The sequence below is a fragment of the Neomonachus schauinslandi genome, chromosome 9 (assembly GCF_002201575.2).
Source record: "Neomonachus schauinslandi chromosome 9, ASM220157v2, whole genome shotgun sequence".
Taxonomy (NCBI): Eukaryota; Metazoa; Chordata; class Mammalia; order Carnivora; family Phocidae; genus Neomonachus; species Neomonachus schauinslandi.
In genome coordinates, this window is record NC_058411.1 from 104,070,822 (window position 1) to 104,215,000 (window position 144,179).

Below are 144,179 nucleotides of genomic sequence, written 5' to 3' on the forward strand. Positions count from 1 at the left end.
CAAGCAGTACCCTGGCCTAAGGCTGCCTTCACAGTTAAGGCACACTTTGGGTCTTCAGGCCCTGTTCACTGTGATGAGCAGGCAAAACCTGAAGAATTTCATTTACAGAAAATTCTGTCAGTTGCTCCAGTGGTTTCATCACAGGACAATGTCTGAAAAAAATCTATACAGACAAAAGGAGGGAGCCATGCAAATGACAGCAACCGGGGAAAGGCCACGGAGACTTCATCAGTAGAGTCTGTCACCATCTCAGAGAATAAGCACAGGGACCAGACTTTTCGTGTAAGAGACAAATTCCTGTAGTCATTTGTGCACAGCTAATTTTTGTAAACAAAAATAATTCAGCCAGCAAGTGTACTTGCTTTGAGGCCAGAGGAAGAGGCCAGTATAAAGGGATAAGAAGAGAGTAAGTCTGAGAATATTAAGGTAAACTGACTGGTGTTCTGGTGTGCAGAAGTGAAGGCAATTCTGAAAGAAAACAGTCTGGTATCCAAACGGGAAGGGCAGAGCAGGCTAAATATCCAGGCTAATTCTGGATATTTCTGGATTTTAGATTCCATAAACTTCAGATTCTGAAGGCTTATTGAAAAAGCCAAGTTCCTCAATATGGGAAATCCTATCTGGCTGTACTTTGAGAGTTATTATTTTTCTACTTTTGAAAAAATATTTTGAATATTTTATATATATATATATATAATATTAACAGAATACTTCAGGGGGTCATATTCCAGATAAATATGACACAATCTGTATCATCCCCAATATTTTAGAGCATACTGCTCTTAAAGAAGCAGCCTGCCCTTTCCCTTGCTGCTCGGAAATAAAGTGCCTAGTAGCAGCTTTCAAGTTCTAGTGGGAGAAATAAAAATAAAACTGGGTCATCCCACATTACCATACGAATGGGTCCCTTCTAACCGTATAATTACAGAAATAAAACATCATAGCCCTCTCTGTACACCAGGCTAACACTTGCTAGTTGCACTAAAGTATCATAGTAATTAGCAGCATGAAGTAAAATAAGTATTTATCACCTAAAATGCTGAACCAACATCTTCTGCGGCCATTTCTCTATATACAAAAATGTAAAAACATATTAAAAAAACTTAAAACAAAATAAGCTGGTAGTTTTAGAGTTTTAAAGCATGCCCTCCCTCCCCCCATCCTCCAAAAAAATCAGGGGGAAAAAAAGACAAAAATCAGAATATGAACAGGCTGCATAATTCCTTATCTGGCAGTAGGAGGAAAAAGTTGAATATCAAAATAAGATACAAAATACAAATGTATGACATCCAAAACACCATGGTAGGAAGTAGTAAACAAGTTATACCAGGACACAGCTTGGTTTATTTTCCACTATTAAACGTATAAACAAAATTAAGAGTAAGAAAACAAGAGACAGATAATGTAGCAAAAATGTATTTCTCTCCAACATGATTGGCCACGATTCTTCAAAATGTATCCTCAACAGAGAGAAAATCAAAGAAAAGTTTAGAGTTATTTTAAAGGATGATCTAGATTTTAAGTTTCTTTTGAGCAGTGTTTACCGCTTTCTATTCATGTTCTGGGTTTTAAAGACTAAATTTGTACAAATAATAGTCCCTGGGGATTAAAAGTAGGGGGGGAAAAAAACCCAACCAAAAGCAGAAACAAAACTTTGTGTGTGGGGTGGGGGGGAGGAGATAAAAATTATACTCACTTTTCCATCTGAGTTTGAACCAGAAAGGATGGGCTTTACCTTACTTTTTTTGGTCTGCTATTTGAAATCCATCAGCTATAATTCTTACATATAGTGTGTGTTAAAGAAAAGTTAAACAACTTCCACAAACAGTAAAAGCTGTTCCTCTAAGGGAAAGAAAAACATGCACCAAAAACCAGAATAGAACCCCAGAACCCTATTTGGAGGGAGGTTTGTTGCCAATGCCCATAGCCTCCCCTATCAAATGCTTCTCTCATTTGACAATTTTCAAGTGATTTAGGGAACAGAAGACTCCGTTAGAATGTGAAACCTGGATATGAACAGTAAAGGAGAAGATTGGAGTTGTATTTACAAAGGAAAGGCATATATATATATATATGTGCATAGCACCAGATTTTTCAAGTAAGCAAGTTCAGCATCAAACTAATCCGAACCAAAATTTCACATTTGTAAACTCTCCCCCTTACTTCCCCAGTGGAAAGCTGTGGAATGTGTCAGCTTGATGCTATTCACTAATGGTGTGAACTCAAAGGTAGTTTTTCTGCAGCTAAACTGATTCGAAGTCTCAGATATCCCCAGTACAAGTGTGCTGCACTCTACTGGCTTTACAGACCAAATCTGGAACCATCCATTTTTTCCTTCTTTGTAAGTGTCTAGAGAATTCCTTCATTCGTGACAATGTGTGCAACCATGCACACACACATACTGATAATCTATAAATAATTCTAATAGCCAAAGGATACTTTTTATCAGAAATTACCCAAAGAAAGTGATTTTTGAAATAATGGGACTAAAAGTATTTTTTTAGAGTCTCTTTAATACCCTTGGTGCTTAAACATTCAATTTATTGTCTGATTTCTGGATATTTCTGGATTTTAGATTCCATAAACTTCAGATTCTGAAGGCTTATTGAAAAAGCCAAGTTCCTCAATATGGGAAATTCTATCTGGCTGTACTTTGAGAGTTATTATTTTTCTACTTTTGAAAAAATATTTTGAATATTTTATATATATATATAATATTAACAGAATACTTCAGGGGGTCATATTCCAGATAAATATGACACAATCTGCATCATCCCCAATATTTTAGATATTAAAATAAGGGTAAAATTTGGAGTAAGTTGTCTGACATATTTCCCAGCCTAAGTGTTCATGTAGCATATTAAAATTTAAGTTGATATTTGGTTTTGTAAGCTATCCCTGTGTACTGTATGCATCTGTTAGTGATAGAGAAGATTTTCAAATCACGGTATATTGAACGTGATTTTGCAGACGCAGACTTGGAACCTCTCCGGCTCTCCTTCCACAAGGCTCAGTGAGTCAGTCTGGGCAGCGCACACCTTTGCTTTCATTCACTCACTGCGGGCAGGCTTAATGGTACTAACATGCAATCCTAGCATAACACGGACACTAGCACTGACGTTTCTGAATCATTCCCCCAGGTAATAAAAATATATATATAGATAGATAGATAGATAGATATACATATAGAGATCTGCAGCTGTACTAATTACTTCAAATAGCAGCAGACAAGGAAAATAAGCACTTAATCGCTTGCTTCATAAGTTTAAGTTCATTTTGTTTGCTATATTAAGTTTAAAAATTAAAAAAATATCAACTTACTATAAACAATTTAAAATATGTATAATACAACTTCATGGTCAAAACATTTGAATAGTCTATGAAAACAGGAAATACTTTGATCTTCCATTTGTTTAAGTTCCATACATGATTTTTCAATGCGTCTCTTCCAAGAGAAACCATGAAATGGTTGTCTTATTTTGAGAAGTAATTTTGTTTAGGGATTTCCTCGTCACAAAAATACTTAATTACTTGTTACAGGAGAAGTAAAGAAAAAAAAAGGAAATGGGAAACAAAATGGCTTTCTCCTCACTTGTCACTCTTCTCTTTTGAAAACATTCTGTACATAAGCTATCTGGACTTTCAGAACCCATTTACAAATGCATTTCCAAAAACTGAAGAAAAAAAGTTTAGAGTCTTCAAGTGTTATTTTATACATGGACTATACAATACATATTGAAAGTATACACACACGTGCATATCTTAAAGATAAGGTTCTCCAAAGGTTTTTCGACATTCCATCACCCCTGTACTTGGTGGTCTATCACAGTTGTGTGTACTCTTGACTTGACTTGGTGTGAGGCGATCATATGCCATCTTGTATTCTTTATCAAATGCATCTGCAAAAATTCACAAGGAAATAAGGGCATTCAGCAATTTATACTCGATATTAACAACAATCAGATTTTTGTAATATTACAGAACTAGAAAATTAGAGGCCAAGAAGGAATCTCTAGGTCACTTCTGCCAACTAAAGGACTACAGAATTTCAGAGCCCAAATGGGGACCTTAAAGTCCTTAGCATTTTATTATTTTTTATTTTTTTAGAAAGAACATTTTTAGTTTTTATTTTTTAAGATTTATTTATTTATTTGACACAGAGAGAGAGACAGCACAAGCGGAGGGGAGAGACAGAGGGAGAGGCAGACTACCCGCTGAACAGGGAGGGAGCCCGATGTGGGGCTCTATCCCAAGACCCTGGGATCATGACTTGAGCTGAAGGCAGATGCTTAACCAACTGAGCCACCCAGGCGCCCCAGTCCTTAGCATTTTAGAGCTAGATTACACAGACCAATGAAATTTAAAGTTTTAAGATGCCTTCTTTTTAAGATTCTTTTTTTCCAAATTTAAAAATTGTGGTAAAATACAGATAAAATTTACCATCTTAACCATTTTTATAGTTTGTTGGTATTACAAACCTTCATAATGCACAACCATCACCACCATCCATCTCCATAACTCTTTTCCTCCTGTAAAACTGAAACCCTATACCCATTAAACAATAATTCTCTGTTCTCCCCTCCCCCACCCTGTCAACTACCATTTCTACTTCTGTCTCTATGATTTTGACTACTCTAATAACTGTATGATTGTCTTTTTGTGACTGGCTTATTTCATTTAACATAATGTCCTCAAGGTTCATCCATGTTGTAGTATGTGCCAGAAGTTCCTTCTTTTTTAAGGCTGTATAATATTCCATTGTATATATAGACCACATTTTGCTTACTCATTCATCCTTCAATGAATACATGGATTGTTTCCACATTTTAGCTATTATGAATAATGCTGCTATGAACATGGATGTACAAATATATTTTCCAGATCCTGCTTTTAATTCATATGACCCAGAAATGTAATTGCTGGATCATATGAAAATTCTATTTTTAATTTTTTAAGGGAATTGCCATACTGTTTTCTAAGCAGCTGTACCAATTTACATTCCCAACAATAATGTACAAGGGTTCCAATTTTCTAGATCCTCACCAACACTTGTTATTTTTGTTTTGTTTTGTTTTGTTTGATAGTAGCCAGCCTAACAGTTGAGGTAGAGCCCCACTGAAGTTTAGATTTGCATTTCCTTAATAATTAGTGATGTTGAGCATCTTTTCATGTGCTTATTGGTCCTTTGTGTATCTTCTTTGGAGAAATGTCTATTCAAGTCCTTTGCCCATTTTGAATTGGCTTGGGTTTTTTTTGTTGAGTTTTAGAAATTTAAAAAATCTATTCTGGATATTAATCCTTTATCAGATATACAATTTGTAAATATTTTCTTCCATTCTGTGGGTTGCCTTTTTACACTGCAGATACCACCTTTTGATGCACAAAATTTTAAATCTTCATGAAGTCCAATTTTTGTATTTTTTCTTTTGTTGCTTGTGTCTATGGTGTCACATCCAAGAAATCAATGCCAAATCTAATATCACGAAGGATTTTTGTCCTGTTTTCTCCTGAGTTTTATAGTTTCAGATCTCATGTATAGGTCTTCAAGCCATTTTGAGTTAATTTGTTTTATAAGGGGGCCCAACTTCATTCTTTTGCATGTGGATATCCAGTTTTCCCAGCATCATTCGTTGAAATGACTGTCCTTTCCCCAGTGGTGCTCTTGACACCACTGTCAAAAATCATTTGACCATATATGTGATGTTTTATTTCTGGGCTCTCTATTCACTTCCATTGGTCTATATGTCTGTCTTCATGACAGCACCACACTGTTTGGATTACTGTAGTTTTGTATTAAGTTTTGAAATCAGCATTGTGAGTCCTCCAGGTCTGTTCTCTTTTAAGATTTTGGCTACTTGGGGTCCCTTGAGATTTCATATAAATTCTAGGATAGGTTTTTCTATTTTTGTAAAAAACATCATTGAGATTTTGATAGGGACTGCATTGAATCTAGAGACTGCTTTGGGTAGTACTGATATCTTAAAAAAATATTAGTCTTCCAACTATATGAAAATGGGATGTGTTTCCATTTATTAACATCTAATTTCTTTCAGCAATGTTTTGCAGTTTTCATTGTATAAGTCTTTTGCCTCCTTGGTCGAACAAATTCCTAATTATTTTATTCTTTTTGATGCTACTGTAAATGGAATGGCTCTCAATTTTATTTTTAGGTTATTCATTGCTATTAGCAGAAATAATGATTGATTTTTGTATCCTGATCTTCTATCATGCAACCTTGCAGAAATCATTTATTAATTCTAATAGTCCGGGTGGTTTGGTTTTGTTTTTGGAGTGGAACATTGAGGGTTTTCTATATATATAATCATGTCATCTATGAATAGAGATAGTTTAACTTCGTCCTTTCCAATTTGGATGCCTTTTATTTATTTTTCTTTCCTAGCTGCTCTGGCTCGAACTTCTAATATAGTGTTGCCTTGTTCCTGATCTTAAGGGGAAGCCTTTCCATTTTTCACCATTGAGTATGGTGTTAATTTGGGGTTTTTCATAAATGCTCTTTATCAAATTGAGGACGTTCCCTTCTACTCCTAGTTTGTTGATTTTGCCAAATGCTTTTTCTGCATCTACTGAGATATATGTGTCTTTTTCTTTTTTTTAAGATTCTATTTTTAAGCAATCTTTACACCCAATGTGGGGCTTGAACTCACAACCCTGAAATCAAGAATCGCATGCTCTACTGACTGAGCCAGCCAGGTTCCCCAGAGAGATGTGTGTCTTTTATTCTATTAATATGGTATATTACGTTGATCGAGTTTTGTATATTGAACCAGCATTGCATTCCTGGGATAAATCCCAGTTGGTTGTGGAACAGAAAGCTTTCTAAATGTTGCCAGATTTGGTTTGCCAGGATTTTGTTGAGAATTATTAATACGGGATATTGCTCTGTAGTATTCCTTTCTTGTGATGTCTTTGGTAATATTGGCTTCACAGAATGAGTTAGGAAGCACTCCTTTTTCTTCTACTTTTGTAAGAATTTGTGAAGGATTAATGTCTTAAATTCAGGCTGCTACAACAGAACACCAGAGACTGGGTGGCTTAAGTGATGAACATTTATTTCTCACAGCTCTGGAGGCTGGAACAACTAAGATCAAGGCTACGGTAGCAATATCTGGTGTCTGGTGAGAGTGCTCTTCCTGGTTTGTCTACGGCTGTCTTCTCCCTGTATCCTTAACATGGCAGAGAGAGGGACAGCTCTCTTCTTCTTTTAAGGATATTAATCCCATTTTGGGGGGGCTCCAACCAAATGATGTTATTGCTTCCCAAGGGCCCTACTTCCAAACACCATCACGTTAGGGCTACATACGAGATAGATAGGACACAAACATGAAGTCCATCAAAATTAGTGTTAATCCTTTTTTAAACATTTGATAGAACTCACCATCTGGTCCTAGGTTTTTCTTTCTGGGAAGCTTTTTGATTATCAACTCAAACTATTTACTTGTTACAGCTCTATTAAGGTTTTCTATTCTAGAGTCAGTTTTGTAGTTTATGTCTTTGTAGGAATTTGCCTATCTCTTCTGGGTTATTGAATTTGTTGGCATGTAATTATTTATTGTACTCCCTTATAATTCTTTTTATTTCTGGAAGGGCAGTAGGAATATCCCCTCTTTTATTCCTGATTTCATTAATTTGAGTCTCCTCTCTTTTTCTCCTAGTCTAACTAAAGATCAACTTTATTGATCTTTTCAAAGAACCAACTTTGATTCTGATGAGTTTCTCCTTTAAAAATAGTTTTTCCCGATTTTTTCTTTATTTCATTATTTCTGCTGTAATATTTATTATTTCCTTTCTTCTGCTTGCTTTGGGTTCAATTTGCTCTTCTTTTTCTGTTTCATAGGTTATGTAGGTATTTACATATAAGTTCCTACATGATTAATTTTCCAGTTGAACATTAGAATCATTTGTCAAGTTTCTTATTTTTAATAGTTTCCAGTGTTTCATAACCATTATAGTTTTTTTAAAAGATTTTATTTATTGGGGCGCCTGGGTGGCTCAGTTGTTAAGTGTCTGCCTTCAGCTCAGGTCATGATCCCAGGGTCCTGGGATCGAGTCCTGCATCGGGCTCCCTGCTCCGCGAGAAGCCTGCTTCTCCTTCTCCCACTCCCCCTGCTTGTGTTCCCTCTCTCTCTATGTCTCTCTCTGTCAAATAAATAAATAAAATCTTAAAAAAAAAAAAATGGGCGCCTGGGTGGCTCAGTTGGTTGGGCGACTGCCTTCGGCTCGGGTCATGATCCCAGGGTCCTGGGATCGAGCCCCGCATTGGGCTCCCTGCTCGGCCAGAGGCCTGCTTCTCCCTCTCCCACTCCCCCCCTGCTTGTGTTCCCTCTCTTGCTGTCTCTGTCAATTAAATGAATAAAATCTTAAAAAAAAAAGATTTTATTTATTTGACAGAGAGAGAGAGATAGTGAGAGAGGGAACACAAGCAGGGGGGAGTGGGAGAGGGAGCAGCAGGCTTCCCGCTGAGCAGGGAGCCCGATGCGGGGCTCGATCCCAGGACCCTGGGATCATGACCCGAGCCGAAGGCAGACACTTAACAACTGAGCCACCCAGGTGCCCCTCACAACCATTATAGTTAAAAAACAAATATTCTGGGCACCTGGGTGGCTGAATCGATTTAAGCATCTGATTCTTGATTTTGGCTCAGGTCATGACCTCAGGGTCATGAAATTGAACCCCAAGTCCATCTCTGCACTGGGTGTGGAGCCTGCTTAAGAGTCTCTCTCTCCGTCTGCTCTCTCCCCCCACCCCCGGCCACGCACATGCACGGCTCTCTCTCTAAAAAAAACCCCAAAACCAGAAAAACCCCAAAACCAAAAAAGCACAAATATTTACAACATTCTGCTCAAAGCCCTCTGGTTGCAATTTGAACCCATTCATTCTTTTCCTCTTTTTATTTTTTTAACATTTTATTTATTTTTTTTGGAGAGTTTTATTTTTTTATTTTTTATTTATTTGAGAGAGAGAGAGTGAAAGAGAGAGCACAAGAGAGGGTAGGGTCAGAGGGAGGAGCAGACTCCCTGCTGAGCAGGGAGCCCGATGCGGGACTCAGTCCCGGGACTCCGGGATCATGACCTGAGCGGAAGGCAGTCGCTTAACCAACTGAGCCACCCAGGCGCCCCTCTTTTCCTCTTTTTAATGGAAAGTGCAGCTCAACACATTCATACAGTATTTATTTACAAACAAAATTATAGGTTAAACACAGTTACGCTTCCATTAGCCTTCTCCATCAAATAGTCCTTAATTCTAAATAAGTTTTACCTTTCTTACTGGAACTTGTCCAGATTTTTCCACCTTTATTTCAACTAGGAAATCCATGACTTAAGGTAACTTCTGAGTACAATGTTCCTTGGTTATATTTCTCTGGGTCATACTTTTTTTTCCCAAAGATACCAAACACTGATCTCTTCTGGGCTCAGATTTATAGCTAAAATGTTTAAAAGCCACTTTAGTGTAAAGCCATTTTCCAATTCCTAGCTTTTAAATGAGCAGATTTATTTTCTTTCTGACCAAATCAGCCTCTTTGTCCTTTATTTTTTTTAAGTTTATTTATTTTTTTAAATCTCTACATCCAATGTGGGGGCTTGAACTTATGACCCCCAAGATCAAAAGTCGCAGGCTCTTCCCACCTAGCCAGCCAGGAGCTCCTCTTCGTCCTTTAAATGTTGGTTTTGTTTAAAATGTCAAACCTAAGCCACCACCTGGTTTCCCTTGTAGTCTTGCATTAGCTTCTTAACTGCCCTTTTCACAATCTGCTGGGTTCCCACCCAATTTGTTCTCCATAGACTAGAGATCCTGGTAAAACACATATACGAACATGTCTCTCTCCTGCCTAAGAATCCCCCAGATGTTTCCCACTGCACTGAGGATTCCTTCCAAAATACTTGGCAGCACCTATAAGACTGCATGATCTAGTTCCCACCTGTTTCTCCAAACTCATTTCACCCCACACTCACTCCACCTTTTCTCATTGAACTCTCTCTTCCCTGGCCTTTTGGTTACTCAAAATAGCAGACTCTTCACTTTAGGGTCTTCCTGCAAACTTTAAAGTTTGTTTGTTTTCTCCCCCACTCATATTCTGGCTAAATTCTCAACTTACTGCCACTTCCTCTGAAGCCTTTCTTATTTTTAAACTTGTCTGGCCCTGAGGCACCTTAGACTTGGTTCCTGGACACATTCTCCACTCCCTCCTGGTCACAATGCACTTTAGGTACCTTCCCCTACGGTCCAGTCTGCCTCTCAGCAGAAGCCTCCATAAACAAACCCTTCAACATCCAGGTTGTCCCTCCATCAGTCCATCCTAATACGAATTACTTACTCATTTATATTTGTTTCCAGGTTTGCTTTTTCCCCCCCTTCCCATTATTGTTCTAGTCTCCAATCCTTCCCCTTGGGTTTCTAAATTCTCCTCGGGCATCAACTCTGGGTCTACACAGAAAGTGATAGTTTTTTGAGGGACACCCAACATATATAGACAGTGAAGAGCTTTGCACCGAGAGAGGACCATAAAGGACAGGCCATAAGAACTCAGATGCTTCCAGAAACCTTCAAAGAATTGGCGAAGGAAGTTCCTATCAGGCCTGTCATCAAGCAGAGAGTCAGAGGAAAAGGGCTCTTGGACTCATGAAATGGTAAACTCCTTTAAGGTACCAGTAAAAGTACCTATGTAATAATCTCCAAGCAGCTCTCATAGAGGAGGAGTAAAATTTTGCGTGGGGGTTAGGGTCAGAAAAGAAGTGTGTTTGTAAATTCGGCTCTGGTTGGGGAAGGGATGCTTAACAGCACCACTGCAGGGGGCGTGTAATGCTTGCTTTGGCGACAGCAAAGTGAATGACGGATTGCTGAGATAAAGACAAGCCTTTCGTACTGTCCCTCTCTCACCATTACTTTAGGGGGCCAGGAAATTTATTTTAAAGTTTAACTAAATTTGACTTTTCTGTAGAATGTGCTCAGAAAAGGTTAACCTTTTTAGATAATGAGTGCATAAAAAATACTACCCCTCATCTAGTAGTTCCGTTCTGTAAGATGCTTGTCATCTCACCCATACGCATCATTGCTTCTGGATTCTACAGGTCCTCTCTTGGCACCAAGGCTGACAATTCCCAGTGACACAGGTCACCTTTGGTCAGAAGGCACCTGATACCCCCCTTGAGATACCCAGTTAGGGATGGCTGCTCCAAGCCCTCTACTTCATTCACTAACTCCTACTCTTCCCCACCCTCTAGTGAACTTGCTGGGAAGCCAGTGCTGCAGGCAGTGCTCCTGTTCTCTGTTCATGTTCCACACGATCTGGCTGAGCAACCTGTAATAGGGCATAAGCTTATTATATATTGTCATCATTTTGAGGGGCGCCTGGGTGGCTCAGTCGGTTGAGGGTCTGACTCCCTCGGTTTCAGCTCAGGGTATGATCTCAGGGTCCTGGGATCAAGCCCCGTGTCCTGCTCTGTGCTGAGTGGGGAGTCTGCTTCTCTCCCTCTGCCCCTCCACATGATCTCTCTCTCTCTCTCTCTCTCTTTCAAACAAGTAAATAAATCTTAAAAAAAAAAAAAAGAAAAAAAGTCAACCAAAGTGTTGACTAGCGCTAAATAACCAGATATGTTTTTGTTAAGACAATATACAGTCACCTAAAAAGTATGGCCGATTACATATTCTCTCTTTAACCGGGAGTGGGTTTACTTAAGCAGGGCACCCACGTTAGATACCAGTCAAGTCAGAGGACTTATGTGTATCATTATCACTTTCATCAACTTATTCACATTATAACTTTTCAGACAAGATGCCAAAACTCTGCTCCAGGTTCTCAATGCCTAACAGCCACCCCTTTCTTCCTTTTTTCTACCAGGGGCTATTTCCGCCCTTTCCTGAGACTTAGAAATGGCAACTTAAAGGGAGCCCAAGCACAATCACTGGGAGAAGGAGACGATCAATCAAAAAAGTTTGGGCCCTTCTCAAATAGATATTTAGCTACCGTACATCCTTCTGAAATGACAGCAGTCCCTATCTCATAGGGCTTTTGGGAGAATTACAGGAGATAATACACGGGAAGTACTTGCTACAATGTCAGGTACACAGTAGGCCTCAAAAAATGTTAGCTTTTATCATTTATCATTGATATAATATGACCAAAGTATCTAGTACATTAAATTAAAAAAATCAAAGGAAGAATTCTTCTAATATATTAATATAATTTAATATTAAAATAATAAATATCAAAATAATAATAAAGACTACCAATATAAAAATACTTCGAAAATGATACCAAGATATATAAACATTACATGTTAGGTATTATGCTGGATTACCTATATCAATGTTTTCTCTTCCCAGGGCCACAAGTGAGAGAAATAGTATTTCTCTATACAAACTCCTAGGGGGGGAAGGAGTGGAGAAGATATTACTATTCATATAATCTCTACATTCTATACAAAAATATTTATGCTAATATAAGCATGAAGTAATCAAACAAATTACTAAGCCAATAATATGAATCCGCTTAGAGGAACAATATATTCATTTAAGACAGACTTACCTCTGTCTTTTAAAATGAGGACATTTATTCAGTGTCTCTAAAATTTGACTCATTGGTCCATAGACATCATTCATTTTAATGCTTTTTACCATATTTTTCAATAGTTCCTGGTTAAATGAATTATCACCTTTTTGCAATAAATGGACCATTGGATACTTCTGGGCTGTAAAAGAACAAAAGAGCAGATGAAGGAAAATGTTCTACGTGTAAAGGACAATATAATTAAGCAGCAACTGATAGTGAATCAAGAAGCTACAAAGCACTAAAAACAAATTAAGGGCAATAGATAAAGGAATAGAAATCTAAGGATGAGAAAGAAAAAAAGGAAAAAAATAAGACACATAATGATGAAAACAGGCTTAAAGCTTTCTGTGGCCTCAAATAGAAAAAAAACTAAAAATGCAGTTTTCCTTAATACAGCCCCTGGAGGAAATTCTCAATCAGCAGCCTGGGATGGAAACAAACAAATATGTAAAAAGAAGAAACTGGGACAAGCAATGGGCTAAAAGCGAACTCCACAAAACATAACCCCTCCAGCACATACACAGCACCACTCAAAACAAAACAAAACAAAAAAACCCTTGGCCTCCATGGAAGATAGCACTAAAAACATCAAACTTAACACTCACTCTCAAACAAAAGAGTACGATTTTGACCTGTAAGACAAAAAGTAGTAAAGTAAAATAAAAGTTAGTTATACATTAGTTTACTATTGCTATTTAAAGCAAGTAGAGATTACTCTTACACAGACGAAGTCAGCATTCTATGATAGCACTTACTGTGGGCATTCCAGAGGATGTACAAGGGCTGTCCCGGATCCTGATGTAATTTCATATTGTCCCATAACATTTGTATTAAAACATATTTACTATCCTCAGACATACAGTGGCGAGGAATCTGTGTTGAAGAACAAACAGATATTCATTAATGATCCTTACCTGATAAGGTTTTGTAAATATAAAGATCCTTATATGTGTGCGAGAGAGAAAAGAGAACAGAAAATGACTGGTTTGTATGCATTTTATCTCGACTGAAGGAAGATGGGCTGAATTGAAAAGCTAATGATCTCTGAAGTAGATTTTTTTTTTTTAAGATTTTATTTATTTATTTGAGAAAGAGACAGAGAGAGAGAGCGCGCACAAGCAGGATGAGTGGCAGAGGGAGAGGGAGAAGCAGACTCCCTGCGGAGCAGGGAGCCTTGATGCGGGGCTCGATCCCAGGACCCTGGGATCATGACCCAAGCTGAAGGCAGATGCTTAACTGACTGAGCCACCCAAGTATCCCTCTGAAGTAGCAGATTTAACCAAATACTTAGATCAGTAAGAAAGGGTACCACAAAAGGCTAACATTAACCAGCTTATGACTGAGGGTCCCCAGAAAAATGAATCCCGGAGCCTCATTCTACATCAGTCCAAGACCCTACCCTAGATAAGTCACTGAGTTAACCTCTTGGTCATTCATTTGTCATGTGCTGAAAATCCAAACCACATGCACAATCATAGACATGAGTACAAGTAGGCAGAAAAAGTTCCTGAACTTAGAGATGTTGTGATTTAGTGGTGGTGATGCATATGAAGAAATAAAACACTTTTATATAACAATGGATCAAAAATACAAGTAAACACATAGTTGTTTACTAGTTAAGCAAAAACTCAGAGTAAAGGACTGAAGAGAATGGTAGCACATGCCTGAACTAGGAATTACAAACATCCTCCTAAACATGTGTAAGGCTTGTTTTTGAAGGAGGTATGAGACATGAGTGGGGCCAAATCACAAACTCTTCTGATAAGAGTTATTGACAGTTTCTTCTTGAGGTTATAACAAAAACACAGCCCATTTTGTATCAATTTTATAAGAAGGCTACAAAACATGATTTTGTCTTACTGCTAGGCTGTAAGAAGAAAAACTATCTGTAAATGCAACGAAAACAATTTTATTGATCTAATGATTCAGATGGTTATTTAAAAAACTTCGCATAAAAATTACTTTTTTGTCATTGAGAATATGCAAATATTACAATAGTGATGGTGGCATTGCCTTTTAGTTAATTTTCATTTTCATACCTTTGAATACTTGTTACAATGCTCAGAAGAAAGAATCAATCCAGGTAAGTTACTGGGTAAGTCAAGACGTCTAAAATACCATACAAGGTTCCAAAACACGATTGGATGATGGTCCACGAAGTCTGCCACTGTTATTGCATGGTCGCCTTCATTTTCCAGTAAGCTTTCAAGCTCCTTCCATACCACTAAAGGACTAAGATATGGAACAGTGATAGGATCTGGACTGGGGAGGTGCCACTCTAATCCTAAAGAATCCTGTTGAATAAATAAAAAAGCATAAATGGAAAATACAAGATTGATGATACTAAATCAATTTAAAAAATTCCTATCAATGATTTCCATATAAGTAGGAAATACTAGAATTGTATCATGGGACTAGAAACTCTTCTTGATATATTATAAAATTGAAGCTAATAAGGCTATATAGGACAAGGGGAACAAAATCATATGTAAATCATCAATGTCCAAATTTTAAAAAACACCAAAATACATACGGTAGCTCCTTGTAAAGTAGTTGGCAGGCTGCCTGTAGGAATGAGCTTCTGGCCTCCAGTGTCTTCCTTATCCAAGGGGCCATAAGTACTAACACTCCTGGCCATTGGAAATATTGGACATTTTGACATAGCTGTTTTTGATCTATCAGCAGGGATCTGAATACTTCGGGCATATGTATTTTCCAGCAGTTTAGATTTGCTTGGGCATTGAAAAAAGAAAAAAAGCATATCATTGTCTAGATTTACTTTATTTCATCCAGAACAACCAGATCTTTAGAATCAGAGCTGGATACACAGCAAAGTAAATCAAATAAAGATGTTAGTCAGAAGTCGGCTGGGGAATAGGATATATTTTTAAGTAGTCTAATCATGTTAAATTTCCTTTTTATCCAGTGAACTTTGAATATTCAAAAGTCATTCATTTATTAAAACATTTAGTGGACAACTGTTACACATCAGGAACCCCAGTAGGCCCAGAGGATACAAAGCAGAAAAAACAGGCGCCTATTCCTTCAGGAGTCACAAGCTAGGGGGACCGGGTCAGAGAAAGGGCTCCACTAATCCTACGAGCACATAGGTTTGCGGCTGTGCTGCCTAGGCAAGCAGGATCAAACAGGTCACGCCAGCCGGCCAGTACCCCACTGGCATTTTTTTCCTGCACATGCCATTAACAATATGACTTCACCTGCCCCGTTATGTGTATGATGTACCTGGCACTTCTCCAAAATGGAGTCAATTTCTGCATTTGTTTTGAGTATAAATTCACTTATATTAGGCTTACTATAAAGTCTTCCTTTGATTTTACAGTTCCTCTATCAGTTCTAAATGTTTTCTCAGGTTATTAAATATTCTAAAGCAGAAGTAAGTTAGGACTGATTTAATTCCTAAAGAGACAGGGATAAGAGAAAGATGTTCACTGTAAACAGGTGTTCTACAGAATTTTTACTTTTTTTTTTTTTAAGTAGGCTCCACGCTCAACATGAGGGGCTCGAACTAATGTCCTGAGATCAAAGGTCGCATGCTCTACCCACTGAGCCAGTCTAGGTGTTCCAGGTGTTAGTTTTACTTTTAAAACACTAGTAAACGTTATCATATAAGAATTCTACAGCTTAAACTCTGGGGATTCATAAAGCATAAACTATAACTGTTTAAACATTTAGGTTATTAGAGAATTTTAAAACTTTTAATTAGGGGAAAGAACTTAAGATTATGAATCTATCATACATGGAAATTTGAGAGAGAGAGCGTGCACACATGCGAGCAAGGCAGAGGTAAAGGGAGAAAGAATTTCAAGCAGACTCCATGGCCCAGCGCAGAGCCCGATGTGGGGCTCGACCCCATGATCCTGAAATCATGACTTCAGTTGAAATCAAGAATCGGATGCTTAACTGACTGAGCCACCCAGGCGCCCCTAGAAATTTTAAATGGTCAGCTGATTTTTCTGTCATTTTCAGAAACATGTGTAATACATATTAAAATATAGTTCCACATAATTATAATTACCTATTGAGATCAAAATTCCCTTGAACAGAGATAACAGATGTGTCAAGACCAGAGGCTGATGTTGAGATACAAGACTGCCTTGTCTGAGTTGAAAAGGAGGATGGAAAATGCATATTTTCTGTAGATGGGCTTGACTTCAGAAAGTATCTGCAATGTGAATTAAAGGAACTTTTTGAGAAAAGAGATATTCTAGGAAATATGATCCTTAAACATGAAGGAAAAAGAAAGCACAAATCATTACCTTCCAGGCCGTCTTAAATCTCTTATTTCAATATTCAGAAAGGGCAAGAAAAGATTGCCACAAAATGGGCATGTAGTATTGAGATTTGAATCATCTGCTGTCCAGCCAGCCATGATTTCCTCATCATGGACGAGACAATCACATGTTCTACACCGAGAACAACTTGAGATAAGAACCTATGGGAAAAAACAGCACTTTATAAAGCGAGCCTGTTGGAGATATTATGAATTAAAAACCACTTCAATCCATAAATCTATTAGAAAACTAAAAGTCAGAAGGATTCAGAAGTTACAAACAAACAAAAAATAGATTACATTCAGCTAAATTGATTTCAAAATTTTTCCCTGAAAGGGAACCTTGCATTTAAGAAAGGAAACCTTACCATTATAATTACTACAGAACTTGCCATGGTTTTATTAGTGAAAAAGTAAACCCAAGCATTAATTTGCTAATACCCAAAATAGGTATTCATAATTACATATTATGGGTCTGTGTGCTACTCATAGTGTGGTCACCAGACAAATGTGGGTCCACAAACTCTTTTCGATTTGTGATAAGTAAAGAAATTGAGAAGAGGACTTAGAAACCATTAAAGCAATTGGTCATTGCTGCAATATCTAAGTTTGTAATCAATACACATTTTCACAAGAGCATCAGCCAGGACGGACTGGAAATTAAAAACCCCAACAAAACCCTGGTCTGTCACTAAAGACAGTTTAAGAAGTGTTGCTATCGATGAATGTAAATGCTGTCACTACATGAATAAAATATAGAAATTCCTGAAACCATGAGAAACTTCATCAATTGTAATATCTGTGCTCATCATTTATCTTCCAGCTACAAGCAAATCTATTTTCCAAATTTATACAAACTGGCCTGAAAAAGCAACAACACTCACAGATGTATTTGGAAGCAATTTTTATACAAAAGTTTGGGAAAACTTTTAAAGTGTAAAAACGTAACTCTTTCATTGTGAAAAAAAGAGACACCCAGCAACATCTCCAGCAGATAGCCACGTCAAACTGATACAAAAAACGAAAAACATGATGGGCAAAGGGGACACAAATGCCAAAACAGCTCCATGTCCCCTCATCCTAAAAGTGTGCTTGCATAGCAGAATTGGTTTTTAAGAGGTTCAAATGTGAAATAAAAGTTCAAAAAGAACATAGAGATAATCAGGGAAACTAGAAATACTGAAAATGGAAATGCTTTTGTACATTGATAAATCCCGAAGGAGCCGTGGGACTTTCCTAGACAGAGATGAAGTAGTATGACTTTGGTATTCTCAAATACTGGCTATTTTACGTTTATTCAGCTGCAATATACATTCTGAAATTTTCAGAAGCTACATATTTAACTTTTTGTTACTCTACCCCTGACCATGAATACGTAAGGAACATAAGTTCTAGAAGTAGTGTAATAGTACAGGAAGACGCTCTTCGGATTAAAACTGTACCTCCATTGCATAGTTCTGGAAGATATTTGTATTACTTGTGTTGCAGGAAGGTGCCACTTCTGATTTCCCAGGTAAGGCAAACTTTGACAGGGATCCTGTTCATTATTAAAAAACAAAGAGCAAAACCATTACAATGAATGAGAAAGGATATGAAAATCTTTTACCTCCATAAATTCTGATAAAATGTCCAACTGTTTTATTCAAAATAGCAAAGGTAATTTAAGAAAAAACCAAAAAAGGCACACATTTTTGTTTTGAGTACAAACTTAAGGAAGTGTGCTCTGATTCTACAGCTTCCCACATGCTAGGGGTCGGAAGCCCTAGCTTCATTACTCACTTACGAAGTTACTTTGTGGGTACGGGCTCATCACTCACTTATGACGTACTTTGTGGGTACAGGCTACAAGGCATTCCAGTTATTTTAATTACTAATTTGCTGTTTCTCTTTTTCCATGTTTAAAATATAAGAATGTGTGGGCGCCTGGGTGGCTCAGTTGGTTAAGTGACTGCCTTCGGCTCAGGTCATGATCCTGGAGTCCCGGGATGAGTCCCGCATCGGGCTCCCTGCTCGGCAGGGAGTCTGCTTCGTCCTCTGACCCTATCCCCTCTCATGTGTTCTCTCTCTCTCATTCTCTCTCTCTCAAATAAATAAATAAAATCTTTAAAAAAAAAATACAAGAATGTGTTTAGTTCTAAGGTCTAAAACATATAAAATAGCTAATTTTATTTCCAATCATAAAAAAATTTACTGGCAATTCTCTGTCTTCTCAGGATCTTTTAAGATCTGGTACAGTAATCTTGTTCTTAAACACGAGGAGAGAATTTCCAAATATATTCTTAAGAGTTATGGATATTAGTAGGTATTAAAACAACAACAAAAACAACAAAAAGTAAGGGGAGTTCTGTGGTCAAATCAATTGTTGACAATGGCTATATCTTGTTAATAAAACTAGAGGTAATTTACCTTCTCTTTTTCTTTTTTCTCAGTAGTTACTAAATGTTACGCATAAACACATATTTTTATAAAGTAAGGGTAAAAAAATAAGTAATGGGATAAACTACCAGTTCACAAGAAATAGAGAAGACAGGAAAAAACATGTTAAACACCAAAAGGCAGAAGAAAAGTTATTAAATTTCCTTATTACTTGCAACCCATTGACAAGTCCTTGCGGTGGGCAGAGTGACATTCCTTTAGGGACTCAACTGCTTGGATGGTGACACTTTGATAAGGGCAAAAGGTAATCCTAACCTGACCCCCCTCCGCCCCCCCCCACCATTCCTGTAAGTCTACTTTAACATATAAAAATTCCTTTGGAAACTTCCTTTATCTCTACCTGCCCCCCACCCCATACATGTTGGCAATTATCCCCCAAGTATACATCTGAAGGGTCTCACTGAGTAAGGGACAGGCGGGGTTAGGTAGGGAGAGATAGGTAGGGGGCTCACAGAAATCCCAGAAATGCTGAGGCATAACAAAACCAGAGATAAGGGAACACACCAGACCACCCTGCCCTGGGTGTCAGAGGTGGGGTCTTTAATGGCCGTCACATTGTGACCAACAAAGAATAAGGAGACCCTAAAGAAGAAGTAAGCCATTAAAGATGTTATCACCAGCCCTTACTCAAACCAAGATGTCACAAGAATGTTAAGGCCACAAGCTCCCTGGTCAGTTCTATAAAAGACTTGTCAGTGGAGGCCCATGTTGGCAACCCTGGCGGGACCCCTCTCACTCCTGAGAGCTTTTGTTGTATCCTTGCTTAATAAAACTTTTTATCACTTTACTCACTCTCCTTTGTCCACAAGATTCATTCTTCAACTCCGTGAGAAAAGAACCTCTCTCTCTTCACAATCATAGGGATGCAATCAGCATAATCCAGACTAATGGCCTGATTGCTTCAGTAAATAAATGACAATGGTAAAAAAAGATAGCTCTAGAACTACCACCACAGGTCCTAGGCCCGTTTCACAGATGGGTTGAGAGGGACAGAGAGGGCTGAAGCCAACATCAACCTGTAAGCTGCTTACAGCTGGTGGTAATTGTAGTACTTTCCCTGGACGGTTCCCCACAACCCTCTGTAATCCATCTCTGCTAAAGCTAGTTCAGAACTGCTTTCTTGTACCTTCTATCAGGCTTGACTAATGAAATCATTTATGTGGGCAGCCTCCCTTTTACATCGAATTAATCTAGAGCACAGAATATTCACTTTAATAAATATGAATCAGGTTGTGAGGTTTATTTCTTAGCATAACAAATTGCTCTTGTATGTTAAAAAAAGGGGGGGGCGAGCTAATCACCCGATTTCTTCATGAATGGATGACAAGGGGGAGAAAAAGGGAACAAAGAGGAAGTTAACAGACATATCAGCCAAATGCAACAAGGGGACCTTATCTGGATCCAACTTGAACAAACCACCTATAAAAGGAGCTTTATGAGATAACTGTGAAAATTTAAACTAAATAAATATTTGATATAAAGTATTATATCGATCAAAACATTAAAAAATGTAATAGCATTACAATTATGTTTTCAAAAAATGAATGCTTCACAAAAGATACATAGTGTACGTGTACCAAACAGACCATGCTAACACAGTGTTAGAAGACAATGTTTATCTGTGAAGGGGGCAGTGACCACATGTGTGCATGAGAGAGGTTCTGGATATTGTTAACGTTCTGTGTTTTGATCTAAGTGCTGGTTACTCATGTGTCCTCAATTTCTGAAATGTATTTACATACATAAAAGTGTACACATTACATGCATAACATTAATAAAATTAAAAATGTTTATCAAATACATAATTAAAAAAATGTTTAAAAAATTTTTTTGAAAAGAAAAACCACTGGCCTAAAATGGCATCACTTAGGCTGAGTTCCCAACAGGGGCTAAACACCTAATCTAATTGCAGTTTCAACTTCCTCAGAGTGTAGTCTTAACCAATCAGTCAGGAATTTTCTGACCAATGCCTGGGAGTTTGCAACATGGGCCCTCTCCATCTCGCAAAGGAAGATGAAGTAATCTGCATGATACACCCCCTGCACTTCCCCCTAAGGGAAAGTGACTTTGCCTGGACTATCTTTCTCTTTTGCTAATAACTTTCTTGCCTCACCCTTCTTCTATAAAAACCTTCCATTTTGTACAGTTCTTGGAGCTCCCCTCTACTTGCTAGATGGGATGCTGCCTGATTCATGAATTGTTTAGTAAAGCCAGTTAGATCTTCAGATTTACTTGGTTGAATTCCATTTTTTTAACAATATAAAACATTAAAGTCCTTATATTTTAGAGCTACATATGGAAGTATTGATGAATAAAATTATATGCTGTCTGGTATTTACTTTAAAATAATCCAGTGGGCAAGGAAAAAATAGTGGGACTACAGGAGGGGGAAAGATAAAACAAGATTGGCCATTTTTTTGATAACTATTGCAATTGGGTAAAGGGTAAATGGGTGTCCATTGGGCTATTCTTTCTACTTCTGTGTACATTTGAAAGTCCCTACAATAAAAGCTTTTTAAAAGATCAGAGGTGCAGATCAAAAAGTATTATAATGCCCTTGCTTCCTTTGCCTTACTTATCAAACTCAACACCCAAAGAACAAATAATCCAATCAAGAAATGGGCAGAAGACATGAACAGACATTTTTCCAAAGAAGACATCCAAATGGCCAACAGACACATGAAAAAGTGCTCAATATCGCTTGGCATCAGGGAAATCCAAATCAAAACCTCAATGAGATAACTACCTCACACCAGTCAGAATGGCTAAAATTAACAAGTCAGGAAACAACAGATGTTGGTGAGGATGTGGAGAAAGGGGAACCCTCCTACACTGTTGGTGGGAATGCAAGCTGGTGAGCCACTCTGGAAAACAGTATGGAGATTCCTCAAAAAGTTGAAAATAGAGCTACCTTATGATCCAGCAATTGCACTACTGGGTATCTACCCCAAAGGTACAAATGTAGTGATCCGAAGGGCTACGTGCACCCCAATGTTTATAGCAGCAATGTCCACAGTAGCAAAACTATGGAAAGAGCCAAGAGGTCCATCAACAGATGAATGGATAAAGAAGATGTGGTGTACATATACAATGGAATATTATGCAGCCATCAAAAAACCTGAAATCTTGCCATTTGCAACGATGTGGATGGAACTGGAGGGTATTATGCTAAGCGAAATAAGTCAGAGAAGGACATGTATCATAGGATCTCACTGATATGAGGAATTCTTAATCTCAGGAAACAAACTGAGGGTTGCTGGAGTGGTGGGGGGTGGGAGGGATCAGGTGGCTGGGTGATGGATATTGGGGAGGGTATGTGCTAGGTGAGCGCTATGAATTGTGTAAGACTGCTGAATCTCAGACCTGTACCTCTGAAACAAATAATACATTATGTGTTTAAAAAAAAAAAAAAAAAGAAGATAGCAGGAGGGGAAGAATGAAGGGGGGGAATCGGAGGGGGAGACGAACCATGAGAGACGATGGACTCTGAAAAACAAACTGAGGCTTCTAGGGAGGAAGGGGTGGGAGGATGGGTTAGCCCGGTGATGGGTATTAAAGAGGGCACGTACTGAATGGAGCACTGGGTGCTATATGAAATGAATCATGGAACACTACATCAAAAACTAAGATGTAATGTATGGTGATTAACATAACATAATAAAATAAAATTTAAAAAAAAGTATTATAATGCATCCATTCCTCACACCATATCCTAGGATAAATTTCAAATGGATTAAATATCTAAATCGGGGGTCAAATCCACTTGTGTATGGCCACAAGCGAAGAATGGTTTTTACATTTTAAAGTGTTAGAAAAAGAAAACGATAAAAAAGAATATGTGACAGAGAGGTGTGTGGCCCACAAAACCTAAAATATTTAAGATACGGTCCTTTACAGAGAATTTTACAGAAAATGTTAAAAAGAAAATCAAAGAAGTGTCAGAAGAAAACACTGGTGAACCTAGGGAAGGGGACATCTTTCCTAATACCTCCAAATCCAGAAGCAGTAGGGACGCACTAATAAATTTGATGACATAAAATTAAAAACTTCTGTGTGGGGGGAAAAAAAAACAAACCATGCACAAAAACTTGACAAAATTGGAGAAAGTAGCTGGCAATTACCTAAGAGACAATGTGTGTGTATATATATATTTGTATATATTTATATATAAAAAGAGCTAATAAACCTTAAAAAAAAAAAAGGATCAACAAGTAAAATGTAGGCAAAGGACAGTCCATAGAAAAAGAAATACAAATAGTCCTTAAACATATAAACAGTTACTCAATTTACAAGAGGAATATAAATAATAACTAAACTGAAATACAGTCCTCATTGGTCAGGTGGCAAAAACCCTAAAGTCTGCAGAAATATTTTGTTGACAAGGCTGTGGGGAAATAGGTATTCTTATATACTGCCAGTGGTAATTCTAACTAGTACATCCCCGAGGAAGGCAACTTGGCAATATCACTTCAAGGAAGAATTTGTATCTTCCAAAGAAACCCTGGCAAAAATATAATGACATATATGCATCATAACATTTATAATAGTCAAAGACTAGACACTTAATGCCCATCAGTAGGGAAGTGATTAAAATAAACTCTGGGGCGCCTGGGTGGCTCAGTTGGTTAGGCGACTGCCTTCGGCTCAGGTCATGATCCTGGAGTCCCTGGATCGAGTCCCGCATCGGGCTCCCTGCTCAGCGGGGAGTCTGCTTCTCCCTCTGACCCTCCCCCCTCTCATGTGCTCTCTCTCTCTGTCTCTCTCAAATAAATAAATAAAATCTTTAAAAAAATAAAATAAAATAAACTCTGATACATCCACAGATGATTAACTATGCAACCGTAAAAATGAGTAAGGGACAATGCAATGTGATGATATGGAATGATCTTTAGGATATATTGTTAAGTGAAAAACACAAGGAGCGGGAAAGTACGTTACTTTCTGAGTTAGAAGTCAAGGAGGTAGTAAGAGCACTCACTCACATATCCCTGTATTTTTAAAGAAACAACAACGGAAGGATAAACCAAAATAAATAAAAATGGTTACCTCTAGGCACAGGGAGAAAACAAGATGAAGGGGTGGGGATGGAAGGTAGACCTCTCTAAAAGTGCCTTGGTTCTTACTGTTTTGACTTTGGAGCCATGAGAATCTTTTACAAAATTAAAACAAAGGAAAAAAAGTAAAGGTACCACATATAACTGCAGTATGACCGAACTGGACAAACCTTCTAAGGAGGCAGAACTTTCCAGACTTGTTCTGCTGAAATCAATTCCCTTAGTTCCTGAAGTGGCACTGCTCTCTTGGGAGGAAGTGGCTCCTTCCAACTCATGGCAAACATCTTCATCTGTTAAAGAGGTAGATTCAGAATCCTGGGCTCCCACTGAAGAAAGACTGGTACGATCAGAACTTTGATCCTAAGGACATAATTATAAGCTTAATTTCCTTCATATTTAAATTTAATTATTTAAAATGTCACTCCTAAGGCAGAGGAAATGCTTAATCACCCAGATGATTAGTTAATCAACATTATAACATCTACAGAAAGAAAACAACCAATTTTACATGGGCTACTAATTTGGACAAACATGGGTGGGAAATCATTTAGATAGCATTTTTAGTTGGATCAAAGTAGAGATACCTGTTGGTAAGATACCCTTGCTGACTTTGAAGCTTCATTTACTGTTCATTTTCCTCTCTGTGAATCCCAGCCCAGGATGATACCATTAGAACTGCATTTTATTCTTTTAAAATTTCATGTATGTTTACATTTTATTATTTTCCATAATAATCTAGGTTTCAAAGACATGTATTTCCAGTTTTCATTTTTGAGAACACCAAAGTGTAAGTTAAATGTTTTTCTGGTTATACCAACAATACATTAAAAAAAATCTGGTCAATATGAATTTTTGTATAAAGAAAAAAAAATTTAAGTATCTATAATTCTACTGCCCAGATAATACAACTTATTTTTTTCTAGTCATGTTGTGTGTGTGTGTTATTTTTAGGATTATTTGGATATTTGTACAGGCTTTTCTGCTATATCTCATTGTATTTTTAAAAGTGGGTGCTCTAGGAATCATACACACCCGGTCATTTACAGTCTACTTAAAGTTAGTATTGTACCTCTTGGTATATAATAACATAACTATAATGAATATTGGCAGAATGGATCTCTTTATCACTGTAAAATATGTACATATATTGAATGTTCCATAAGATAATGTCATAATTTTTGTTTTGGGCAATTATTTAAGAGGTAAGAAAGTAGTCTTTTATATTAACTATTTACCATGTTTTCTGTTCTTCCTTCATTCCTGCAGGTCCAGTTTTCTTTGTGGTATTATTTTTCTTCAGCCTGAAGAACTTCCTTTAGCATATCTCATATAACAGGTCTGCTGGCCAGGATTCTCTTCTTTTATCTGAAAATGCTTTCATTGCACCTTTCCCCCTGAAGAATATTTTCACTGGATATCGAATTCTGGGTTGACAGGTCTTTTAACAATTGTACGGTGTTGTTCCAGTGTATTCTTTCCTCCATGGGTCGTGGAAAAAATATATGGTTATTCAAATCCTTATTCCTCTGTAGGTAATGTGTCATTTTTCTTTAACAGTTTTCAAGATTTTTTTTATTTTTTCCTCCCAGCAGCTATTTTATTAGCAGATGGATATCTTCGCTTTTTAGTAGTTTGCTTATGTGTGTGTAGATGTGGTTTTCTGTGAGTTTATCCTGTCTATAGTTTACTGAGCCTCTTGTATCTGTAAATCTATATCCTTCACCAAATTTGGGAAGTTATTTCTTATTTGTTTATTTCTCCATTTTTTATTTCTTCAGGTATCTTTTCTACCACAATCTTTTTCTCTAATACTTCTGGAACTCCAATTATATGTTACTCCTTTTGATACTGTCCCACAAATCTCTGAGGCTCTGTTCATTTTTGTAAAAAGTCTCTTCTCTCTCTGTTCTTCTAATTGGATAATTTCTATTACTCAAGTCTTCAAGTTCATGGATTCTTTCCTCTATCTTCTCCATTCTGCTACTGAACCCATCCAATGACTTTATTTCAGAGGGTATTTTTTAGCATAAAACATGTTTTTTAAAATAGTTTCTATTTCTTGCTGATAATTCCTTCCTTTTCATTTATTTCAAATGTGTTTTTCTTTAACTTCAGGGAATTTGCTATAATAGCTGCTTCAGAGTTTCTGTCAGGATAATTCCAACAACTGGGTTGTCTCAGCATTGTCTTTCCCTTGAGAACGGGGTCACATTTTCCTGGTTCTTTATCAAGTCATTCTGGATTTTATTTTGGCACTCTGAATGTTATGTTGTGTGGTCTGGGTCCTGTTATAATCTCTTGGAGAACACTGATACTTTTGTTATAGCAGGCTTTGTTACTGACCAAGTTATGTTCGGACTGTAATTTGTATTTCATTTTTTGTAGGCAGTGACTTAATTCTTAGTTTAGTCCTGTAAGACTCGTCTTTGCCAGTTCACCTTTATCCCATGTTATGTGTAGTTCAAGACTAGGCTGACACTCGTGCGGGCCATTCACAGAATCTGGGAATCCCCTTCTCTCAGATGCCCCTCAAACTCTCCAGCCCACAGATGCCCCCTTCTCTGGCTCCTCTGTCCAGGAATTAGGGTTTCTCTTGAAGTTTCAGCTGCCAGGGCTGCCACACCACACCATGACGGGGACCTGCTCTTGGGGCAAAGATGCATGAGACAAGAAAATGGGGAATTCACCTCTGTCTGGGTCCCTCCCCACAATCTGCCTGCTTCTTCAGAATCCTTAGATAGTTGTTTTTTTTGCATTTTGTCTGGGATTATTAGTTATAATCAGCAGGAGGGATGTGCTTTAGTGGCTTTATGTTCCCACAGTGGAGCTAGGATGCTCACCCTCATTTTTATTTTTTTTAAAGATTTATTTATTTATTCGAGAGAGCAAGCGCACACAACACACACACACACACACACACACACGTGCGAGGGGCAGATGGAGAGAATCTTAAAGCAGACTCCCCGCTGAGCTCGGAGCCTGACCCCACAACCCTGAGATCATGACCTGAGCTGAAACCAAGAGTCCGACGATGCTCAACTGACTAAACCACCCAGGCGCCCCCTCACCCTCATTTTTAAAGATGATATTTGCTGGGTGTAGGAAAATAGGGTGGCAGTTATTGTCTTTCAGAGCTCTAAAGGTATCTTTCCAGGGTCTCCTGACATCAAAGTTTCTGTTCAGAAGACAAATGGCAGTTTCTTACTGTTGTTCCATTTGAAGGTAAGATAAGCTCTTTTCTCTGGCTCCTTTTAAGATTTCCTCTTTGTATTCCATTTCCATCTTTTTTAAAATTAGATGCATAATAAGTATGGTTTTCTTTGCATTTATTCTGCTTGACATTTGTAGATCTTCTAAATATGTAAGTTGCCATCTTTTATCACTTTGGGAAAATTTTTGGCAATTCACTTTTTAAATGTTCTTTCTATCTCATTCTGTCTTCTGGAACTCAATTACATCAGTGTTAGACATTTTCACTAATTCCCACATTCGTTTTTTTATTTTCCATTTGATTTCCAATCTGCTTCAAAGTGGATATTTTTTACTGAGTTTCCATCTAGTTTACAAATGTTCTTTTTCTGTGTTTTGTCTGCTGTTAAATCCAACTACTGCATTAATTTCGTATCTTTTTCGGTTCTAGAATTTATACTTGATTCTTTTTAATAGATAATTATCTGGTGAAATTTTCTACCTTTGCAGCTGTTTTTCTTCAGCTTTCCCTTGATTTTCTTGAACATATTAAAATTATTTCAAAGTCTCTTGCTAATTTAAATAGTTGGATCACCTGAACTTTTCTTCTGTTTTTTAGTTACGGTCCTGTCTCTTGGTATAGCTATTTTTAACTAAATAATATAAAAGATTATATATAAAAAATTATAAGGACTCCAGATGATATTCTGTTCCTCCAGAAAGGACACAGTCTTTCATGTGTTAGATAAAGGCTCATTATCTTCATCTAATCACAGGCTGAGCTGAGTCAAGCCTAGGTTGCTGTTTTGGTCAGATGCAGTCCAACTCTGGTTTGCCAACGCTCCGCTCCCAAGGCATGGCTCTGCGGGACTCCCAACAAAGGGCTTGGTGTGTTTACCAAAGCTCCCCCGGCTTCTACCCCCACCCCCCACCCTGGAATTTATGAACTCTTTGTGACTCTATTCCCAGCACCATGGAACTGCTGAAAACTCTAATTTGTCAGAGACTTTCTGCTTACCTTTTTAGCCTCCTGTCTTATGCGGTATCAGTACTAGGAAAATGTCCTGAAGGAAAAAAACTGGTGTATCTGAGGACCCTCAAGAGTCTGTGATTTTTGTCTCTCCAGCTCCACCAGATCCTAAAACTCTGTGTCCCTCTCACCTCTCCTCAGCCCGCTAAGGTAAAACCTGGATTTGCAGCCCTTTGCTTTGTGCTCAATCAACAAACGCCCTCAGGGGAAAGCAGTTGAGAACTTCGGGCTCCTCTCTGCGATTCACTGCTAGAATCTTGCACCTCTGCTTTCTAGGTGCTTTAGCAACTCTCTGATTACTTTAAACAGATACTTTGTATTTCATTTAGCTTTTTGCTCTTGGGAGATATGTATATAGGTCTATCGCAAGCTACTCCATCCTAACTAGGAGGAAAGGTCCTACGTCAGCCAGTAATTTTTGAAGGCATGCTGAACACTATCTGAAAAAAAAATCTGCACTTTGAAGGAAATAATAAAGCTCAGTAAGCATTTTCATATAACACTGATTTTTACTCCAGCTACAAATCATTTTCTTTCAAAACTGTACTATAAACATAACCTTAGTGAATTTTCATTACTTATTATTCAAGTTCAAATTCTGATATTTACAGACCTTATGCGTCCAAAGAGTCCTTTTTGGTAAAGCTGTGTTTAAGGAGCAAGGTAAAAACAGACATTTTTGCAAGGAAGGAACTTTTGGTGGTGGAGGACGGTAAAAGGGAAAGTAGAAAACTCGAAGAGAACTTACTTTAGATGATGTGGTATACATGGTGAATCTTGAATACCATTTGCTGGCTTTCTCTGCAACTCCTTTCCCAGCAGTGAACATACTGTTCCTTAGAACATCTAGTTTAGGTACCAGCAGTGTATCTAAATTAAATGAAGGTGATGAATGGGTTAATGCAGCTTGAGATTCTTCCCTAAATGGGCAAGAAGGTGAGAAGGCTGGAGAAGACCAGAGTCTGTCCCGTGGTCTCTCCTCAGTTTTTGTGTAACTTTTAGATTTGGTAAGTCTCATTAGCCTCGGAGAATGGGGAGGCAGGCTAGATCTTCTGCACGCCTTGACCAGTGTTGGACTTTTCTTACTGGTTGATTTGTCATCACATGCCCGTTGTAAATCGATGCTTGGCGTGCGGCTTGTCAAAGGACTGCTCATGTTATTCATATACATCACAATCTCTTCCGCTAAGTCACGCCTGGCGGATGGTGTTGAAACGCTTTTGCTATCTTCGTCATCCTCTTCCTCCTCCTCTTTTTGCTGCTGTTCAGTCTCAGCAACCAAAAGAGAGAGGGGATCAAATCCTGTGGCAACGTCCGTTTTTGCAGAAGGTTTTACTGAAAAGCTGCTGCTCATACGCTGAATCCTCTTGGGGTTCTGTGAAGCAGTGTATCCCACTTTTGATCCATCTGTCTCACTGTCTAAGTCTTCCAAATCAAAAATAACTGGAGAATCCACTTTATCTGCCAAACAATTAGGACCATCGAAAGGTGTATCGTCATCACTAGATTCCTTTTCTAGGCTGTCTCTTTTTGATCTTAAAGGTGGCTTTCCGATATCAAGACTAGTCGGTCTTGTGCTTTTTGAGATAACATTTGAAAGAATTTTTGCATCAGCTCCTAGTTTTTCAACCATATCTCCAGGGCTTGCTTCCTGGTTGATTCTATTGAGCATAAGTCCCATCAGTACTCCGCCACTAAGATTGCGGTTTCTGCTTCCCCAGGAGAGTCGCTGCTGCAAATTAGGTTCATTTTCACTTTTATGTCTTTTCCTGAAGCACCTACTTTGACTGTTTCCTGTTTCATTTGTACCTTCAAAAGATGATAGTAAGAGCAACTCAGAGGTGCTTTCTGAAAAACAAGAGAGGTGTTTTTAGCCATGAAAAATGTAATGCGCAGATATAAGATGTCTTAAATATTTAAAATACTAGTAATAAAAATGATAAGAGCAAGTACTCGCTGAGTGCCTGCTATTTGACAGACACTATAACTAGGCATTTCACTCACATTATCTACTGTAATCATGCCAACATCCTTATGGGTTGAGAAGAAACTGACGTTCAGGGGGATGAACTAGCTAGCCCAAAGTTACCCGCCCAGTCCTTACGTGATTCAAGTGGGATTCAAAAACAGACATGACTAACTATAAAGGGTACCCTCTGAGACAGAAGCTGTCTGTACTGTACTGCTTTTCAAAGCTTATAAATTAAGATTAATATTTACCTTTCTTGGAGTGGGAGATACAGGCTTTCAGCCAGAGAACAAGTAAGTCACGGGACTAAAAGGCATAGCACAGGGAATACGGTCAGTGATGCTGTACTAGCAGTGTATGGGGACAGACGGTAGCTGCACCTGTGGCAAGCACGGTATACGGACAGAAGCTGAATCACTATGCTGTACGCTGAAACTAATGGAACACCGTGTGTACTCAAAATTTTTTTTAAAAATGTACCTTTCTTATATTTAATAATAAATTTATATTAATTACACTAAATTGATTAGACAATGGTTATACAATTGTGGTTGAACTAGATGACCCTGTGACTATGAGTCTTCTACCTATAAAAATGAAAAACAAAACCAAAAACCCTAAACCAAGCCAAATAAAAGGCAGCTATGTTAGCTTTATCCACATATAAACATTATTTTTAAAAACTCCAAATCCTATGACTATAGATGTGGCTAAATAATCTTACCCTTATTTTACATATGGTTTGCAAGTTTATACCAGTTAAATGTGAATGGCTATTTTCTACTCAGAAACCTTTCACTGCTTTTTGCCAAATTACTCAGGTACCAATGCTGAAAGCAGAACGCTAGATTCCTGATCACTTTAATTGTCCTTATTATGTGGGAGTCTTCTAAAGCATTAGTCTAGGTATGGTATTGTCAACTATTCTTTTTATATCCTTATCCAACAGAACTAGTGTGCTATAACAAGGTAATTCCTGCCATGTGATGCATTTAGGGACAGGATAGGACATAAAAGGGAATATTGGAGACCATAAAAGCCTACAAACTAATAATGTAATAAGCATACACCATTAACAAGGAAAATAGCATAGCAGAAAAGTAAAGTCTATTCTTTGTTCCTTTATCACCTTATGACTAAGGGCATAAAAAGCCAAAAGTATACTTTCTTCTAACATTCTGGGAAACCTTCTGCTTGACAGATTAAATATCATCAAAGACTTGGAGGAATCTTATAATCCTAAAACAGTACTCTGGGATTGAGTTTAAATAGCTGTGCAGGGGGTCCCCTTGCAAAGTCAAAACCATGTTACAGCCTGAAGACAAATAAAGCTGGTTATCATACTATACCAGGGGTTGGCAAACTATGCTTCTGAGCCAAATCTGGCCTGTGGACTGTTTTTGTACAGACTCAAATGGTTTTTACGTTTACAATCACATACCCACAAAGAAGAACAGGTGACAGAATGGTATGTAGTCTGCATGGCCTAAAATACTACCTGGCCATTTGCAGTGAAGTTAGTCCAATCCTAGGTTCATATACATGCTAATTCCAACAGACTATGCTGGATGCTGCATGCCTCTAACACAGAGCCACAAGCTATTTAAATTCCTTGAGACAGGCGGTTCTATGACATGATTCTGGCCAGTAGTGTTAAAATGGTAGTTTTTGAAGGTTTCTGGAAAAATTGTCCTTTCCTGATAGAAGGGGATAGATGTGGCTGGTGGCCCCCTTCCCCATCTTTTCTGCCTCACACAGACAGGTGATGCATGAGGTTGCCAGTGGTCCTATTATTAATATGGTTAGGTCCAGAGAACTGATGGCAAAACCCTTGAATTAACATCTTGAGTAATTGTTTACCTTTGATTTCTTATTTGAGGAAAAAACCCTTGACGTGTGTAAGTGACTGCTAATCATATTTTCTGAGTCTTACAGCTGAAAGAATTCCTAGCTGAAATACTAGCCCCTTTTCAGATTTAGAACATTCTATAATCCCTTCCTACCACATAGCCTTTCAGAGATTGCCTCCCTTTTCCTGGAATGCTCTCTCTCAATTCCTCCTTTGCAACCCCTGTTCTTATTTGTTTTTGACGCAGACTTTAGATCTAAGTTCAAGAACCATATTCACCAAGGAAGACTTCCCGGACCAACGTCCCCCAAACCCAGGACACATCTATTTATTATATGCTCTTGTAGAAACTTACAGCCCTTCTTCACAGTATTTAATCTCAGAGCATTTTTACATTTACCTGAGTATTTGATTAATGTTTTCCCATCTCTCCTTCCTGCTTTCTCTATGAAGGTAGGGACTGGATCGTGTTTCTGTTTTTTTGTTTTGTTGTTCCTTATCATATCCCCAGAAACACCTGACATCCGGTTACATATAGCAGGAGCTCAAGAAATAATTACTGAGTGAACACTGTCTGCTGGGAAACAACTGCCACCAATAGACCAACCCAGAATATGACACAGGAGAGTGTATTATAATATGATATATCATAGCTAAATATGGCAGCTAAAGATAAAAAGTTAAACAGAAACCAGAATTCGGCTTAGAAAAACATCTCCGAGTAGGTTTTATTTCAGAGTAAATTTTCTTGTGGTTCAACTCTCAGTGACTCAATATACATTTATCAAAATGTCAAATTCTCAACATAATCATTAAGTAACCATAGGGTAATGATTTGATTTCAATATTCAGTTAAACATGAAAACATCACTTTGGTTAAACCACTCCAATATCTTTTAGAAGCTATCAGATACATAGCTAGCTAGCTAGATACATGTATATGTACACACACATACACATATATATGAATATACAGTCATATAAAATATCTGTATATTGTACTGTAAAACATAAATCTAAAAAATGCTTTGAATCCTCACATGTACTAGTATATAAGAAAAAAGTTATTGAAAAATAAGTATTCCTATAAATCCCATATACAGTCTTGGGCAGAAGTGATAAACCCATAGAATTTAACAGATGGGAATGCTTTCAAGCCCAAAATCTTAAAGATGAACTAATAACTCTAATTCACACCCAGGAAACCTCTATTATAGGCCTTTAAAACCTGACTTGTTAAGCATAAAGGGTAACCAAAGCCAGATGATGAGTCAGATACTGATTACTATGGCAAAATGTCAGGATCAAAGGATGGTTTACAATCATATTACAACAGAGAGGTCATAAAAGCAGATCTTCAGAAAAAGGCAAGCATTAATAGACAGTAATGAAAGAACAATAAGGCAAAGGCTACCAAAGGCAAGTTATTACAGGTTATAAGTAGACAATGACTAGGTTGTGAGGTAATTCCATGATCCCAAGAAAACAAATTTTAATATTTAAGTTATAACAATGACCCGAGAAAGAAAGGCAAATTCAGATAGTTACAACTCATTTAACTTTTTTTTTTTTTGAGAGCCAGAGCAGGGGAGTCTGTACACTTTTTCTGTCGAGAGCCACACAGTAAATGGTTTACTTTGCAGGCCATGCAGTCTCTTTGGCAACTACTCAGCCCTGCTGATGTACTGAAAAAGCAGCCAGACAGTATGAAAACAAATGAGTGTCGTTGTGCTTCCATAAACCTTTGTTTGTGAACCCTGAAGTTTGCCTTTCATGTAATTTTCATGTGTTACAAAATACTATTCTTCTTCTAATTTCTTCAATCGTTTAAATATGTAAAAACCGTTCCTAGCTCATGGGCTTGTACAAACACAGGTGGCAGGCCCTTCGTGGCCCACGGGCCATAGTTTGCCTACCCCTGAGCGGGAGGCATAGCTAACTGTGCTGCAGAAGAACAAATGTCACTGTAGCAAGGCCATGTGTAAACAGAGATTGCAGCCTTGACAGCTCAATCCTTCAAGATGTGTTTAGATTATATGTGATACTGAATTGAGCTAATGCCAACATAAAATATCATATAAGCAGACTAGTAACACTAGAAACTTTGAACCTTATGTCTATTTAACCCCCCAAAAAATGATCTGATGAAAAATTAGTGAGACCAAGTATTATCTCAAATCCTAAACTGACTTTTCCATTAAGTAGTTGATAACTTACATGACCTGCCAATAGCCAGATTAGGCCTTAGTTTTCTCATTAAAATAGTGCTAATATCCCCTCACGAATATAAGCGTTGCTGCATTTGTAAACATAAAATAATATATAAAAAGCACTTTAAAAAAAGATTGTATTTATTCATTTTAGAGAGAGATACAGAGCATGAAGTGGAGGGGACAGGCAGAGGGAGAGGGAGAGAGAATCTCAAGCAGACTCCCTGCTGAGCGTGGAGCCTGACGCAGGCTTGATCCCACAACCCTGAGATCACGACCTGAGCTGATATCAAGAACTGGACGCCCAACTGACTGAGCCTCCCAGGTGCCCCAAAAAGCACTTTGAAAAGAAAAAATATTAGGTATTGTTATCTAAACTATCTTGAGAAATAGCCTTTTAGCTCTGAAAAAATAGGAACAATAATGAAGATTAAAGAACTCTATGCTTCATTTAAAAATTGGGGGTGTAAGGTACCCTCAGATGGATCATCTCACCTGCTCTCATTTCCCCCTTTCAGAAAGTCCCAACAGTCTGAACTCAAGAGATGGTATGTGGCTTGTAGGTTTGTCCTTGTACTTTGTTATAACAAAAGCTGGAACAAAGTATACTATAAAATATAGAATTCAAGTTACTAAGCTATACAATGAGAGGCTACACAAATATATAAAAAAATAATCCTGGAGAATAGACTTTTAAAAATTCATTAGAAATACAGCTACAAGGGGTGCCTGGGTGGCTCAGTCATTAAGCATCTGCCTTCGGCTCCGGTCATGATCTCAGGGTCTTGGGATCGAGCCCCGCATTGGGCTCCCCGCTCAGCTGGAAGCCTGCTTCTCCCTCTCCCACTCCCCCTGCTTGCGTTCCTGCTCTTGCTATCTCTGTCTCTGTCAAATAAATAAATAAAATCTTTGGGCGCCTGGGTGGCTCAGTTGGTTAAGCGACTGCCTTCGGCTCAGGTCATGATCCTGGAGTCCCGGGATCGAGTCCCGCATCAGGCTCCCTGCTCAGCGGGGAGTCTGCTTCTCCCTCTGACCCTCCTCCCTCTCCTGCTCTCTGTCTCTCATTCTCTCTCTCGCAAATAAATAAATAAAATCTTTAAAAAAAAAATCTTAAAAAAAAAGAAATACAGCTACAAGATATTCTGCACATAAAAGAGGTACACGATTCAACTCACCTGTGCTTTCTCCTGATATTTTATCAGCACCATTGTTATTTGTACCACTGGGGCGAACTATACTGGAAGAACTTTGATAATTGAGCTTAGGCAGACAATCAGCACTTCCTTTTGCACTCTCACTCTCTGACACTGTAAAGATTAAAATGAAATTGTTAAGATAAAAGCTACATAGAAGCTATTTAGCTTTTATTTACTTAGCTATTAAGCTATTATAGAAGGCATAAAGAGAAGTAGCTTTTAGTTATAAATATTTCTAACTGATAATAGGTGATAAGAAAATACCAAACACCTCTATATCTATTTGCTGATCACAAGTAAATGATTCCACTTATTCGAGGCTTTAAGGTGTGTATCAAATTACTAAGTCATGCGTGAAGTCCATACATACATTTTGTATTTCTTCTTTGGTTGTGAAACACTGCTTTTGATGGAGGTAGGCAAGGGAGGGAATAGAGTCACAGACCATTAACAAAAACATTAAATAAAAATACTGTTAAACCTTAGAAAAGAGTCACTGTTTGAAGAAATACATATATTTCTACTACAAGAAGAGGAGTAATTGATCGGAGAGTGTTGTGCCACTGAGGCTATACACTTCACACATAAAGTTTTGGTGTGTTGGAGCATTAGGTGGTGAAGAGGGCCTGTAATGGGAGGAAAGACAAGTTATAATGGGAAAGTGGAAAATAAAATTAGCACTTTTATACTTAAAGCCACTCGTATTTTCTGTTAATAGAAGTTCACAGGGGCCCCTGGGTGGTACAGTTGGTTGAGTGACTGGCTCTTGGTTTCAGCTCATCTCAGGGTTGTGAGCTGGGAGTCCTGTGTCAGGCTCCACACTCAGCGCGGAGTCTGCTTAAGATTCTCTCTCCCTCTCCCTCTGCCCTACCCTTCCTCCCCATGCTCTCTCTCTTTCTCCAAAATAAATAAATAAATCTTTTTTAAAAAAATATTTTATTTATTTACTTATTTGAGAGAGAGAGAAACAACATGAGAGGGGAGAGGGTCAGAGGGAGGAGCAGGCTCCCCACTGAGCCGGGAGCCCGAGGCGAGACTCGATCCCAGGACTCCGGGATCATGACCTGAGCCGAAGGCAGTCGCCTAACCAACTGAGCCACGCAGGTGCCCCAATAAATAAATCTTTAAGACAAAAAAGGCTCACAAATTTATACACTATCAACTTAAGTAATACCTACGGGAACTAGAATCACTCCCTTTCTTATCTTTTTCTTCTTGAATTTCCTCAGTAGATATATCCCCTCTTCTAACTTCATCCTTAGATAATGAATTATATCCAAGATCAGACTGGCCACCTATGAAAAAGAGAAAAGAAAAAAAAAAAACAAAACCCCTATGCTGTTTATCATAAACTTCTTTAGTGAGAACAACTGGAATTATGAGCAACATATTAGTGTCCAGGTTTACTTATGAGATATTTTCTGGTTAATATCCAATTGAAAGCATTACTTTGTTAGCCCTCCTCCCCCATCTCTATTAATGCAAGAAAGGGATGATCTCAAAATAATTTGTCTTTGGCTCCACACTGCAGTCAAAAGTGACTATGTACATTCACACTACTGTCTGGGCTCCTAAAGATACAGACAAACCAGACATTCTTCAAGCCTATGACCTTTCTAGGTGAAAGTCAGAGTTCCAACTAAGCAATGCAGAAGAAAAATCTGCAGGGAATTCAGAACAGAACATTCACACATAGATCACTGGAGCCAAATGTCTAAATGATTCCACTGAAGAAAATGGGTTTATTTAAATTTACTGATAGGTAATTGCTTTCTCTGAAAATTTAATTGAATAATTATTGAATTGCACTTGAGTATAAATACATGGGAGTGAGAAAAATTTAGTGTTACTGTTAAGAAAGGCAAACATTGCACTGATATAAGGAAACTTCTAATTCTGTTCAAGAGGCCTTCTGTAATTTTCTGCAAATTGTTTTCACTAGATTAGCATCAAAACATAAGGTTTTAAATCCTAGTTCTTCATCTTAGGAGACATGATTTTAAGCAAACCATTTAACCTTTTGGTTTGGATTTCAAGTCCCCAGATTTATAACACACAAAGTATGGTTACGATTATATGAGAGAGACTATATATGGAATGATTTTATAAACTGGTAAAGAACTATGTAAAGAAACTGTATTAAGTATCACTAGGTATTTAATATCTCTTATAATTTTGAGTTTGTATTTTTTCTAATCAAACTTTGGCTCTGTTTCCACAGAAAATATAAATTTAAAAATATTATGAAGATAATCTTGATGAAATTCATGCTTTTATTAGATTCTGCATGCTTTAAAATAGACTTTTAAAAGGCCATAGTTAAAAACAAAAGATAGAGGGGCACCTGGCTGGCTCAGTTCGAAGAGTGTGTGAATCCTGATCTTGGGGTTGTGAGTTCGAGCCCCACATGGGGTGTAGAGATAACGAACAAAAATGAGACTAAAAAAATTGATTGCTTCATTTTTAAGAGAGAATGACTGAGGATGACTACTATAACTCAGATTAAATTCACATTGCATGATCAAAAAATAAAACGAGCCAAGAAAGAACTATGAAAATTACATTTCAACACAATTTGTTTACACTTATTACTCTTAAAAGTAGGCAAAAGAGGAGACAGACCAAAATAATGTTACCATTTACAGAGACAGAAGCCTTCATATTTCATTAGTAATGCTGGGATTTTTAAATTTAAAATTTCTGTCTGTTAAGAGGTGGCCCTTATACTCTGTTCAAAAGTCATGGGATGTCTGGGTGGCTCAGTCAGTTAAGCGTCTGCCTTCGGCTCAGGTCATAATCTCTGGGTCCTGGGATTGAGCCCTGAGTCAGGCTCCCTGCTCAGCAGGGAGTTGGCTTCTCCCTCTCCCTTCGCTCCCACCCTCCCCCCACCGCTTAAGCGCTCTCTCTAAAAAAAAAAAAAAAAAAAAGGTCATGTGTCTTTTTTTAATGTACTAATGAAAAGGACAGAATTATTCAACAAATTAAGTGTGTCAGTTTTAATTCTTAGAGAAAACTTTTGTTCAAATCTGATATTTTAATAAAATTAATAGCATCTTCAGGGCTAGAATGCTGCAAGTTTTATATGTATTTGCAAGTTTATTATACCTTTTTATTTTAATATAGTTTAAAACTCACAAGAAGTTGCAAAAATAATATAGTACAGAGAGTTCCTGTGTACTGTTCACCCAGCTTCCCTCAATGATACTATCTTACATGAAACATAATACACTGTTAAAACCAGGAAGTTGATGTTTATACGTACTATTAACTCCGATAAGGGCTATAAGTTTCTTTTTTAAAAAAAAACTCTAATAACATTTTCATAATTACAAACAAGAATTTACCCTAAGAAAGTGACATGATACAGAGATCTGTGGGCTATCCAGAGTTAACTGGGTTACCATGGACTAAATACTTGAATAAACTCTCTCTTTTTTTTTTTTTAAAGATTTTATTTATTTGACAGAGAGAGAGATACCGAGAGCAGGAACACAAGCAGGGGAAGCGGGAGAGGGAGAAGCAGGCTCCCCGCCGAGCAGGGAGCCCGATGTGGGACTCGATCCCAGGACCCCGGGATCATGACCTGAGCCGAAGGCAGACGCTTAACGATTGAACCACCCAGGCGCCCTTGAATAAACTCTCTTAAACTTTTATTTCTATTCCAATAAAGAATAAAATGGCATATAGTTATTAGACACAATATCAAACCAAGTGCCTAACATATATAATTAAAAAGTGACAGTTAACCTAAATACAGCACTGAGAATTAAAATCTAAAAAAGGCCAGCAAATCTAAATTTTAAAATGTACTGTAATAAATGTATACATAAGCACACACAAACCTGTACTAGATCTATCATCAGTAGCATACACTTTGATTAAACCCGTATTAAAAGGTGCCTGCTCCACAGTGTGTGTCCCATGACCACTATCCATGCTGCCATGACTAACAGCATCCAGGTCACTGCCATCTGCTTAAGAACACAATTTGACAGCATTTTACTACTCAGGCAGATACCACAAATACACATTAGTTTGTTGCTCAAGCTAATAATCCACTCATACTGAACACGAACATGCCACATAATTAGCAAAATACAACCATAACAACTGTAATGATTGTGAATTATTAATGGATACTAAAACAAGATCACCAAAGGGTGATAATTTAACAGTTAAAGAAAAAAAGTGATTGAAGGTATTTTTTAAATGGGAAAATAGTATTAGAATTTGCTTAATGGCAGTAAAAACTAGAAATTATTAAATATTTTGAAACTAAGATTTCTAAAAAATGTAAATTATAACTAGTCAATTAATTTTTTTTTAACAAAGTAAAACAAATACATCCCCTAAGAACTTTTAATTACCTGAGAGAGTTGTTTGTGATAAGTGTGCATGTTTCTTTAAAGCTCTTTTGAACTGTGCGACTCCTAAAACAACGTTTCTTACTTTTGTCCAAAGAAAATAGCCACTACGACTTCTTGAAGGCCAGGTACTTTCCAAAACAGCCTATTCATTCAACAAAATAAAATAGTTAGTAAAATAAAATATATCAGTGAATGCACGTTGGCTTTATAGTAAAGCTAAAGAATATCTAAATACATTGTATAACAGGAAAATAGAACAAAAAAACTTACTTGATTTACAGAATATATATACATATTTTTAAAGATTTTATTTATTTATTTGACAGAGAGAGATATAGCGAGAAAGGGAACACAAGCAGAGGGAGTGGGAGAGGGAGAAGCAGGCCTCCCGCCGAGCAGGGAGCCCAATGTGGGGCTCATCCCAGGACCCTGGGACCATGACCTGAGCCCAAGGCAGACACTTAACGACTGAGCCACCCAGGTGCCCCTTGTAGCTGTATTTCTAATGAATTTTTTAAAGTCTATTCTCCAGGATTATTTTTTTATATATTTGTGTAGCCTCTCATTGTATAGCTTAGTAGCTTGAATTCTGTATTTTATAATATACTTTGCTCAAGACTATATTTATACTTATAAGTATAAATATACTTTTATAAATAAAACTTTAATGTATAAAATGTATACATTATGTAAAACTTTATATGTATACATAATGTAAAACTTTAATGTATAAAACTTTTATAAATAAATAAAAGTATAAATATACTTTTATAATATACTTTGCCCAGAATATATTTTAATACTCCAAAACCAATGCCAAATAAAGCCCAAATCAATTATTTCTGCCATTATATTAAGGTTGTATAGTCACAAAAGTTATACTCATTCTCCCATTAAATCAAAGTCATTACCTTATTATAATAACCATAAGTGATGGCATTGGGGTCAATACCAGCTTTCTGCATTTCAAAAAGCACTCGAACCGCAAGCACCGGCTGATCATACTGCCCACAGAGCTGCATAAGAATGCGGTAGCACACCTGAAACACACAGTTCAGAAGTGTTCGGAAACAAAGTATCTACGAACATAGATCTAGAATAAAATAGTGCACTTTTAAAAAGAATTGTTACCTCATCAGGTGGATCCATCTTTTTGGACTGCATTTTTTTAAGCACATCATATGCTGTTTTCAGTGCCCTGACTTTTGAATGACATACTTTCACATAAGCTGGCAGACAAATAAACCACAGTCCGTAACAGTGGCGCAGGAGACACCTAGACCACATTTGAGGAATGGAAGAATACCTCTTGGCAATTTTATGGGCTGATTTAATTTCCTAGAAAAAAATGCAAGGGTCTCATTAATAAACTGACACACTTAAGCATCCTTATTTAACTGAACGCTGAACAAGTATAAGTCATACGTTTTTATAGTACTTCCCTAACAAAATCTGTCTATAATTAATACAGATTCAAGCAGAGGCTTATAAATATGTGAAATAAAGTTCTAAGATAAGAAAATTCATTAATTTTTTGAAGTCACATTACTCTAAATTATTTTGGGGATGTTTTGAGGAGCATAATCTAGTCATACATATGGGATAGTAAAATATATTAAGGGAGGATGAATGTCATATTTATTTTTGTTCTAATACTTGATTACATGAAAAACGCAAAATCGTCAAAGCACCTGTTTTGTTCTTCTGAACATGGGAGAAGGGCTGCTAGGACTACTTGATTTTGAAGGCAATTTGTTCTTTCGTGTTTGTAGAAATCCTTCAGGTCTCTCAAATAAATTGTTTCTAAGAACTGGAAATCCATTATAGCTGTTTTTGAAAAGAAAATAAAAATCTCAAGCACACATAGATGATCATACTGGTCATAATCTAAAAAAAAATTCTGACCAATAACTCCTTAACTTAGAGTCTATTTTCATTATCTTTCTCCATCAGACTATGATATATACTCAACAAATATTCGTGCTAATGTTGCCTTTCTTGTTATCATATTTAGACATCTAATAGCCAAATACAAACTCAAGTATATATTTTAGAGGTAGAAAAGTGAAAGATTTAAATTTTGCTGAACTTGACATCAAACCCTAAAGTAAATCAAGTGAACTTTGTAAGTTAGTATTCACGTAAATACACAGCAAACATATCAAATAATATGACAGCTGGTAAAGGGCCCCCAAATCAATACTCTTTCAGACAGGACAGTCATTAGTATTATTGCTTTAGGTTAAGATATTACTATAGAACCGTCCTCTTCAAAAGATACAAATAATGTATTAGCACATTCCAAGACAAACTCTGATATTATCATGAATTGGTTTATCAGGTTAGCTAAGCAGGTTCTGGCTCTCATTTGTGAGAAAGAAAACTGAAGAGGTTGGAGAAGAAGAAAAGATTAGAATGAGTGGCCCTATGAGGAAGTGGGTCTAATTGGGGTGCTAGAGCAAGGTGTTTGGGAATGTAAAAGGTAGCTGCAGCTAGGAAAAAGACATGCTGAAAAGAACAGAAGAAGCCCCTGAGCATCAAACAGAACCTACTTTATAATCTTCCTAAAGGCATAGCAATAGTTTCAATTAACTGAGAAGAAAACCAGCTATGATAAAAGATGGTAAACTATATCTATTATACATTACTACAGGCAAATTCAGTAGGGTAAAAAATAAATATTAAATGTTAAGGAATAAAATAGCAAAGAAGTTCAGGAAAACTACGTCCCATAAAAATTTCACTGTATGTACACGGTGTGATAATAAGACCATTCTGTGTACCTTATGGAAACTTACTACCCTATCATTTCACAAAGACAATGTAAGAATATGAGTCACCTCTCACTAAGAGGACCCACTGTGCACACTGAAGACATTTAAGCTGTGTCTCCAATGACGGGTATGATTACACCAAAATTATATTGTTAGTCTCAACTTAAAAAGTGACTTAGATTCTTTTAAAAATGGGAACTTTCTAAGCTAAGTAATTTTTTTTATTAGAGGACTAAATCTAAAAGTAAAGTTTAAATTAAAAAAAAAAGTTAAACCCAAAGCATAAAAAGAAAAACAAAACTGTATTAGTGAAACCTGCTCCTAAACAAATCTTAGAAGTATAATGTACAAAAGAGATCAAAGAAATGAGATCTTGTTTAGAAAGAAAAAGAAGCGAGAAAGAGAAATTAGGAGATTTTAAACACCTCTGATAAAAGCCAGAATTTCATTAATAGATGAAAAGTAAGGGCAGGAACCAAGTGGCCTATGAATTAATCAACAACATTCACAAACACCTGTTGCACCACTTTTTCATCTGTAAAAGGAAGAATTTAACCCGAGTTATAAATGAGGGTGTCCTGAAAAATCCTTTTTCAATGAAAATAAACTGCGACCTAATGAATGACAGATGTGAAATGGTTTTAAAATCTTTAAAGAAAGTATTACTGGAGAAAGAAATCATTTAAAATCTAAAAGGAAGTGCCATTTTAAGTAAAAATAAATGCATACTGGAAACTACCTCTAGTAGATAACAAATGTATGTGTTTAATACACATCTAGATAGATACACAGATGTATAATAAGTCTACTTCTATGATAACCTTATTTTACTATGCTCGGAACTTTCTCTTTTTCCCATTAGACTTGAAAGCAGGAACAACGTATCATTCAAGTCTATATACCAAGCACTTAGCATAGCATCTGACCAAATTTCCTAAGTTAACTGATTGATTCCCAATAGTTCTGAATTTCCATGACTTAAATAAAAACTCACAGAAAAATTAATAGCCTTAAAAATTATATTATCAAAATTAAGGCCACAAATATTGACTCTAAATTAGATTTAATCCTGTTGTAAACCAAGGTTACATTAATCAGTATGTGTGTGGGAAAGGGGATGAAAGTGAGAGGATTAGCTTTAGTGAGAAACAAAAATCAAAATCTATAATAAAAGTGCTGCATTTTGGTGGGTGAGGTCCTAACTGAGTTTAACCAACATTTATGAGAACAGATACTTATGTAGATATAGAGAGCTTCCCAAGGCTATATTATGCAAAATTATAATTCTTTTCTCTTTATACCTCAAAACTTAATAATGGATGTGGGATAAGCTTGCTTACCACCTAAAAATTAGGAATCTGTAAAGTTTGGATTTTTGAAAATACCACAGTCCTTAGAAAGCTACGTCACAGATGATGGATTGCTTCTCTCTTTCAATCTCAAACATTCTGCCTCTTGAATACCTGTACTGTAAAGGGGGTTCTTCACCATTGGGTAGATGGGGGATCTCAGGTGGTGTTACAAAAACAGTATGTTCACTTTTGAAAGATTCATCCAGTTCTATAAGTCGCATTTCACCACTCTTGTCCATATCCACCTGAAAAAGTTTAAAAAACATACATTAAAAAAATACATTGGTTAGCCAAGAGTTTGTCTATGGGGAATGGTTAAATAAACCATTTACATAACTGGATATTAAAGAACTGTTAGGAAAAAAAAAATGAGCAAGTTCTCTATGTACCACTAAAAAAGATTTCCAAGATAATTAAGTAAACATAACAAGGTGTAGAACACTGTATATATTATCTTTTGAGTAAGAAAGAGGGGAAAAATAAAAACACATATACATTTTTTTGCTTGTATTCACATAAGGATATACTAAAGAATACTATGAAAAGTAATTTCCCATATGGGGAAGGGGTGATGAATGGAATGGACAAGGATGAGATAGGACCCAGATTTCCCAATGTATACCTTTTTACATTATTTTGCATTTTGAATCATGAGAATGTACTCAAGAAGTAATATTTTTTAAAAATGCACAAACACGTGTGTGTATGTGTTGAGAATACCGAGTTCTAGATCTCATTTATACTAAGTATAACATATTTCTCTAAGTTTTTCCAGTTTATGTAGAAGCAGATTTGAGTTAAAATTCCAGTCACATCAGTATTGAAAGCACTTTAATAGTACAATCTCCCCTAGATACTCTATGGCAAAGTAATATTCATAAAAAATGAAAACAGACTCTAAACTGCCTAAAAGGAGCTCATGAACTAAAAAGCACAACATTGGCATTAAAAAAAATTAAAAACAAACAAACAAAAAAACCCACCAAGATGTCATACATAAGACAAAATATAACCCACGGCACTTTATTATGTTAGAGAGAATATCATATTATCAGTCAGAAATAAATGGGAGAACAAGAATTATTACCAAGTTAACTTTTTAAGATAAGGATTTAAGGCACAATATACCACAAAAGGACAGGTATAGCTTTTAAATTTTTCTAATTCTTATTAAAAAAAGCTGAACATTCAGAGTGTTCTTACATAAATTGTCAGTTATAATTTCACAGTATTACATGCTATAATCTCCAAGATTAAAGAATGTTCTTAATGATATATCCATATAGTATGCTAGAAAACAATAAAGATGTTTCAGAATAATTAAAGACATGAAAAATGTTCACAAAGTAATGATAAATGAAGAAAACCCATACTACATATATTTGATTCTAATTTTTTAAAAGAGAGTGAATATGTATGCCATATATACATATGTATATATATATATTCATGTTTTTCTCTCACACATGTATACTCTTATCAAAATGTTACCTCTGGGTAATGGCATTATTGCAATGAATTGTCTTCTTCCTTATATTGTTATTTTCCAATTAAAAAATAATATGTATTAGTTTTATTGGTTTTTTCCAAAAATTACAAAAGAATAAATACTCAAAATAAAAATTTAAGCAAAGTAGAATATATTGCTTTAGAATAAGCACTTATTTCTTTTTCTTTTTTTACGATTTTATTTATTTATTTCACAGAGAGAGACACAGCAAGAGAGGGAACACAAGCAGGGGGAATGGGAGAGGGAGAAGCAGGCTTCCCACTGAGGAGGGAGCCCGATGTGGGGCTCTATCCCAGGACCCTGGGATCATGACCTGAGCCAAAGGCAGACGCTTAACAACTGAGCCACCCAGGCACCCCTAGAATAAGAACTTATTTCAATTCTGTTGATGGATAGTTAAAAATCAGTATATAAAAGGTACCTTTCTTTCTAGCCTGTCAAAAAAGAACTTTTATATGGTGAAATAAGCAAGGATACAGTAAACTGGATAATCACATACCCTGATTGTACTCAAAATTGGTAAAGATATGTTTATTTTTATTTTTTTAAGATTTTATTTATTTTGACAGAGAGAGACACAGCGTGAGAGAGAACACAAGCGGGGGAGTGGGAGAGGGAGAAGCAGGCTCCCCGCGGAGCAGGGAGCCCGATGCAGGGCTTGATCCCAGAACCCTGGAACCATGACCTGAGCCAAAGGCAGACGCCCAACGATTGAGCCACTCAGGTGCCCCGGTAAAGATATGTTTAAACACATCTGCCTTATTCTTATTCTAAGGAAATAACCTAACATGAAAAAAAAAAACCTCGGGGGCGCCTGGGTGGCTCAGTCGTTGAGCATCTGCCTTCGGCTCAGGTCATGATTCCAGGGTCCTGGGATCAAGCCCCGCTTCGGGCTCCCTGCTCCACGGGAAGCCTGCTTCTCCCCCTCCCACTCCTCCTGCTTATGTTCGCTCTCTCGCTGTGTCTCTCTCTGTCAAATAAATAAATAAAATCTTTAAAAAAAAAAAAAAACCTATCAGCATGAAAGATTTTTTTTTCCAGGATTGCAATAGCAATACATTGGAAGTCACCTATATTTCAAAAAACAGGTAAATGAATGAAGTATGATAAATAGATGAAATATACAATCATTAAAAATTAAAATAGCAAAGATCACGCAGACTTCTGGTTGAACAAGACAAATTAAACACAACAATTTACCTTCACTCCCTCTTGAAATCTCACCAAACTGAGAAGTAAGGGGATTGAAAAAAAAAAAAACCCAGCAAAGACAAAATGAACTGGAGAGAGGACAATAGCACAGCTGGAGTTCAAAACATTTTAGAAGCTGCAAAGTAGATCGATGTGACCTGTGAAAGCTGAAAGCCACAGCACTGGGGAGGGGATAAAGGAGAAAAAGCCAAAAATCTAGCCATTTTGCTGTGTAGAGTCCCAGAAAGGTCAGGAATGAAAAGTGCTCGATGACCTTGAAGATGGGAGTACACATGGAGCTGAAGCAGGAGAATTAGTTAAAAGCCTACATTTAAGGACTCCCAGATCCCTGACACAACCCAGTATTAGGCCACTACCTCTCCCCACCGTGGCCATAGACTAGGTTGGGTCTTTCTGTGTGAACCAGAAGGACTCTAGACTTGAGGACACCAGACAGAGCTGTGGGAGATGAAGGAGGCTAATAAAAACAGGTGAAGTGAGTAAAAGCCTACATGTTACAACAAGGGAAAACCTCAGTTACCTTCCCCTCTCTGTTGTGAGAATATTGGCAATCAGGCTTACACTCCTCAGGCTAAAGACTGGAGCTAACCTCTTGGGGAAGCTAAGCAGCCTAAAAGAAAAGAATTATAGACACCGATCAATCAGGGACTCTAACGATATAGCTGAGTTCCTTTATGATCATCAATCTCATACCTAAGGAAGCTCCAAGCCTCACCTCCCCATTAAAGCTCCAATGAGTTCTTTGTGCCTCATTCTTGAAATACTGATCAAAGATTACACAAGGAAAACTAATAACTTGAAGGAAAATAAAACAAATATTAAAAGCAACATTTGACTAAGAAGCAGCAGAGACAATGCAAGGGGATAAAACTGCTCAAAATAACTAAAACGAATAAGCCTACATCCATGAAAAGAAGATGCTATAAAAAAGAGACTTAGGGAAATTATAAATGTGACAGAAGTAAAAATTATACTACAGAAGTTGGAAAATAAACTTGAAGAAATCTCCCAGAAAGTGGAGATGAAAAACAGAAAATGGGATGAAAAAGTTAAGAGGATCAGGATAGGAAGGCCAATATCCAAACAATACATACTTCAGAAAAAGAGAACCAAAGAAATGGAGTAAAGAAAGAAATGGGATGCAGGAAAATTGCCCAGAATCTGAAGAAAATGAGTCCAGAGTAAAAGGGCCTTCACGTACTCAACTCAGTGAAGAAAAGAAGGCCTCCACCAGGCATATCCTTATGAAACTTTAGAACATCAAGCATCTTAAATGCTTCCAGAGAGAAAAAGAGATCAGGCACAAAAGGTCAGAAATCAACATAGCATTAGACCAGATGTTACTCTCAACAATAACATTCAAAGCTAGAAGATTTTAAAATTTTACATCCAACCAAATTAGCAATCAAGTATTAGGAGAGAATAAAGATATTTACAGACAGGGCATCAAAAAATGTTTATCTCTCACATACTCTCTCTCACTAAGCTACTGGAAGATGTGCTCCATCATAAAAAGGAAATACACTACGAAAGAAGTTACTGAAGCCAGAAAGCAGGGGATCCAACTCTGGAGAGAAGTCAATATAAGTCCCAAGATGATGGTGAAGGAAAAAACCAGGATGAGAGACTAGCAAGCAATCAGTTCAGATTAGAATACAAAAGGAAATTTCCAGCAAAAAAAAAAAAAAATCAAATGACTAGATTACCTGATATGTTGGAAAAATTGAGATTTTAGATTTTTCACTTTTGTAGAAGAGTTTGGAGATGAATTAATAGTAGACACAAAACAAGAAATACAGTAATTATTAACTTCGGAGAAGCCAAAATCCATGCATGAAAGGAAATCTAATTACAATATATATGTGGCCTAGCTGGGATTATATACAAAGTGATAATAATATTAACACTGAACAACCATTTGAGCAAAATTCCTTATAATGACACTGGGAGAATTCAGGTGGTGTGGTAGGAATGACATTAGGATAAAAAACAATCAGCAGCAATAAAAACATGTTATTTGGAAATCTTAAGGTAAATAGCTGAAGAAATGGATGAAAGAGAAAAGTGGTTGCCTTCGGGGAGTAGAAACTAGGGGCAGGAAGGAATGGAACCAAAGCCTTGGAAAATTATTTGACTTTCTAGATTATTATGTTTTACTGCAGTAAAAATGAAAATTTCCTTTTATGAGATTTGGCTGTGATATTAAAAATGCTTATAAGATCTGGTTGTATAAAAAATTGGGAAACTACATTATAATTATGAAAACAACACTGAAAGTGAATGTCAAATGGATATTAGGGCACTGGGCTTTACAGAGTTTTTCTCTCTCTTATTTTCCACACTTCCTGTTTCATTAGTCATTTAATAATATTGTTAAAAATTAAACTTTCAATAAAAACAGAGAACACCTAAGCCATTATTAGCAAACCGAGCAATATTTTTAAAACAACAGCATTAGGAATATGTCAGTGATAACTCAAAATCATAGGTATCCCAATAGGATACGGTGTCCATGGGTAACCCAAGAACAATGAGAAGCTCTACACACAAACCTTTTATGCAGATGAAGTGTGGTTAATCTAATTATAAGGGCAGCAGTGATAATGAAAAAGAAGAGATGGTTAAAACAAATACCCAAGGTCATTGGAAAGAAAGTTGGAAATTACTCCTGTCTCCATGATGGACTATTACAAGAGTGAACTGCTTGTCTATGAACAACAGATGTTTTTAAATTTGTATTATTTATTTTTTTTAAATTTATTTGTCAGAGAGAGAGAGCAGAGTGAGCCAGAGAGAATGTACGTGTGGGGGAGGGGCAGAGGGAGAAGCAGGAGAAGCACGGAGTCTGATGAACAGGGAGCCTGTCTAGGGGGAGGGGGAACTGATCCCAGGATCCTTAACCAACTAAGCCACCCAGGCGCTCCTAAATTTCCAGCCATTTTGTTCACATAGAAAAAAACCTGTGTATGAGGACAATTGCTCTAATTCTCAGTACTGTAAAGTCTATTAAAATATTAAAATTTTGCACTGTAGATTCAGTACCCTGGGAAAAGATATTTTCCTTAACTTGTATACCAATAAAATCACATTCAACATTATAAAAACAGCCATGCTATATACATCCTACATGTATCAGCTGGCCATTTCTGTCTTTTGGAAAGCACAGTGACATCTGCCCATTGGGAGAAAAAGAAATCCAACACCCACGACAGGATAAAATTAAAGTAATTTTCATATTCTCTTCATATTTTTTCCACAAGACATTAATATACTTAGAGAACACTGCAGAGGGATGCTTGGGAGACTAAGAAAAATCTTACCAGACTATTTGTTACACAAACCTGCCCTTAGTTAAGAACCCTCCTATAGGAACAGATTGTAAGGATTTAAAACATAATCATACGAAGAACAAGAACACATGGTTCTTAAATTAGTCATAAATGAAACTCAAATAATTCTCATACACTGTTTTTCTTATTCCTATTCAGCATTACCCACTCTAATGGGGCTCAGTTGTTAAGCATCTGCCTTCGGCTCAGGTCATGATCCCAGGGTCCTGGGATCGAGCCCCACATCGGCGGGAAGCCTGCTTCTCCCTCTCCCACTCCCCCTGCTTGTGTTCCCTTCTTGCTGTGTCTCTTTCTGTCAAATAAATAAATAATCTTAAAAAAATAAATTAAAAAAATAGGAATATGTCTAATTCCTATTCAATCTTAATCATGGATTGACTTAGGTAGTTAATTTATATATATTATTATTTATATATAACTTATATAAAAACTCATATATAAATATATAATATGTAATTTATATATAAATACTACTTATTTCCCATAGCTAAATTGCCAGAGGTAAAAGGATCTGTTCACTTAAAAAATTAAGTTAAAAGTCACCCAACTAAGAAATAACCCTACATAAATGGTTATTTTAAAAGTATTACTGATATTCATAAAACATTTGCAGATTAAAAGCAAGTACTCACTTGTACTAAGTGTACTTAAATTGTGGTACTATAATATGAAAGGTAGTAACAGTACTGTATAATTATTTACTATTTCAGACAGTTCTGCTTAATAATACTAGGAATACAATTAACCTCTAACTGCATATGAAGGTTATTAAGATGTATTTTGGATCTTGTGACATTTTGTTATTTTCTCTAATAAAAACTTCCTTGAATTATAATAAAGCAAATACAAGTAACTATGTTTTAGTGAGTTAATTTTGAGTTTTAATTTTCTTAGTCACTAAAATCTTTAAGTGCAACATGATTCCATTATATGTAAGTGATCTTTTGTTGGATCTAGATTTTGAGTAGGTGAATAGCATTTCAGGAAAATAATCTGTCCAGAAACAATGGTTACACATTTAATGGGACTGGCTTTTTTTGACAGAATGTATATTCTTTAAGCAATTATTCTCATGTCCTGTACTGACTCCAAGTAAATAGCAGGTGACCTACTTTCAGAAATTCCTAGACAATATAATGTAGTAATTATCAGTGATAAAATATCCTTCTTAGAACATGATGCCCTAGGTACCTAGCAAAAGTGTTATATGTCTTACAATATTAATGAGTATTTTAAAAACCATATGATACTGACATTACTGTATGAATTCTTAGTTGAAACACAAACTTGTGAACAAGATACATAAAGTAAGTAGAAAAAGGGAACAATACAAGATTTCTGTCGTTTGCACGGTTAAGTGGATTCCTACAACAAATTTAGTGTTCCCATGTGGATTAATTAATGTATTGGCTAAAGTATGATATTAGCAAAACTCTGGTCACTAGTTTAGTCCCTTACAATTCAGTTAGCTTGGCACAAGAACAAAGTGTTACACAAATGTATGCCACTGTTCACAAGGCAAGCTCAATGAGCATATAGGGATGACCAGTGGAAGTTCAGCACCAGAGGGGAAAAACTTTAAAAGTGCATAATGCTGTAAGAAACATCATTAAAAAAAAAAAAAAGGCTCTACGCCCAATGTGGGGCTTGAACTCACGACCCTCAGATCAAGAGTCACATGCTCTACCCCTGAGCCAGCCAGGCACCCCCAGAAACATCATTTTTTATATAAAACAAAACAAGTATTCCTATAAAAAAGGATTTAAAGAAATTGTTTTAAAGCACACTTTTCTATTTACCACACACCTTTCTATTTATTTATTCTTTCTATTAAGCACCAAATAAGGCAAACCTACAGATTTGATTAAGATAGTGAAAACCAAGTTCTTGGCACAATGCTGCAATGAAAACAAAACTGTCAAGGAGCTATGGCATTACCACTCAAACAGGATTTTGAAGCTCTATATAGGCAGAGTTCAACTTACAAAAAAGGCAGGGTTCTAAAAGTCCACTTCTAAATTGAGTATTCAAAATTAGGTTGATAGAAATGTTCTATGTTTTGGAGTCATGGTCACATGGAAATCTGTATTTGCTAAAACTCATCAAACTGTACATTTCAGAGGTGCATTTACTATTTGTATATTATATCTCAATAAACTTTGGTTTTTAAAAAATGTCCTAAAAGGTGGTTACAGTACCAATCTACCAGAGAGAATTTTTTTTTTTTTAAGATTTTATTTATTTTTTGACAGAGAGAGAGACAGCGAGAGAGGGAACACAAGCAGGGGGAGTGGGAGAGGGAGAAGCAGGCTTCCCGCTGAGCAAGGAGCCCGATGTGGGGCTCGATCCCAGGACCCTGGGATCATGACCTGAGCCGAAGGCAGACGCTTAACGACTGAGCCACCAGGTGCCCCTACCAGAGAGAAATTTAATAGATATCTTTCTAGCAGAACACTGAAGCCCTGCACCAGTTGAACCATAGCTAATCACTATTTATATCCATGTTTCTATGGAAAAATGGATTATGAGTTCTAAGTAGATAATGGCATATATCCATTTTTCCCCCTACTCCAAAGCATTTCAAGGACTAGGGTGATTATTTCTAGGCACCTTAACCTGTTAATTCTCTATCAGCACCAGAACAGTATTTCTCTACATCAACCAACCATCAAGTGTTCTAAATTGAAGGATCTGAACTTGTTCTTCGTATGTATAAGTCATTCAAAAGTCAAACATTTCTATGTCACGAAATGATAAAACCAAATGAACTACCACTCTATAAAGTCAAATAAAAATCAGCAAAATATAAAAAATAGTCATGTTTTCTACTTTTTAGTTCATACAACACTACTCTGAACACTGGGAGATGTGCATAATGATCTCTCCTCACAATATATACATATATATATATTTTACTTTTTTTTAAACATAAAGTGTATTATTTGTTTCAGGGGTACAGGTCTGTGATTCATCAGTCTTACACAAATCACAGCGCTCACCATAGTACCTACCCTCCCCAATGTCCATCACCCAGCCACCCCATCCTTCCCACCCCCCTCCACTCCAGCAACCCTACTGTTTCCTGAGATTAAGAGTCTCTTATGGTTTATCTCCCTCTCCGGTTTCGTCATTTCATTTTTCCCTCCCTTCCCCTATGATCTTCTGTCTTGTTTCTCAAATTCCTCGTATCAGTGAGATCATATGATACTTGTCTTTCTCTGATTGACTTATTTCGCTTAGCATAATACCCTCTAGTTCCATCCACGTCGTTGCAAATGGCAAGATTTCATTTTTTTGATGGCTGCATAATATTCCATTGTGTGTGTGTGTGCGCGCGCACACACACACACACACATCTTCTTTATCCATTCATCTCTTGATGGACATCTAGGCTCTTTCCATAGTTTGCTATTGTGGACATTGCTGCTATAAACATTGGGATGCATGTGCCCCTTCGGATCACTACATTTGTATCTTTGGGGTGAATACCCAGTAGTGCAATTGCTGGTTGTAGAGTAGCTCTATTTTCAACTTTTTGAGGAACCTCCATACTGTTTTCCAGAGTGGTTGCACCAGCTCGCATTCCCACCAACAGTGTAGGAGGGCTCCCCTTCCTCCATATCCTTGCCAACATCTGTCGTTTCCTGACTTGTTAATTTTAGCCATTCTGACTGGTGTGAGGTGGTATCTCATTGAGGTTTTGATTCGGATTTCCCTGATGCTGAGTGATGTGGAGCACTTTTTCATGTGTCTGTTGGCCATTTGGATGTCTTCTTTGCAGAAATGTCTGTTCATGTCTTCTGCCTATTTCTTTTTTTTTTTTAATTTATTTATTCATGAGAGACAGAGAGAGAGAGGTAGAGGGAGAAGCAGGCTCCCAAGGAGCAGGGAGCCCGATGTGGGACTCGATCCCAGGACCCTGGGATCATGACCTGAGCCGAAGGCAGACGCTTAACCATCTGAGCCACCCAGGCGCCCTCTGCCTATTTCTTGATTGTATTATTTGTTCTTTGGGTGTTGAGTTTGATAAGTTCTTTATAGATTTTGGATCCTAGCCCTTTATCTGATATGTCATTTGCAAATATCTTCTCCCATTCTGTCAGTTGTCTTTTGGTTTTGTTGACTGTTTCTTTTGCTGTGCAAAGCTTTTTATCTTGATGAAGTCCCAATAGTTCATTTTTGCCCTTGCTTCCCTTGCTTTTGGTGATGTTTCTAGGAAGAAGTTGCTGCGGATGAGGTCAAAGAGGTTGCTACCTGTGTTCTCCTCAAGGATTTTGATGGATTCCTGTCTCACATTTAGGTCTTTCATCCATTTGGAGTCTATTTTTGTGTGTGGTGTAAGGAAATGGTCCAGTTTCATTCTTTTCATGTGGCTGTCCAATTTCCCCAACACCATTTGTTGAAGAGACTGTCTTTTTTCCACTGGACATTCTTTCTGGCTTTGTCAAAGATTAGTTGACCATAAAGTTGAGGGTCCATTTCTGGGCTCTCTATTCTGTTCCATTAATCTATGTGTCTGTTTTTGTGCCAGTACCATACTGTCTTGATGATTACAGCTTTGTAACAGAGCTTGAAGTCCGGAATTGTGATGCCACCAGCTTTGCTTTTCTTTTTCAACATTCCTCTGGCCATTCGGGGTCTTTTCTGGTTCCATACAAATTTTAGGATTATTTGTTCCACTTCTTTGAAAAAAGTTGATGGTATTTTGATAGGATTGCATTAAATATATAGATTGCTCTAGGTAGCATAGACATTTTCACAATATTTGTTCTTCCAATCCACGAGCATGGAACATTTTTCCATTTCTTTGTGTTTTCCTCAATTTCTTTCATGAGTATTCTATAGTTTTCTGAGTATAAATCCTTTGCCTCTTTGGTTAGATTTATTTCTAGGTATCTTATGGTTTTGGGTGCAATTGTAAATGGGATTGACTCCTTAATTTCTCTTTCTTCTGTCTTGTTGGTGTATAGAAATGCAACTGATTTCTGTGCATTGATTTTATATGCTGCCACTTTACTGAATTCCTGTATGAGTTCTAGCAGTTTTGGGGTGGAGTCTTTTGGGTTTTCCACATAAAGTATCACATCATCTGCAAAAAGCTGATTTGGATGCCTTTTATTTCTTTTTGTTGTCTGATTGCTGAGGCTAGGACTTCTAGTACTATGTTGAACAGTAGTGGTGAGAGTGGACATCCCTGCCGTGTTCCTGACCTTAGGGGAAAAGCTCTCAGTTTTTCTCCATTGAGTATGATATTTGCTGTGGATTTTTCAAAGATGGCTTTTATGATATTGAGGTATGTGCCCTCTATCCCTACACTGTGAAGAGTTTTAATCAAGAAAGGATGCTGTACTTTGTCAAATGCTTTTTCTGAATCTATTGAGAGGATCATATGGTTCTTGTTCTTCCTTTTATTAATGTATTGTATCACATTGATTGATTCGCAGATGTTGAACTAACCTTGCAGCCCAGGAATAAATCCACTTGGTCATGGTGAATAATCCTTTTAATGTACTGTTGGATCCTATTGGCTAGTACTTTGGGGAGAATTTTTGCATCCATGTTCATCAGGGATATTGGTCTGTCGTTCTCCTTTTTGATGGGGGTCTTTGTTTGGTTTTGGGATCAAGTGAATGCTGGCCTCATAAAATGAGTTTGGAAGTTTTCCTTCCATTTCTATTTTTTGGAACAGTTTCAGAAGAATAGGTATTAATTCTTCTTTGAATGTTTGGTAGAATTTCCCTGGGAAGCTATCTGGCCCTCAGCTCTTGTTTGTTGGGAGATTTTTGATTACTGCTTCAATTTCCTTCGTGGTTATGGGTCTGTTCAGGTTTTCTATTTCTTCCTGGTTCAGTTTTGGTAGTTTATACGTCTCTAGGAATGCATCCATTTCTTCCAGACTATCTAATTTGCTGGCATATAGTTGCTCATAATATGTTCTTATAATTGTTTGTATTTCTTTGATGTTGGTTGTGATCTCTTCTCTTTCATTCATGATTTTATTTATTTGGGTCCTTTCTCTTTTCTTTTTGGTAAGTCTGGCCAGGGGTTTATCAATCTTATTCTTTCAGAGAACAAGCTCCTAGTTTTGTTGATCTGTTCTACTGTTCTTTTGGTTTCTATTTCATTGATTTCTGCTCTGATCTTTATTATTTCTCTTCTCCTGCTGGGTTTAGGCTTTATTTGCTGTTCTGTCTCCGGCTCCTTTAGGTGTAGGGTTTGGTTGTGTATTTGAGACCTTTCTTGTTTCTTGAGAAAGGCTTGTATTGCTATATACTTTCTTCTTAGGACCACCTCTGCTGCATCCCAAAGATTTTGAACAGTTGTGTTTTCATTTTCATTTGTTTCCATGAGTTTTTTAAATTCTTCTTTAATTTCCTGATTGACCCATTCATTCTTTAGTAGGATGCTTTTTAGCCTCCATGTATTTGAGTCCTTTCCGACTTTCCTCTTGTGACTGAGTTCTAGTTTCAAAGCATTGTGGTCCGAAAATATGCAGGGAATGATCCCAATCTTTTGGTACCGGTTGAGACCCAATTTGTGATCGAGGATGTGATCTATTCTGGAGAATGTTCCATGTGCACTAGAGAAGAATGTATATTCTGTTTCTTTGGGATGGAATGTTCTGAGTATATCTATGAAGTCCATCTGGTCCAGTGTGTCATTTAAAGCCTTTATTTCCTTGTTGATCTTTTGCTTAGACAATCTGTCCATTTGAGTGAGGGGTGTGTTAAAGTCCCCTACTGTTATTGTATTGTTGTCGATGTGATTTCTTTGATTTTGTTATTAACTGGCTTATATAATTGGCTGTTCCCATGTTAGGGGCATAGATATTTAAAATTGTTAGATCTTCTTGTTGGATAGACCCTTTAAGTATGATGTAGTGTCCTTCCTCATCTTATTATAGTCTTTGGTTTAAAATCTTAATTTGTCTGATATAAGGATTGCCACCCCAGCTTTCTTTTGATGTCCATTAGCACGGTAAATGGTTTTCCACTCCCTCACTTTAAATCTGGAGGTGTCTTTGCATCTAAAATGAGTTTCTTGCAGACAGCATATCGAAGGGTCTTGTTTTTTTATCCAATCTGATACCCTGTGTCTTTTGATTGGGGCATTGAGCCCATTTACATTCAGGGTAACTATTGAAAGATATGAATTTAGTGCCATTGTATTGCCTGTATGGTGACTGTTACTGTATATTGTCTCTGTTACTTTTTGGTCTATGTTACTTTTAGGCTCTTTCTTTGCTTAGAGGACCGCTTTCACTATTTCTTGTAGGGCTGGTTTGGTGTTCATAAATTCTTTTAAATTTTGTTTGTCCTGGAAGCTTTTTATCTCTCCTATTTTCAATGACAGCCTAGCTGGATATAGTATTCTTGGCTGCATATTTTTCTCATTTAGTGCTCTGAATATATCATGCCAGTCCTTTCTGGCCTTCCAGGTCTCTGTGGATAGGTCTGCTGCCAATCTAATGTTTCTACCACTGTAGGTTACAGACCTCTTGTCCCGAGCTCCTTTCAGGATTTTCTCTTTGTCTCTGAGACTTGTAAGTTTTACTATTAGATGTTGGGTTATTGACCTATTTTTATTGATTTTAAGGGGGGATTCTCTGTGCCTCCTGGATTTTGATGACTGTTTCCTTCCCCAAATTAGGGAAGTTCTCTGCTATAATTTGCTCCAATATACCTTTTGCCCCTCTCTCTCTTTCTTCTTCTGGGATCCCAATTATTCTAATGTTGTTTGGCTTTATGGTATCACTTATCTCTCGAATTCTCCCCTTGTGATCCAGTAGTTGTTTATCTCTCTTTTTCTCAGCTTCTTTATTCTCCATCATTTGGTCTTCTATATCACTAATTCTCTCTTCTGCCTCATTTATCCTAGCAGTTAGAGCCTACATTTTTGATTGTACCTCATTAATAGCCTTTTTTATTTCGACTTGGTTAGATTTTAGTTCTTTTATTTCTCCAGAAAGGGGTTCTCTAGTATCTTCTATACTTTTTTCAAGCCCAGCTATTATCTTTGTAATTGTCATTCTGAATTCTAGTTCCGACATCTTACTAACGTCTGTATTGATTAGGTCCCTGGCAGTCAGTACTGCCTCTTGTTCTTTATTTTGAGGTGAGTTTTTCCATCTTGTCATTTTGTCCAGAGGAGAATAGATGAATGAGAGAACAAAATGTTAAAAAAAAATGCTAAAAGGGCAGCAATGACCCCAGAAAAATATACACTAAACATATCAGAAGAAACCTGAAACTGGGGGGGAAAGGAAGGGGGAAAAAAAAAAAGAATATGATCAGGCTGGTGAATATAACAGAGCCACACACTAGATTTTGGGTGTATGTTGGTCTGTTAGAAGAAATTGCCTCCCAAAATTTTAAAGAAAGAAAAACTTATATATATATACAAAAATAAGGGTAAATATGATGAAGGGATGGAATATGACTGTAAAGATTGAAAATTAAAAAGGATTTTAAAAAAGGAATTGATAAGAAGTTGGTTGAAAAAAGAATGAAAAAAAATTTAAAAAAAGAAAGAGAGAATGTGATCAGGCGGTAGACTAGGACAACGTCATACACTAGATTTAGGGTATATTTTGGTCTGTTAGGAGAAACTGTATCCCAAAATTTTAAAGAAAGGAAAACTTATATATATATACAAAAAATAAGGGTAAATACAATGAAGAGATAGAATATGACTGTAAAAATGAAAAATTAAAAAAGATTAAAAAAAAGAATTGATAAGATGTTGGTTAAAAAAGGAAAGAAGAAAAATTCAACTAAAAAAATAGAAAAGGAGAAAAATAAAGAAAATTTAAAAAATTAACTTTGAAAGACTAAAGAATCATGGGAAAAAACCCATGAATTTTATGTGTTGTATTCCCCTAACACTGGAGTTTTGCCATTCTCATTGATTGGTAAACTTGGTCTTGGCTGGCTGTTCTTGCTGATCTTCTGGGGGAGGGGCCTGTTGCAGTGGTTCTCAAATGTCTTTGCTGGAGGAGGAATTGCCCCGCCCTTGCTGGGGCTGGGCTAAGTAATCTGCTTGGGTTTGCTCTCGGGAGCTTTTGTTCCCTGAAAGCTTTCTGTCCAGCTTTGGAGGACAAGAATGAAAATGGCAGCCTCCCAATCTCTGGTCCCGGAGGAGCTGAGAGCTCAGAGCCCCACTCCTCAGTGCGCCCCCAGAGAAAAGCAGTCAATCACTCCTGTCTCCCCGGTCTCTGGCCACACTCTGTGCTCACCTGGCCTGTGACCGAGCGTTTCTACCTCTGGCACATGACCCTGTTTGGAGTCTCCAAACCCAGCAGATTCCTGCGGTGCACTCTGCCGCTCCTCTGGGGGGGGCAGGAAGGGGAGTCTCCCCGGATCTGCCACTTGTTGGGTCCTTGCTCGAAGAGCAGGTCACAGTTTATGGCAACCCCGATCTGAGAACCCACTCCTTGGCTCCGTCTTTGCAGCCAGCTTCCCTGCTCCAATACCTGGGAGCTCTGCCACACTCAGACACCCCCAGTCTTTCTGTGACCCCAAGGGTCCTGAGACCACACTGTCCCAGCCAGGGTTCCACCCCCTGCTTAGCCACTGGAGCAACATTCCTCAGCGGAGCTGACTTCTAAAAGTTCCAATTTTGCACTCTGTTGCTCTATTACTTGCCGGTAGCCAGCTGACGGAGGCCCCCTCCCCCCGCAGTCTGTCTTCCCGAATATTGCCTCAGATTCACTTCTCCGCACGTCCTACCTTCCAGAAAGTGGGTACTTTTCTGTTCAGAGCGTTGCTGCTATTCTTTTCTTCGATCTCCTGTTGAGTTTGTAGGTGTTCTGAATGGTTTGATAACTAGCTGAATTCCTGGGACCAGACGAAATTTGGGTCTCCTACTCCTCTGCCATCTTGCTCCTCCCCCCCTCACAATATATTTTAAACATAGGTAAGAAAACAACACAGAAAGACTAGATGACTTGACTCAAATCACAAGTATAAGAGCTGGGACTCAAGTTGTCCTGATTCCCAATGCAGTGTTTTTCCTATTACATCTGGCATAGTTAGAATTATTTCTCATTTTGTAAGACATATTTGGTACTGATTTTTTAGTTAGTAAAGGACACTTTCGAGTCCAACTCAGAACTGAGCTGATTTCTGAATACTGAGGGATGAGCTGTACTTTGGCTGTTATGCCCCCTGCCCTCAAAAATCACTGATTTTCTTTTAGTCACATAAATTTGAACGTGATGGACTTCTTTAAACAGCCTTACAAGTATAACCTGTTGAGCAAATATATGACAAAGCTTTGCTTTCTCCCTTTCTTCTCTTGTCATGGGCATAAAATCATGAACATTATGTATATATAGTCACAAATTTATACGAGAGTTTCAAGTATAGTTAACTTTTCATGTAAAAAACAACTTTTCCCCCTTAATCTTTTCAGAGTAAATTGCTGGCCTGATGACCCACCACCCCTGAATACTTTAGTGTGTACTTCCTACAAACAATGACATTCTCTTATCTAACCATAACACAACATGAAAATGGAAATTAACATGTTACACTACTAATGTCTAATACTCAAACTACATACAAGTTTTAATGATTATATTAATGTTATGCCAAAAGCATCCAGTTCAGAACAATACGTTGTATTTGCATGTCAAGTCTCTTCAGTTTCCTTCACTTTTGAACAGTTTCTCAATTTTTCCTTTATTTTCTTAACCCTGACAGTTCATGGATTATAGAACAGGTATTTTGTAGAATGTCACTTAATTTGAGTTTGTATGATATTTCCTTGAGATATGCAGGTTATATGCATCTTTAGCAGAAATACAGAGTTGATGTTGTATTTTCACTGTGGCCTATTATACGCATATGTTGATTTGTTCCACTATTGATGATGTTTACTTTGATGATTAGATAAAAATGGGGTCTGCCAGGCATTCTGTTCCACCATAAAGTTATTCTTTCCCCTTTTGTAATTAATATGTATTTTGTGCAGAGGTACTTTGAAACTAAAATCCTGTTTCTCATCAGACTCTTGATTGGTATCTGTGTAAACCCATAGTTTCCTATTTTTTTCCAATGGGTTATAATCTGTTACTAACATTTGATGTTCAAGTTGTCTCAGATGTAACCAGTGGGAGTCCCTTCAAGCTGGCTTGTCTTTGTATGTGTGTGTGTGTGCATATACACACACGGGCACGTGCATCTGCCTGTATGTGTGTGATGTTGTTTTAAAAAACATGTCTCCATTATTCTTGGAGCAATTCCTTGTTTTCTAGCACAAGCTACTTCAGGGCTCATTTTGTACTTTCCTTGCCCTAGACCCAGTAATTTCTCCAAGGAGTCCTAATTCCTTTTAGTGGAGAACGGTATTTAGAAGTCAGAATCTGTGCATTAGGTGTACTCATTGCTATTGGGGATGGCTGCTCCTAGGTCCTCACCGTGTACAGAGCTAGGGAATATATGTTTGTACACACAAAGACACACATACTTGTATCTATATTTATTTCTATATTTGTCTATACATATTGAATACCAATGATATATCAAACCTTCAATTCCATTCTAATACCACAGAGTTCATTCAGGTTTTCTCCTTTTCTGTATTTGTAAGTCCCTTCTCTGACAGTGACTAACTTCATTATCCTTAATATATTTATTTATTTGATCCATTCCCCCATATGCTATATTCTCCCATCTCTACCACCACCCTTCCCCACACATATGACTTCTTCACCCTAACTTGGCTTCAACAACTACTTCCAGACCAAACCTCTACCCCCACCAAGCTGGCATCTTCCTCATCCAGATCAAACACTGATACCCCATTTGCTGCCCCTACCCAGTAGAGACACTCTCCTTACCTTGCTCAGACTCTGATATTCACGTTGTTTCTGCATGGATATTCTTCTCATCCTATTTATTCTGACCCCTTGCAGCTGTCTGTCCCCTAGCATGGACACTCTTTTTATCCTCTCATCCTCTGATTCTCCATGCTAGGCTGCCCCTTACACGGATGCTGTCTTCACCTGGCTTGGGCTCCAACACCCAATGCTAGGCTGCTCCTCCTTCCTCATCCCATTCAGCTTTTGACACCCCACTCTAGGCCACTGTTCCCCAACCTCCTCTCTGTTCCATAGGGATACCCACCTTGCTCCACCCCACCTAATGATATTAGGACTGAAGGGGAAGGGAAGGTTTCACACATCAATTTAAAATAGCACCATTAATGCACTTAATTTCAGCTACAAATTCACTTCCACATTGTAAAAATATTCAAGTGAAATATTCATTATGCTCTACACCTACTGTCAGCACGTGGCAATCCTCAAAAAGGAGAAGTGAAAATTAAGGATGTTCAGGTTAGAGGTCCACACACTTGGACAGAACGCCCATAGTCTGTAAGTGGGCAGGCAAGGTTACAGATCCTGAGTGCTAAAATAAAACTGATGATTTGGCAAAATCCTGCAAGGTACTCCTAAGAGGTGCTCTATAATATCTAGTAGCCCAAACAGAACTTTCATAATAAAGAGTCAATGATGAAATGGAATGAACTTAGATTTTGTTAAAAGCTGATAAAAGTTAAATAGAAACTATAACTCATAACATTTAAAACAATCACACAAAATAAGTCAGGGCACTGTAGACATACTATTACTTACTTTATCTACACAATCATCAAAAAATGCCAGGCTTGCATCTTTATCACTGACAAAAGAACATTCCTCAATGAAGCGAATGAACATTTGTGTTTTGGTCATCATGCTATAGAATTTTTGATGTGACCGGTCCCGGCTTCTTAAGAAAGCTGTTCAACATAAATTCATAATGTCACAAAATATAGCATCATTCAAAGATTCATTACATTTTAAGCCAGAAGAAACTTGATTAACCACATCATCTATACCCCCTCAACCCACCACTTTGAAGAAAAAGAAACTAAGACCCCTGAAAAGGGATATGACCTGACAAAGATAGCAATAGGAAAGGAACTTGAACCTAGATCTTTCAAATCCTCACCCAGAATTGTCTCTGTGGTCCCCCACTACCTTGAAGATTACACATAAAGTAGTAAATTTGAAAGCATTTTTAAAATTGCTTTTTCCCTCCCAATGTGTTGCATGTTCTATGCTCATGGCTTACTCTCTGTCCATGTATTTGGCTTTTCTCAAAACAGCAGTTACATCTCTTCTAGTATTTGTTTATGTCTGTGTCTTACTGAAACAGAGTAAAAATTTATTTCCTGATTTCATGCTCCACATTGCTCTTTATGGTCAGTTACACTACATTTGGGCCTTCTTTTGGGCCCATATGCTCAAATTATTTCCACCTGTTCTCTCTGCTTAAAACTGTCTTCTACTTTTCTTTTGCCTGGCTAATTTCTACTCATCCCTGAGATCATGGCTCAGACATAAACTCCTCAGAAGGGCTTTCTGTGATCTAAAGTTGTAAAATAAAGTGTTCATTCATATTATTTTCAAATTGCTTATCTTCTTGACCATAAGCTCAATGGGAGAAGTGACCATGTCTTTCTCTCTCTTTTTTGTGACCATGTACCTTTTGCATACCACTATATACCTAGTAGTTAGAGGAACTCCATATATATATATTAAATGAATTTCTCTTGCAAATGTTATATACCACAAGAGAAAAATAAGTATGTATTATGACAGAAACCGCACTCTGGGGCTCTCCTACTTCTTTTGCTTTGGGGCACAAACAGAAAGTAGTATTTATAAAGCACACTGAAGTAAAATGAATGAGGCTGCTCATGCCTGGAGGTGACCATCCCAGGGGCTCCTTTGAGTGTCCAACATTGCTTAGCTGCTCTGAAAGCTAAAAATATCAATATCTCAACACATCTGTGATACAACATTCCTACATGGTTAGGAAGCTCTGTGCTTTTCAAATATTTAGCTAATGGGATTATAACTAATGTGCCCGAGAAATAACTAGTTTTGTGGAGATGGATTACCAACAAAGTTGATCTTCACATACTTCCAAAAAAGGTATGTATTTTGATAAACATGAGCTATTAATTAACACAGAAAACAAGTGAATCATCATAAGGTTAAACTCAATAATATGAAAACTATAAAACTATACAATCACTCACCTTGTAGGGCAAAAAGAGAGGATGCATCTGTGGCTGTCTCAGACGGGGCTTGTGTTATTGGTCTTAAGTATGATCTATAACCTTTTAAAATAGAGGCCATGAAACACAAAAACGCCTCTTGGATTTCCAAATCTATCATGTGCAACCTCTTTCCAGAATTAAAATCATAGTCATTCATTGCTAAGTCCATTAGTCCATCATCTCTTGGTCTCTGCTGCACTGTGAAGAAAATCAGTGTTAGTGTTTTCTCCAAACTCTTAAAACCAATGTTCATAAAGATATCAATATAAATTTGTTATATATGTAAGTCAAGCCATTACGCTGTATACCTTAAACTTACACAGTCCTGTATGTCAATTATATCTCAATAAAATTGAAAGAAATAAATGTGTTGTTTTCAAAAGGGCTCAAGCTACCTCAACTCTGTGTTTATACAACTTCATAATAGGTAAACCCTAGCAAAGCTTGCTACATCATTTTTTAGGCTCTGCTGCATGTATTTCAACCAAAGTAAATATAAAATTATTCCTGTTTATCTGACTACCATCAAAAAAATTCATGTTCTGAAGTAACTATATATAAACTAATAAATGAAAATCATAGTAACCATATCAGCAGGATACAGGGTTAAATTCATTAGCCCTATCTCTGCCCACCCACCCTCCCTTTTAAAAAATATAAGTGCCTACAGGAAAAACACGCAAGGCTTAGAATGTGAAAAACAGCTCTTCCTCTTCCTGAACAATTCAATGCTAAAGCCCTTAGGTAGTAAAATAATAAATTCACAATAGAGAGGCCTGGTAGACACCACCTTAATCAAGGGCACAAAGTGAACATCTTCATCAATTATGGGACAAATTGAGGTAGTGCCTGATCTGGTAAGGATGCTAGGAAAGGAAGATAGTGTCACTTCTGCGATATTCTTGCCAAAGATGTATGACCTGTATTTATCATGAGGACACTCAGACAAACCCACATCATGGACCATTCTATGACAGTAAGTATCATCTTCAAAAGTATCAAGAAAAAGAAGGAAAAAATCAAGGAACTGCTTGGAGAAAAGGAGATTAAAGAGACTTGAAACTAAATTATAACATCTGATTTGGAAATGGATTATTTTGCTATAAAGAATATTATTATGATAACTGACAAAACTAGAATCTCGTCTGTGGGCAGTAATGCTCAGTGTTAATTTCCTGATTTTCATGGTTATATTGTAGTGATGCAGGAGAATATATTTTTTTGGTAGGAAATATATTCCATTTGGAGGTGATGGGCATCTATTCTCAAAGGTCAGGGAAAATGTGATTGTTTCAAAATTTAAAAAATTTTTTTAAATATGAGGAACAATAAATCATCTTAGTTTTTTTTTCTGGAGTTCTTATTGTCTAAAAAAGTAACAGTACTAGGAAGAATGTGGGCATTGATATAGAAGGCCTAGATTTTAATCCTAACTTCATCCTTGTTAACTGTATGATCTCTGACAAGCTATTTTACCTCCCTCAACTTATGTATGTGAAAGTGTTCTGAAGCTGTAAAGTATTACACAATCCTTAATTATCAGTACTGTTTAAAAGTTTATAGTTTTAAGTTCCTGCCCTTCAGTTGAGCTGGATGGGCTATTTCATTGATTTTAATAATATTTTAAATATTGCTACAAAAGCTGCTGGACTTCTCAGCCATTTAAAAGAAGTACATGCCTTGTTAGAAAGCAATTAAGTAGTTAGCTTAAGTAAAATTCTATACATAATTTATTTGTTCCATAAGATAAAATGTTGTTCTATTTGACATCACTGTTTTCATATCCCAGTCCTTACGAGCTGCTTCCAAATTATCTGCTTATTGTAAGGTTTACTTTGGAAACACTGTCTTCTTCCATGCTATTTCCAACTCTACAGGCACTGTGAACCCTCAAGGATGTAGGCCCCTTCCTATGTTTACATTTCACCTAATACATAAACAAGAACCTCAAATATTGCTGTACCATTACTGACCATTTTTTTCACACAATAATTTAGTAAGTATTAAATTATGGGCCCTGAATGAGCCATTGTTATAAAATACCAAGAAAATTAGATAAATGATAAATACATAGCTGAGAACCTCAAATATTGCTACACTATCATTGGCCATTTTTCATACAATAGGTATTAATTTATGGGCCCTGAATGAGCCATTGTTATAAGTACCAAGAGGATTAAATAAATGAAGGTTTAATTCTTCTTATATGTATCTCTGGATCACTGACAAGGTATTCTTATATAAGCTTTTTACTAAAGTATCCATATCTTAATCAATTTTCATTTTGATTAATTTCCTAATGCATTTGGCAAGCTTCTATTTTCAAATTATTTGAGGTAAGCTTAGCATTAAGATCCATGGAAAGTGAAAAGCATATGACCCAGCTCTCACCCCACTAAAATCATCAGCACTCTAATTTAAACCATCTGTCTTAAATTTTCAAAACGAAACTTCTATGTATGAAGAAAATATACAAGAGGAAACCCTTATTTTTTCCCTGGTATTTCAATAATGGTAAAATTAAAGAAAACAATCACCTTAACCTCTTTTTGAATTTTATTATTCTAAAATGGTTCTATGAAAATGTAGTAGATATAAAATGTAAATTTTATAAATTTCCTATTCAGCTTCTAACAAATTTTGCTTTAATGTTCACTTACCCTTAAGATTATAAAAACATTTCCCTCAGATAAAATAAACAGTATCCTTTTACAAGTAAGGCAAAGTAATTGGAGTCCTTTTTCAGATTAAATTACTTCCTTTAATTAAAATTGTTATATACTTACATTTTGCCAACTGCTGGTGCAAATTATTCAGTGTGTTCATCAGATTTTTACATGGTTTCTTTGGAAGTATCTTCCAGGCTACATTTTTCTTGTCACCAGTTCTGAGATTAAATGACAACAATAATATATTTGTTAGATGGACTTTTTTTTGCTATATATAAAAAAAGGAAGAGAGAAATTCATTGAACAAAAAATAAAACACATACAAAACATTCTAATTAATAGGAGAAAAATACCACAGGGGTAAGTTAGAATGCAGAATATTTAAAAATTAATTTACATGAGGGAAGAACCTTGTATTAAATATAGCTCAAAAATTTATAATTATGGGGGCGCCTGGGTGGCTCAATTGGTTAAGTGTCTGCCTTCGGCTCAGGTCATGATCTCAGGGTCCTGAGATCGAGCCCCATGTTGGGCTCTCTGGTCAGTGGGGAGTCTGCTTCTCCATCTCCCTCTGCCTGCCTCCCCCCTGCTCATGCTCTCTCTCTGTCAAATGAATAAATAAAATACTTTAAAAAAATTTTTAAAAATTTATAATTATGTTGGTACTGAGTAAATTCCACTTGCATTGGAATCATACTAATCACTACAAACAATATGGTGGTCATTACTCAAAACCTCATTTAAAAGACTTTAGATACCTAAATACTGGGACAATCTTACCAACTGGAGGTTTCTCTCTTATAGACTCTAAGAAAAAGCACTATGGAAAACTTGAACTCATATAGAAAAAACGAACTGATGATCCAGAAAGCTTATCAGAATTCTTGGGTATATTTAAATATTGAGTTTCTTAGTTTCCTACAAGTAAAAGTAAAATTTGTTTGTTTCAGAAAAGAACTAATCTATAATATTAAATTATTTGGATAAAGGATAACATTCCAAAATACTTTTATAACTATAAAAGAGGGTATCTGCTTGAAAGTGGTAGCTTTGTTTCTAAGACAAACTCCTATACTCTCCTTTATTACAATTATTGTAACATGGCCGTTCTTCAAACTATACATGGGGTAAGAGAAGAAAAGAACACAGTGATAAAACACCATAAAGCTTTTGGACTTAACTATAGCTTTGTTGATTACATTCTTTTTTTTTTTTTTAAGATTTTATTTATTTATTTGACAGAGAGACAGCGAGAGAGGGAACACAAGCAGGGGGAGTGGGAGACGGAGAAGCAGGCTTCCCGCCGAGCAGGGAGCCCGATGCGGGGCTCGATCCCAGGACCCTGGGATCATGACCTGAGCCGAAGGCAGACGCTTAATGACTGAGCCACCCAGGCGCCCCTCCATTCTTTCTTTAGTAAATCTTTTTTTGTACTTTAAAAGCCATGAATACTTTTTTTTTTCTTTTTAGAAAACTTGAAAAATGGAGAGAAAAAGAAGAAAAGTAAATCACTCATGTTCTAAAGACAATAATAAAGTCCAGGTGTGCAGTGGAAGTTGAATTTTTTTTTTTATGTTCCCTGTACTTCCCACAGAACAAAAAGGGCAAAATTATCACCTTGGAAACTAAACAAAGAAAAAAAAATGGATGGGAAAGCTTAGGCTGACCAAGAACCACTGTCTTGGAATCTACCCTATCTTTCCACAAATGAGGAAAAAATACAGAGAGGACAGGGTCAGTTGCAGATGTCCTACAGCGAAGGTTATATTTCATTTATAATGTGACCAGGAGTATAGAATACTGCATTACAGTGAGAAGACAATGTAGAACACTTTTTACATTATTTTTTCTTGGTAAAACTTAGCAACACACACTCCCGCTGTACCTTATCATTCACTTTGTGCATGCTTGCCTTGTAAAACCAGATTATGAGCAACAGGAGAAAGGAGTGTGCTTGGTTTGCCTTTTTATTCCCAGTGCCTAGCAAAAAAGGGAGTTCAAAATATGTCTGCAGCATAAATGAACAGAATCTTGGTATCTGTGCATTACATCTAATTTCTGTTATTTATTCACATAACTTCCTCCTCTTGCCCTTGATGTCTTCACTCTAAAACTTGGCTGGGTAGGAGAGTCTTATTTAGTACCTGAGTTTGCATCTATGATAGCCTTCTGCATTTTTATTCATGGTGATTTCCATTTACAAGATTACTATTACATAAATAGCCAGTAATTAGTGGCAGAGGTAGTGGGTTTGGAGCCGGACAGTGATGGTTTCAAAATCCAGCTGGCAGTATGTGCCTTCTGATAAATTACTTAAAAATCTAAGCTCTGGTTTCCTTACCTGTCAGAGGGGTTAATAAAAACTACCTCACAAAATACAAAGAATAAGATGAGACAACACAGGCGATGCATACAGCTTTATGCCTAGTACATACCAGATATTAATTTCCCTTTCTTCAAAAATTTATTGACATGCATAACATACTCTGTATCTATGTATCTAAGAGAGGGAAAAAGAAACCAAAATTGCATACTCAGAACTTGTTTTTCTTTCAAATTTCAGATTGAGGTTCCAGAAATTCTGGATGAAGGAAAGCAGAAAGCTGTTAGTTCACTAGTTTAGTCCTTCTATGGGCGATAATAACAAGAAGGAAGACTACTGAGGAGTGCAAATGACTCATGTTTTCTTTGATTAACTCATTAGTGATCAAAACAAAAACATAAAATTAAAAAAATTCTTTTAACAAACTGGAAAGTATAAAAAGAGGGTAATGTAATTTATTACCATAATAAATACAGTATATACTAATTCACCACCCTTAATTTCAATTTTTAAAAGCATTGTGTCATGTAACAACTGGCAAAGAAAAGAGATATTACTTTAACATTTAAAGAATTAAATATTCCTGGTAATGAACGACATGTTCCTGGTAAAAAATCTTTGATTCTGTAAACCCCATATATAAAATGGCTTTTATGCCCAAAGTATATCCCATGTTTTCTTGGTTAAGTGTTGTCTGAAAAAAAGCTTTTTGACAGTGTATATGCTTTATAATAGAAAAGTATTCTTTTGCTATAACATATTATTTATCATTTTATATATTTTCTATATTATATATTATTTTTTCTGTAATAGAAAACCATTTTTTCTAGTGGTTTGGGCACTTGAGGTTTCGACATATGACAAGATTAGAATTAATATGATTATAATATTAAATCAAAAGGCTTTAATATGAAATATGCTTATTAAAAATGGAGAAAAATCTATTGCATATACACATATTTAAGTTGTAAAAGGTGTACCAGCTTTTGGGCTTTACTGATAGACTTATTTTAAGTATGTCCTGTGAATGCAGTGTGGTCATTGGATCAATTTTTCTTCTTCCCTGAATAGCTTAAGTATGATTAACTTGAAAATAAACAGTACAAGAGAACTGAATTATAAAAATCTGTAAGTTTTTTTATAGCTCCAGTAGCTACAACTTAAATATTATTCCAGTAAAAAGAGAGGGAAACTTATAAAGTCCTAATATTCCTAAAGTATAAAGGTGATAAAATCATGTATAATTTAAAAGTTATTTAGAAATTTTAAAGCAGTATATAAATTTTTCTTGAAGTATTAGCATTCTAATAGTATTACACAAGACTAGAAATAGAATTGAAATACTAAGCATTCCAATTCAATTTGTGATTTCACTCCCACTCATCTGGAAAATGGAAAATAAATTTTTCTATTTCTAACCTCAATTTCCCTTCTGCTAAATTTCTAAGATTATAATTATGTTTCTTAAATATTTAAAGATCTGAGGATTAAATATATATTTTCTTTACAGTAAAACCTCTCTAATACCCTAAATTTATCCCACTGAACAGTATGAGTTGGGGGTGTCTGGGTGGCTCAGTTGGTTAAGCATCTGACTCCTGATTTTGGTTCAGGTCACGATCTCAGGGTGGTGAGATCGAGCTCCATGTTGGGCTCTGTGCTCAGCATGGAGTCTGCTTGAGCTTCTCTCCCTCCCCTTCTGCCCCTTCCCCAGCTCTCGCACTCTCATTCTCTCTCTCTCTAAAATAAATAAAATCTTAAAAAAAAAATAGTACGAGTTGATTCAAAATGGTAATAACCCCAAATATAAAAATAATACAGCTCAAAGGAATTTCTAATTAGCATTCATAAAATATACAATTACATACATACACTATGAAGTTGTAAATTATTGGGTATAGAATCACTAAAATGTACTTACTGAGAAATGGTGTTGGTATCTAGGTCAACACAACTAACATCTGGTGGAGGGTCATAGAGATCAAAATATCTTGAATCGATTCCTACTATGAATGGACATGGTGCACTCAAGACATCTGCTAAAGCCAGTGGGCAGAGAGGAACATACGGGCATGGCCAGTGGAAAGGGAAAATCATCTTGGATAAACAAAAGATAGGAAAGTATTCAGGTGTTTGACATTGAAGCATGATTTATCAGCATACACACAAAACTGTCTTTTAAATATTCATACCTAAAGTCTAACATTTGATAACAAATTAAATATTTATAACTAATATTAATGGTCAGAAAATAAGTATTTTTTCCCAACATAAAAATTCATTACTCTCTGAATTTTAGCTAAGTCTTAAAGTAGCTTTAAATTAAATGAATAAATTAGGTTTAAAACAAAATTGATTGCCAATAAGAACTCCGATACTCACAGACACTAATGCTTCTGTCACACTAGTAAGCACGGAAGGCCGTAAGGAATGGATGAGAATCTTATGTTCTGTTACTGCAAACACCAGTAGTGTGACAGCATTTTCAGGGCCTAAATTTTGAAGTAGTGTTGAAAACTTGCCACCACTGTCAATCCAAAAAAAAAAAAAGAAAAAAATACAATTAAAAAAATTCAAATGCCTCATTATCCAAAATAATGAAGAAAGGTCATGATTAGGGTAGGATTATATTATTTATTCAACTTTAAATGTGACTGCTGCCCTTATGTGTGGAAAACACTCATCAGAAACATGTTATGAAAACAATGAAGTTTTCTGAAGTTTCAAAATTATTCGGTTTTTCTGCATTGTATTCAATATGGAAAATGAAAAGTCATTTTTCTTTTCAGAAAAAGATCTGCTATGTAGATAATGTCCAAATAAAGAATTCAATCTATAAGAGGGATGCTTTGGTTGAAAGCAAATTTGTTCAATGGAAGTTTGTTTTTTAATTTCTCATCTTTCATGGTAATTATCAGAAAAAAATACATGACGGGGTGCCTGGGTGGCTCAGTTGGTTAAGCGACTGCCTTCGGCTCAGGTCATGATCCCAGGGTCCTGGGATCGACTCCCGCATCGGGCTCCCTGCTCTGCGGGGAGCCTGCTTCTCCCTCTCCCACTCCCCCTGCTTGTGTTCCCTCTCTCGCTGTGTCTCTCTCTGTCAAATAAATAAATAAAATCTTTAAAAGAAAAAAAAGAAAAAAATACATGACTTTTGGTCTTCCCTTAAGGTAAATATACATATTAAAATTTGGATTTACAAATAGATTATCTTTAGTAATGTAATGATAATAGTAATATGAAATCAAGAGCTACCAAGTCAAGTGATGGTATATACATACAAAGCAAATTAATAACCCAAACTGAGACATTCTGTGTGGTAACAAAATACTGAACTGATAAAGTAAGTAATGCAGTAAGCCAATCAGTACGTTGTCTTTATAATGCTAAATAACTGGCTTCACCGAATTAACTTTTTTTAAATAAAGCAAAACTATTAAGTTTTTTGGAGAAATGGAAACATGTCCACAAAAAACTTGTGCATGTTCAGAGCAACATTATTTATTGTAGCCAAAAACTAGAAACAAGCCAAATGTCCATCAACTGATAAATGAATAAATAAAATGTGGTCTATCCATATAATGGAATATTTGTTGGAAACAGAAAGGAATAAAGTAATGATGATACAACACGGATGAACTTTGGACACACTATTATAAGTGAAAGAAGCCAAACCCAAAAGGTCACATATTATATGATTCTATTTATATGAAATATCCAGAATAGGCAAATCTGGGCAAATCTGTAGAGACAGAAAGTAGATTCATGGTTGCCCTGGGCTGGGGAGCGTGTGTGCGTGTGTGTTTGTGTGCGTAGAAATGGGAGAAATGGGGAGGGGTGGGGTAACTGCTAAAGGGCACAGGGTTTCTCTTTTAGAGTGATATAAATGGTCTAAAATTGATTACAATGATCTCTCTATATCTCTATATTCACAGAGTGAATATAACCACTGAATTGTACAATTTAACTGGGTGAATTGTACAGCATGTGAATTATATCAATAAAGTTGTTACTGAAAAAAAAAGCCTCTTGGGTAGTTTATGATCATTTTATACATAGTCTCAGTCAGTATTTCTAGTTTATTTTCAGCTCAAGCAAAGGTTAAGAAAACACTGGTCACTCTGGACCAAGACCTAGTGATGAAATAATCTGCAATTCTTACAAAATTAATGTCAAAGATGGCAGCTGGTCTCCCTTAGGTATGTGCTACAAAATAACTTAATTATATTGTAACTATTTCTCTGCTAGAAAATTACATAGCTAATTACATTTCAAGAAGTGATACTTTAGAAAAAACATATTTCATAATTTCTCTTAACTTCTAAGTGATGAACTACCTTGTTTTATTCATGGTTAGTATTTAGGAGTATCTTTTTATTTGTGGGTTAAATTTAAAATTAATTGCATTTTAATGCTGTTCAGAGAGTATTTAAAGCTAAAAATAATTGTTTTCATACTCAAACTCTATATATATATATATATATACCTACTTATGTAATAGTAAGTACTTGATACACAAAATACAAACTATTGTAAAGGTTTTTCTTTTTCCTTTAAGTAAAAGGAATTTAGGTAAGAAACAGTTAAATGAGAAGTATTTCCATCAATATTTGAAATTCTACCTAGGAAAGTGAAAGTATTTGAATGTCACTTTAGCTCACACTAGATTTGGAGAAACATAAGTAGAAATGAACTTTTACTTGCCTTAGTGGAAGAGGTGAAGAAACAGGTTGACTGAGAATCAGATTATCATGTGGTGATAACTGGAAGAAAATTTACAATAAAGTGTTTGAAATATAAAGATGAGCTTTAAAACACTACTTTCTGGTAAAAAAAAAATATATCTATATATATATATATAGGCTAATTATGATGTCCATGAAGTTTCAGTATATGCATTAACCAGTATAGGAGGGCGCCTGGGTGGCTCAGTTGTTGAGCGACTGCCTTCGGCTCAGGTCATGATCCCAGGGTCCTGGGATCGAGTCCCATATCGGGCTCTTTGCTCCGCGGGAGGCCTGCTTCTCCCTCTCCCACTCCCCCTTGTCAAATAAATAAATAAAATCTTTAAAAAAAAAACCAAAAAACCAGTATAGGAACTGTTTAGATCACTTAGTAAGATCCTGAAAAGCATGTCCTAACCACTGACCTCTTCTAACTACTAACTTCCTACTCTGAATTCTCTTTCCCCTGATGCCACTTTAATAAAATTTTATTGAAAGACTAAATTATTCATTTAATACCACAAAATCAGGGTTAGCAAACCTATGGCCTCCAGGGCAAATCCACAGGCCACCTGTTTTTATAAATAAAGTTTTATTAGAACACTAGCCATGCTCATTCATTTGGGTATGATCTATAGCTGTTTTGGCACAATAAGAGCTGAGTAGTTTTGACAGAGATGGCATGGCCTATAAAGACTAAAATATTTACTGTTTGGACCTCAGCAGAAAAAAAATTGCCAACTTCTGTCACAAAAGAGATCTTTTATGTGTATTCAAACTGAATCTGCTCTATATATATATTCTGGCACCAAATACCAAGAAGACATGTGGATAATACAGACTGATTATTAAGATTATAAAAATGGTATTTTTTCTAGATTTTTTATCTGTATCAATATTATAGTGCAATTGTTTTATCTACATACTTAAATTTATGCATATTTATGCATATTTCCACAAATTTATAAATACCTATTTGCCAAATACTTCTAAATTTTGAATGATACCCCACCCCCATTAAGGGCTGTGATAAATACAGTAAGGCACATATAGTGATAATACATAAAAATATTTTCTTTATATAAATCACTTTGTAAATGGTGATTAAATAGGCAGACATCTTACAGATCAAGAGCACAAACAAAAAAGAAATGTAAACAAAAGAGAAAAGATACAGTCAATTGGGACAAGATGTAGGGAAAATAATTTATGTTCATTTTGAACTTTCCCGTCACAAAGATATGAACCTTCCCTTCCTGCATAATATATGAAAAAACACACAACTTTTCCTTATGTCTATTCTAATACATTTAACTTCGGGAATAAATGCCAAAGGCAAAGACAAACTTTCAAATACTTAGAACAAATTTAGGGGAAAGAAGCCCCTTTTTGTATGTTCAAAATGTCTCCTGCCAACTACTTTAACTCTTCAACCTTTTACCTAAGGGGAAACATTAGATGTCTGCCTGGGAGGCAGTTAATAAAACACTAAGGGCCCAAACTCCAACATGAACTACTATCTGATTCTTTTGACCACATTTGTTCTTTCCCTCCATTTAAAATTGTTATTCTTATGGTACATTTTGACAGAGCCGATAATGATTTAATAGGGCACTTATATCAAGAAAATCATACCTGAACTAAAATCCGTGGTCTCTGAGGAGATGGAAAAGGAACTTTATGCATAAAATGAGAAATATGCCTTAAAAACAAACAGACAAGAACCCAATTGATTCCAAAGTGAATGCCATATACTATAAAGGTCAACATGTCACCACAAGTCCAAGTTGAGTCAAATGCTCTGTGTACTTACAATTTCGAAATCCCTGCTACTACAAAAACAAGTGAACAAATAACACCAGAAATAATTTGTCACATTAAAGTTGCTTCTATCTAAATCCAATAACTTTTCATATTAACACTTCCTCACATTCAACAATGTTTATGCTATCAATGTCTCAAAAGCCATTTTAACTTTTACCTCTCCCTAAGGAGATAATATATAACATGTTATAGGGACAGTACCAAAGAACCTAATTTTTGTTTTGTTCTTCTCACAGAATGTCATTTTTCCTTGGAAGAACAATTGACAAATTAAGGTTATCCAATGTTGGGTAGCCAGCAAGTATCTTCTATATAAAAATGAATAAGGTGACCCTATTGCTTCAAGAAAAATAACTCATAGGGGTGTCTGGCTGGCTCAGTTGGTGGGGAGTGTGACTCTTGATCTCGGGGTTGTGAGTTTGACCCCCACATTGGGTGTAGAGATTACTCAAAAATAAAATCTTTAAAGAAAAAAAGAAAAAGAAAACTACCTCATAGTATTATTGTCAATAATTAACTTCAATTTTAATTCAATAAACAAACTAAATTTTAAGTGAAAATTAGAATTTTGTCACCATGTATTTGATAACTTCTCAATACTAAAAAAATTTTTCTGATGACATAGGTGGTGATATTAACAAATGTGATTTTTTTACATTGATAGTAAAATTTATCTACGTTAACTCCATGAACCAGTATTTTCCAAACAACCAGTGTATGATGCTACAAAAATCATGTGTGTGTAAAAGTTCCACCTAGAGTGAGGAAAACCAACAGATTTTAATGTAACAGAGAAAGTTCATTACTAAGGTTTTAGATTGCACACTGTGAAAAACCTTTTGTCAAGTTTTGGTGCAGTATCAAAACAGAAAATCCACACAATAATCTGAAAAGGCTTTTCAAATGCTTCCCCTTTTCTACCTAAATACTTGTGTGAAGCCAGGTTTTTTCCATATACTTTCACCCAAACAACATATTGCGATAGACTGAAAGCAGAAGTGTGTATGAGAACCTTGATGTGCTCAGTTAGGCCAGACACTAGAGATTTGCAAAAATGTCAGACAATGTCACTCTTCTCACTAATTTTTTTTGAAAAGTTATTTTTCAAAAAAAGATACTTGTTAACATGTAATTATTTTAGTATATTATTAAATATTTTCTCCATTTTAATTTCTCTTGTAGTAAATATTTAATTTCTATTGTAGTAAAAATTTCTATTGTAGTAAATAGGTATGAGGCAGATAAAACACATGAAGAAAAGCTCTTTGGGGGGTCCTCATTTTTTAAGAGTATAAAAGGGTTCTGAGACCAAAAAATCTGCTAACTGCTAAAGTAGAATACTGAGAGGAGAGTAAAAAAAATACAAGAAAAAATTAGAGTAATATTGTACACTGAATGTTCTTATGATAATTCTATCACTTCCCAAATGTCACGGGGGTCAGAGAATTCTGCTTAAGAATACAAAAGAGTTTGAGTAACAGATGGTATAAAATAAACAATAGTCAAATAGACAACGAAGATATTTAGATCTCACTTGCAACAAATTTTACTGCATAAAACGTTACTCAGTTTTGCAGATTTTAAAGTAAATCACTGAGGGGCGCCTGGGTGGCTCAGTCGGTTAAGCGGCTGCCTTCAGCTCAAGTCAGGATCCCAGGGTCCTGGGATCGAGCACCGTATCGGGCTCTCTGTTCAGCGGGGAGCCTGCTTCTCCCTCTCCCTCTGCCTGCTGCTTCCCCTGCTTGTGCTCTCTCACTCTGTCAAATAAATAAATAAAATCTTTTAAAAAAAAAGTAAATCACTGAAATTTTAAAAAGAATAAAGAATGTGTTTATCTAATTTTTCTTTAAATTCATGATATCTAAAAATAGGGAATATTTTTAAAAGTTCATAATAAACCCAAATTATTTGAAAAATAAGAATTATAAAACTAATTAAAAATTGCCACATAGGATCTCCAAACTTCACAAGAGCTTCAAAAATGAGACATTCATTTCATTTTGTTAAGAGAGAAAATCATTTAAAATAACATGACTGTGGGGCACCTGGCTGGCTCAGTCAGAAGAGCACACAACTCTGGATCTCGGGGTCATGAGTTTGAGACCCAGGTTGGGTGCAGAAATCACTAAATACATAAATAAACTTTAAAACAAAATTAAAGTAACGACTATAAAAGTATAATAGAGAAATACTACCTGATTGAAATAACTAAACTTTTTTTTCAAATAACTCTTAAAAAACCTAGTTTCCATATAATTACAAACATACCACACATAATGGAAAGATCTACCAAATTTTGAGTGAAGAAGGCTTCTCTAACTTACTTCTCAATTGGAAGGACATGAGGTCCAGAGATAGAGTAACGATACAGAAAAGTCAAAAACTTCCTGAATGCATCAAAAAAAGGCCAGTGAGAAAGAAGACAGATGCATTTATTAGTGTGAATTGTTTTGGAATTATCAGATTTCCCATCTGCTGATGATGTTAAACCCAAAAGAAGTCTCTGTTTTTCTGTGAGATTCTCCTCAGAGTATGGTTCATAAAACTGAATAGCAGCACCATAGACCTGGAAAACAAGTAATATATTTAATAAATACACCTTATATCATTTATTCAAATCACATAATTAAATATTTAATGGATGAGCCATTACGAGCTAGACCCTTATGAGCCATTTACATGCCTATGAGCCAGGCAAGGTGCCAGGTACCAGGAACACAGCAGTAAGCAAACATCACTGTTGCTTTCTTCAAGTACATTAAAACACACACACACACACACACACACACACAAAGCTACACAGTGCTACTCTCACATCTCATTACTGAAAAAAAAAAAAGGTGTTTTTAAAAAAAAAAATTTTTTTTAAGATTTTATTTATTTATTTTGACAGAGAGAGAGAGAGACAGCGAGAGAGGAACACAAGCAGAGGGAGTGGGAGAGGGAGAAGCAGGCTTCCAGGGTAGCAGGAAGCCCGATGCGGGGCTCGATCCCAGGATTCTGGGATCATGACCTGAGATGAAGGCAGATGCTTAAAGACTGAGTCACCCAGGTGCCCCTCCCCCCCAAAAAACGTGTTTTTATTAAACTGAGTTTGTTTTCTGAAGACTGAAAGCAACTGTATCAATATTCTCTACAAAAAAGTTACTGAAAGGGCGCCTGGGTGGCTCAGTCGTTAAGCGTCTGCCTTCAGCTTGGGTCATGATCCCAGGGTCCTGGGATCGAGCTCCATATCGGGCTCTCTGCTCAGTGGGAAGCCTGCTTCTCCCTCTGCCTGCAGCTCCCCCTGCTTGTGCTCTCCCTCTCTCTGTCAAATAAATAAATAAAATCTTTAAAAAAGAAAAAAAAAGAAAGTAACTGAAAATAATTATTTAGTAGAGAGTGGGACAGAATTTTAGATAAGGAAATATATATTCCAGCTTCAGGCAATTCACTAAATTTCTCTGGACCTCAATTTCCCAATCTATAAAATGAGGATGTTAAACTAGATGATTTCCAAGGTCCTTTCCAACTATAATAGTCTATAATTCCAAATAGCTTTGCATATTTAATAATGTCTTTTATATTACTCTCAAAGCTTCTGTATCACAGAAAGTGAAGCAGTAAAGGGATCATCATTTGATGATAAAAAAATCTTTCACCATATTCACAAAAAAGCATTGGGTATATGGGACAGAATGAAAATTCTCTTTTCCTTTATCTCTGTATATAGTTATTTTAATCAAGTGGAAGAAGTAGGTATAATAGATTGAATTTAACCAGTTATTTCTACTGTTGCTTACATTATATAAAACTTAAGACTTGATAATATACAAGAAATTTGTTGATACTAGTTAAAACACACAGTACCTTTTCAGCTGAGGCTCCAGTTAACACAAATGTAGAAAATACAGGGAGAGGGTATTTGCTATTTGGTGGCCAGCATTCAATAGTTGCACCCATTGGTAAACAAAATAGGGGAACAGATTCTGGGAGTGAGAAAGATTCATAATCTTCTTGAGGATATCTACAAATTAGACCTATAAAAAACAATAATAAATATTAGGTCATCAGCTCTTGAACTTAGGTGCTCATAATATGAATGATGCTAAAATGCCTTATTATTTAACATATTTAGTAACATTACATTACATATATGTTCATCAAATAACTGAATGCTTCAGTAGGATACATCTAGATTTTAATCCTCAAACATTATAACTATTCATAATAACTAATTAATATTTATCAAGCTTCATCCATGAAGGCTAAGTAAGACAAACAAGAAAAGATTATTCTGAAGAAACATACACAAATACAAACACAATCCTAAAACTTCAGTTTGTGGTCACACTACCTTGAAGCACATGAATATACTAATTTTTTGGAATACTTATCATGGTTACGGCAGCTCCTTTTAAAATCAATCTTCCATTAAGTATCCAATAAATGTAAAGATAAGATAAAACAGAAAAAAAAAAAAAAAAGACATGGGTCGTGGTCCCAGTCCTGACACTAAAACATCTTAAGACATGGGTTTTTTCCTTAAATTTTACTGGCCCTCATAATACATATCTATATTAAGTATTCCATGAAAAATTATACTTACCAGCTTTGTAGGATATAGTGTTAGTCTTTGCCACTGATTTTTTATAACATAAGTATACTGCAGATCCCCACTGAATTAAAAAAAAAGGGAAATATAATTTAATTTTAAAAGGTAGTAACTTAATAAAATGGCATCTCTTTGATATCTCCAGTATATATTATCTAAGATGTAGTAACAGATTTCTGTTAGGTATTTTTAGTTGGTTATTTTACCAGTATTTTACTGCAGTTTTTGCCTACTTTTCTCTCAGAAGTGATATTTAATGTTGCTTTCCCCTTGTAAGAGCAATAATATGACCCTTTAAAATAACTAAGCCATAACAATTTAGATTTTATGCTAACTCCAAACTTTAGGCAGAAATGATCAAGAAATATCTACTCATGGGTATACCTGCCTTTAGATTCCACAACCTCTTTCCAATATTGCCAGATCTTTCTGCAGCTCTTTATACCAAAACTGAAGAGTTAGAATTTACTATATCCATTTCCTTGTTTCCCATTCTCTCCCGAATCCATTCCCAATCAGGTGTTAATCCCACCATTCCTTAGAAGAACACTTTAACAACTTTAATGATGCCAAGTCTAACAGTTGTTTCCTAGTCTTCATCTCATTTAACCTCAGCAGATTTGGATACTACTAATGACTCCCTGAAACATGTTCTCATCTTTTGAGGCATCACATTCTCCTGGCACCTCCCCACCAAATCTCTGGCCACTCCTCAGTCTCCTCCTCTCTCTTTTCCTGATCATTGAATGTGATCTCTCCTTTTCTTTCTGTAAATGATCTCATTCATTCAGTCCCATTGTTTTCTATAACAGCTTCTCCCAAAGGAGTCTCAAATTTCTAGTCCCAGGGCAAGTGAGATGGGGAAACTGTGGGTAAAGCAGACTGGGGGGTGAAGAAAATGAGTTCACTTTTAGATATGATAGGTTTGAAACATCTATTAGACATCCAAAGTGAAGAATCGAATGGAAATAAGGCAAGAGGTTTGAAATGGAGATGTAACTTGAGAGATTCACTACTTGACATTAGATGGTGACAGATACATGCACACAGCACACTCCCTCACCTCTTTTAGGTCTCAACTCAAAGGTCACTTCATTAGAGAGCGCTTCCTTCATCATCTTATGCAATAGCAATCTTCCCTCTACCCTACCCCGTCCCCCGATCATCCCATCTTGCTTTTTTCTCCTCCATAGCACTTACTACTATGTGGCGTATTGTATATTTTCTTATTTATTATCTGCTTCCCACCACTAGAATATAGGTTTTATGATGGTAAGGGCTTTGTTTTGTTCACTGCTGTATCTGTAGCACCGAAAACAGTGCCTTTATGTAGAAATGCTTAAAAAGTATTTGTTGAATGAATGTGAGAGGATGTATTCGTACACACATGATGGAGTGCCCACACGAGCCAGTGTGTGGGGACCGATTCACAGCACTGAAGACAAATATATAGAGAAAATTAATTTACTTTAAGAAATATTTTTAAAAGATTTTATCTATTTATTTACTTGAGAGAGCGCGCATGAGTGCACACAGGGAGGGGCAGAGGGAGAAGGACAGAGGAAATCTGAAGCAGACTCCATGCTGAGCACAGAGCTGGATGCAGGGCTGGATCTCATGACACTGAGATCACAAACCTGAGCAGAAATCAAGAGTTGTATGCTTAACTACCTGAGCCACCCGGGCGCCCCAAGAAATATTTTTTTTTTTTTTTTTTAAAGATTTTATTTATTTATTTGAGAGAGAGAGAATGAGGGAGAACACATGAGAGCGGATAGGGTCAGAGGGCAAAGCAGACTCCCTGCCGAGCAGGGAGCCCGATGCGGGACTCGATCCCGGGACTCCAGGATCATGACCTGAGCCGAAGGCAGTCGCTTAACCAACTGAGCCACCCAGGCGCCCTCCAAGAAATATTTTTAATTATTAAGAGACTACTATAACAAACACCTATATACTCATCCCTTAGATTTAACAAAGGTTTAATAATTTAACATATTTGCTTCAAATGTTTTAATTCATAAAGAAACAAAAAAATTACAGGTTTAGCCAAAGCCTCATCTTCCATCCCTTTCTGTCCTCCAGAGTTAACTACTAGACTGAAGTTAGTGCATTTCATTCACATGCATTTAAAAACTTTCTACTACATCTATAAGTATATATTATTCTTTTGTGCACTTTTTAATTTAACATAAATGGTGAGATGCTGAATATATGCTTTTATGGCTTGCTTTTTTTAATTCATTAATATGTTTTTGATAATTAGTAAAGTTGATACAGATCTAATTTCTTCATCTGAACTACTGGGTATTATTTCATTAATAAATGAACCACCACAGTTTATTTTAATCATTCCTCTACTGATATAGACACTTGGATTATTTCCTTTTTTGGGGGAGGGGTTATTATGAACAATGATGCAGTATGTTGACTCCTCATCTAGAAATTTTTCTTGCTTTCTTAAACATTTTTCATGTGTCTCCAGCAAAGTAGTATGTTAAATTGTGCTTAGGACATTCAATTATGCTCATTGCTGTGTTGGTATTTTATTTTTATAGATGTTTTAATACTTTTGCATCAAAAGAATGGATGTATAGGGGCGCCTGGGTGGCTTAGTCAGTTGAGTAATTGACTCTTGGTTTTGGCTCAGGTCATGATCTCAGGGTCATGGAATCAAGCCCCATGTCAGGCTCCGCGCTCAGCACAGAGTCTGCTTGAGATTCTCTCTCCCTCTCCCCTTACCCCTCTTGTGCACACACTCTCTCAAATAAATAAATCTTAAAAAAAAAAAAAAGGAATGGATGTATATAAAAGTCAAGTGGATATTATGTATGTAGGCAAACTAGACGTTTAGTTTCTGAGGTGTGTACAAATATATAAATAAAAGACCTTCTACTGATAGGCCCCAACTGCAGTTCCTAATAACCAATTTGTAAAGATAACAAAAAACCCTCAGTGATAACCTTTGTGATGATAAGAAGGGAACTACGTGACCATTGGATATGGTAGAAACCAAAACAAATATTCTAAAATAAAAAACAGGGACTTAGAGATAACAGTAAAAGTTATGGAGCTCTGAAGGAAAAGAACCATGGATATCAAAACGAAAAGAGGGTTTTCTGAAGTTTTTTACATACAAGGTTCACTGAAAAAGAAAATAGGAGGAACCATTGTTCTGGAAATACTTTAAATGTTTAACTTATAAATAAAGTACCCATATTGTGGTTTACATGACAAAAACATACTTTCAGATACCTTTTTTGGGGGGGGGAAATTAGGTACATGATTTAATTACTTGCTTAGTTAGTAATTCTACTTTTTTAAAAAAAGGTTTTATTTATTTATTTGTCAGGTAGAGAGAGAGAGAGAGAGAGAGAGCACACAAGCAGGGGGAGCGGCAGGCAGAGGGAGAAGCAGGCTCCCTGGTGAGCAAGGACCCCGATGCAGGACTTGATCGCAAGACCTTGGGATCATGACCTGAGCTGAAGGCACACGGTTAGCTGACTGAGCCACCCAGGCATCCCTATAACTCCATTTTTCTAAATAACCTTGCTAGATCAAATACTGACATTCTTAAAAGGTTGTAAAACAAGAACCATTTGGATAGAGTATAAAAAAAATACTCTCAATGAGTCAAAAACTGAAGAGATGGTCCCAAATTTGCCAAAAAATTAGCTGTGTGAATCAGAGCACCCTTACTAGCATTTTTGAACCACCTGAGTACTTTTAAGTTCTCTTTTGGCTCTAAAATATGCTTCTCCTTTAAATCAAAGTTCAAATCATTTAAGGCTTACAGTCCAAAGTTTAAAAACTAATAATTCTTGAAAACTCTTTCTATAAGCTTAATGGGAGGGTGGGGGAGATTCCTTTTGGGGCCAAAGCTATAAGCCTGGTACAAAAATCATGTAGGAATTTGAGGAAAGATTCAACACACATCTCATGTCCATTAGATTGGTTTTTCTGTTTCCCGGCTTAGAAACCTAGTAGAAGACTTTCATTCAAACTACCTAATCTTCAAAAACAAGAGTCAGCTACATAACTATTGCTGGGTATTATCAACACATCAATAATTTAATCCTAACCACTTCCTGATTCTTTATATATACATTAGGCAGACATGAACATAAGTTTCCTATATTGCATGTCTATTTTAAACTTTCTGAAAGAGTAAGAAGTCATTGTACATCTGCTCCAAAGAACTAAATTTGCTTTTACTACCTTATAGTTGATGGAAACAGAGATTGTAAATAGATATAAACCACAACCCACTGCTTAATATTTCTTAGAAGAATTTAGGAGGAGCTTAAACACTGGGCAAAAATAAAAATAAAGAAGTTCTTCCTTGCTGAATGTCAATTATATTTCAATACAACTGAAAAAAAGAAAAGTTCTTCCCCAGACATTAAATACACATAAAAAGGACTGATGAAGCACAGTTAACCAAATGCATAGCTAACATTTATAAAGCACTTACTGTGTACCTGACTCTATCCTAAGTTATTTAAAAATATTAATTCAATGGGGGTGCCTGGGTGGTGCAGACTGTTAAGGGTCTGCCCTTGGCTCAGGTCATGACCCCAGGGTCCTGGGGTCGAGCCCCACATCGGGCTCCCTGCTGAGCGGGGAGCCTGCTTCTCCCTCTCCCTCTGCCTGCTGCCCCCCCACTTGTACTCTCTCTCTCCCCCTGTCAAATTAAAAAAATAATAATCATTCATTGACTCTTCACAAAAAGCCTATGAAATAAAGTACTACTTTATCCCTATTCATGAATGAGGAAACTGAGGCACAAAGAGTCAAGGAACTTGTCTAAAACACATAATCTGGAGTTCAAATCCAGTAGTTTAGATGGAGTCCATTTCTTTTTTTTTTTCTTTTTTAAAGATTTTATCCATTTATTTGACAGAGAGAGACACAGCGAGAGAGGGAACACAAGCAGGGGGAGTGGGAGAGGGAGAAGCAGGCTTCCTGCGGAGCAGGGAACCCGATGTGGGTCTTGATCCCAGGACCCCGGGATCACAACCTGAGCCAAAGGCAGACACTTAACGACTGAGCCACCTAGGCGCCCCACAGATGGAGTCCATTTCTGTTCACACTATGTTACATTCTTCTTTCTTCTTTTAGGAGAGAATAAATGCTCTCTGACAATACTGGGACCAATGTTTCAGGATAAGGAAAAACAGAAACTCCTATCTCTGGTTTCAGTTTCAATGCAGTAACTCTACCTTGAACACCTTGATTAACTAATAAAACCTAGAAATGGTTCTGATGACACTGTCAATTTACTTTGAATCAAAACCAACACATCCACAAAATAAATGGAAAATTCACTAATGGGAAAATGGGAAGTACCTGTGAGCCTGCACAATCTTGCTAAAATACCAAACCAAATCTAAAATGATATTAAGCTGGACATCACATCATGGAAGTTCAAAAACCTTTCTTGCCATCACTCTCGGTACCACATAAGGCCTGTAAACTCTTGTTTGCTACCATGATCTTTTTTCTCCAGCATAATCTCTGCAACTATCACCTGTCATCACCAAGCCAAAATAATATGTAAGGATGGCATGAAAGGATGGGGCATTTTATATATGAATGGCTGTTGACCAAAAAATGGTCATCTAATTAGGTGTTGCATTGCTGCAGATAATTTGTTTAGGATACAAGTTAGATACTGTCAAATATCCATTTTTTGAACTACCTAAAGATTTTATTTATTTTTTTAAGATTTTATTTATTTATTTGAGAGAGAGTGAGAGCGAGTGCTCAAGTGGGGTGATGGGCAGAGAGAGAAGCAGACTCCCTGCTGAGCAGGGAGTCCAATGTGGGGCTCAATCCCAGGACTCTGGGATCACAACCTGAGCAGAAGGCAGACACTTAACCGACTGAGCCACCCAGGCGCCCCCCTATTTGAAGATTTTAAACAAATACTGCTACTACTTAAAGTTGGAGATTTTTCTTAAAGAAAATCTGGGATTGGAAGATGCTTACAGGTAACAGGCTAACACACATACAGTACTTTCATATGTGTACTGGAACACACTTCGAAATTCATTTAATCATCACGATACCTTATGAGTTAGATGCTACTATCATCCTCATTTTACAATCGTAAAATTGATGCATAGAGAGACTAAGTCACTTGCCCAAGGTCACAGGACACAGAGCCAGTAAGTGTCAGAATTAGGATTCATATCCAGACACTCTGGCTCCAGAGTCTGTACTCTGACCCACTGGGCTACACTGACCTTAACCACTACAACACAAATCTATTTTACTATCTTACTGAGGGAGTTCAAAACTTTTTCATGGTCTCAAAATCTGCACTGTATCCAGCCACATATCAATACACTTCAGTTCTTCCTCTTCTTGCTTTATCTAAACCTTCAGTGTTTCTCATGTTGCTAGCTTAACAGAAGAGAAAATAAATAATAATTTAAAAAATCAGCTTCCCATAAAAATTTAATAAATGAGATGTGTATAAAATCTTTTAAATCTTAGCAAAGTATTCATTTACATAGTTATAACAGGACAACGTACATGTCTGCTCTAGGATCTTTAAGAAATTAAGTTTGAAAATTTGTGATTAAAAATCCAACTACTGACAGTTATTTTTTAAAAAAAACTAAAAGCTTTATATTTTGTTGGTAGGATATAAATTGGTTAAACTTTTGGGGATAAAAATGTTAAAAGTAAAGCTTTGATCTACAAATTCCAGGATCTAAGGAAATAATCTAGCAATTCAGTATAGTGTTTTGGAGTTTGGTTCTAGAGTTCTTAGTTTGGGTTTGAATCTTGGTATGAATCTTGGGCTTATTGAAGGTATGACCTTGGGCAAGTAACAGCCTTTTTAACTCTCAAATTTCCTTCTCTGTAAAATGGAGGTGGGGGGTTGGGGGGTAGGGTGGGAAACACCATTCAGGGTGGTTGTATTAACTGGGTTAATGGATATGAAATACTCAGAATAGCATATAGCACATAAGAGCTCAATAAATGTAAATTATTCTATAGAAAATTTAATTATGACTATGTTCATAACAGTTTTGCTTATAATATAAAAAATTATATCTAAATGTCTTACAATAAAAGTTGGAATAAATAAATTGTGGCAACATCCATTTAATTCAGTAGTATTCAGTCATTCGATACTGTTGTTATATATTAGAAGATGCTCAACCTCCACAATAATAAACAGGACCAGGGTTGTGGCAATGGAGAGGGTGAGTAGTGGTCAAGTTTAAGATGTATTTTGAAATTAGAGTCAACAGAATTTACAAAAGAAAAGGAGAAGAGAAAGGTTAAGGATTACTGCAAGGTTTTTAGTCTGAGTAACTAGAAGAGTGGAATTTCCATTTGCTAGATGAGCAGGACTATGGGCTAAACAGGTTAGGAGAGGCACACAAGGAGTTGAGTTTTAGACATGTTAAATTTTGAGATGATTTATTCGATAAGATGTCCAAGAAGCGATGAATTACAGAGGTCCAAGCTAGACACACAAATTTAGAAGCCAACCACAGATAACCTGTATTTAAATGATTAAATCATCAAAGGACTGAGTTTAGATGATAAAGATAAATGGTCTGAGGACTGAGCCCTGGGGCACTGCATTGTGTAGTGGTTAGGAATTAGCAAAGGCAGAAGAGGGATGGGGTAACGTAGGAGGAAAAAGTAAGAGAATACATCTTATCTTCCTGCCATGGTTTCAAGAAGGAAGAAGTGATAGCTGTGTCAAAACCTACTGAAAATTTACAAATTAAAACCACTGGATTCAACAAGAACAATCTTGGTGGCATGATAGAGACAAAAGCCTAACTAGAGAGTCAAAATGAGGAAGAGGACAGAATATAGTCCCCTCTTCTGAGATGTTCTATTGTAAAGGAGAGCAATGAAATGAGGTAAAGAATGGAGGCAGACATAGGGGTCAAGAAGTTTTGTAAAGATGGGCAATATTGCAACATGCTTTGCATGCTGGAGGAAATAATCCGATAGAGAAAGACTGATGGTTCCCAAAAAAGTAGGAACAATTGCTGAAGCCATGTCCTCAAATAGGTAAGTATACAGCATCTAGTGCACAAGTAAAAGGGATTACCCTTGGCTAGTGTGTTACTTTTCCAGTAAGGAAAAAAATATGCTTTTAATTAAAAAGCAAGCAAGCAAGCAAACTTTTTGTACAGCTCCTTTTGAAAGTACAATTGAAAGTACAACTAAAGTACTTTCCCAAAGATAAAATATCTAACATCTTTAAAAACATATTTTTAGGGGGCGCCTGGCTGGCTCAGTCAGTTAAGCATCTGCCTTTGGCTCAGGTCATGATCTCAGGGTCTTGGGATCAAGCCCTGCGTCTGGCTCCTTGCTCAGTGGGGAGTCTCCTTCTCCCTCTCCCTCTGCCCCGACCCCCTTCCATGCTCTCTCTCAAATAAATAAAATATGAAAAAAAACCCGACAACATATTTTTTAATTCAGTTATTATGTTACACTGTTTTTCAGAGATTTAAAATTATGCTCTTCTCATCAGTGGCTAATTTTATCAGTACAAAAGAGTCACTTACCATACTGTTATTGAGATTCTTGTCGACTTTGCAAAATGTGTGTGGTGGACTTTCTCCTTTACTGGGTACAATAATACATATGTCTGTGACAGCCAATGTATTCTGAGTCATGTTTTCAGACGCTCTTCGGAAAGTGATATAAATTTTCTGTGATGAGGTACTACCACTAATATTTGCAGGGCGTCCGTAGGGAGTACTCTGAATAATTTCACATCCCTGTTTCAATCTTTCTTTCCAGTCATACAAAACCCTAAAAGAAAAATGCATAAATAACTACACAAATGCAAAACATCTTCAAACAGGATAGGTAATACTGTCAGGTATCATAAACTGATCCTTAAATGTAGCAGATATTCCAATCTTACTGCAAGTTTGAATTGCACAGTCCCATATAAAACTAAAGGAGAGTGGCTTCCCCACCAAAAACTAAAATAATGTAAGGAAAATTCAGATTATCTTTCGTGTTTGTTGGCATAAACCACATACTGGCAACGAGTAAGTGCAGAGGCACTTGCTTTAGCATTCCATTTAATGATTCATTTATTTATTTTTGTCTCTAAAACCAAGCATCTTCTTTAGAAAAAGCAATTTTATAATTTAGCCAAAGTTAAAATTTTACAAAAGCCTCCTTGCCAAATATTATAGAACCTGCCTGCACACTTTCACCTCCAATGCTCTCTCAAATTTAAGAGACAGCTATAGGTTTTCAAAAGAGAAAATAACCTCAAATCCATCTGTAAGCAAAAGGATGGGTGAAAGACATAGGCTTTTTTTTCTTCTTCTTTTTCTTTATTGTGGTAAAATGGTAGGCTTTTATTAATGGTCAGTCCAGCCATCCATTCATTAAATCCGCTAAGAAGTACATTCACATACAAGGAAGACATCATACTGGAATAATATTAGTCTATTCCCTCAGAGAATTCACTGATTTGTATTTTACTGCTAACTCCCTGGCATGAGGGAAAAAAAAAACTTTAAAGCTCTACTATATTAAGTGTGTTTCTGCATTTGCTATAAAAATTGTTATAACAGGCAATATCCTCAATATCAGTATTTCCTTTTATAAAATCCCATTATTCAAATAAAATTAAGTGCCAAAAATTGGTAAAATTATTTTTTCTAATATAATTTTTAATTTCCCTTTTTGTCATGCTGTCAGCAAACTTAAATTTTTCTTTCAACATTTTATTTTGAAAATTTAGGGCTAAATTTTATGCTTGATCATAGCAACTATATTTATCCTAATGTTAACTTAAATGCTTACTCCTCCTCCTCTTTTTTTTTTTTTAAATTTTTTTTAAATTTATTTATTCATGAAAGTCAGAGAGAGAGAGGCAGAGGAAGAGGGAGAAGCAGGCTCCCCGCCTAGCAGGGAGCCTGATGTGGGACTCGATCCCAGAACCCTGGGATCATGACCTGAGCCGAAGGCAGACGCTTAACCATCTGAACCACCCAGGCGCCCCACTCCTCCTCCTCTTTTTGATCTTGCTTTCATTTTTTTTTTTTTTTTTTAGTCTTTAAAAAAAGGCATTGTAACAGAGAGAAGTTAGACACATCTCAATTCAAATTTCTACTACCTGTTACTAGCTGTATTCTCTTAGGCAAATATTTAATCTCTCTGAGCCTTGTACTAATCAGCTATAACATTTAAAAATCTAGGGGTGCCTGGGTACCTCAGCCGGTTAAGCGTCCTCAGGTCATGATCGCAGGGTCCTGGGATCAAGCCCCATGTCAGGCTCCCTACTCAGCAGGGAGTCTGCTTCCCCCCTCTCCCTCCACCCCTTCTCCTGCTTGTGCTCTCTCTCGCTGTCAAATAAATAAATAAAATCTTAAAAACAAATTTAAAAATCTAACCCACAGGATCTTGAGAGAATTAGATGAGAGTATAAATAAGGCCTCTAAAATAGTGCCTGGAAAACAGACAATTGAAAACAAGAAAACAAAAATACAACACAAAACAACAACAAACCACCATTTATTACCTTGAATTTCTTGAAGATATGGAATATAAATACATTTGAAACATAAGATACCTGTTTTCTTTAATCAGGTATTATCCTGTTACATATATTACTTGTGTTATTATTTTTTATTTTTATATTGTTAGGAACTTTTCTTGTCTAACTAAACTAAGCTTTTCAAAGGCTCTTAAAAATGTTGCCCTATCCTCCACAATGACAGAAAAGGGGGATATTTATAAGAGTGGTGAATTTATTTATTCCAGTTTAAGCCCTTAACTATTGGAGAATCCTTCCTATACTTGGAAAATTCCTCATCTCTAAATTAGGAAATTCCAACATCCTAACAAAAATCTGCAACATTCCCTTCATTTCATCCACAATCTACAATTCTGAGGATGATCAGTGGTCACAGGAGCAAATTACCTAATCTTTTGAAAAGAAGATCTATAAGAGACACTTAACTATAGACGACAAACTAAGGGTTGCTGGAGGGTAGGTGTGCACGGGATGGGCAAGGCGGATGATGGGTATTAAGGAGGGCACTTGTTGGGATGAGCACTGGGTGTTATATATAAGTGATTAATCATTAAATTCTATTCCTGAAACCAATATTACACTACAGTCAACTAACTAGAATTTAAATAAAAACTTGAGGGTTGCCTGGGGGCGCTCAGTCGGTTAAGCATCCAACTCTTGACTTTGGCTCAGGCCATGATCTCAGGGTCCTGGGTTCAAGCCCCATGTCAGGCTCCCCATTCAGGGGGGAGTCTGCTTGTCTCCTCTCTCTGCTCTCTCTCTCTGTCTCTCTCTTTCAAATAAATAAATAAATCTGTAATAAAGAAATAAAAACTTGAAACAAACAAACAGAAGACCTAACAGCTGGCTTATTTTCCCAAGCCATTTACTAAATACATTAAGCTTTATAAGAAGCACTATAAGAGGGCGCCTGGGTGGCTCAGTCGTTAAGCGTCTGCCTTCGGCTCAGGTCATGATCCTAGGATCCTGGGATCGAGTCCCGCATTGGGGTCCTTGCTCAGTGGGGAGCCTACTTCTCCTTCTGCCTGCTGCTCTCCCTGCTTGTGCTCTCTCTCTCTGACAAGTAAATAAATAAAAATCTAAAAAAAAAAAGAAGTAATATAGTAGCTGTTCCAAAACCAACTTAAAATTACTAAAATTCCTTCATGAAGAGAATAAAAATTGATTTTTGATACCAAACATTAGATGATAGAATTTTTAAAGTAGAAGAGATTTGAGGAAGTTTTCCAATTCATTCTATCTCCCCTCAGGCATTAGTAAATATGACTGTCCGCTTTCAGACTTAATATAATAGGAGATGGAAATTTAAAGCCCCTTCTGGTGACATCAGTAGGGATATTGATATCTTCTTTAACTCAAACATTCCAAGTTAAGTGCATGCTCTTTTGCAACTGAGCAATGAAAACAAGAAGGCTAATCTTTATTTCTTATAAACTCTTTATCTATTTTGAAGACATTAATATTAGAGCTACTTGTAGCTTTCCTTAGGCCTTCTTCTTTGTTTTTCAGTGGGAATCTTATTTTTCTACCTTTAAAATATTGTTCCTCTTTTGCTCCATATATATATATATTTACATCTATATATTCTTTTTACATATATAATATATATTATCTAATGTATATATAATGTCAATTTCTGCAAAGATTGGGGTTCTTTTTAAAAGATGAATATATATTTTATATATATGTAAGAAATATATGAATGTAAAGATACATATATGTAAAGGAGAAATATATAAATGTAAAGATAAATACATATACATATATATATTCATATTAAAAAGAACCCCGATCTTTGCAAAAATTGACAAGCTGAGTATCCAAAATAAAGAACTTATCAAACTCAACACCCAAAAAACAAATAATCCAGTCAAGAAATGGACAGAAGACATGAATAGACACTTTTCCAAAGAAGACATCCAGATGGCCAACAGACACATGAAAAGATGCTCAACATCACTCGGCATCAGAAAAATACAAATCAAAACCACAATGAGATACCACCTCACACCAGTCAGAATGGCTAAAATTAACAAGTCAGGAAACAATAGATGTTGGTAAGCTTATGGAGAAAGGGGAACCCTCTTATACTGCTGGTGGGAATGCAAGCTGGTACAGCCACTATGGAAAATGGTATGGAGGTTCCTCAAAAAGTTAAAAATAGAACTACCCTATGACCCAGCAATTGCACTACTAGGTTTTACCCTAAAGGATACAAACATAGTGATCCGAAGGGGCACCTGCACCCCAATGTTTATAGCAGCAGTTTCCACAATAGCCAAAATATGGAAAGAGCCAGTTGTCTATTGACAGATGAATAGATAAAGAAGATGTGATACACACACACACACACACACACACAAAATGGAATATTACTCAGCCATCAAAAAATTGAAATCTTACCATTTGCAATGATGTGGATAGAACTAGAGAGTATTATGCTAAGAGAAATAAGTCAATCAGAGAAAGACAATTATATGATTTCACTCATATGTGGAATTTAAGAAACAAAACAGAGGATCATACGGGAAGGGAGGGAAAAATAAAATAAGACGAAATCAGAGAGGGAGACAAACCATAAGAGACTCTTAACTATAGCTATGAAACAAACTGAGGGTTGCTGGAGGAGAGGTGGGTGGGAGGACGGGGTAACTGGGTGATGGGCATTAAGGAGGACACTTGATCTAATGAGCACTGTGTGTGACATGCAACTGATGAATCACTAAACTCTACCTCTGAAACTAATAATATACTATACGTTAATTGAATTTAAATTACAAGAAAAATCTGATAGGCAATCAAAAAAAAAAAACTGACGAGCTGATCCTAAAATTTATACAGAAATTCAAGGGACCCAGACAGAATAGTCAAAATGATCGTCAAAATGATCAAAGCTGGAAGACTCACACTTCCAGTGTAAAAACTTACTACAAAACTATAGTAATCAAAACTGTGGGGACGCCTGGGTGGCTCAGTTGGTTAAGCATCTGCCTTAGGCTCAGGTCATGATCCCAGGGTCCTGGGATGGAGTCCCACATCGGGCTCCCTGCTCAGTGGGAAGCCTGCTTCTCCCTCTGCCTCTGCCTGCCACTCCCTCTGCTTGTGCTCACTCTCTGACAAATAAATAAAATCTTAAAAAAAAAAATTAAAAAAAAACAACTGTGTAGTACTGGCACAAAGATAAGACATGTAGACAAATAAAACAGAATTCAGAGTCCAGAAATAAACCCATACATCTATGGCCTATTAATATTTGAAAATGGGGAAAGAATATTCTCAACAGATGGTGCTAGGACAACTGGATATCCATAAGCAAAACAGTGAGGCTGGACCCCTTCCTCAACCATATACAAAAATGAATTCAAAATAGATCAAAGACCTAAATACAAAGGCTGAATCTATAAAACTCTTACACAAAAACTTAGGTGTAAATTCCCATGACCTTGGATTAGTAAAAGCCTTCTTAGATCTGGTGCCAAAACACAAGCAACAAAAGAAAAAAATAGATCAGACTTCATCAAAATTAAAAACTTTTTAGCTTCGAAGGATACCATAAAGAAAGTGAAAAGACAACCCACAGGATGGGAGAAAACATTTGTGAATCATATATCTGATAAGGGACTTGCATCTAAAATATGTAAAGAACTATTAAAGTTCAACAATAAAAAGACAAGCCAATTAAAAAATGGGTAAAGGATTCTGTATAGACATTTCTCAAAAGATTTACAGATGGCCCACAAGTACATCAAAAGATGTTCAACATCATTAACCATCAAGTGAATGCAAATTAGGATCACAATGAGTTACCACTAGGAAAGCTATAATCAAAATGACAATACAAAATGTTGGCTAGGATGTGGAGAAATTGGAACCTTCATACACTGCCGGCAGGAATGCAAAGTAGTGTGGCTACTTTGGAAGACAGTCTGGCAGTTCCTCAAAAGATTAAACACAGAGTTATCATATGACCCAGCAATTGTACTCCTAAGTATATATACAAGAGAATTGAAAACATATGTCTATAAAAAAAATTTATATATCATTATTTCCAGCAGTGTTATTCATAGTGGCCAAAAGTAGAAACAACCTACATGTCCATCAAACTGATGAATCAATAAATAAATTGTGAAAATAAATAAATAAATAGGGGTACATCCATAAAATGGAATATTATTCAGCCATGTAAAGGAATAAAGTACTGACACATACTACAACATGAATAAACCTGGAAAACATAATGCTAAGTGAAAGAAGCCGGTACAAAAAGTATTCTTTTTTTGCCTTAGAGTATGATTCTATTTATATAAAATGTCCAGAATAGGCAAATCCATAGAGACAGAAAATAGAATAAGCATTGCCTAGAGCTAAGGGGGTTAGGCAGAATTGGATAGAAACTAAAATGAGTATGAGGTTTCTTTCTGGCATAATAAAAATGTTCTAAAATTTATTGTGGTTATGGCTGCACAACTCTATAAGGACACTAAAAACCACCAGATTGTACACTTTATTTTTTTAAAGATTTTATTTATTCATTTGAGACACAGAGATACAGAGAGAGAGAGAGAGCATGAGCAGGGAGAGAAGCAGAGGGAGAGGGAGAAGCAGGCTTCCCGCTGAGCAGGGAGCCCGATGCGGGGCTCGATCCCAGGATGCTGGGATCATGACCTGAGCTGAAGGCAGACGCTTAACCATCTGAGCCACCCAGGCGCCCGCAGATTGTACACTTTAAATAGGTGAACTGTATGGTATGTGAATTCTATCTCAACAAAGCTGTTATAGAAAAATGGAGCCCTAAGTTCAATATAATATCCTAAGTAAAGGATTTTACCCCAAGATCCTTGTTTGATGCATACAGCCTTAAGCATCTATCTACAATGATATAAGACTGATGCTCAAAAGTCATCCTTTTCTAGCACTTAATTTTAAAATGATAAAAATTCTTGTGGTCAGGACAATACCCTAGTTTTCTGGTACTTTCCTGTAGAAGTTTTCAAAGTTTCTCCCCTTAACAGAAAGAAACTCTGACAAGAAGAAAGTGCTGGGCACCTGTAGGACAAAGGGATAATCAAATGGTATAAGGAACACAGAAAGAGAACACAGGATTCTAAACATGCGTCTATTTTTCTAAAGCTGACATGTATTTATTAATGAACAAATTGAACAGTGAACTTCAAAATCTATAAGGCATATTATTTTGATCAATAGCGACAATTAAAAAAAAAAAAACTTACCCTAGATCTGTAAGTGGAGGCTTATCTCTTCCTCTTCTGTAGCAAAGGTAAATCTGCGGCCCCACAAGACTTCCATTATTGAGATCAGCCGACAATCCAGTTGGGGTAACATCAATACATATATAATCCCGTGGCACTTCCTCCCCAAGAGATTTAATAATCACTGAAACATCTGTTATAGGTTCTTTTGGTTTAGCTACTTTATGACAGGCATCATTGAAGTGAATTTCTTCTTCAAGAGGCTTTGAAACATCAGTTAATCCTGCTACAACAAAGTAGTCAGCAACACGAGGCCCCTTATCTTCAATCATCTTCCATTACAGAAGGTTACATCTAAAAGGAAAGTGAAAGACTAGTAGTATAATAAGTCAAATAAATAGAAGTGGTTTGTGCATAAATAAGAATGAAAAACTATAGAAAGAACACTACTTCTCTGATAAACATAGTACTATTACACATTTCATTTTAATATGTAAAATGTATGGCTTTTTTTTAAAATGGGAATATATTTAGCATCATTTTCTGAATATAAAAGTAATGCATGAATTTCAATTTTTTACAACATGGAAGCCTGGATTACCTAAGTACATGACAAAAACAACAACAAAACACATCCTTGTAAATGCACAGACTAACCTGTGAAAATGAAATTCCCAGGGTCCCAAAACACCGAGGAAACCAAAGACCAGAGTGCAGTGTATAAGCTGATAATGGGTTGGGGAAGTTTGCTGATTTCCTCAGTAATCAAGGGGTTTGTGTGTGTGGTTTTTTTTTTTAAGATTTTATTTATTTATTTGATAGAGCAAGAGAGCACAAGCAGGGGGAGAGGCAAAGGGAGAGGGAGAAGCAGGCTCCGCGCTGAGCAGGGAGCCGATGTGGGACTTGATCCCAGGACCCTGGGATCATGACCTGAGCTGAAGGCAGACGTTTCACAGACTGAGCCACCCAGGCGCCCTGGGGTTTGTGTTTTAAAAGGCATTACAGGGACAGGAGACAAGGCTTTGGGACCACATAAGATAGGGAATTAGAACTGAGACATCTGTATAGAACCAAGAGCCTCAAAGGACTATAGCCCCAGTTAAAGAGCGGATTTTAAAAATCCATCCACTGGTACAGGGAGATAATAGTTTGCCTCAATCTGGGCCCAGCTTTGGTGGGGTAAAAAGTCTCCCCTGTGAATGTGTAACAACAGGCCTACTCATACTTGGATATGAGGTTTGACCTTAAGCCATCTGCATAGTCCCAAGAAGCTCCAAACAGGTATTAACAATAACTGTGTTCCCAGGCTAGTGATACCCTGGGGGAAGCAAATATAGAACAGTTCTAGAAGGGAACACCCTCAACCCAGGTTCTCCACAGATAAAGCCCAGCTGAAGATGACCTCCTATAAAAACATACAAAGAAAAACCCACCCTGAGTGAGTCTCAGCAGATACAACAAACAGAGGAACTTCAAATAACAAAAGTAGGGCAGAGATTAGAACAGTAATGCATGCTTATAACAAATTCAAAGAAAAAATACACAAAGTAGAATTCCATTATGTATCTGCAAACACTTTAATAGCAAAATCTCCTTCAGGTGTCATTTCAACCTTATTTGTTTAACGAGGAGAATACACCCTCCACAGTACTGTCATTGCTTATATAACAGTTATAGGAAAAAAGTTTAATATTAAAACAGATATTTTCCAACATGTCTCGTTAAATTTAGTTCCAATAAATGCAAAAAAGGACAAATTAGGCATATATACTACATGCCTTTTTCGTATATTTGTAATAAAATATATAAAAATATGAAAGCCTCAGCAGTCCTTTGATAAAGGTACCTGTTAACTTTGCTTGTTAGCCCAGGATTTCCGAAGTCTATTTGAACAATGAACCCTATTTTCCCACTTAAAAACTAGAAAAAAAAACTCAAAACGAGCTTTAGAAAACGCCAGTTTAAAGTAAATAACCTTTGGGACGCCTAGGTGGCTCAGTCAGTTATGCGTCTGCCTTCGGCTCGGGTCATGATCCTGGGGTCCTGGGATGGAGTCCCACATTGGGCTCCTTGCTCAGCAGGGAGCCTGCTTCCCCCTCTGCCTGCAGCTCCCCCTGCTTGTGCTTTCTCTCTCTCTCTCTAATAAATAAAAAAAAATCTTTAAAAAAAAATAAATAAACTTTGTAGACTATAAAGTAACTGAGGGCAAACAAATTTTTATGGAGTATACTTGTTTATAATACAATTATCACCATTTTCATCATAATCCCAAACTTATCGAATTTTCTTTATTGCTAACATAGTAAGTTTTCAGAATTTAAGCCACATTTTGTGCAATCTGTATCCATTGCTTAAATATACTCTAAATATTCCCAGTTTGTTTAGAAAACAAACCTAAAGAAGGATCAAGTGTTCCTACTTCTTTTATATGTATATGACTTCTTTTATATGTATATGACTCCAATTAGCAACTGCCTTACACATAAGATTTCTGCACAAAATCAAGGGCTTAAACTTTTCAGAAATGTCCCCTAGCCTGACAGTAAAGAGAAAGTAATAAGCTGTCTCTTGAGAAGACTGTTAAATAGTCTTCTCTCTCAGCTGACTCCATGTAACAGGTAGGTACTCCACAAAAAATAAGTAGTTTCACCCTATCCATTTCTAAAAAGTAGGACAACAAAAGCACCTTTTTAATTTATTTTATTTTTTATTATTTTTTTAAAAGCACCTTTTTTTTTTTTTAAAGATTTTATTTATTCATTCGAGACACAGAGATACAGAGAGAGCGAGAGCATGAGCAGACGGAGAGGCAGAGGGAGAGGCAGAGGGAGAGGGAGAAGCAGGCTCCCCGCCGAGCCAGGAGCCGGACGTGGGACTTGATCCCAGGACCCTGGGATCATGACCTGAGCTGAAGGCAGACGCCCAACCATCTGAGCCACCCAGGCGCCCCTAAAGCACCTTTTTTAAAAGCACTTTTGTATTTAACTTTTTTTCTTCATTTCATTACATAGTCTTTGAAAATATTTCTTAATGGCTCCATAGTATTTTATTTTATGGACATAACATTATTGATCTATTTCCTTATTGTTGATCATTTTTACTTCTACTTTGCTAATATTTTTAAATGCCATGATGAATAATCTTGAACATAAACCTATGGCTATTATTTCTTCAGAAAAAATTTATTAAAGTAGAATTGCTAAGTCAAAAGTTAACCAAGCTTCTACATGTTTACTTGCTTTTATGTGTGCATGAATTTGAAGCTATAAGCTCTTGATAGATACAAATCTTAAAAATACCTTGGTAAAACACTTTCCTTTCATTATAATAAAGACATTTAAATATTCTCCTTTTTCCTAGACCCTAACTTCATGTTATTTAGGTTTATTTATTTATTTTTTAAGTAATAATTATTAAATAATTACAGCCAATGTGGGGCTTGAACTCACAACTCCCAGATCAAGAGTCGCATACTCTTCCAACTGAGCTAGTCAAGTGCCCCACTAACTTCATGTTATTTAAACTACAGCATACAGTCACTATCACATACTATGTAGTTTTACGTATTGCTATGCAGAAAGAAGGGAAAGAGAATGAGAACAGTACTATCATGAAAACATACATATATTTAATAAATTCTTTTGAAAGTTACTACCTTAGCCAGCTAGTTGGAAATAAACAGCTATTATACTAATAAGCAGATATTTGGGAGAAATTTGTATGAAAAATTCATTTTGTTACATCTTCCTGATTCACAGATTTTAATGATTTGATCTCATTCACAACTGACTACAGTAAATAACTAATAAAGGAGAACAAATTATTATTCCTCATCAATACATAGAAGAAAATAATCAATTTTAAAGTGGTGATAAAATCTTCTTACATTTATTGACAAAAAAAATAAATTACATATCACTCCAGTTCTCTTGCCTTGGTGTTGTTTTCCATTTACTCATTTCAGGGCGGAGAGTGGTTAGGAAGAAAAACAAAATGTTTTAAGGCACTGCTGACCAAATATGTAATGCCAAGAACATAGTTGGCAACATTCCAGGTGACTTCTTGCAATATCTAAATGGCCTTTAATTCACTCAGAAAATACTGAAAATGCACTCTACTTTTTATTTTAATTCAACTGTTTTTAAAATAAGTTTGAGGTTTAGAAGCTAGGGGGGAGACATTGTTAAAAATTACAAGGCAAAGAAAATACTGAAAATCTTTACTATAGAAAAGAACAACAGTATTTTCTAACAATTCCATTTAGCCAAGAGACTTATACTGGAGTGTGAAAATTATAATCCTCGCGAAAAATACTACATGTATATTAAGAGAAAATGCCTTGTGTTGGCAAGAACCACCAACGATTCCTTGGAAAGAGCATTTGAGGAAAGCATTCCTCGTCACACACAAAACTTGGACTTTTAGTGTAGTACATGAGAGGAAAAACCCCTAAACAATTAGGAGGTACATAGGTAAATTTCCTTTTTTTTTTTTTTGGATGTAAATTTCTTTGACTTCATTTAAACTGGGGGCCATACAAAACAAGCAGTCAATCCAACAGTTCTGTAAATAATCACAGTAATATAAAACCCTGACACAACTTTACTCAAGCTGGTGTAACGATAATACTGCATCACTAACCAACCACTGTTTTTTAATTCTTCTTTGTTCAATATGATTTAGATAACTTAAGGAGTTAGCTTATAAAATGTTTTTAGGCATCTTCTTAAAATTTCAGATACCTCTTTAGCTAGTATTTCACTTCAAATTACATCTATTTTCTTTGAGAACAGAAAACAAGAAGGATATGCTCTGTAGTCCTAAAAGGTTTATGAGAACTAAATTAAGAAATCGTTATAAGAAAGCTCTTGCCCATTCACGAACTAATGGAGGCTGGTTTGTTTTTCTCCCTTTCAATATCTACCCAATCAATTCAGATTCTTTTGTATTTCTTCTATCACTCCATTAGGTCAAAGTAGTTAAGCATTTTCTACCTAGGCTAACTCTAAGGACAAGAAAAAACAAGAGTGGAAAGGTAACATTTTAAAGATATATGAAAAACAAAAAATCTGAGCATAGAAGTTTTGCAAAATTATAAACTATTACTGAAATGGTAAAAGGATAAAAAGTCTTTCAAATAGAGAATGATAATAGTCACAAACTCAAGATATTAAGTTTATAATCGATAAAATGGTCGATATGTTAAAATGGTCAATAACACAATGGACTAATTCGACTATCCTTCACTCCAGTTCACTTAAATAAATAGGCTAGAAGAAATTTTCTTTTTTTAAAAAGTAATTCCACAGTTAAGAATGTAATCTAGCCATCCTTTCTTACATTACTAAAACTAAACCAGAGACCCTCATTTCTCATCTTTTCTAAACTTCATCTTTCATTTTTCTTCCAACCAAGGTAACCTATCTACTATCCTACAAATTTAGTTTTTGTTCTCTTCCTCTTTGACAAAACACTATTTCCTCTTTCTGGTCAATACACATTCATCATATTTGTTTTAAAACTTAAGTTTATTTGCATTTTCATTTAATCTTTATGAATTGTACAAAATAATAAAAAGGAAGACAAATTCCATTCCATTCCCAATAATAAATCTGGTTTATATTTAACAATGTTTCCTAGTCTTCTTTGAGAACAGAAAACATCCTTCTCATCCTCATGCATAATTACAAGATAGAATATAAATATTTGTATATTTATTTAGTAAGCATTTTCCTAAACTGCTATCATCTTCATAATTATACTAATGGCTACATAATATTCCATGAAGTAGAACTATACACTATAACCACTAACCCATTTTTTTCATTCCCAGCTAGTACCCAAAGTATGGTAGGTGGGTGCTTAAAATAATATTTGTTAAACGAGTTAATAGTTCACTTTATAACCCTCAAGCGTACGGTCTTTTTTTCTGTAATTCAGAATCAATTTTCTGAACCTCAATTACCTTAATACTATCTGGAGTTGTTGAATGTAGAAGAGACAGAGATAATAACCTAGATGATTTGAGTCTAGTAACCAATAACCGAAACCATCACAGTCTTAGGCAAAATTAGAAATTTATTGAGTGATTCATTCATCCAATGCATTTTTCATAAATAGTTACTAAGATCTGACACTATTCTAGGAGCTGGTGATAGACAATATTGATGAAAGCCATAGCTTCTGCCTTTAAGGAGTTTCCTGTCTAGTTCTACTTTTCCATATCTCTGTCTATACCTTTATTCCACCTCAAGCCCTTCCAGATACCAAGTGCTGGCCTTCAACCTGCCTAGTTTCCTTATCATTCTCCCCCCAAAAGCCCCGTGCATAGATGTGACCCGTACTTTATTGTCCCTTTCTCCCATCTCCTTGAAAACTGGCACTCCTTCAGGATCAGCATTCTATGGAAATTTTGAAAGGAAAGAAATCTTATTTGTATATTATACTTAACAGTAGGGTGACCCCCTTTTAAAAAGGTTCAACCCACCCAAGGCAAATGTGACTTTTTAAAAACAAGCTTGATTAACCCAAATTAGTGGACTATGTGGGGCAAATTTCTTGGGCGGCGGTGGGGGGGGGGGGCTTGTCTCCTAGTCTAATAGACTAATAGAACAGCCACCTCCTCTCTCAGTATCTATTTCCAAGCAAAAACCAACACAAAAAATCAAAACGAAACTATGTAATTTGAGAGCTCCCTTTTGGATGATTACTAACCTTTGATTTATCATAAAAAGAAAAAAAGTTAAGCTGGGACTAACAGACATTTCCAGGGGAAAGGATTTTATTACTAATCCTAGTCTAATCCCTCATTTTATAGCCAAAGAATCCAAAACACAGAAGGTGGCTCACTTAGGATATGTAGCTAGTTAGTGGCAGACAAGGCAAGGACTCAAGTCCTTTAATCCAGTATTCTTTACACTTGAGGATGTTGCCTCTACTAATGGTCAATAATAGTGACCCAGGCATATTTTAAGACATCTTTCAATAAGCTATATTGTGTTACTTGTTATTCATAATCATTATGTTGTGAATATATGCCAAATTCTGTTTAGAGATTGGTAAATTAACTTTTCAATGTTTAATACAGAAAACAACTAATAAAAACAAGTCAAAACGAAAAAAACTACTTACGCATTACTGAAGGTCTTTCTCTGAAAATAATGCCAGATCTCAATTTGTGAATTCTGCAAGCCTCAGAGTTTGAGAAATACTGTAATGGAAAGAATAAAAATTGAACTTAAAATTAATTCCAATGAAATATTTCCCCCTAAGATGCCTGTGGATACTTAAGTTCTGTTAACAATGATAATTTTCAAAGAAAATGATTGCATATATTGTTTTCATATGCTTAAGACCCAATAAGTCATTTTCAAACATCAGCTCTCCCTTAAACACCCTTCAGTTAAGAATAGCTATACACACACACACACACACACACACACACAAAAGCAGATAATGGGGACAATGACAGAGAGAAAATAAAATAATAAATAATGGAACAAAAGAGCAAATGTGTAAAGGAGCAAGGAGTATGAAAAAAATGCCTATTTCTGGGGCATGATATATCTCATTCCTACAGAAAAATACACACATTTAAGACAATTCAAATACAGACTCAAGCAACTTCCATTTACATAACGTTTCAAAGAAGTCAATACTTGAAAGTATTCTCCCTTTATTACATATTTTATTATTTTTTAATTTAAATTTTAGGTAGTTAACATACAGTACAATTTTGGATTCTGTAGTAGAATTTAGTGATTCATCACTTACATACAACCCCCTAATGCTCATCATAACAAGTGCCTTCCTTAATACCCATCACCCATCTGGACCATCCCCCACCCACGTCCCTTCATCAACCCTCAGTTTGTTCTCTATCGTTAAGAGTCTTTTATGGTTTGTTTCTCTCTGTTCTTTTTTTCTTTTCCCCTTTCGCCTATGTTCATCTATTTTCTTTCTTAAATTCCACATGAGTGAGATCATGTGGTACTTGTCTTTCTCGGACTTATTTCATTTAGCATAATATACTTTAGCTCCATCCATGTCATTGCAAATGGCAAGATTTCATTCTTTTTGATGGCTGAGTAATATTCCATTGTATACATATACCACATCTTCTTTATCCATTCTCAGTTGATGAACATTTGGGCTCTTTCCATAGTTTGGCTACTATTGATAATGTTGCTATAAACATCAGGGTGCATGTATCCCTTTGAATCTGTAGTTTTATATTCTTTGGGTAAATACCTAGTAGTGCAATAGTTGGATCATAGGGTAGTTCTATCTTTAACATTTAGAGGAACCTCTATACTGTTTTCCAGAGTGGCTACACCAGTTTGCATTCCCACCACAGTGCAAGGGGGGTTCCCCTTTCTCTGCATCCTCACCAACACCTGTTGTTTCTTATGTTCTTAATTTTAGCCATCCTGACAGGTGTGAGATGGTATCGTTGTTTTGATTTGTATTTCCCTGATGGTGAGTGATACTGAGCACCTTTTCATGTGTCTGTTAGCCATTTGTATGTCTTCTTTGGAAAAGTGTCTATTGACGTCTTCTGCCCTTTCTTAACTGGACTGTTTTCTGGGTGTTGAGTTTGATCAGTTCTTTATAGATTTTGGATACTAACCCTTTATCAGATACGTCACTTGCAAATAGCTTCTCCCATTCTGTAGGATGCCTTTTAGTTTTTTTTGTTGATTGTTTCCTTTGCTGTGCAGAAGCTTTTTATCTTGATGAAGTCCCAATAGTTCATTTTTTGCTTTTGTTTACCTTGTCTGTGGTGATGTGTCTAGTAACAAGTTGTTATGGCTGAGGTCAAAGAGGTTTCTGCCTGTGTTCTCCTCTAGATTATTACAGATTTTAAAACACCATTTAAATAGCATCAGTTATATCAACTCCTTAACAAGACATGGTTGGGATATCATTAAGGAACCCAGGTCTTCTGACCAAGATAAGCAATTTGTATTATGGAATTCAATATGCCATCACCATATTTCCTTAAAATTGAGTAGTTTAGTAAGTTGTAGTTACGAGTAATTTTAAACACCAAATGAAAAGATGATGCCACTGATGAAGTCTTAGAGTATAGTCAATCCAACTGTATCACATTAACTTATTTTATGTTATCTTTATAATACTGAACACACACTCACGCACACAAGTTTCAGTAAGGGTCAAAAGCATTTGCAGGAAAGCAAACTGAAATACGGTAATCACAAGCACATCAAGAGGAAGAAACCACAGCTCTAACCAACATGGAGTATCTACTGATAAGAGGGAAATAATAGCAACAGACATCAGATTTACCTAAGCAGGTGATACTTGATATGGGTGTGTTTGTGGGAAGTAGAAGAGAAAGGAGGAAAGGACCAAAATTATTTGAGTCAAAATTTGATAAAATGTCTTAGAATGGAATGAAGGGTGAAAGTGAATAAGAAATAACAGAACAACAACCCTATTACGCTTTGAACTGCTAAAAATGGTCAGGATGGATATATGTGTTTCCAAAACTAAGATACCACTCCACTTCAGACTCACTGAAAAATTTCAGTCGGTAAATATGGAGTGGCATATATATTTGGCATATATATTTTTCAAATATTTCTAAAATCTTATTGCTAGAAGATAGCAAAGAGACAATGGGACTTATGGGACATCAAATGAACTACCATTCGCATTATAGGACTCTCAGAAGAAGAAAGAGAGAAAGAGGCAGAAATCTTATTTGAAGAAATAATGGCAAAAAACTTCCCTAATCTGGGGAAGGAAAAAACACTCAGATTCAGGAAACCTAACCAGCTCCAAACAAGAGAAAACCAAAGAAACCCACATCAAGACACATTATAATTAAAATGTGAAAAGTTAAATCCAAGGACAACATATTAAAAGCAAGAGGAAAACAGCTTGTTATGTACAAAGGAATCCCCCATTAGACTATCAGTGGATTTCTCAGCACCAACTTTGCAGGCCAGAAGGGAGTGGCATGATATTCAAAGTGCTGAAAGAAAATACTTACAACCAAGGATACTCTACCCAGAAAAATTATCATTCAGAATTGAAAGACAGACAAAGTTTTCCAGACAAGAAAAAGCTAAAGGAGTTTATCACCACTAAACTGGCCTTACAAGAAAAGTTAAGGGAACTTCTTTCATTAGTAACAAAAACACATATGAAAGAATAAGTCTCACTGGGAAATTAAATATATAGCAAAGGTAGTAGATTAATTACTTATAAAGCTAATATGAAGGTTAAAAGACAAAAGTAGTAAAAATAATTACGATTAAGATATTAGTTAAAAGATACACAAAATAAAAAGATGTGAAATGTGACATCAAAAACATAAAATGTGGAGAAGGAGAGTATAACTATTGAGCTTTAGAATGGGATCAAACTTAAGTTGTTATCGACTTAAAATAGACTGCTAGAGATACAGGCTGTTATATGTAAGCCTCATGGTAACCACAAAGCAAAAACCTATAGTAAATACACAAAAGATACGGAGAAAGGAATATAACCATCCACTAAAGAAGGGCATCAGAGGCACTCAGGTGGCTCAGTTGGTTAAGCACCCGACTCTTGCTTTTGGCTCAGGGCATGATCTCAGGATCGTGAGATCGAGTCCTGTGTCAGGCTCCTCACTCATTGGGGAGTCTGCTTAAGATTCTCTCTCCTCCCTCTGCCCCTTCCTCCCCACCCCCAACTCCCACTCAGGCACTGTCTCTCTTTCTCTCAAATAAATAAATCTCTTTAAAAAGTCATCAAACCACAAAAGAAGAGAGCAAAGAAGGAAAAGAGAGAAACTACAAAAACAGAAAACAACAAAATGTCAGTAAGCACATACTCATCAATAATTATTTTAAATGTAAATGGACTAAATTTTCCAATCAAAACACAGAGTAGCTAAATGGATTAAACAAAGACCCATCTATATGCCGCCTACAAGAGACACATTTTAGATGTAAGGGCACACACAAATTGAAAGTGAAGGGATCGGGGCACCTGGGTGGCTCAGTCAGTTGAGAGTCTGACTCTTGGCTTAGGCTCAGGTTATGATCTCAGGGTCCTGAGATCAAGCCCCAAGCACAGAGCCTGCCTGTTCCTCTCCCTCTGCTTTTCCCCCCACCCCCACTCTCTCTCTGGAATAAAAAAAAACTTAAAAAAAAAAAAAAAGAAAGTGAAGGGATGGAAGAAAAAGGTGAAGACAGGGAAAAAGATATTCCATGAAAATGGAAACCAAAGAAAGCTGGAATAGCTACATCTATATTAGACAAAACAGACTTCAAAACAAAGACTATAATGGGAGACAAAGAAGGGTGTTACATAATGATAAAAGGGTCAATCCAACAAGAGGATATAACATTATTTTAAAGATTTCATTTATTTATTTGAGAGAGAGAGAGCGAGCATGAGTAGGGGGAAGAGTAGAGGAACAAGCAGACTCCTTGCTGAGTGCAGAGCCTGATGCGGGGATTATGGGGATACAGAACTGAGCCGAAATCAAGAGTCAGATGCTTAGCTGACTGAGCCACCCAGGCGCCCCAGAATACACATTCTTCTCAAGTGCACATCCAACATTTTCCAAGATAGATCATAGGTTAGGCTACAAATTAATAAATTTAAGAGGATTAAAATTATATCAAGCATCTTTTCCAACCACAATGGTATGAAACCAGAAATTAATGAAATTAGGAAAACTAGAAAATTCTGTTTTGTTTTGTACTTTAATTCTACATAAAAGTGAAATCATATGATATTCTTCTCTGACTTCTTTAACTTAGATGCCCTCAAGGTCCATCCATGTTGTCACAAATGGGAAGATTTCATTCTTTTTATGGGTGAGTAATATTCCACTGTATATATGTGTACACACACATACCACATCTTCTTTATCCATTCATCTATTGACGGATTAGTTAGGTTGCTTCCATATCTTGGCTACTGTAAACAATGCTGTAATGAACACAGGGGTGGGTGCATATATCTTTTTGAACTGGTGGTTTTATTTTCTGTGGATAAACACTCAGAAGTGGAATTGCTAGAATGTATGGTAGTTCTATTTTTAATTTTGGGGGGAAATTCCACAGTTTTCCACATTAGCTGTGCCAATTTACATTCCCATCAATAGTGCATAAGGAGGGTTCCCTTTTCTCCACATCATTGCCAACACATATTATTTATTGTTATTTGATAACAGCACTTCTAACAGGTGTGAGGTGATCTCACTGTGTTTTTGATTTGCATTTCCCTGATGATTTAGCAATGTTGAGTATCTCTTCATGTACCTGTTTGCCATTTGTATGTCTTCTTTGGAAAAAAATGTCTATTCAGATCCTCTGCCCATTTTTTCACTGGATTGCTTGGTTTTTTTGTTACTGAGTTATACAAATCCTATATGTATTTTGGATATTAACCCCTTGTCAGATATATAATTTGCAAATATTTCCTCCATTTGATAGGTTGCCCTTTCATTTTGTTAATGGTTTCCTTTGCTCTGCATAGCTTTTTAGTTTGATGTAGTCCCAACTTGTTTATTTTTGCTCTTGTTGCCTTCATTTCTGGTGTCAAATTCCAAAAAATCATCACCAAGACCAATGTCTAGGAGGTTACTAAGTTTTCTTCAAGAAGTTTTATGGTTTCAGGTCTTATGCTTGAGTCTTTAATCTATTTTGGGTTAATTTTTGTGTATGGTGAAAGATAGTGATCCAGTTTCATTCTTTTACATGTGGCTGTCCAGCTTGCCCATCACCATTTATTAAAGAGATTGGCCATCCCCACTGTATAGTCTTACCTCCTTTGCCATCGATTAATTAGCTATGTAAGCATAGGTTTATTTCTGGGCTCTCTATCCTGTTCTATTGATCTATGGGTCTGTTTTTATGCCAATATCATACCATTTTGATTACTCTACCTTTGTAATATAGTTTGAAATCAGGAAGTGGGATTCCTCCAGCTTTGTTCTTCTTTCTCAAGATTGTTTTGGCTACTCAGAATCTTTTGCAGTTCCACACAAATTTTAGGATTGTTCTATTTCTATGAAAAATGCCATTGGAACTTTAATAGAAATTGCATGGAATCAGTAGATGGCTCATTTTATGTTTTGAACTGCTAAAAATGGTCAGGATGGATATATGTGTTTCCAAAACTAAGACATCACTCCAGACTCACTGAAAAATTTCAGTCAGTAAATATGGAGTGGCATATATATTTGGCATATATATTTTTCAAATGTTTCTAAAATCTTATTGCTAGAAGATAGCAAAGAGACAATGGGACTTATGGGACATCAAATGAACTACCATTCGCATTATAGGACTCTCAGAAGAAGACAGAGAGAAAGAGGCAGAAATCTTATTTGAAGAATAAGATTTGGGCACTATGGACATTTTAACAATATTAATTCTTTCAATCCATGGAATATCTTTCCATTTATTTGTGTCTTCTTCAACTTCTTTGATCATTGTCTTACAGTTTTTAGGGTACAGGTCTTTCACCTCCTTGGTTAAATTTATTCCTAGATATTTTATTCTTTTCAATGTAATTGTAAATGGATTTGTTTTCTTAATTTCTCTGATAGTTCATTATTAGTGTATGGAAACACAAGAGATTTGTTATACTGATTTTGTATCCTGCAACTTTACGGAATTCATGCCCAGTGTGGTATGTCAATGTACTTCCTGCAACTACATATATTATCTTTCAGCACAGACTCCTATAAATTGCTATTATTTTTAGTCAAACCTTTTATTTTCAGATAATTATAGATTCACATTCAGTTGAAAGAAATAATAAAGATCTGGTACACCTTTTACCCAGTTTCGCCCAATGACAACATCTTACAAAACTATAATACAATATCACAGTCAGAATACTGCATTGATGAATTCACCTATCTTGTTTTGATTTCCCCAGTTTGACTTGTATTCGTGTGTGTGTGTTTGTGTGCATGTGGGTATATTTAGTTCTATGCATTTTTATCACATACCCAGCTTCATGTATTCATCACCAAGGTCAAGATACAGAACAATTCTATCACAAGGATTCCTAAGTTGACCTTTAATAAATATGCCCACTTCCCTCCTGCTCCCCCCAACCACTGTCCCTAAATCCCTATGGAGTGGTATGTTTTTACCAGAGAGTGCATATAGCCTGAGAAAGGAAAAGATAATGTCTCCAAAAGCAATACCCCCATACAAAGTAGGTGCAGAAACAAACCAAAGGAAAAAGTGTAAATGTATATGACGTGAAAAGACTTGTTGGTCACATTTACTTAGCCATCTGGAACATTATATTTGAATATAATTATACAAACATATAAATGCACAGACATATGAGTGCACAAAAAAGTATAAGAAGGACAGAGTAGTCATCTACTAAAGCACAATGAAGACTAATCTCCTTACTTCCAAGATAAATTTGTCTATCATGGATAAATTCTAGACTAGAATCAAGTGGACAATGTAAAATAGTGCTACAGGACAACTACAACAGGAATTCCTAGATATATAAGAACATAAAAAGGAGTCTTTTACTGTGTTCAGGGGCAACCCCACCCCTCATCCAGAAATTAGGTTGGAACTAAAGTAGCTGGTATTCCCTTGGGAATATGGATCTAGTCTGGAAAGAAGAGGAACAGACTGGAAATTATTGAGTATTAACGTACAGATACCTCCTCTCCAGACAGACTATAAACAATTCAAAGTCAGGAACCCTGTCCTTTATTTCTTTTGATTCCCTCATATAAATTATAGCAGTTACAAACACATGATAGGTTTGTAAATATTTTTTAGATTAATGAGGTCAGCACACTAGGAAAAAATGGGAAAGTTAAGACACCACAGAATCACAGGATTTTGGAGCCAGGAAAGGTCCTTGGAGATTTAGTTTCAATTCTTCTTTTTATAATTGAATAAATTGAGACATAAAAGTTCAAACAGCTTGTCCAAGACCAAATACATCAGTTTATGACTCACCTCTCATGGCTTTTAACTTGGAGTTCTACTACACCATACTTCAAGAACGGAAGAGAAGAAAGCAATTCCCTGGGGAGATCTAAGTGTTAGCTAGTGAACATAGGTTTTGATGAACAAAAAAAGTTAATAGGTAAGTGGGAGAAGTTAAACTAGTTGATGAGTATGAGGCAATTAGCAGGTAATAAAAAGAACAGATGACCAAAATAAGAGAAAAGAGTAAAACAGAAAAGGAAGAAAGATGAACAAAGAGATATGGCAAGAAAAGGAATAAAAAAGATGAGGGGGGAAAGGCATAAAAGGAATAAAAGTTAAAAAGTGCAGAAATGGAGGGAGAAAAGTAGGAAATGGTTAAGAGAGATGAGGAGGGAAGTTTGGCTGGCTCAGTCAGTGGAGCATGAATTTTGGTTTCGGGGTTGTAAGTTCGAGCCCCATGCTGGGTGTAGAGATTACTTAAAAATAAAACCTTAAAAAAGAAGTGGGGGGAATGAGGAAATAGTATCTGGAGAATTTTTTTTTAAAGATTTTATTTATTTATTTGAGAGAGAGTGAGCGAGAGAGAGAGAGAGAAGGAGCAGGGGGAGAAGCAGACTCCCTGCTGAGCAGGGAGCCCGACATGGGGCTTGATCCTGGGACTCCAGGATCATGACCTGAGCAGAAGGCAGATGCCTAACTGACTGAGCCACCCAGGCACCCTGGTATCTGGAGAATTTTTAATGCTATTTATATTCTTTAAACATAAGGAACCTATGAAATTTACCACTCCTATAGTGAAATTAGATTCCATATAAATTAATGGTAACAACAAATATCAACTACCAATCCTGTAATGAAAATCTGTTCATATTCAGCACTGCATATGAAATGCAAATATATGGTACATACCAGTCTAGAGTGAAAGAGAAGTCTTGTTTTAAATTTTGTCTCTTGCACCATCTTTTTTTACTTAATTTCCCATATGCATACCACTCCCACATCTCAAAGTTCTTACTTCCTCTTTAAATTATCATAAGCATTTGTTAGCTAGTATCTGAAATGAATTGTTGCTTCCATTGGAATCTTCCCAAAAGTTTCTCTCAAGTATATAATATCTGGTTTTTCTTTTCTGTGTCTTAGCCATATACAAGCTATTTGGAATAGTACTCACTGATTAAATAAGAACTTAAAAAAAAAGAAATAGTACTCATTGGGGTGATTAAAAATACATTACATAAGACAAGCAATCTCAAATTCAGCTATATAAATATATAATAAAAAATAAGATCCACTGATTTAAAATATCACTGTTTTTGAAAAGTAGACAGATAAGATTTACAGTTTTGTCATTGGATTAATGTTGAGCATTTTGATTTTTTTTAAGATTTATTTATTTGAGAGAGAGAGAGTGCTTATGCATAGCAGGGGGAGTGGCAGAAGGAGAAGGAGAGACAGAATCCTCAAGCAGACTTCCTGCTGAGCATGGAGCCCAACTCAGGGCTACATTCCAGGACCTTGTGATCAACTGACTGAGCCACCCAGGTACCCCAAGCATTTTGATTTCTTATTTCATCTTACCACCTATTTAAATATATTTTAAAAGCCTTTTTAAAAATCCTTTTTCACTTTTCCCCACGAACTATAATAAGTAATACATTTATTTGTTAAGAAGCACCTTAAAAGGATTGTTGAGAATACCTGAAAACAACTTTGAGAATTCTGTTATTCTTCCAGTTAATAATGATTAATATAATTTTTTAATCTGTAGGATTTACTAGGATTTACTAGATGATCAATGACTATAAACAAACAATTCATACAATTCATGCCCAAATACTAAAATGCTTGGAAGAATTGCTGGCCTTGCAAATAATTAAAGAAATTAAACTTTGAGGTACTACATTATAATTTTTCTGAAAAGTAATCCAGCAAGTACTTAAAACTAATTGTACTCTTTTTTTTTTTTTAAGATTTTATTTATTTGACAGAGAGAGAGAGACAGCGAGAGAGGGAACACAAGCAGGGGGAGTGGGAGAGGGAGAAGCAGGCTTCCCGCTGAGCAGGGAGCCCGATACAGGGCTCAATCCCAGGACCCTGGGACCATGACCCGAGCCAAAGGCAGACGCTTAACTGATGGAGCCACCCAGGTGCCCCAAAACTAATTGTACTCTTATCAACTAATTCAATTCTGGTGAAATCATCTCAAGAAAATATTTTTTAAAAATCAATCTTCTGGTCTAGATTTACAACTGTATGTCTTTAGAGACTCATAACATTTTTTAAAATTTTATTTATTTATTTAAAGAGCAAGGAGGGGAGGGGCAGAGGGAGAGAGAAAAATCTCAAGCAGACTCTGCGCCAAGTGCAGAGCCCAACGCAGGGCTCGATCTCACAATCCCAAGACCATGACCTGAGTGAGCTGAAATCAAGAGTCAGATGCTTAACCGACTGAGCCACCCAGGTGCCCCAAAACTAATAAAATTTTTTTAAAAAGACCTTAGAAGTCTTTTGGTTCAGTCTCAACATTTTGTTGATGAGGAAATTAAAATGTAGAAAGGTAAATTTGATTTGCCCAAAAGCTCATCAGTAGCAGAGCAGGGCCCATAACTCCTTATCCCAGATCTTTTGCTACGACAGTTGACCCTTGAACAGTGTGGGGGTATCAGCCCTTGGTGCAGTTGAAAATATGCATATAACTTTTGACCCCCCAAAACTTAACTATTACTTGCCTACTGCTGACCAGAAGCTTTACCAATAACATAGTCGATTAACACATACTTTGTATGTTATATGTATTGCATACTGAAGAAGAGAAGTAAGCTGAAGAAAAGAAAATGTTATTAAGAAAATCATAAGGAGGGCGCCTGGGTGGCTCAGTCGTTAAGCGTCTGCCTTCGGCTCAGGTCATGATCCCAGGGTCCTGGGATCGAGTCCCACATCGGGCTCCCTGCTCAGCGGGAAGCCTCCTTTCTCCCTCTCCCACTCCCCCTGCTTGTGTTCCTGCTCTCGCTGTCTCTCTCTCTGTCAAATAAATAAATAAAATCTTTAAAAAAAAAAAAAAGAAAGAAAATCATAAGGGAAAAGGCATTTACACTACTGTGCTTTAAAAATCTACATATAAATAGACCCACACAGTTCCAACTGGTGTTGTTCAAGGGTCAACTATGTAGACTATTCCACAGAAGCCTGAAACAATGACCCATAATTGACAAGGGTAAGCAAATCAGCTTGGTTAGATGATGTATTGTTCTTTCTAAACAACCCGATGGTCAGAACCAGTCCTAGACAAAGTATATCTTCTATTCTTTAAAATCCCTTAACAAATTTTCAGCAATCAAACCAACCTCCAGGATTTTCCCTTTCTTCTTATTCTCATGAAAACGTATTAGTTACACTAACTGCTGCTCACTTTCAAATTCATATCACCACCCATGACTTGCCATGAGACCCAAAATGCCTACTTGACAACTCTACCTGTTTATCTAATAGCCAAAACCAAACTATTTCTTTGGTAAAGCTGCACTAGCTTTAACCTAAACACACTTCTCTCACATGTGCATATACTTATACTCTATAAATTCACCAGGAAGGGGATAAATTTGAACATGGGATTTTGCCTATTCATATTATCAAAAGAGTTGATATTCTCAAGGGAATGTGAGCTCCAGGAAAAAAAATAAATAAATAAATAAACATTGCAGGAGTACAAGGGAGGGGTAGGGAAAAAAGGCCAAAACCAGAACAACCTATCCCAGAGGAAACAGAATTTATGGTCCAGACCAAACACATTTCTTAGATAAGCATAACAAACATCCTCAGGAAACTAAAGTAGGATATTAGGAAAATAATAAGGAAAAATAAAGAACCAACTAGAGATATTGGGTGTTAAAAAATGTAATAACTGAAAAATTTAAAGTAGGTTAAATAACAAAATGCATATAGTAAAAAATAAAATCAGTAAGGAGATGATCAGGATGAGATGTTAGGAAGGTATAAATAAATGGAAGATATGTATTATAAAAGTTTGAAAATATGGAGGCTTAACAGAATGAGAAGACAACCCACTGACTGGGAGAAATACTTGCAAAAGATATATCTGATATAGGACTGTTATCCAAAGTATATAAAGAACACCTGAAATTCAACAAAGCACCTGATTAAAAAATGGGCAAAAGACCTGAACAGATGCTCACCAAAGAAGATAAACAGAAGACGAGTAAGCATATGAAAAGACCTTCCACATCATATATCACTAGGGAAATGCAAAGTAAAGTAACAATGAGATACCACCATACCCCTATTAGAAGAGCCAAAATCCAGGACCCTGACACCTAATGATGGCAAGGATGTGGGGCAACAGAAACTCTCATTCACTGCTGGTAGGAATGCAAGATGGCACATACAGTCAGTCTGGAAGACAGTTTGGTAGTTTCTGACAAAACTAGGCATACTCTTACCATATAATCCAGCAATCACACTTCTAGGCATTTACATATATGAGCTGAAAACATGTCCATAAAAAAATTGTATGTGGATGTTCACAGCAGCTTTATTCATAATTGCCACACCTTGGAAAGAACTAAGGTGTTCTTCAGTAGGTGAACAGATAAACTGTGATACATCCAGACAATGGAATATTACTCAGTTCTAAAAAGAAGTGAGCTATTAAGCCACAAAAGGACACAGAAGAACCTTACATGCATATTACTAAGTGAAAAAAGTCAACCTGAAAAGACTACATACTGTATGATTCCAACTACAGGACATTCTGGAAAAGGCAAAACTTGGAGACAGTAAAAAGATCGGGATTGCCAATGGTTAGAGAGGAGGGATAAATAGGCTAAGCACAGAGGATTTTTAGGGCAGTGAAACTATTCTGTATCTGTCATTATATACATGTCATTATACATTTGTCAAAACCCACAGAATGTACAACACAAAGAGGAAACCGTAATGCAAACTATGGACTTTGGGTGATGATCATGTGTCAACGTACGTTCACAGATTGTAACAAACGTCCTACTCTGGTGTGGGATGTTTATTGTGGGGGAGGCTGTGCCTGTGCTGGGGACAGGAGTATATGGGAACTCTGTACTTTCTCTTCAATTTTGCTGTGAATCCAGAACTGCTGTAAAAAATAAAGTGCATTTGAAAGGAGAAAAATTAAAGAATTAGTTCTGAACCCCCACCAAACACAGAGGCTAAAAAAATTAGAGTCAACATCTAAATAATAGGACTTTCAGGGGAGCCTGGGTGGCTCAGTCGTCAAGCGTCTGCCTTCGGCTCAGGTCATGATCCCAGGGTCCTGGGATCAAGCCCCGCATCGGGCTCCCTGCTCAGCAGGAAGCCTGCTTCTCCCTCTCCTACTCTCCCTGCTTGTGTTCCCTCTCTCACTGTTTCTCTGTCAAATAAAATCTTAAAAAAAAAAACCCAAAAAACTCTTAGAGAGCTTCTTGGAGTAGAAGCTTCATGTCAGTGTTCTTCTCCAAGAAGAAAACTTGGAGAGAGCTTCATGTCAGTGTTCTGACTGATCCTTGAACAAACCAGGCATGTTCCAGTCTCTGGGGCTTTTCTACCTGCTGCTCTCAGTACCTGGACTAGCCTTCCCGGATGCCAGCCAAGCCAGCCCATCCTCAGGCCCTCCCTTCTCAGTCACCATCTCAGTGAAGCTTTCCCTGGCCACCCTATTTAAAAGGTCAACAAGCCTTCCACATCCAGCACTTCATATTCTCTTTCCTTGTTCTGATTTTCTCACCTTATTACTTTTTACCACCTAACATAGTACATACTATACTTAACTCATTTTATTATCTCTTTCTTTGTCTATCCACAAGATTTTTTTTTTAAAGATTTTATTTATTTATTTGCGAGAGAGAGAATGAGAGACAGAGAGCACGAGAGGGAGGAGGGTCAGAGGGAGAAGCAGACTCCCCGCTGAGCAGGGAGCCCGATGCGGGACTCGATCCCGGGACTCCAGGATCGTGACCTGAGCTGAAGGCAGTCGCTTAACCGACTGAGCCACCCAGGTGCCCTATCCACAAGATTATAAGTTCAATTAGGGTAGGAATTTTTCTGTTTCAGTCACTGCTATATAACCAATAACTAGTACAGTGCCTAGAGAATAGTGTGTGGTCAATATTTGTTGAATGAATGAATGAACAAGTTGAGGTGTCCGAAAGTAAAGGAATCATTTTAAAATGTGGCAGATACCATGATTTGAATGCCATGTAGAAGTTAGAAGCAATTAAATGGATGCACACAGCAATACTGATAAATTTTTTATTTTTATTTTTTTAAAGATTTTATTTATTTATTTGACAGAGAGAGAGAGACAGCGAGAGAGGGAACACAATCAGGGGGAGTTGGAGAGGGAGAAGCAGGCCACCTGCGGAGCAGGGAGCCCGATGCGAGGCTCCATCCCAGGACCCTGGGATCATGACCCGAGCCGAAGGCAGACGCTTAACGACTGAGCCACCCAGGCGCCCCCCGATAAATTTTTTAAATTTACTGAATGAAAATAGGAAGAAACAGAAAGGAATGTATAACAAGAAAGCTTTCACTTATATACATTAAAAAACATTACTATAGTTTTCAAAGATACATTCAGGATGATATGCTAAATATCTAAAGTGGGTATCTACAGGAGAAAGAGAATGAGAGTGAAAATGGACATAAAGAAAGATGAAATTAAAGCAGGGCCCCTGCCTTAGCATAGGCCAATGACGAAAGCATACCATGAAATGAGAAATAACGATTAAATCAATTCTCTGTACCTAAGGTGCTCTCACCCACTTTCTCTCAAATAGAGATATTTTACAAAACTCAAATCATCATGACCTTGAGAAGACCGATTTCAGTAGAGTGTTATAAGAAGGAAAGCCCAACTGGAACGAGCTGAGGAGAACACAGGAGATGAGGAAGTATCCATAACCCTTTGTAGGCATTTTGATGTGAAGGGGAGTTGAGAAACAGAGTGGCAACTGGTAGAAGACATGGAATCAACAGAGGCCTTAAGAAAAAAAAAAAAAGAATGAAATTAATTAATGGGGATTTGCCAATGGCAATCATCCAGAGAGAAAGAAAATGAGGATGAAGGAGAAAAAGATGATGACTATAAAAGCAAAGCCTTAAGAAAGTGTGAGAAGATGGGATGTAAAACATAGGGTCTGATCACAGAGGCAAGGGTTTACCTCATTGTAAAAACAAGCTTTCCATCATAATGTATTTAACGATAATTTTTCTGAATATTCAGGCTTTGGTGAGGTAGGTTCTTAACCTTTTTAAAGTCATGAACCCCCCTGAGAATCTGATTAGTGCTAAGGATCTTCTCTCCCTTAAAATACACCAACATGTACATATTCAGATAAAACTTTACATACAACTTTAGGGGGTTCACTGAGCCATGCTCCCCAAAGTAGTCCATACACAAGTCTGTTTTTTGTCTTTTTTACATTTTTTTTTTAAAGATTTTATTTATTTATTTGACAGAGAGAGACACAGCGAAAGAGGGAACACAAGCAGGGGGAGTGGGAGAGGGAGAAGCAGGCTTCCCGAGGAGCAGGGAGCCCGATGCAGAGGCTCGATCCCAGGACCCTGGGATCCTGACCTGAGCCGAAGGCAGATGCTTAACGACTGAGCCATCCAGGCGCCCCTTGTTTTTACTTTTTTTTTTTTAAAGATTTTATTTATTTATTTGACAGAGAGAGACACAGCCAGAGAGAGAACACAAGCAAGGGGAGTGGGAGAGAGAGAAGCAGGCTTCCCGCGGAGAAGAGAGCCTGATGTGGGGCTCGATCCCAGGACCCCGGGATCACGACCTGAGCCGAAGGCAGACGCTTAACGACTGAGCCACCCAGGCGCCCGTTTTTAGTTTTTACCCCTGTTTTTAGTTTTTAATTAAAGTATCACATACGTATAGAAACAGTACAATCCGTGAATTTCCAGAGTGAACATACCACCTATTATAAATATCTCCCAGGTCAAGAAATAGAACACTACCAGTAACAGGAAGCCCTCCATCCCCCTAGAATCTTCCCAAAAAAGAACTACTATCTTGACTTTTAATGTGAGATGAGTTTTGTCTGTTTCTGCACTTTTACATAAACGGAAGACAGAAGGATTCATACAGAATGTATTCTTGGTCTAGCTTTTCTCACTCTCCAATGTGTGTTTGAGACAGTCTTACTCATACGCATAGCAGTAATTTGTTAGTTTTCATTTCTGTATAGTTTTTCATTTTAAGAATATATCAAAATTTTTTTATCCACTCTATTATTAATAGACACTTGGCTTGTTTCCAATGTTAGGCTATTATAAATAATTACAAAGCCATACAGAGTTTTCTACATTTCTGAGGCACAAATGCAGGCATTAAAAAAATTGCTAGGATGTAGGGTATGAGTATATTCAACTTTGGTACATAATGCCAGACAGTGTTCCAAAATGACTGTAAGAAGACCTTATATTTGATGGGTAAGATGGTTTAGAAATAAAGACTTCTTGGGGCGTGGGTCCTGGGATAGAGCCCCGCATCCCAGGGTCCTGGGATCGAGCACCGCATCAGGCTCCCTGCTCCGCAGGAAGCCTGCTTCTCCCTCTCCCACTCCTCCTGCTTGTGTTCCCTCTCTCGCTGTTTCTCTGTCAAATAAATAAATAAATAAATAAAATCTTAAAAAAAAAAAGAATTAAAGACTTCTTTTTCACAAGCAGAAACATTCCTCTCACTGAGCTCTCTAAAATAACAGTTTGCTGTTGTTTTTGCTTTAATTAAGTCATTGCTGAACATAACTATACGAAGACTATAAAAACAGTAGTTAAGTGCTCTGGAATTAGTTTGGCCAAGTTCAAACCCCAGCTGTATCCAGTGGTAAATGATGAGATAAGCAAACAAATAGGTGCTTCAGGTATTACAAAAAGGGGAAACCACAAGACACTTTAAATTTAATTCAAATAATTTTATTTAAATAATTTAACAATGCGGTATCATTTTAAAAAACAAAACTTTGCTGATTTTGCTTATCTTTTCCTTATTTGATGGCTTGGAATTGATTTTCTTGTGAATCACGTAAGTGGTACTATAATCACTTCAATGCTTGATGATGTAAATGTTTAGAGACGGGAAATCATGACTCCGATTCTCTCATTCATTCATCTAATAAATATTTATTGAATGCTTATTGAAAAAGACATGTGTCTGTTTTACTTTTGATAGTCTAGCATCTGAACTCCCCTTCTATGCTTACAGACTCTGCCACTATATATGTCTTCAAAGGAAGCTGGGGCCTAAAATCAACCACATAAGCCAAAGAGGTGACAGAGTTGCTTTCCTACTTAGGGACAAGGCACATAGACTGGTCAATTAGATGCTTTCATGCAGAATTTTAATCTAGACCTAAAGTTGCTAAGACAGTTTAAAATTCATTTTTAGGGCAGTAACATGTAGCACACAGTGGTGATGCAATGGCATCCAGGGTCCTGCGGGGTAGTCGATGGTGTCTTAAACAGGAAAAGGGTAATTCTATAGCATGACTATGACTTTGGTCTAATCCTGAGGTTGGTTGGTTGGTTTCCTATTTGTTCTCAGAGTCTGGTTCTCCAGTCTTCCAAGTCATTTCTGTAAGCTAAAGGATATTACTTTCAATAAATACCTCTTCTTTTGCTTCAGCAAACCAGAGTTGATTTCTGTTGTTTGCAACCAAGAATGGTAACGTTACCACGTGCCAGGCTCTGTAGCAGGCACTGGGAACACAAAGACAAATGATATGGCCCCACTTTCCAGGAGTTAATAGAGCAGGCAAATAAACAAGCAATTACAATAAGTGATAAGTCTATAACAGAAGTAATCACAGAAAGCACAAGAAAGACACACAGTTTAGGCTTGAGGAGTCAGAAAAGTAAGGGATGTCATTTAAATCCAGAAATATGACCAGGGTAATAGAGGAGAGATGGAAGGTCATTCCAAACAGAAGGAGCAACAAGTAAAAGGCATATAACCTTTTCTCTGCTCATCACCTCCTCCTAACACAGTATCAAAAGTGTATTTGAAGGACAAAAATGACAAAAGGCAGACTGAAGGGTTTGTGGAAGGGGATCAGAAACAGTCATTGTGACAACGGTGGCATTACTGAGCTTGCTGTCTGAAAATGAACCTCATGCCTAAAAGACACACCCACCCACCACCATCGCTACTGTCTCCACCGCAAGGCTGCCACAACTACCTTCCTTTGTTCTATCCTTCTCACCTACCTCAGTCACTTCTCAGAACAGTCAACTAGGGAGTTCTGGGGTTTTGGGGGGGTTTTTGGTTGGTTGTGGTGGGGGGCGGTGTAGGAATCATGAATGAGTGGATAAAGGAATTGAAAAGAGAAGTAAAGGTGTTAACCAACGGATGAGAGTAGTGAAGCACACAGGGCATTCTGCCAACTGCTTACACTAGTTTTGCTTAATGGTAGGTACAACTCTAAAGAGAAAAAAACTGATGTAAAATATTTTACATAACAGGACATATGTGTGTGTATGTATGCATGTTGTGTATGCTCCTTCTTCAGAAATTACAAAATTTCAGTATTGATATAGGTCATTTTTAGAGATTTACCTTTTAAAATTATATTAGGCATATATATATATTATTTTCACTGTTTACTTCTTATAAGAACTATGAATATCATTAGTTTTATAAGCTCTAGTATTTTCAGTCATCTACTGTATGGACACCTATGCTTGAATAGGAAAAAAAATCACCATAAAAGTAAACTAACAAACTAACCAAAACCACTATAAGAAAAATCTGATAAAGGAGGCTGAAAACAATGATCAGTGACATGTCATTCTCAAAAGTGACATCAAAGTTATAGAACAAAATTATTTGAATATTCTAAAATCTGTAATCCTCCTTTGAAGAAACTGGTATTCACTACCATGTGAAGGATAGATATGAAAAAATAAGTTTCATTTCAGTTTCATAAATTGATTGGTCTAAAAATTCACTTCAGTCATATCAAACTCCACGCCACCTTTGCAAATTCATTTCTTTCTGCCAGAATGCCCTTGTTAAAATGGCCTGGCTCTGCATAATATTTGAGACCTGCTTTTTGAAGTCTTCCCCAACCCCTTTCTCCAGGAGAGACTGTTATTCTCAAGAGAATCCTGTACATATCTCTATTATGATTATCACATTAATACTATAATCGTTTCTTTGAACATGTACTCTTCACAACTAGATTAGAAATTCTTTGAGAGTAGGCAATGTTACATCTCTATCTCTGTAAATATCTGTTTTAGCAGTCTCTAGCAGAGAACAGGCAGTCAGCAAGTGCTTGCTGAAGAGAGAATGGCATGATGTATTCATAATGATATTAATATAAGGTTATTTGTGTTCATGAAATAGCATGACTCAAACTTCAAATTCTGTATGCGGAAGCTAAAAAATCAGATCTCACTGGTTTTTATTTGAAAAAGGGAGATATTTTTACAGCTTTCAAAATAATCACCTATGGACTGGGGATGAAATAATTTTGTTACATTAACTACTATATAAAGCCAACGAGTGAGTGCTCTTTTTATTTAAAAAATGCTAATTTTATTTCACATTATTTAGTATTCCTTTGTAATCACCACCTTTAAGATATCTACTTAGCTTACATACTTCTCTTCTGAGAGTTGTATACCCAGCATCTCCCCCACCATAAAAATGGGGCCTGCGATGTTCCATGAAACCTTGGTTTCATCTGCCATAGCTGATTAGACCATACATAAACACTTGCCTCAAACTGCCTAAAATCCAAGGTGAATGTATGAATTTAGGAGTTGGAAGACTTGTTCAGTTATGCACAATGGTAAAAAACAAAATGTAACTACAGAAAAACGAAGTGGACAAGTAGAGAGAAGCAGAGAGATCATGCTGTCCCAGGGTGGTGAGAAACCAGCCACCTGAGTCGCTGATGAGTTTCCAACCCCCGGTTTCCCTCCCCTCATGAAGCCTGTCTGCACTTCTATTTCCAGGTACTGTGAAATCCCCAGGATCCTTGCCATTAACATTAATTCTTTTTTTTTTTTTAACATTAGTTTGAATGTGATTTGCTACAAACAAACAAATTTGTTACAAAAAAAGAAATGATTTTAAAGATTTTAAAAACCTCAAAAAAGAAGAGGTCAAGTAGGACTATAAAAATGTCAGTTAATCATAGGAGGGAAAAAAGCCTTGTTAAAAAAGGGCTGGCTGTTACATTGGTATCTTCAGGCATTCCTCAGCTTAAGAAAATGAAAACTATTCACCAACCATAAGAGGTTCAAACAACGGCCTATATATCCAACTTCAGCATAGTTGTGGGTCAGTATGAATAAAATTCTATTTCAAAGTATAGGACAAAACCCAGAGATTAAGGAATAGGGAATATTTTAGAGATTATTAGACCAAAACGTGTTTTTAAAAGAAAAAATAATACTGCTTACTACAATTTTGACCACAAAGTGGATGAGAGTTGTATCTTTTCTGGTAATAATAGCCAGTCCTACCTAATTAGCCTAAGTATCATTATATGGTTTTCCCCATCCATGTATACCTATTTCTTTTAAAAACATACCACTTCAGAGTCCTCAACTAAAATACTTAGTGGTAGAAGACAGTGCCCTTCAAAAAAAAAAGGAAGCATTTCCCAATAGCACCACCATTACATGGCACACTGGCTTTTAAAATAAGACTGTTATATTAGGTTTTCCTTGTTTCTTTGACATTAGCTTGTTAGTATAAAGTTTCCTTTGGCAACTCAGACTTAAAAAAAAAAACACCACCACACAACTAGTTTCTTTAGTAACAATTTCATATGGATAGTGAAGAACAATGAATATCAGTACCTTGTACTATTCCTAGGTTCAAAACATACTTTTGTAAGAAAAACTGACCAGTTTCACATAATCAAAATTGAGCAAGCCTGGGAAAATCTACAAATGTAACAGCAAGTTCAGAGATAAAAACAAACAAAACAAAACAAACAGCACTTCTATCAAATTTGCCAAGATTATATAGACAGTTGTGCATTCAGAAAAAAATGAGAGACAAACTTAGGGTAAAAGGGAAAGTTTGTGAAAAACTGAACAGTGATTGCCATAAAAAAGATTTGAAGTAAACAAGTCTCAATTGTTTATAATAATGGAAGAAGGCAGAGGCATTCGTAATTTTTAATGACTTTCATTGCTTCTAGAATGTTTACTGAAATTACATTTGATTATGAGTACTTCATCTGTAAATTTATTTTAAACCAAATACAGAAGGGACACTGTGCAGGTTTGGCTAAATAGTTGAGAAGCTTTCTAATTTTCCCATTGTGCCCCCTTGTTCAATCTTTCTCTACAACATGCTTCAGTTTCTCTCCCAAATTAATAAAAAGCCCAATCTTAGCAGAGCTACCACCCTCACACCTTAATTCATAACAGGAAAAGCTGGTTAAATGTTACAGTATAGGCTATGTGAAAATTAAGAGACATTAAAGGGCATTGCTAGAGTTTAAACAGTATGATTAATAAGAAAAGGATGCTAAACCTAAGTGTCCATCTATAGAAGAGTGGAAAAGGAAAGATATGGGGCATATGTCTGTAGGTATACATATATATGAATATCATGCAGCCATAAAAAAGGATGAGATTGGCAATGATGTGGATGGGACTAGAGGATATTATACTAAGTGAAGTAAGTCAGAGAAAGACAAATATCATATGATTTCACTCATGTGGAATTTAAGAAACGAAACAGATAACATAGGGGAAGGGAAGGAAAAATAAGATAAAAACAGAGAGGGAGGCAAACCATAGGAGACTTTTTTTTTTATTTTTATTTTTTTTTTAGATTTTATATATTTGAGAGAGAGAGACAGAGATAGTGAGATAGAGAGCACAAGTGGGGAGGAGAGGGAGAAGCAGGCTCCCCACAGAGCAGGGAGCCCAATGCAGGACTCGATCCCAGGACCCTGGGATCATGACCTGAGCCGAAGGCAGACGCTCAACCGACTGAGCCACCCAGGCGCCCTGGAGACTCTTAACTATAGGGAACAAACTGAGGGTTGCTGGAGGGGAGATGGGGGGGATGGGGTAACTGGGTGATTGGCATTAAGGAGGGCACTTGATATAATGAACACTGGGTGTGACATGCAACTGATAAATCACTAAATTCTACCCTTGAAACTAATAATACACTATATGTTAACTGAATTGAATCTAAATTAGAAAAAAAAAAAAAGGATGAGATTGTGCCATTTGGGACAACACGGATGGACCTACAGGGTATTTTGCTAAGTGAAAATAAGTCAGACTGAGAAAAACAAATACCGTATGATCTCACTCATATGTGGAGCCTAAAAAAACAAATGAATAAACAAAAAGCAGAATCAGACCTATAAACAGAACAAACTTACGGTTGCCAGAGGGGAGAGGGTGGGTGGATCACCAAAATGGGTGAAGGGGAGAGGGAGACACAGGCTTCCAGTTATAGAATGAACAAGTCACGGGAATAAGGCACAGCACAGGGAATACAGTCAATGATATTATAATAGCATTGTATGGTAACAGATGGTAGCCACACTTGTGGTGAGCATAGCATAACATATAGTTAAGTCAAATCACTGTTGTACACCCAAAACTAATGTAACATTGTGTGTCAACTAAACTCAAAAAAAAATTTTAAGTGTGCTGAAATTTAAATAATTAAATATAACTAAGATAGGCTAACCATCATTAATGCCGATTTCAATTTGTAACAAAACACCAAATGTTGGAGCTACTAGAAAGACTCATGGTCAACCTGCCATTACATTCTCAAAGGCTGGAATATATCTTTCATTTTAAAACCCAGGATTAGTTAGTTTGTTCATTCATTTGCTAATTTCAGGTTGGTGAGGGGACACAGATACATAAATTAAAACATTCTAAGAGCAACAACAGGTATTTATGGAATATTTACTAAGTGCCAGACACTGTTCCGAGTGCTTACTTGCATTAACAAAGTTTCACAACAATCTTATGAAGACTTCACTATTCCCATTTTAAAGGGGAAGAAACGGAGGTACAGAGTGATAACACAGGTAGTTAAATAGCAAAGCCAGGTTTCATTCCCAGACATTCTGGATCCAGAGCCAACCACCTTATACTGCCTTTCCAACACTATAATAATTCTCTCAACAAATTCTTACTGAGTATCTTCGCTGTGCCAGGTACTGTTTCTAGGTGCCTGAGATATAACATAGTTACTAATAGATTATTTCACAAGGGACTTGATAATCTAGCCAAGAATCTGAGTCTGAGAATGCTTTCTGGAGGAAGTAATGCTTAGGCTGTCTTTTTTTTTTTTTTTTAAGATTTCATTTATTTATTTGAGAGAGCGAGAGAGACAGCTTATACAGAGGGAGAGGGAGAAGCAGATTCCCCACTGAGTAGGGAGACCTACATGGGGCTTGATCCTAGGACCAAGATCATGACCTGAGCTAAAGGCAGACACTTAGCCAACTGAGCCACCCAGGTGCCCGTAGGCTGAGTCTTAAAAAAGATGCAAAAGAGTTAGGTAGGCAAAAGGAAAAGGGAAGGAAAAAATGAAGTTATTCCAAGCAGAAGGACTACATAAGCAACGGTCAACAATTCAGAAATAGCTATACATTCAGGGAATCTTCAAAAAGTAGTTCCATATGACTAGAGTGGAAAATGGAAAGCAGAAATTGTAAGAGTTAAGATTAGAGAACCAGTCAGAGGCCAAATCATGTTGTCTTAATGACATGGTAAGGAGTTCAACTTTATCCAGCTGAAAATGGGGAGTCAATGAAAAATCTTCAAACTGCATTTTAGACACACCCATCTGGCAATTCTGAGAAGGTGACTCTCAGGGAGATGAAAGTGAAGATAGGAAAACCAGCCACAAAGTAAGGAAGTAGTTCCTAACAAGACAGTGGTTAGAATAGGGATGCTAGGGGAGGAAATGATTCAGAATATATTTAGGAGGTAAAGCCAGCAGAATTCAATAAATGAATGGATGGGAATGAGAGAGAAAGAGGGGGAGGAATCATGAATGACTCCTAAATTCCTGCTATGATGAAGTCCATAGTAGATTATCATGTCTTTAGAAGACAACAGATCAAAGCAAAACTTCAGGCAGGTATATAAGTTCAGTTTGGACAGTGGAGTTTGAGGTGAAGATAAGTAAACAGTTGGTTAAGATAATCTGATGCTTTGGAAAGATACTAATGCTGGGAAAACACCTTGGTGAGTAATTGGTAACTAAACCACAAAGGTACTATGACTTACTAGGGAAAATGTGAAGGCTGAGAAGCGCAATCAGCCAATGCCTACAGCAACACTTCTACTGGGACAGGCAGGATAAACAAGAGGACAGCACAGTGGAAGTCAAGGGGCAGAGTTTCATGAGAAAAGGGCCCAAAGTATTATTGTTATTGTTTATTTCAGGAAGTAGAAATTAGACTGCAGTGGGATAAAGAAAAAAATGGGAGACAAAAGAGTTAATTTCAGCCAATGCAGAGTATTCCATCAATATTTTCATCTATAAAATTGAGATAATGGGTTATTTTGATTACTGAATGACTTATTGCATGGAACCTCACATATAATAAGCGCTAGAGCCTGTCATGGACTATTTTTGCCCTTGCTCACTACACTTGGCCTTCTGTGCCAGGTGCCCTTTTGTTCTCATCCTAAACTCCTTTGTACTGCAAGGCTTTGCACCTGATGCTGTCCCACAAGGATCCCTCTTTCCTCAGCTCTTCACATAACTGACTCTTTCTCATATGTCAAATATCATCTCTTGAGAAAAGACTTCCCGAGGAAGTACCCTTTTCTAGTCATTTTCTCATATCATCCTGTTTTACTTCCTTCATAACTCTTACCATTCTTTGAACCTCTTTTCTTTAATTAGAGGTAATATAGCAAAGTGATTGAGAAGGCAGGCTCCAAAGTCAAACTGGCTGCATTCAAATACCAGCTCTGCCACTGACTAGCCATGTGACCTTGAACAAGATGCTTCATCTCTCAGTGTCTTAATTTCCTCATCTTTAAAAGAGGCAAAATAATAAAGTACTTACCCCCCCCCAGGTTTCTTGAGGGAATTAAATGAATCCATATAAAATTATTGTAAGAATACAGGTACATTCTGAGCACTCAAGTATATATTTGTTTACTTGCAATGATCTTTAATGCTCCACTAAATGGCACATCTCAACATGTACTATTAAAAATATTTGAAGCTATAAAAACTCTCAGTCCAAATCATAAAGATGTCAACTAACAACCAAATGAAGGAGTACTGTTCTGGCTAAACCTCAAGAAATACTACTTTCACAGACTGGATTTTATTTTATTTTTTAATTGTTATTTTTTTGCCACAAAAGTGGGGGAAAAAGGCCATATAGAACTAAGGCTCCATAATTAAGCAAGGGAAGTTTTGATAACTTTTTGATAAATTTGGATAAATTTTTGAGAAGATGTAATTACTATGTAACTTAGACTAATTTATAAAAAGTAAAATTTAAATATGGAGGACAAGGGAAAAAAGGTTCTAAAAAGTTCTGACCTAAGTGACTGTGGAAAACGGTGCTTTGACTGGAAACGCTAAGACTAAAGACACAAGAACTGTATATAAAAATGCTCTAGTTGGTACAGTTGTTTCTGTTGTACATTTATGACAGGACTGACCAAATAAATGGATGGCAGATGGTAAGAGTCAGGTTTCTTACTTTTGGAGAGGGCGGTTACACATAAGCAAGGGGGTATAGCTAGAATGAACCAGATGGTACTGAAGTAGAGTCAAAGATTAACAGTATAAACTCATGTTTAGCTTCATATAGATACACACAGATAGATACAAAAATAGTCGTATGTTTGTATATGTGGATTAATATGCATGCATACATTTCCTAGGTCTGTACACTGAGAAGGCCTAGAAGCAATGATATCCTGGCAGCAATGAGCACACCTAGTGCCCAGATCTTGGTTTCTAATATCATTAGAAACCAAGGGATCCTTGGAGAAATGGTTGATTGGAGGACTGAGGCAGGGAATACATAGATGAGTTTGGAGTACCTTGTAGTACCAGAAATAAAGAAGTGTTAAAAAACAAAAAACAATAGCGTATGTCCTATTGGTCACAGGAACTAACCTGAAAGAGATATAACAATTTAAGGAACAAAATAAAGTTGTATAGGATAATAGCCCAAAGTTATAAAATGAATATCCTTGAGTCCATATGGATTGAATAAATGAATAAATGGAGGGAAAGAGAAAAATCTCCCTTACAAAAGAATTCCAAATAATTTTGCTGACACTTCCCCATCAAGGAGTTGGAACTTAATTCTCCACCCACTGAGTATAGTCTCCATTTAGTGATTTGGTTCCAAAAAGTAGAATATGGGAAAACTTTACAGTAGAGAAACCTGGCAAACATTGCTTCAACCAGGTGATTGAGGTTAAAAATATCATTGGTAAGTCATACTGATAGTATGCACCCTTGAGATGATACAATTAGAATAGAATTTTACCTCTGTGGTCGTCCTGCCCCAAACCTAAACTCCAGTCTAACTCTGAGAAAAATATCAGACAAACCCAAACTGGGGGACACTTTACAAAATATCTGACCCAAACTCCTCAAAACAGTCAAGGCTATCTAAAACAAGGAAAATCTAGAAGCCAGTACAGCCCAGAGGAGCCAAAGGAAACATGATGACTAAACGTACTATGGTATTCTGGATGGGATTCTAGAATCCAGAAAGGACATTAGTTAAAACTAATGATTCCAAGTAAAATATGGACTTTAGTTAATAGTAATGTTCCAACGTTGGTTCCTTGGTTGTAACAAAGAAATGTCAAATATTAACAACGGAAAATTGGGTGCAGGGTACATGGTAACTTCCTGCAATTTTTCTGTAAATATAAAACTACTCTAAATTAAGTTTATTTAAAATGATAATAATAGGAAAGTTATTGTCTTAATCAGACTTTTAGTCCTTTAAGTCATGTATAGTAGGTTGGACAAAAATAGAAATACAGTTAGTACTGTGCAAAACAATCTCAACACTGATGAATAGTTTACAATATTGTACATGTAAGTGCCTATGGTCATTTAATATGGGTACATTTTTACTCCTTAGTTGGTAAGCACTTTAGAAGCAGAAAACTCTCCTCAAGCAGGACTCGTATTTTGGACTAAAGAAAAACTGTGGTACTAATTATATTAACAAAAATTCCGCCTGGCTCTTTAAGTCCAAAAAGTTTAAATAGTTTTAGGTAAAATATATTTACAGTACATTACATCTCCTCATAGTTTCAGAAGGAGAATGTAGATACATATTTTAAGAAAGTACATTGTAAAGTTCACTAATAACAATATACTAGAGTGTAAAATTCACAATAACTTAGGTCCATAATGGTCATTGTTCAAGAAATTTGGAAACCAAAAAACAAATAAAAACAAACTTTACCAACAAACAAATAAACTTCACTAACATTTGTAACTATCTTGAATATATTTAAAAACAAACAAACCAAAAAACCTCCTAAAGAGCAGTAAAAAAAAAGACAGCCCAATAGAAAATGAGTAAAGGACAGGTACAGGCAAATCACTGAAGAGACAACCAAAAATGCTCATATATAAGAAAAGATGAAAGGAAATAAAAATGGGAAATGAAATGCCATTTCACACCAATCAGATTGGAAAAAATCAAGTCTGACAACATTAGCTGTTGGTATGGAGGAACAGAAAATGTTTGTCAGTATCCAATAAATATCCTGTATAGAGAAAGATGCTTATATCCTAAGACCCCGCAATTTGACAATCAGGTTTATGATCTGGAGAAACACTGGTATGTGCTTCAGGAAATACAAGGATGTTCGCAAGGCACTGTTATAATACATAAAAAATAAAAACAATCAACATTCATTAATAGAGTAAATGCTAAATTGCAGTATATCTATTTAATGGAACATTACACACCAGTCAACACAAATGAGCCAGTCCTACAAGGGCCAACAAAGATGGGGGAGGAGGGCAAAAATTTAGAAAGTTTCAAAATATGTATACCATGATAAAATCATATTAACAGTTGCTTAAATTAGCCAGCACATTAAAAAACAAGGGGGGGGCGGGCAGGAACAGTTTTAAGCACCTTATATAGACTCACTTGCTTTCTACAACAATCTTATAAGGTAGGCAGATCTATTATCCCTATCTGATAGATGAGGACATAGAAGCATGGAAAGATTTAAAAATTTGCCTAAGGTCACAAAACTATTAAGTAGCAGAGTCCAGATTTAAACCAAGGGAATATGGCTCCAAAGCCCACAGCTCTCCAAAAGCATCGAAAGCAAGGCCATGTACTGTTGAGATGTAAAGTTTATTAAAAGGTAAAATGGAAGGATACACATCACATTTATCATAACAATTGCCCCTGGGAGGGAAGATGAAACTGAGGAGAACAAAAAGGACTTTAACTTGATCAGCAATGTTCAAGTACAGTATAAAGTTCTACCTGCTCTTTTAGCATTCAGTGTGATAAACATGATATACATAGTTTTTTAAATTAAAAATGTATCTGAAACAAAAGTGAAAAAATGTTAACATTTGTATGAGTATACGTGTGCTTACTACTTTTTTGTAATTTTCTGTGTTTTTAAAGCTTTTCAAAATTGTATCATCTATAAAATATAAAAGTAAAAATAAAAATAAATTTAAGAAATTTCCAATCTCCCTATTTCAGCTTTTATTTGGAAATGAAAATAGCTAACCTGTGAGTTTATGTGTGTATGTACATGGAAAATGCATTTTTATATGGGTCCAAAGAGATACTAAAAGTATAGTAGAAACAGTATCTCTTACTATACATTTTGATGACTCACTATTCTTGGTGAAAATAAAGTACAGCACCAGCAGAAAAACTCCCTTGATATCTCTCCACCTTTTTTCTTGATAGTTTGTCTCTTCTCCCTATTGGTTTCTACTTGTTTGTGCTTTTTAAAAGAAGGAAACAAGGAGGCACCAAGAAATTATCACACACTTTAAAAATAACAATAACAGCAGCTCTTCCGAATATAAGATTCTCCAACATACAATCAAGTAATGTTCTAAAACTTTATTTGTAAATTGGTTGTTTGGACCTCAAAACATATTTTCCCATAAAGAAAGTTAAACGAGGATATAAGCACCAGCAAAAAAGATACTGGCTGAGGTGCCAGGCCTCGAGCAGTGAAACAGGAAAAGCAAAGTACACAGTATGCACTGATGGCCCAAGAAAAAAAGAAAGGGTTCTCAACCAGAGTTTGAGGACAGAAGTCATGTTTCATTTACCTCTGTATCTTCAGTGACTAGCAAAATACCTGGCACCTCATAAACATTCAAAAACTGCTATCTACTGACTGATGGGGTAAAGAGGAAAAGACTGAGTCAAGCAGTCCATCAATAGGTGGCACTATCAATATAAAACAGTTTGGGTGTGAGATCCAAATAGAAAAGAGGTTGAGAGTAACTGTGTGCATTAGATTATTTATTTATTTATTTATTTATATGACAGAGAAGACAGCGAGAGAGGGAACACAAGCAGGGGGAGTTGGAGAGAGAGAAGCAGGCTTCCCGCCAAGCAGGGAACCCGATGCGGGGCTCGATCCCAGGACCCTGAGATCACGACCTGAGCCCAAGGCAGTCGCTTAACCAACTGAGCCACCCAGGCGCCCCAACAATGTGCATTAATAGAATCATCTACATATGTAAAACCACTACCAGGTTGGTGCTGGTAACCAGAAGAGTGCCTTCACCTAAATTACTAGCTCCTTCCATTACTGTGTATTGCATAAGCACCATACTTTGAGTTAGTTTTCTAATAATCATAAAATAGTCTCCCTATTGAGCAGTGGTTTTGTGGGATTTTCAGGATTTTCTCCTATGACCCTTGAAAACATTTTAATGTCACTCTTGTCATTATTACAGTAATACTATTCAGAAGATAGAACAAAGTATAAATACTAAAATAAAAATGACCTCTAATCCCATCATACAGACACCTTTTAATACCTTATTAAAATATTTATTTCCGAGGTGCCTGGGTGGCTCAGTCGGTTGAACGTCTGTCTTCAGCTCAGGTCATGATCTCAGGGTCCTGGGATGGAGCCCCGTGTGGGGCTCCCTGCTCAGCGGGGAGTCTGCCTCTTCCTCTCCATCTGCCTCTCCCCCAGCTATGCTTTCTCTCACTCTCTCTCAAATAAATAAATAAAACCTTTAAAAAAATTTATTTCCTGCCAATCATTTTGCCATGTATATGTGATATGTTATAAATAATGACAAAGTATATTCTTTATATTCTGACTTTTCTCTCAACACTATTTTGTACTTTCTCATGTCAGTAAATATTTCTGAAAATGTGACCCTTAAAAACTGCATCTACCACTGGATTATCATTCGTTTCACTATTCCTCTATTATATGGCATTTTGACTATTATAAATTTTTCCCTACTATAGTAACAAACTATATAAATTATTCCTTTTTATGTATAAAGTTCTACACTGCTGTGTTAGAATTCAAAGTGATAACTAGTATATACAGTAATAAAGCATGGAGCACTTCACTTCTCCCCAACTCACAAATTCTACTGAGCAATGATCATTAATCTGGGGTATTAAACAAAGAGGAAGTTTTTTTTATCAACTTTCCTTCAGTCAGTCTCATCTTCCACATCTGGTAAGAAAGAGGAAAGCCCCAAGATAAGTTTCTGACATCAGGGAGGACAAGAATAACAAGTCAATTTTCCTGCTAGAGCCACTTTTGTTTTCCACTTGGAATAATGAGCCATCAATTTAAATAGGAATGATACAAGATTTGTAATATACATCTCTATCTGAATCAGTGCTTAAATCTAGGTTTCCATAGTAGGTAGACTGTTTAGAAGAATTCTGGAAACAAAAAGGTAGTGTAAATAATATCACTCAAATGAAAAAATAAGGGTTTTTTTTTTACAATTCTGCCATGATTTTTATTATTTTTGAATGAATTAATAAATGTCATATACTCTTTCCTTCTTATAGCTTTCCAATTATTCCAAATATTATTCAAGCTGCCATAAATAGGCCAACAGCTCCAGGAGCTTAAGAATCAATAACTATTTAAGCCAGTGGTAATTCATGTGGAAAAGTTCAGAACAAATCAGCATCAGCTTCTGGCTCTCTTGCACAAACAAAAAATTTACATCGCTTCACCGATTTTCAAAAGTGTAAATTTGTGTACATAAATTTAAAACTCAGACCAAAATTTACTCTTATTTCTATTGGGCCGGTGTCAAGATCAATTAATTTTCCTAAAAAGTACATTCTTTAAAAATTCCACAGTGAAGTCTATATTTAATCATTTAGAAAAAGAAAATTATATAACATATATATAATGATGATGATGGCATGATATATACTAGTCTGGACTCCTAACTGAGAGCTGCAGTTCAAAGGGAAATTGTGAAAATGAAGGAAAAGTTGCCCAAAATGTTTAATTCTGGCCAAAATAAAACAAAGTTCCAATAAAAGAAGCCAAATACAACCTTTTGTTTCATTATAAATTCAAACAGGGTTCAAATAGCTCAGAAATTCTGCGTACTTAAGTTTTCAAAAGCTGGATTCCCAGAACTACCTACTCTAAACATAAACTGAGTAACTTGCCCAACAGTCCTTACTTATTACCTAATCTTAGGTCCCCCAGAGACTACTTTTTACAATAATCTCAAATGTACTACAATAGATTAGCGTAACCTGGGCTACGCTGTTTACAGGTGTCTCCGCCTCCTTCCCCCAAGAGGAGAGAAGAGGTAGATTAGGGCAAGCAGAAAACAGAGACTATATACACCAAACAACAGCTTGCAATCTTGTAAAATTGCTTCTTACACACTTGGGCTATTATTTTAATTAACGAACAATGCATTTGAAAGAATAACATATTCACGGAGTAATACAATTTCTGTCCTCACGAGTCTCTAGCTGGCTGACACGCGTTTTCTCCTCAAATAAATACATGCCTGTTGACTGATGCCTGTCCTGCTGTTGCAAACAACAAATAACTGTCCTGTAAGACAAAAACCCTTCTCTAAGCCTCCAGGCGTAACCATACGTTTGAATTAAAAGCACTCTGGAACAATAACAAAAATCTTCCAGCACATCTGTCATTTAAAAGCACGATAATGAAAAGCTGTCGCTGCGACCCAGTTTTGGGTCACAAGCTTTTTTCTTTTTTCTCCTCCCTCCCTCAAAGCGATAAACTTCAAAGGGAATGGTGGCGACCAGGAACGTCCCCCCCCCCCCCCGCAAAAATAGACACACACACACACAAAATGCAACTGACCAACTTGAACGCTAACCCGACCCATGCTGGCCGGGGTTGGCTAAGCAGACCCCCGGGAGGAAAATCGGGCCTCTGGGGGCCCGCAAGGCTCCCGCTGCTGCCTGTTTAAAATATCGAGCAGGTGGGATTCCGGAAGGCCACCTCCGTCTTACGTAACGGGCTTGTCAAAATCCCAGCTCAGGACCTCCCCTCTCACCGCCCCCGCCCCCACCCCACCCCCACCTCCCAACAACAAGAGCCCCAAACCAGCCCGGAATAGAAAATCTGGAAAGAAAACACCAGAGCCCCCCACGCGTCCGACACAGAGGTGCGGGCGCTACTCTCAGCACCGCCGCGCCAGCCCAGAGCGGACCGAGCCCGCGGAAGACCGCCCGGCTCTGAGAAGCCCCCGGGCGGAGGTCGCGGCCATCCGCGCCACCTCTCCGAGCCCTGCCGACCCCGCTCCCGCGACCACGGCTGTCACCGCTCCGGGCCGTGACAGCTCCACATGCCACCGCTGTCCGCGCCGCCACCCCCGCACTCACCTCACCGCTGGCTCCAGCGCGAGCAGTGGGTCGAGCTTGGAGAGTGGTGCCCAGTCCCCTCCCGACGGCGGCGGGACACGAGGGGCTGAATGCCGCGGCGCTCTGAACCCGCTTAGCTCATCCCCAGCCCGGCGCTCCGCCCTGCGCGGCACCCCCGCCCGCCCAGGCCTGCCGTCTCAGTCAGACGGGACTCCCCCTCCCCTCGCAGCAGCCGCTGCCTCCGCCTCCTTCTCTGGCTCCAGCCGCTGCGGCCGCCGCCACTGCGACTGGTGCCATCTTGGCAGTGACGGAGGGGGCGGGGGCGGGGATCGCTGCCCACAATCGCCAATCGCGAGCCAGGCCCAGCCCCAGGGGGCGGGGCGATACCGGGTTGAGAATTGTGGGGTCCTAGCGCCTGACTCTGAGCTGGGCGGAGAAGGTGGGCGGGGCTGAGCCGCCCTGGCCCGTGACGCGAGCAGTAGTTGGGGAAACGCGCGCTGGTTCCCCCTGCGGTCGGGAGATCCCGAGCCTGAGGCGGGCGTGGGTGAGAAACACCTTCCCTTCCCCTTTCACCACCCCGAGGGTCAAGGATCGTCTTGGGCCAACTGACCTGCTTCCTCCTTCCTCCCCAGCAGACCTGACAGTCCTGACATTGCCAAGCCAGAGCACCACGCGTCAGTTTGAGCGGCAGCTCCTACACCAAGGGCGCTCAGAATCCCCCAGGAAACCCCCTGAGGGGTTAGCAACCCGCTAGTAGGTTTCGGTCCCAAGATACTGAAGGTCAGGTAAAATGGGGAATTCAGGGGGGTTCTCTGAAAAGTACGTTAATTAAACTCCTATTGTTGACTAAAGGGGTGTCGATTACATTGGATTAATGGGATATGGCCTACTTAAACCTGGCTATGGCTCCACCATTAGTGGCTGTTGGCAAATTGCCTCTGAGAAATGAGAGTAATAAAGGTTGATTACAGCAACAGGGTTGTTCTGAGGTTAAATTGTATAATACATGTGAAGTGCTTAGCGTAGTTCCTGAAAGTACTCAATGAATGTTAGATATTATTCCATGGTCAGATGAAGGAAGAAATAGGACCCTAAAAGTCCCTGTGGTTTGAAATCCACTTTCTCAATTGTGCGGAATAGGCATTAATCCCTTTTACTAACCAAGTTTACAGTTCTATTTCCTATCTCCATTTCTTCCATTGTATTCATTCAGTCAGTCAACAAACATTCATTGAAACGCAAATGCTGAGGGGACACAGCCTTGAGGGAAACAGAAAAAGGTCTGCTTTCATGGAACTGACTATTTGGAAAAAGGGACAATAAATACTTCACACATTTTGGAGGAAAACGTGTATAAAGGTTCTGAACAGAATTCTGGGAGAGCAGATAATAGGATAGGTTAAAAAAAAAACAGTGGTCAGGAAAGGCTCATCTGAAGGATGAGGAGTCAGTAATGTGAGAAATGCTCTGGGGAATTGTTTAAGGCAGAGGGAATGGCTGTGCAAAGGATCTGTGGTAATAAGGACCTTGGCTATTAGAACTGAGTGGAGTCTGGTGCTGAGAAATCCAAGGTATAAAGGGGAGCCTGGAATGAGTCTGGAGAGGTGAGTGAGGGCCCATTCCCCCAGGGCCTAGGAAAATATAGGAACAAGATCAGATTTTATGGTAATAGCAACTGAAAGGCATTAGAGCAAGAAGTTGGGAACAGTGATGTTTTCAGTATGACATCTATGTCTATATTTTGGGCAACATATGGGCCAAAGAACTGGATTTCAAGTAAAAACAAAAAGAACCTGAGGTTGAGCCTGTTCAGCACTAAGTTGGTCAAATTGTATGTTCTGATCTTCAGTTTCCTTGTTAAAAATGTATGAGCATCAGTCACATAAGACTGTATACAGAAAAATACTACTTTCACTGAAAATTGTTAAATAATATAAGTTGTTTCTAAGTGTTTTGAATGTCATGTTAGTGTCATTTATAGTTGCCTAATCGGTGCTATTTGATAAGTACATTTAGTGGTGTGGGGTTTTTTTTATTGCAAGTGGTAATCCAAATCAGTCATTCTTAACCATTTTTGTACAATGTGCTACTAAGAAAAATAATATGTACTCTTATAAGCATGTAGGGTTTTTTTTATTTTATTTTTAAGTAACCCCTACCCCCAACATGGGGCTTGAACTTACAACCCTGAGGTCAAGAGTGGAATGCTCTACCAGCTGAGCCAGCCAGGTGCCCCATAAGTGTGTAGTTTCTTGATCTTTTAGTTCCAAATATATTTTTTTAAGTGCTTAGCTGTGCATTTTCTAGTGAAATTTGCTATGAAGACATGAATTTTTATCTTTTTATTTGGATAAAATATACATAACATAAAATGTACTATTTTAACTATTTTTAAGTGTATAGTTCAGTGGCATTAAGTATATTCACATTGCTATGCAACCATCACCAGGACTTTTTCATCATGCCAAACTGAAACTCTACCCAGTAAACAATAACTCCTATTCTACTTTATAAAACATGTATTTTTTTAAAAGGTATCAGGTGAGTTTCCCCCTCCCCCACAAAATGGTAAATGAGTTTGGTGATCAGTAGGATTGTTTGTTCCCATTGAAGGGTTCAGTGGACCATTCCATGTAAGTTTAGAAACTACCACCCAAGAAATAAGAATTAGTATAAGTTTTTAGCTCAGATGGTTAACACATAATAATGAGAAGTACTAATATAGGACCAATTAATTTTTAGCACTGAAAAATTGTGTTCTTTGACCATAAAATGTGCTCTATGGTCTTATAAATGTTTACTCCAAAATGGCCCAGACAACATGCCCCTCCATTTACATACAACTACTCTAAAAGCATGTCTACTTGATACTATTAATTTTCATTAAAAAATAACTGATTACAGCTCTGGATAAATTTAATTTTAAAAATCACTCTGGTGTGAGGAATGGTTTAGAAAAAGGGCAAGAAAGAAGGAAGCAAGTTTTTGCCACACTTCAAATAATTAAATATTCGATAAAGTTATGAAGATCAAAAGATCAAGATCGTTTTTGGCTTGAAAATACTGTGAGTCAATAACTTTATTTTTAAGCACATCCTACATGCAGTGTTTTAACTCCATTAAGCCAAAAGCTAAATATCTTTGCCAGGCTGGACCCCTCTTTCTGCTGCCCATGTCATCCACAGTGTTTTTATTCCCAATATGAGGGCCTGGCTATAGGCCAGGCAGTGATTGCAAGGGAGAGATTATGGTATATGGGGCCACAAGAGAATTTGGGGGGATGATGGATATGTCCACTATCTAGACTGTGGTGATGGTTTCATAGGTGTATACCTATGTTATACTTACCAAGTTGCACACTTTAGGTATGTGTAGTCCCCTGTATGTCAATTATATTTCAATAAAACTGTAAAAAAATTTAAAGTCCAATTGCACACTTCCCATTCTCTCCCCATTGGATGCAGATTTAGCCTTTCATTGGATTTAATCCCTGTGAGGCCTATCTAGTCAATTCTTCTTTGAGGAACAACAAAAAGCACTCTTTTAATTGGCAAAAAAAGATACAAATATTTTATCTACATTTGCCAATTAAAATATTATGGGCATATAGGGGCGCCTGGGTGGCTCAGTAGGTTAAGCGTCGGACTCTTGGTTTCAGCTCAGGTCATGATCTCATGGATGGCAGGATTGAGCCCCATGTGGTAGGGCTCCCTCCCTGCTCAGCAGGGAGTCAACTCCAGATTCTCTCCCTCTTCCCGCCCCACTCCTGTGCGCAAACTCTCTCTCAAAAAAATGTATCTTTAAAAAAATAAAATATTATGGACATATAGTTACAAGCATGGTTTATAGACTGGGATACTAAAAAGTTTCAAAAGTTGACAAAGTTTGAAGTTTTGGGGTTTTTTTAAATCAAAGAACACTTTTTTTTTTTTCAAAGAACACAGTTTCTGAAAGAACATATTAAAAAGCAGTAAAGGGGTGCCTGGGTGGCTCAGTCGTTAAGCGTCTGCCTTTGGCTCAGGTCATGATCCCAGGGTCCTGGGATCAAGCCCCGCATCGGGCTCCCTGCTCCTTGGGAAGCCTGCTTTCCCTCTCCCACTCTCCCTGCTTGTGTTCCCTCTCTGGCTGTGTCTCTCTCTGTCAAATAAATAAATAAAATTAAAAAAAAAAGCAGTAGAAAAACAATAAGTAGTATTTGTATTCTTAGGAAGTGCCTTTAAATACCTCAGAGCCCTTAACAGTCCTATCTTAAGTTCTCTTAACATCCCACGCATAGGTCACTGTAGTCACAGTTAAACAAACTTAAACCCTAAATGTGATTTGGGCAAGGGAGTAACAATGCAGACATGGGCCACATAGAAAAATGTGGCTCAGACGTTTGGACCTCATGCCATTCCTGAAATTATGCCATTTTTTATACCTGGAACTGTATCTGGTTATTTCTTAAAAGTTATTTTTAAATACTATGGTTTGAATGGTGCATGAAGGAAAACTTTGAAACCAGTAACAGTTTAAAGCACTGGAAGCTCAAGCTGTTGCACAGCCTAATTCTCTCCACCTGTTAAATCTATTCACCTTTAATTGCTATACCAGAAGTTTCCCACATCTTTAAATGGAAACCTGGAGCCTTCTATAAAGTGGTGTTGATATCTATGCCACGGGGCTTCCTTATGGGTGAGAAAGCCTTCCACCAGGGATTTATCATTCTTTAGAAACTCTTTGGATGGGGCGCCTGAGTGGCTCAATCGTTAAGCATCTGCCTTCGGCTCAGGTCATGATCCCAGGGTGCTGGGATCGAGCCCTGCATGGGGCTCCCTGCTCCACCGGAAGCCTGCTTCTCCCTCTCCCACTTCCCCTGCTTGTGTTCCCTCCCTCGCTGTGTCCCTCTCTGTCAAATAAATAAATAAAGTCTTAAAAAAAAAAAAAAAAAGAAACTCTTTGGATGTGTCCCAAAGCGGCACATGTTGCCAGATTCTATTCATTGTGCAACGGTGTTAGAATGACACTCTAGTGTATTTAATCCACAAACTGAAATTTATTAGAAATATGGTCAAGTTATCAACTTATTTCTTAAAAACACAAATCGGGGGGCGTCTGGGTGGCTCAGTTGGTTAAGCGACTGCCTTTAGCTCAGGTCATGATCCTGGAGATCGGGATCAAGTCCCACATCGGGCTCCCTGCTCGGCGGGAAGTCTGCTTCTCCCTCTGACCCTCCCCGCTCTCATGCTCTTTCTCTCTAATAAATAAATAAAATCTTAAAAAAAAAAACAAATCGGATGAAATACTTTTGAAAGACAAATTATCTGAACAACTCACAAGAATAATAGCGAGAAATGTCATGTTGTCAATGACAAATTTTAAACGCAATACTTGAGAGCAGTGCCCAGGGACAGGAGGGCTGTAGCAGTCCGTGCCACTGCTGTCTCTAGCCTGTTGGTGGCCAGCTGAGGAGTCATATCTGTGACTTAGCACTTTTTCACAAATTTGAAAATTATCACCTCTCAACACCCTCCTCAATGCTTTTACCCTCAACACCCTCCTCAATGCTTTCACCTTTCTCAACAAGTCCTTCTAATTTCAATTTTTAGTTTTTAAATGATCTGCAAAAGAAAGTCATTTATATGTAGTGTGTCTTTTTAACCGTCATTGTCCATAGACAGTTATGCCTCCTGACTTTCCTTAAAGGGTAAAACAATATTTTTACAACTTTTGACAAATTCATGTCAATCAGATTTTATACACAAAGTGCTATGCTGGGCACAGAAGGAAAACAAAGATAAGCACCTTATGCCTCTAAGGCACAAGGTATATCCCCAGGCATGTCACTTTAATAAAAATCACACTATGAGAAGTCCTGCACTAAATGGTAGGACTATTGCTGTGGAGACTGGGGGAGTGGAGTGATTAATTCTGATTGTGGGAATGGAAGGTGACAAATAGAGAACACTTGAACGAATCCTGAGAAAACCTAGACTTTCTATGAAAGGTGATGGTATCCCTATTTGGAGCATAGGGATAGGGGTGGGCACAAGTCAGGAAAAGCTTTTTTTTTTTTACTCTGAAAAAAAATAACAGATGTACTAGAATTGTTCTCAACAAATGAAAGAGATGCTCATAAATTGTTCCAACACTTTGATTCTCTTTGGGAGTGGCCAAAGGTTCAAATAATTTGGAAGGATGGATATCTGTGCTGACTTGCAGGAAACATGAGTCAGCTTTTCTCATGGACTCAGCACTGTTGTTATAGCTAGGATATTTGGGAAACATGAAGCTCAACAAATCAGACAACATAAGTCTTTTCTTTTTCTTGATTGGCCCAGACATGCATTCTGCAAGAGTGGACAACAGGGATGCCCTTTTTACTGGTGAGGGGAAAGACCTGCAATTGAAAAAAGTAAACTTAAACATAAAATACTTCTGTTTCCCGTATAATCCCTCAGACTAGGAGACAGACACATACCTCTCTTCTGTGCTTCAGGAATGTATATTCAGTTGCCTCCAGACAGCTCAGTCCCAAGCGTACCTGAAACGCAGTGTTTTTGAAGGTAAACTCATTATCTTTATCCCAAACCTGTTTCTCCTATATTCTTTAATTTCTTAAATAGTACCCACCATGCACCAATCACAAAAGTCAAAACCTGTGAGTAATCAACTCCTCTTCCCCACCATCATTTTTTTTTTTAACATCTTATTTATTTATTTGAGAGAGAGAGCCCTTGCGCACGCACACACACAAGCAGGGAGAGTGGCAAGCAGAGGGAGAGGGAGAAGCAGGCTCCCCACTGAGCAGGGAGCCCAACGACGTGGGGCTCAGTCCCAGGACCCTGAGATCATGACCTGAGCCGAAGGCAGATGCTTAACCAACTGAGCCACCCAGGCACTTCTCCCCACCCTTCTTCTTAAACGTTTAATCTTTAAAGCCAATCCATATAACCTTTTTTTTTAAGATTTATTTATTTATTTATTTGAGAGAGAGAGAATGAGAGAGAGAGAACACATGAGAGGGGATAGGGTCAGAGGACGAAGCAGACTCCCTGCCGAGCAGGGAGCCCGATGTGGGACTCGATCCAGGGACTCCAGGATCATGACCTGAGCCGAAGGCAGTCGCTTAACCAACTGAGCCACCCAGGCACCCTCCATATAACCTTTTTAAGATCCAGTTGTATTGTTCCTGTTGTTCCTCATTGCAATTTCCATTCCCACTGACCTGGTTCAAACTGTACTTCTGTTTTTTTTGTTTGTTTGTTGTTGTTTTACCTGAAATATTGTAGGAATCAACTCATTGGATTCCCTATATCCTGTCTTTTCCTCTTCAACCCTTCCTTCTCTTTGTTGCCAGGCTAATCTTTCTAAAGAAGAAATATGATCAGTTGTTCCAGACATAGTTTGAGGTTGCTAGCTTCCTCCTCTCCTTTCTTTCTATTCTTGGTGGAAAAGTTACTGTCCAGTGTTGATGTTATCTAAGAGGAGCAGAGCATTAAGGCCTATGTGTTGTTCTCCCTTGCCTCTCTCCAATACGGTGGAGATAGCCTCTCATTCAGATCACTTTCAGATTCAGGGCACGAGGTTCTTAATTGAAAGAAAGAATTTAAGCCTCTGCAGTCCATAAGGATTGGGTTCCCCTACAAATATGTACAGACAGATGGATTGGTTAGTTATATCAAACTACTTATATTAAGGGCAAAGTTAATCCAGAAGGGAAGAACTCCAACAATTACCTTACTCGGAATTTGGAGAAAAATAGCCTTTTAATAATAAAGATTTTAGTTAAAAACAAAAAGATCTCCAAAGCTGCTCCTAAGGCTATTTTAGGCTCTCTACAGTCCCCATTGCTGTCCTAGCTCCTAGAAATGTATATCCTTCTTCTACATTCTCTGCTTATAACCCTGTGTGTTTTCGTAATTGGTTGTAATTATTTTAACAGCATTTTGAATTTAATAAACATCACCTTATTGATGTAATAGAATTTAGATGTTGTAATAGTAACTTACAGAGTGTTAAATTCTACCGAAAGGGAAACA

The 144,179-nt window shown here is 36.9% G+C and overlaps 1 protein-coding gene across 4 annotated transcripts; it reads right to left on the reverse strand.

Annotated features, from left to right (window-relative positions):
• Positions 1–3,270: 3,270 nt before the first annotated feature.
• Positions 3,271–96,701, reverse strand: DENND4A (DENN domain containing 4A). 4 transcript variants are annotated; one of them, XM_044918432.1, is made up of 31 exons: positions 96,381–96,701; positions 89,153–89,402; positions 80,601–80,670; positions 79,862–80,031; positions 78,337–78,578; positions 75,824–75,890; positions 74,169–74,227; positions 71,847–71,991; positions 71,386–71,561; positions 67,259–67,359; positions 64,452–64,670; positions 62,998–63,143; positions 44,397–44,530; positions 41,851–41,986; positions 41,291–41,497; positions 41,071–41,199; positions 40,160–40,301; positions 36,971–37,087; positions 35,772–35,903; positions 29,317–30,416; positions 24,520–24,709; positions 18,302–18,396; positions 16,846–17,021; positions 16,605–16,751; positions 15,102–15,300; positions 14,608–14,862; positions 13,324–13,441; positions 13,174–13,200; positions 12,545–12,707; positions 12,318–12,382; positions 3,271–3,899 (listed from the first exon to the last, which is right to left on the reverse strand). In XM_044918432.1, the coding sequence occupies exons 1-31, from the start codon at positions 96,689–96,691 to the stop codon at positions 3,763–3,765; spliced, it is 5,625 nt and encodes a 1,874-aa protein (XP_044774367.1). In that variant the 5' UTR covers positions 96,692–96,701; the 3' UTR covers positions 3,271–3,762. The 4 variants fall into 4 exon arrangements, with proteins under 4 accessions (XP_044774367.1, XP_021549729.1, XP_044774366.1 ...); XM_021694054.2 differs by lacking the exon at positions 13,174–13,200 and adding an exon at positions 39,635–39,763; XM_044918431.1 differs by lacking the exon at positions 13,174–13,200 and adding an exon at positions 39,635–39,766.
• Positions 96,702–144,179: the final 47,478 nt, after the last annotated feature.

Coding starts and splice junctions, on each gene's coding strand:
- DENND4A (XM_044918431.1), bottom strand. CDS start 96,691: ATGATTGAAGATAAGGGGCCTCGTGTTGCTGACTACTTTGTTGTAGCA. Junction 80,671..89,152: donor AGAATCTCAATAACAGTATG/GTAAGTGACTCT, acceptor TTTTTAATTCAG/TGGGGATCTGCAGTATACTT. Junction 17,022..18,301: donor TCCAGAACTATGCAATGGAG/GTACAGTTTTAA, acceptor TTTTTCCCATAG/GTTCTTATCTCAAGTTGTTC.